This window comes from Crinia signifera, chromosome 2 (genome assembly GCF_055691185.1).
Source record: "Crinia signifera chromosome 2, ASM5569118v1, whole genome shotgun sequence".
NCBI lineage: Eukaryota > Metazoa > Chordata > Amphibia > Anura > Myobatrachidae > Crinia > Crinia signifera.
The window spans coordinates 77,252,527-77,396,705 of NC_139218.1; the positions used below are offsets into that span (position 1 = coordinate 77,252,527).

At 45.9% G+C, this 144,179-nt stretch overlaps 1 protein-coding gene across 2 annotated transcripts; it reads left to right on the forward strand.

The window, feature by feature from the left end:
- Nucleotides 1-4,343: 4,343 nt before the first annotated feature.
- LOC146059854 (ankyrin repeat and SOCS box protein 9-like) lies at nt 4,344-96,254 on the forward strand. 2 transcript variants are annotated; one of them, XM_083172451.1, is made up of 7 exons: nt 4,344-4,688; nt 28,702-28,781; nt 42,361-42,468; nt 46,292-46,442; nt 82,078-82,212; nt 88,371-88,562; nt 95,995-96,254. In XM_083172451.1, the coding sequence occupies exons 1-7, from the start codon at nt 4,610-4,612 to the stop codon at nt 96,117-96,119; spliced, it is 870 nt and encodes a 289-aa protein (XP_083028577.1). In that variant the 5' UTR covers nt 4,344-4,609; the 3' UTR covers nt 96,120-96,254. The 2 variants fall into 2 exon arrangements, with proteins under 2 accessions (XP_083028577.1, XP_083028578.1); XM_083172452.1 differs by having other exon boundaries at nt 88,371-88,516.
- Nucleotides 96,255-144,179: the final 47,925 nt, after the last annotated feature.

The window sequence follows — 144,179 nt, forward strand, 5'->3', positions numbered from 1 at the left end:
TCTATTTGCCATCCACTGGCAAATCCATATTTTCAGAACCAACTCTGCGACTGAGACAGGCAGGTCAAGGCCTGTGCTGACATCACAGACCCTTCCTTAAAGCACCTGAAGACGCCTGTGTTTTTCTAAAGCTGGTGGTCCAGACCCCCCTTACATATGCGTGTAGAATTGCAGGGAATTGGGTGGGCAGCTGACATCTGGTTATGGCCCTAATGGCCCAGCCTGGCACCCCACGCCCCTCTCCACCCCCTGCTCGCAAGGCTGGGTGCGTGCACCCTGCGAACAAACATTTCGCCGAGTTCCCACGCAACCAGTATATACACATGTGCAGAAATGTTGCTGCGCATGCGCAAAACATTGGCCCCTGTGCGAAGGAGCGGCTGCTGCGAATAAATAGGGGCCATAAAGTAATGGTTCCATCAGTAGTTACCTTAAAAACATTACCCTCCACAGTACATCTCTTTCCTCGTCTGTCATCTGTAATGCGTCCCACCCATCTTGGCACCCTGGGCTGCAGCCTAATCAGCCTATTGGTTAATCAGACACTACTCAGCACAGTCTTCTAATTGTCAAAATACATTTAGGGGACATTATAGAATTAAAATGTTAAATAACAAATATGAATATGAAAATATTACTGATGATTATAATTATTATTATTATTATTTTTCTTTTTTACAATAAATTTGTGAAAAATTATCTGTATTGTTTCATTGTTTACTGCCTGTCCATTCCCTAACGTATAATCTATTCCATAGTTGTGTAAGCATTATTATATACAATGAAAGGCTCGTGTTCTGTACACAGAACCCCTAGTGAGTTAAACACTCATTTGCATTTATTACGAGTTATTGTTCCGGATTGCCTTTAAATGTCAAATTTGCTATTTTATATTTGTCCCAAAAATTTTTAATGGTAAATATTATGCTGCAGAGTGTATTGTGTGACACTGAGCCTGGTAAGGTTTGTCATTTGCTGTGTTTGGCTTGACCAATGCTGTTTGAGATAAATCACAGCAATGAGGATTCTTGCAGAGGTAATGTAGATGTAGGTAGATGTAGATAGCCAGGAAAACAGAATCACTGTTGGAGCTCAGGTTACCTTTTGTCTCTCCCTGTATAACAGCTGGTGCCTGCACCTTGCCTGGGGGCCTAAGGTGTACACAGGACTCACAAGGGATTATGGGGGAGGAGAGTACATTACTAAAGTATACAAGATGGTTGTGGTAATAACAGAAATTCTTTTCAGGCATAAAGATCCTCATATGTCATTTACTATTGCCTTCAAAAACTAAAAAAATATCAAAAAGCACATCCTGAGTAGTATTATGGTTTAATAGTACGCCATCTTCCGCACCTCATGTAGGGCCAGATGCACTAAGCTTCAAAAGTGATAAAATGGAGAGTGATAAACAGCCAGCCAATCAGCTCCTGCCTGCCATGTCACAGACTGAGTTTGAAAAATAGCTGATTGGTTGGTTGTTTACCACTCTCCATTTTATCACTTAGTGCATCTGGCCCGTAATCTGTCTGTCTTCCCTTCTTACTAGATTGTAAACTCCTCAGAGCAGGGCCCTCTTCCCTCCTGCTCTTCTCTTTCCAGTCTCAGACACTCAGCGAATTGTGGCTCTCTTTTTACCTGTTCTAGACTTTTATTTACTTACTGTAATGTTAAGTTTTGTCTCTGTGTACTGTTCCTTTGTACTGCTCTGCGAAACACCTGTGGTGCCTTATAAATAACAATATAATGATAAATAATAAGAATAATAACACTACAAGGTTTATCCACCTTGTATAAGGACACCTAGAACATTGTTTAATGGAGCAACGGGTGTTCTGGACAGGAATGTCCCCATGTAGGAAAACTAGTCCAATATCTTCTTGTGCATCACGATGATTAGTGGCTATACACTCACCATGTCTACATTCACGTTGTCGGGGAAGATGATGACTTTGGTAATGATGACATTAACAGCAGTTGACAAATGTCATGATGTTGACATTTTCTAAGTGAGTTAAGGTTAGTGTTTGGGTTAGCATTAAGGCTAAGGACAGAAAAAAATGTCGACCTATTTAATGAATTTATAGGGTACTATAGTATAGTTTTATGTTGATTTTATTCATTTTCATCCTTCTCTACTTTTTTGCGATACAGCTGTTTATAACTGTATTACTGTACATGTGTATAATACTGTACATGTGTAATACTTTGAGGTGAGATAGCTCAGCCAATCAGAGGGCTGCCCAATGTTTAAACAATTCTGCCACCACCTTAGCGCTAGCAGGCGGCGGAGGTGGCAGAAGTGTTAAAACACTGGGCAGCCCTCGGATTGGCTGAGCTATCACTGACTGACTCCTGCCGCCCACTAGAGCTACAGCTACAACGCCGCCCTCTGCCCGACATCTCCCACGCTGCCAGAAGTCCCTGCGGCCCCCTCTCCCCATCCCCATGCCGCTGAAAAAGCGTTCCCTCCGCCCCCCACCAGCGGATTGCATTCGAGCATCGCATGTGGTTAAAAACAACATGCGATTGGTCCTGCAATTCGATAAATGTTATGTACAGCCCATAAGATCTTGAGACCCGACATTCATATCATACAATCATTCAATTTATCGGCCAGATGTGGTCAAAATCGAATGATTGCATGCAATAGCTCACAAGTGTATGGGCAGCATAACCAGTGCAACAAATCTGGAGCTTTCTACACATATATACTGAATGCTATACTATATATGTTATGGTTGACAGTGTCTAGTTAGAGCAGTGATGGCTAACCTTGACACTCCAGCTGTTGTTGAACAACACATCCCAGCATGCCCTGCATCAGTTTTAGCATGGCCAAATAGCTAAACTGTAGCAGGGCATGCTGGGATGTGTAGTTCAACAACATCTGGAGTGTCAAGGTTACCCATCACTGAGTTAGACAGTCCATAGGTTAAAAATGCAAAATGTAGACACAAGCAAAAGGTCGACATACTTACGTTTTTCATACGCCACGTGGAGTCCGATTGGGAAAGGTAAAGTGTGCCATGTGCAGCGGTAGCAGAGCGAAGCACCATGCCCAAAGTTTGCGAGGGTATGCGCAAGACGAATTGGGGGCCCATGTTGACAGGTGTTGACATTGACAAACATCAACCCTTTCATTTTGCTTGAGTTGAAATGTTTTCAATGTCTACCTTTTAGCATGTTGATCTGTTGACTGTCTATCTCGATACTGTAGACCTTTTAATCTGGAACCCTTTCTAATGAGACCCAGCAAATCTCTGTATTCCAGTTTAGGGCATGATTCTGGTTCACTCGCAAAGGCAAATTCCTTCTCAAATGGACAAAAACATGTGCACTGCAGGTGGGGCAGATGTAACATGTGCAGCATACTTGCCTACCCTCCCGGAATGGCCGGGAGGGTCCCGGAAATCGGGTCCCCCTCCCGGTCCCCCGGGAAGGGGGGCAAGTCTCCCGCATTTCCCTACAGCCCCGGCTCCCCCTCTCCCCGCGGTCTAAAAACTATGACTTTCGCGGGTCCGCGGGGAGGGGGCGGGGCTAAATGACGCAATTCGCTGCATATCTCGTCATTTTTAGCCCCTCCCCCCACCCACGGACCCGCAAATTGAGGCTTCAGCCCATCATGGGGCGGGGCTTGATGACATCACCCGTGCCCCGCCCCCAAAACGAAGCCTCTACCCGCCCCCTTTCACTCCTCTCCGGGCTTCTCCCGGAAAGGAGTATGCCAAAGTCGGCAAGTATGATGTGCAGAGAGAATTAGATTTGGGTGGGGTTTTACTTCAAAGTGAGATCTATATTGCAGTGTAAAAATAAAGCAGCCAGTATTTTCCCTGCACAGAAACAAAATAACTAACCCAAATCAAATTCTCTCTGCACATGTTACATCTGCCCCGCTGCAGTGCAGCATGGTTTTGTCCATTTGAGAAGGAATTTGCCTTTGCAAGTGAACCAGAATAAGGGCCTTAGTGCATATGTTGCTGAAGTGAGCACCTGTGTTTCTGGCACTACAAAATATGAATAATGCCACAAACACAATAAGCAATATTCTGTTATACACACACGGGAAATAAGAAGTTGTGCAAAGTCGCGCACAATTGTTTTAAACTGCCAATGATTTGTGTAAGGAATGCTATATTATTGGGTGTTGCCATATATAATTGCTATCTTTTGTTAAGCAGCTTTCTGTAACTTCCTGTATGTACCTCAGGCATTATTTCTGCTGAAGTTGCCTGACTGCACTTCTGTGTTGTGTAACCCCTCCTTCTCTTTCTCACACTTTTATTTTGGCAAAGATATATATTTATTTTTCACTGAAACAAAGTACATGCCGGTTATATCCTCCGGCTGATAGGTTGTGGCTGTAGAAGCGTGTGACATCAGCGCAGAGCTTTCTGTGTGAGAGCTGCAGAGTTTTCCTGTGTTTCCATGAAGTTTGGGACTGATGGAAAGGGAGGTGATTTTATTATGGCTGAATGCCTGCTCTCGGGTTACACCGGTACTACACAGCTCTGCACAGCTCTGTGATCTGCATCTTCCCACTAGTGTAATACGTCACTCGTGTAACCAGGCACTGATATTCCCCGTGGAATTTTATTTTTAAGTCGTGATGGAGTCTGCTGGACCAGATATGAGCCGAGGACATTTTCCGAACCTTAGGTCCCAAGCCTCAAATCCATTGATGAGCGGTGAGTATTGATTGGTTGGATCTCAGCTGTGAAACTGATGGGGTTGTCGTATTATTCAATCCACTTTATTTCACAGTGAAGTCAAACTTTTGTATTATCAACCGTCACTAATATGAATCTTCATTTTTAAAGCACTACCTTTTGTGTGCTGCTGCTGCTGCAGAACTTATATGGTCAGTATTTAACATATAAAATATAAAGGCGCTTGCTACAAAAACTGACTTAGGATGTTTGCTGCTGTCAGATTTTCTTTATATATTTATTAAAGATGAACTAAATATCCTTTTTATAGTCAGTGCAGCAAGTGATATTTACAAATGATAAGGCAAAGTGCTAGTCCCTTTATTTTGGTGTTGGTTTGCTAATGCATAAATGAACTCTGGAAATACTAGACTTCATAGTAAACGCTGGACAGAGTTTAAGGGGCTAATGCTGTGTACACACGGGGGCGATTGGGGCTGAAATCACTGGAAATATGGTCGCAGGCAACCATATTGCCAGTGATGGGAATGTGCCCCAGCGATAAATCACTGGGTGCGCGCTCCCGTTTTCAGCCCCGTTCTAATCGCAGGTCGCTGATGAAAAGGAGAAACTGAGCAATATAACTCCCCCGTGTACGGGGCTTTATTGTTTGGTATGGGTAAAAATCGGACCAGGACAAGACTGCCGGACCCTACATCAAAATCTGCAGTTCAGAGCTTGTAGCGGCCAGTCCGGGGGGTGTCCTGTCCGGGGGGGGGACGGGGGGGACTGTCTGTGACACCTGTCACCAGGGAGAGGAGGAGGGGGAGAATAAAGCCTCCCTGTATGGTCCGGGCATGTAGCAAAAACCGGACGGTCCAGACCACACGGGGAGGCTGTGATCTCCCCTTCCCCATGTCCCTTATGATAGCTATCACAGGGACCACCCCAGACAAGACACCCCCCGGATGGGACACCCCCAGGACCAGACACTACAAGCCTCAGACTGCAGATTTTGATGTCCGGTCCGGCGTTCTGGGCTTTAGTCCGGGTCCGGTTTTTACATAGTCCCCTTATTGTTTAAACTAATTTCCCCCAAAAATCATGCAGAATTGGTAGCTGGCCTATATAGCAATTCCGCAGCCCAGCAGCTATCGGATGTTTCAGGCCAGCCTCAGAGGGCATTAGCCATTGTATCCTCTGGGTAGCTGCTGGCATCTAGAAGTGAAATATTTCACTAGGAATCTTCACAATGGGGAAAATGCCTGCGACCATCATGGTCTCTTTTCTTCAGAGCTAAATCAGAGCTAAACAATGCAAGATGCATTGTTGTTTATTAGTGAAAAACCCAGATGAACAATAAATACCCTAACCCTTTGAGTGCCAAGTGAATTTGTCAAAATAGGTGTGAAAATTGCCAATCAAACATTTTTATTCAGCCTAATGACCTGTAATGTTACCTTATATAGGAAATAGTATTTTTTTTTTTACACATTTTTTATTTGAATTTATATAACAAATGTGAGAGACGCTGGAATTTTTTGTGGATAATTTGATGATCTCTCACAGAGCTGTTGGCACTCGAATGGCTAAATCCCTTGTTCAGAGATCTTTTTAGATAAAGCGTTATACACTGCAGTCTGAAATAAATAGGTTGACTGTCAATAGGTCGACCACTATTGGTCCACAGGCCATAAGTCGACACATGGAAAGGTTGACATGAAAAAGATCGACATGGAAAGCTAAACGAGCAATGTAAGGGGACACGGTACACTTATACAGTGTCCATGTTGACTTAATCAACACAGAACACCCAAAAAATTTGAAAACATATGTCAACATTTTTTCATGCCGCACATTTCAATGTCGACCTATTGCTTGTGTCGACCTTTTGACACTGTGGATCTTAGCTATGTTGACCAATAGTGGTCGACTCTATGGCCCATATACCCCTGAAATCTTGTCTTTGAAGCAAAGACCAGGTGTCAGAATCACTGTCCTGTTCATTGCGAGTACATGTAGGTGGCCAAAGTAGATTCAGTATGATGTTACGATACTTGGGATCCAGATGTCAGGATTCCTGGCCCGGCCCAACATAATGCCTGGCAGTTGGGGAGCGCAAGAAGGCCCCTTGCATGCACGGTAGCTCACTGCTTGCCACAGTTTCTATTCACCCTCTAATGGGGTATTAGACCCCCACAAGGCAGAATAGACCCTATGCACCTGGATTCCGACTGGCGGTAATGTCAGCAGTGGGGATCTTGGCGGCGGTATCCTGACCAGCGGGATCCCGACTGTCGACATATTAACTACATCCCGGCTATAGTAAGTGATGTATAACGTTGTGGCACATCAGGTGTCAATGAGGTCAGATAGTCTGTGCACAAGATGACCAGGCACACAGAATGTTCACATTCATGTTGGTGGACACAATTCCAATTGCCGATGGATATTTGTAATACAATGTACAAAGAAATTATTAGTAATCCAAATATCACACTTCAAAATAATAAATCCCAGAAGTGAACTCATACCGATGTAGTCATACTCATTGTTGTCACGGCAATTATCACATGTGACTCCTATAGTGATTGGCGCAGTCCCGTTGGCATGCTCATGTGTCTAATTTGCTCCTGCGGTTGATAGAAACACATTGAGCGGTGATAATATAACAGCATGGTGATTCAGTTGTGTTGGTGCGAATTTGGTGCGACAAACAAGCACGAGCGTCCGGATGGCCGCAAAGGTGTATATATATCATATATGTGAAAGACAGACTCAGTTACTTTTGGTCAAGTAAATTAATACACAAAATTAAGAGTGCTCATCTGCCATTTCAAATAGCCATATGCGGGTAGTCAGCCACCCGCCCCCAGCAGACTTCATCCCGTCCGCATTCCCATGCGAACACCCGTTCTTTTCACGGGGATGTCCATGAAAAACTGGGCGGTCTCATGGCCCATGGCCGCCACCGCCCTTGTCCGCCCCTGTCCGCCCCCTGTCCCTGCAATATGCTCTGGTTGGAAATTAATTAGTCAATCAGCACATTAAGCACACATTTGGTATTAAATAGTTCAATCCTTTGTTTTACTCTGAGTGTAGGTTCTGTTTTTGAATATGTGGTTAATTTAACATGCTGAATTTCCCCTGATTCCCAGACAAATAATCGATGCTAGCTAATTACCGTTAAGGGACCGTGGTGCTAATGTATGGCCTGCATAACCTGGAAATGTGAATATACACTGATGAACAGTTTTGAGTTTAATAGAATTAAAGAGGTGTATTGATTGGGATCTTTATTCTAATAATGGGCCTCATTCAGTAAGCTGCACAAATACTGTCAATGCGTGCACATGTCAGCGCAAGCCCTGAATCTGTGGTCGCATTGTGAAAAATGCAACACAGTGTAAAAGCTGACAGGATGCAGTGACGCTACTTTTGCTGGGGCGTTAACTCGGTGTTGTGGAGGCACGGTGTGGACAATGCGGCCATGCGGGTGTGTTCGGACCATTTAGGAGGGGGGGGGGAACGTCGTGGCTTTGTGACCAAAAATATTTTGGCCCTGTGCAGCCATAGGGCTACTGTTATCATGCAAACACTTCGTTACATATAAAGATAAAGGCGCTCAAATAATAGCAATGCCTTTTCAAAATCTGGCGATTGGGCTTGATCCGGCATGGTGGGTGAACTTGCCCTGTGCTGGAGGCACCCACATGCTACCACCGGCAGTTGTAGTTTTGGGAATCTTCGTAAAACAACTGAATATGAATTTGGACCAAATGTACTAAAATGTCATCTTTTTTTCTCACTAACATATTTTTCACTGACATTTTGGGAAATCTGGTATCCAGATGGAAGACCAGCTGTAAATATGTCGACACCAATTGATTGACAGTCTATGGTTCCACAGAGACATAAATAATTGTACAGAATTCTGGAATATGGGGTTATTCAGAACTGATTGCTGGGTTGATAATTTGTAGAGCCCTGTGATCAGATGGCCACCGCCCCGCTAGAGTGAAATCCTGCACTGTTCAAGCCTGAGAAAAGCATGCTGTGATTAGCTGTAAAGCCATTCGCAACCTCTCACCATCGAAAAACTTTGTGTGTGCACTCTGTGTGTAGCCCAGGATCTAGTCGGCCAGGCTGATTGGGGGCAGAGCTGATGTCACACACCCTCCCTTAAATTGCTTGGGCACGCCTGCATTTTCCTTGACACTTCCAGTAAGCAGCCGGGTGACACCCACAAACTTGGGCTTCCTGTCAATCAACTTATGTATAGCCAGCAATAAAAAAGACACTGGATTTTATCGCAGTATGGCCTTGCACATGCATTACTGCAAGCCGTACGCATGTGCAGATGAGCGATTATCGCCTAGCCTAGGAATTTGCAGCCGTGCGATCAGGTCTGAATAACCCCATATGTTGGCACTAGAAAAATAAAAAATAATGATGACCCCTTATGACCCTGTACCTTTTATGCTTTATTGGGAATTTACATATAAATAAACCTAACTCCTTGCTGGTATATTCCACCTTTAAATCTTGGTATAGAAGGGAGAAAGGTCTCTTTCATGAGAGCCAAATCCTTTTGGAGCTGTTTGTACTGTACATTCAGGCCAAAACACCTCTGGGACAGCAAATATTCTGGAACCTCTGCAGCGGTTCATCCAACAGGAAATCATTTGCAACACTGTATGGGTTACTGTGAGTGACCGTGCAGAATGGCTATTTTAGGCAGATCACCGGACTTTGGACTCTGTTCTGGAACTGTCTGCATTTTTCATTAACTTGAATATTGGAGCTTACTGTACAACCAGATATTTCAGGTCGGAGAACAGATGCAAAAAGTACATATGTGCTCAATGTGTCAATTTCTTACTTCATTTTAACAAGTATTTAAGCAGTGCACATAAATTATATGAAATGCTTTAAAGGAGTAAAAAAGAATAAGATAGAATTGCAGCCAGAGATTTGCATCCACTCAAAATATTTATCATTTTACAGAATGTACTAGATAACTGTTATTTATTTAGTCCTCTTTAAAAAAAAAGAAATTCTCCCCCTTTGTGCACATCCTATATTATAAAGGGCTAACACTGCTCCTCACCTCTATGGGGGAATTCAAGCGGTTGCCGGAGACCACTAGATGGCACTCAACATAGCAATTCAAGTGTTCCTCCTTTCAGGCAGCCGGTGCAGATATTATTGTTATGTTGCTCCATCATTTTGATGGGCTAGTAAGTCTAGATAGAACCTCGAGTATGCATCCGGAATGCAGCAAGTCTCGACGCGCCGTTTGCCAAGGTGAGCTGAGAATGGGACAACTGTGCGTGTGAGATGCAGAAGTAGAATTTAAAAGATCCCTGTACACAGCACCGCTTCCTACCTAATCTTAGTAGGTGGCTACCACTACCCCCCCAGAGAGGAAACAGATACTAGCCTTGGGTTCTGGCACCTGCACAATTGATGTGGTGGGCGCTGGGAGGGGCTCGCATACTGCATCTGGCTTCACTGAAACGGTGCTAAGGTGATCAATTGGTACTTATGTAATATCTGGGCTCCCGTTTTTCTTATGAGACCGCGTCCCCTCGCGGGGCTCGCCACCAGTGTTCCCTCTAAGCTGTGCGCACGTGCGCGCGCACACAACTCGACAAGCATGCGCACAGACATTACAACAGAGCGCACAAAGCAGCAGTGGTCCCTTTTTGCATTTGTGGACTCAATTAATGTGTGTTTCACCCATTAACTACATTGTGTGCTGTGTTTTGAATGTTTAAATGTTTAATATAATTTTGAAGTAAAGTTAACACAAATGCTGGATGTCATTTTCCAGTTATATATAATTGACGCACAAAAATTAAAATTTCCTTCCAAAGTTGCACAGCCAAAATCTTTTGCCGCACACAGCCTTCGTAAAATTAGAGGGAACATTGCTCGCCACGCTTCGGGCACGGTGGTTCGCTGCGCTCGCCACACTATATAAAATCAACTCCATGCGTAGTTGGATAGTAGGGGTATGAAAAAATGGGGTGCATTTAACATGGGAGCCCAGATAATACATAAGTACCGATCAATTTTACTAGAGGTGTTGCAGTCCTGCAGCCCATAGGTAAAATCAGTGGCGGTTTTTATGTATGGGTTGCAGGGCTGCAGCCCCCCAGGTAAAATCCGCCACTGTAGTGAAGCCAGATGCAATCTGGGAGACTGCACTGGCTTCACTGTGACTGGCAGTGACTTGCTATTGGAAGTCCGACCTGCCAGTCACCAAGGCAGTCCCATTGGGAGATGTTCCCTCCCTCCGGGACGCCTTTCTGTGGGCTGCCATACAAAATCGGCAATTTTGCATGCGTAGTACCTATATCGGTTCTGCGCACGTGCTGGTCCCGGTACCTGTCATTTCTATTGTACAGGCGCCAGGACCAATATTCCATCAAAGGGCTGTTGCCAAAGCAGCCCATAGAAGCTGGGCGCATGCACAGTACAGATATTTGTACTGCGCATGCGCTAGTCCTGGCATCTGTCATCATAGCACAGGCGCCAGGGACCGGGAGGAGAGTGGGTATATGCAGTGGCTGCGGAGACCAGGAAGGTGCCTGCATTGCGGTACCACCGTGGCGGCTGCGGCCAGAGGCAGCCCCTTTCCCCCAAGAAGGTACGAGCCGCCACTGGGTAAAATCCATCCAGTGGCGTAACTATAGAACCGCAGCCCCCGCGACCGCGGGGGGGGGGGGGGCGCTATGCATGTGCGGGCGCCAGGGGCTGCAGTGCTATAGTTACGTTACACCCCGCCGCCCGCCGCACCAACCCCCGCAAACCCCACCATCCCCAGTCTTTACCTGTGTTCAGTATGCGCTGGTCCCGGCTCCCTTCTTCTGCTGAGGACCACCACAAAATGGCCGCCCCCATATAGCACACAGTTCTCTGAACCTGTCTGCTGTATGGGGGCGGACATTTTGTGGTGGTCCTCATAGCAGAAGAAGGGAGCCGGGACCATCGCGTACTGAACCTAGGTAAGACTGCGGGGGTTGGTGCGGCGGTCGGCGGGCGGAGGGGCGGGTGAGTGACTGGCGCCCTCCCTTTAACGGCGGGGGGGCGCCCAAAATGTAGTTACGCCGCTGAATCCATCCATGCCTGTACATGCCCCACCCAGTCCTCACAATGCAGGGAACTGCTCTTATTGAATTAGCTGTTGTAAGCATAATTATTCAGAATTATTCATGCGTACAAAGCACAGTAATACATGGGGTGCCGACAGTTGTTTCTCCGACCACTGGAATAGTCTGTGAGCCCTGCAGTAGAAATCCCAACTTACATGGACTATTGTCCCACATGAGGGGTCCATGACACCCATAGAAGGAGAACAGAATAAGGTGGTGAGCTGCCCACAGCATGACGAGTGCAGCGAGTCCACAAGGGGCTTAAATGCGCTCGCCCCCTGTCCGGATCCTGACAGTCGGGATTCCGATGTCAGAGATATACCAATCCATGATACATGATACATGTGCTAACTTGTGCTTCTCCTAGTCTAGTGCATCAATAGAAATTTGTTTCATTTAGCAGTTTGTAATCACACAGGCGATAGGTTAGTTTGCAGGAATTTATGATCTGCAAAAGTTATTTGTTCTATTGGGCAATAAAGCCACCTAGTAACAGATGATGGGTAATTGAGGAAGCCAACTGATTCGCTAGGACAGGAATAAAGAAATACATTTTCTCTGCCTTGTCTTTTATCAGAGAGGCCACCCCTTCATGTCAGAACCTTGGAAGCTTTCTGATGGCTAGCCAACCCAATGTTTACTCTTTTTTTTTTGCAGGGAGGTTTAAGTTTAAATTCCTGGACCCCACAACACACATTTGCAAGAAATCCGTTTACTTTTATAAGCAAGCCCTATGTTTGATATGCTTCCATTACAAGATTATGACTTAATACAGTAGAACAATAATTTGAAGAAATAAACTACAGTAACCTGTTAATGCTTGCAAGCATTTCCTGTGACAGAAATAACTTATAAATGCAGTACATCTAGCAGTAAAGGCTAGAGCCAACAAAAGCATTCTAGTAGTAAGAAATATGAGAGGCTGAGCCCATGTCTAAAGATTAGAAGCTAAAAATTTTTGTATGTTCCAAGTGCCGGATTATCTGGGAAAAATGTGACTAGACCGAATAACAACGGAAAGGGTTTGGGCGTAACGTCATCATGTTTCATGTCAACAGTCATGTCTACACCATTATTCAAAAAAGGAAAAAAGGAGGATCCCGCTAATTACAGACCTGTTAGTTTAACATCAATAGTGGGTAAACTATTTGAAGATTTTTAAGAGATGGTATCCAGGAATATTTAGACCTTCATAGTTTACTCAGTAATAACCAGCATGGGTTCGTGAAAAATCGTTCATGCCAAACTAATCTACATGGTTTCTATGAAGTTAGCAAAAACCTTGATAATGGAAGCTGTAGATGTGATTTTGCTACATATTGCTAAAGCTTCCGACACAGTACCACACAAGAGGTTGATAAATAAAATGGAGGACATGGGATTAGGGGAAAATATCTGTAGATGGGTAGGGAACAAAGAGTGGTTGTGAACAGTGCCGTATCTAATATGATACCAGTACTAAGTGGAGTGCCACAGGGTTCGGTTCTTGGGCCCATTTTATTTAACATTTTTATTAACGATATTGGGATGGGGTTACTCAGAAATGTATCCATCTTTGCGGACGATACAAAACTGAGCAGAGTTATTAAATCATCAGAAGATGTCACCACGCTTCAAAATGATCTTGACAATCTAGATGAGTGGGCAAAAAAGTGGAAGATGAGGTTCAATGTGAACAAATGCATGCACCTTGGGAGACATAACCAGTGTGCTAGTTATAACCTAAGTGGGGATGAATTGGGTAAATCAGTACTCGAAAGGGATCTAGGGGTCCAAATAGACAACAAACTGGGGTGTAGTGCTCAATGTAATATAGCAACAAAATGCTCGCATTTATTAAAAGGGGCATGGAAACTAGGGACTCAAAAGTAATTATGCCTCTGTACAAATCATTGGTTAGACCACACCTCGAATACGCAGTGCAGTTCTGGGCCCCGCACTATAAAAAGGACATCATAGAATTAGAAAAAATCCAAAGAAGAGCAACAAAGCTTATTAGGGGAATAGAGAATTTAAACTATGAGGAAAGATTAAACAATCTGGGACTATTTACACTAGAGAAAAGACGTTTAAGGGGGGATATGCTCAACATGTATAAATATATTAGGGGCCAATATAAAGAACTATCAAACACCCTTTTTTCTACTAGAAAGGAATCTAGGACGCGAGGGCACGAGTTTAGATTAGAAGAAAAAAGATTTTGTTCATCTTTAAGAAAAAAATTCTTTACATTAAGAGCAGTCAAACTTTGGAACTCTCTTCCTGGAGAAGTGGTGTTGGCAAACAGTGTAAATATGTTTAAAATAAGGTTGGATAAACATTTATTGGTTAAAAAAATCCATGGGTACGAATAAGTATCAAAATCTGTCTTTAACCCCTTCCCGACATTTGACGTATATATACGTCATGGCCGGGATGTACTTCCCGACACATGACGTATATATACGTCATGACTTTAAACTGTCCCCGCGTCTATAGACGTGGGGACAGAGGGACGATGTCTGCTGTCCCTGACAGCAGACATGTCCCTGCATGCCCAGGGGGGGCTGCGATGCCGCCCCCCCGTCGGCAATCGCTGTGATTGGCTGTTCAGTGTGAACAGCCATTCACAGCGTTTTCCTGTGTTACCGGCGAATCAGACGCTCGGTAACACAGGTGTCAATCACCGCCGGGCGTCAGGGGGCATGAGGGGGTCATCGGTGACGACGACACCTCACCCCACCTGCCCCCCAAGGCTGTGATTGGTCCGTGGGACCCACGGACCAATCACAGCCAAGGCGCGTGATTTAAACTAACGGTGACTGCACTGCAGACGCCATTCCGGTCTGGAATTGCGTGCAGAGCGGTCACCGTGCCAATCTGTCGTGATACATACCTGATCCTTGCCTGAAACTTACCTGATCACCGCTGATCACCGCTGGTAGCGTGCTGCCAGCAGCTGGATACTTCCTGGATCTTGTGACTTCTGTGTGTGCTGCTGCTGCTGCAGTGTCATAGAGTCACAGATCGTGAGAGATAGGGACAGATAGTGACAGAGAGTGATAGAGAGTGATAGAGAGTGCTATATTTTGTGTCTGCTGCACCCCCTTTTGTGCTGATCACTATATCTGAGGTGATCAGCAACTTTTTGGGGGTGCAGAGGTTTTTTTTTTTATATATATACCTGTCAGTTGCAGCAAAGGTTGTGCTGCCTGTGCAACTGACTGCTGCCCCCCCCTGCTGCCCCCCCTTTTGTGCTGATTGTGCTGATTAATTAACTGATCAGCAACTTTTTGGGGGTCCAGGGTTTTTTTTTTATATATATATACCTGTCAGTTGCACCAAAGGTTGTGCTGCGTGTGCAACTGACTGCTGCCCCCCCCCCTGCTGCCCCCCCTTTTGTGCTGGTCAGTTTAAATTAATTAATCAGCAACTTTTTGGGGGTCCAGGGTTTTTTTTTTTTTATATATATACCCTGTCAGGTTGTGTGTCTGCTGCCCCTCACTGCTAATCAGTGGTGCATCACTGCATCACTGATCTGCAGTTTTTTTTTTTTTTGGAGAGTGCAGTGGGGTTTTGTTTTTACACCCACGTTGCTTGTGTGGGTGTCCTGTGGCCGCTGAGCGCTGATCAGTGACGTACAATCACTGAACAGCATTTTTGGCACAGGGTTGATATCATTTTTTTTTCTGCAGTTTTTTTAAATTGTTTTTTTTTTTGGAGAGTGCTGTGGAAATTTTTTTTAAATTGTTTTTACACCCACGTTGCTTTTGTGGGTGTCCTGTGGCCGCTGATTAGTGACATACAATCACTGAACAGCATTTTTGGCACAGGTTGATTTCATTTTTTTTCTGCAGTTTTTTTTAAATTGTTTTTTTTTTAGTTTTTACACCCACGTTGTTTTTGTGGGTGTCCTGTTGCCTTTGAGCGCTGTTCAGTGACGGACGTTACTGACCAACATCTGTGCTCAATTTTTGGCGCAGGACCTTTTTTTTTTTTTTTTTAACCCCTTCAATTTTTTTTTTTTTTATTGGGATCAAATTCCTGTATAAAGTATTTTTTTTTTCTGCACTACATACACACTACACACTACATACCCCCCGTGTTGAAATAAAGTTTGTACCCCCCCTACACTATACACGTGTTGAAACATTACACTTACAGAAACACAAAAATAAAAATGGCATCCCAAATGTCATCCCAAATGTCATCCCAGTCATCCAGAAGAATGTATTCAGCGGAGGAGGCATATGCCATGCTCTGACTCTGACACAGCCAGTGATGCAAGCGGGGAATTTGAAGGATTCACCTTAAGCTCCTCTTCCTCCTCTGCTGATGAGGGACCCCCTCAAAGACGCCCCCGTAGAGCAGCTGAGACCTCCCCCCAAATGATTGATCCCGTATGGACCCCACCACCAGACAATTTTGAGCCCCAGGTTCCTGAGTTTTTGGCCATCCCAGGAATCCAATTTGATTCAGCAGGTCTCAGAGAAATTGACTTTTTCAAATTATTTTTCTCTGATGATTTTATAAATTTAATGGTGGACCAAAGTAATTTATATGCCCAGCAGTTTATTGCTCAAAACCCCACGTCCTCATTTGCTAGGTGGACCCCTGTAGATGCAGTAGAGATGATGACGTTTTGGGGTCTGGTGTTACATATGGGCATAGTAAAAAAGCCAGAAATTAGGCAATATTGGAGTACAGATGTTCTGTACAGCACCCCATTTTACCGTATGACCATGACTCGGGCTCGTTTTGAGATAATCCTTAAATTTTTACATTACACCGATAATACACTGTGCCCACCCAGAGATGATCCCACCTTTGACCGGCTATTCAAAGTCAAAATCCAAATATCACTCCTTCCCTTCTGAGTCCTGCCACTTTTTGGTCCACATGAGGCATTGCCGTACTCGGGAGAAATTGGGGCACAGATTTTGGGGTGCTTTTTCTCCTTCATACCTTCTGAAAATGAAAAATTTTGAGCCAGAACTGCATTTTTGTGTAAAAAAATGTAATTTTTCATTTTCACTGCCCAGTTGTATCAAAATTGGTGAAACCCCTGGGGGTTTGAAATGTACACTATACCCCTAGATGAATTCCCTGAGGGGTGTAGTTTGCAAAATGGGGTCACTTGTGGGGGGGTTCCACTGTATTGGTGCTTTGGGGGTCTTGCTAATGCGACATAGCACCCACCAACATTCCACCAGAATCTGTGCTGCAAAATCCAAATATCACTCCTTCCCTTCTGAGTCCTGCCACTTTTTGGTCACACATGAGGCATTGCCGTACTCGGGAGAAATTGGGGCACAGATTTTGGGGTGCTTTTTCTCCTTCATACCTTCTGAAAATGAAAAATTTTGAGCCAGAACTGCATTTTTGTGTAAAAAAATGTAATTTTTCATTTTCACTGCCCAGTTGTATCAAAATTGGTGAAACCCCTGGGGGTTTGAAATGTACACTATACCCCTAGATGAATTCCCTGAGGGGTGTAGTTTGCAAAATGGGGTCACTTGTGGGGGGGTTCCACTGTATTGGTGCTTTGGGGGTCTTGCTAATGCGACATAGCACCCACTAACATTGCACCAGAATCTGTGCTGCAAAATCCAAATATCACTCCTTCCCTTCTGAGTCCTGCCACTTTTTGGTCACACATGAGGCATTGCCGTACTCGGGAGAAATTGGGGCACAGATTTTGGGGTGCTTTTTCTCCTTCATACCTTCTGAAAATGAAAAATTTTGAGCCAGAACTGCATTTTTGTGTAAAAAAATGTAATTTTTCATTTTCACTGCCCAGTTGTATCAAAATTGGTGAAACCCCTGGGGGTTTGAAATGTACACTATACCCCTAGATGAATTCCCTGAGGGGTGTAGTTTGCAAAATGGGGTCACTTGTGGGGGGCTTCCACTGTATTGGTGCTTTGGGGGTCTTGCTAATGCGACATAGCACCCACCAACATTCCACCAGAATCTGTGCTGCAAAATCCAAAAATCACTCCTTCCCTTCTGAGTCCTGCCATGCACCCAAATGGTATTTTTTGGTCACATGTGAGGCATTGCCGTACTCGGGAGAAATTGGGGCACAGATTTTGGGGTGCTTTGTCTCCTTCATTCCTTGTGAAAATGAAAAATTTTGAGCCAGAACTGCATTTTTGTGTAAAAAATGTAATTTTTGGTACTTGTGAGTTATCCGGGCGTCCGATTTTTAAATCGGGTCGGATCGGGACATCGCATCGCATCGCATGCGACCATCGGATGCGATGCGATGCGATGCGATGACCCGATTTTTCCATAGGAATCAATGTTAAAATGGACTGAGTCCATTTTAACATGGAATTCAATGGGAAAAAGGGTCCTTTTCATACCCCTACTATCCAAGTGGGCATGGAGTTGGATATAAACCTGTGGCGAGCGTAGCGAGCCACCGAGCCCGAAGCGTGGCGAGCGTAGCGAGCCCCGCGAGGGGACACAGAATACCGTCCCCTCGCGGGGCTCGCTTCGCTCGCCACGCTTCGGGCTCGGTGGCTCGCTACGCTCGCCACAGGTTTATATCCAACTCCATGCCCACTTGGATAGTAGGGGTATGAAAAGGACCCCTTTTTCCATAGGAATCATTTAAACATTGATTCCTATGGAAAAATCGGGTCATCGCATCCGATGGTCGCATGCGATGCGATGCGATGCGATATCGCATCGCATCGCATCTGATTGTATGCCTTAACTTAAGGCATACAATCAAAAAATCGGACGCCCGGATAACTCACAAGTACCTAATTTTTCATTTGCACAGCCCAGTTGTATCAAAATTGGTGAAACCCCTGGGGGTTTGAAATGTACACTATACCCCTAGATGAATTCCCTGAGGGGTGTAGTTTGCAAAATGGGGTCACTTGTGGGGGGGTTTCACTGTATTGGTGCTTGGGGGGTCTTGCTAATGCGACATAGCACCCACCAACATTCCACCAGAATCTGAGCTGCAAAATCCAAAAATCACTCCTTCCCTTCTGAGTCCTGCCATGCACCCAAATGGTATTTTTTGGTCACATGTGAGGCATTGCCGTACTCGGGAGAAATTGGGGCACAGATTTTGGGGTGCTTTTTCTCCTTCATACCTTCTGAAAATGAAAAATTTTGAGCCAGAACTGCATTTTTGTGTAAAAAAATGTAATTTTTCATTTTCACTGCCCAGTTGTATCAAAATTGGTGAAACCCCTGGGGGTTTGAAATGTACACTATACCCCTAGATGAATTCCCTGAGGAGTGTAGTTTGCAAAATGGGGTCACTTGTGGGGGGGTTCCACTGTATTGGTGCTTGGGGGGTCTTGCTAATCCGACATAGCACCCACCAACATTCCACCAGAATCTGAGCTGCAAAATCCCAAAATCACTCCTTCCCTTCTGAGTCCTGCCATGCACCCAAATGGTATTTTTTGGTCACATGTGAGGCATTGCCGTACTCGGGAGAAATTGGGGCACAGATTTTGGGGTGCTTTTTCTCCTTCATACCTTCTGAAAATGAAAAATTTTGAGCCAGAACTGCATTTTTGTGTAAAAAAATGTAATTTTTAATTTTCACTGCCCAGTTGTATCAAAATTGGTGAAACCCCTGGGGGTTTGAAATGTACACTATACCCCTAGATGAATTCCCTGAGGAGTGTAGTTTGCAAAATGGGGTCACTTGTGGGGGGGTTCCTAAATTTTAGCATCTTATGGTGCCTAGAAACCTACATGGTGCCTAAAAAATAATCTCATAAAAAGGAGGCTCCAAAATTAAGTAGGTGCTCCTTCTATTATGAAGCCTGTGGTTTGGTCAACGTGCACACTAGGGCCACATATAGGATATTTATGAAAACAAAAGAATTGGGGGAATCAATTTTTAGTCACATTTCTCTAGTAAAATCTACTGTGTTCCTTAGAAAAATGTATTAAAATTGCAAATCTGCAAAAAAAATGAAATTTTGAAATTTCACCTACACTTTGTTTTAATTCCTGTGAAACACCTAAAGGGTTAACAAACTTCCAAAATGCTGTTTTGAATACTGTGAGGGGTGCAGTTTTTGAAATGGCATCATTTATGAGGGTGTCTCACATACAAGTCCCTCAAAGTCACATCAGAACTGAACTGGTCCCTAAAAAAATCAGTGTTTGAAATTTTCTTGAAAATTTGAGAATTTGCTATTCATATTGTAAGCCTCCTAGTGTCCAAAAAAATTAAAAGGAAGTTGAAATAATGATGGAAACATAAAGTAGACATATGGTCTATGTTAGTTATTAACTATTTTGAGTGGTATGATTATTTGTCTCACAAGCAGAAAATTTAACATTTTGCAAATTGCTAAATTTTCCATTTTTTTACGACATTTTGGTATTTTTCACAAAAAAACACAGACTGTATCGACCCAAATTTACCACTAATTTGAAGTACAATGTGTCACGAGAAAACAATCTCAAAATCACTGGGATAAGTAAAAGCAAAAAAAAGTTATCCCCACTTAAGTGATACATGTCAGATTTGAAAAAAAGGGCTCTGTCAGGAAGGCAAAAACTGGCTGTGTCAGGAAGGGGTTAAAATATCATAACATACTATACAACAAGGGATAAGCAACTATAAACATAGGTTGAACTAGATGGACGCAAGTCTTTATTCAGCCTCACCTACTATGTAACTATATACTGTACTTGCCTACTTTTGAAAACTAGTTTCAGGGAGATTACAGTTGGTAGTAGAATTTTGCACAGCGCCCTATTAAGGGGGTGTGTCATGCTCCACCCAAAGGGCATCTCTAATTCCATATACAGTATGGAGATATTGTGAATGGGCTGCCGCTGGCTGCGATGCCAGCTCCCCCCTGCCACCGCTGCTCCTCCTGGTCCCCGATGCATTGTTCCCAGTGCTTGTACAATGATGACAGGCACCGGGACTGGCGCATGCCCAGTACCAACCTCTGTACTGCGCATGTAGCCAGTCCTGGAGCCTGTACAATATAGGGACCAGCACATGGACAGTACTGCCATAGGTTCTGCGCATGTGCAGACCCTGGATTTTATGGGCTGCCATGCAGTAGCCCATAGAGGCATCCCAGAGGGAGGGAACACCTCCCAATGGGACTGCCTTGGGTGACTGGCAGGTCGGACTTCCAATAGGAAGTTAGTGCCAGTCACAGTGAAGCAAGTGCAGACTGCATTTGGCTTCACTACAGTGGTGGATTTTTCCTGGGGGGGGCTGCAGCCCTGCAACCGATACATAAAAACCGCCACTGGAGATTGTGAAGGTGGCACCTACTGTACAAGCGTGGGTGTGTACTGCTATATCTGAGAGTAATCTTTTCAAATATAATATCCAAATGTAGTTGAGCCCCAGAGCAGTTAGTAAAGCTGGGTACACATATGTACAATTTCATTTTTCTTGCAACCGTTCGATCGACCGAATACACGTTCGGCCGTCCAAAACATACGACCGATCCGCGCGTACACATATGTACAATTTTACTTGCGACGTCCGATGTACTCCCGTCCAAACAATCGCAAGAAAAAGATGGGCGTGCTGCTTTTGGGAGGAATGATCGCAGGAACGGGCTGCATATCGATCGAACGTGCGTACACATGTCACTTTTCTTTCGATATGGAGCCGTCCTGTCGGAAGAATATTAAGCAGCAAAGAACCTTCGACCGACCGACCGTGGACGGCCAAGAGCGTTTTTGGCCGTTTATCGATCGCAACGAAGGGATCGGGACTGCGTACATATATATACAATCGAACGGCCGTTCGTCCGCAGAACGAAAGAACGGCCCGACGATTGTACATATGTGTACCCAGCTTAAGAGCTACTATACTTGCTAAAGATCTGGGAAAGGATGCTGATGACTCAATGTAAATGTATCTAGCTCTCATTCCTTTTTTCCCCCAAAAATGTAAGAGTGTAATGTGGGCTAAGTGAAATGAGGGAGATTACTAGACTAATGAGGGAGAGAGGGAGATTGCTGTTATTTCAGGGCATCTCCTGCAGATTACAGGAGGGTAGGCAGCTATGGGCTACACATACGATATTTTGACAAGATAGAATGTCGAACTAACTTAACTTGTGTCCCATCAATCAAGGAAAACGGAACCATGGGGGGGGGGGGGGGGTTGTCATCCAGGGTAAAGTAGAATTATTGTGAAAATATATTGCACATATCTTCCAAATAATTTCTATCCAAACTCTGTACACAAGAGAATGCTTCTTATGGTCCATATACACAATGTTGCCTTACACACTCTATGGTTTATGTAGAAAGCCACTGTTTTGTTGACTAGGTACAGCCAAATCAATATAGGAGGTTGGGAATCAAAGAAAATAATGGTACATTTATGGGAAGGGTGGAGTCACTGTTACACCAGCGGCTACGTACTGACATATTATGAGTAAAAGATCTTCTGGTGATGCATCTGATGTCAATTGTCAGTGTCGGGGAAGGTGTTGCAGGATACTGAGGCAATTTTGTCTTACCGTGAATAATAAAGTAATGACCGCTAGAGTCCCTCAGCTTGTCTGCACAGTAGGAGAGCGTGAATAAAGCATGGGTACAAAGCTATAATCTTTCCAATGACCCTTGCCAAGTCTTGCAAGATAATTTTAACACACATTTCTGTACATCCAGCCATTTGCCTGGTGGAATAACTAGTGCAAGAGAAAGGTGTCCAGGAGGAAGTTTACCTGGATTGAGCTAACAATGTCTTGTGCAGATATAATGCAATTAACTCCTTTTTGGTGAAGATGAGCAACTACAGTACTGTTTTCATAAAACTAGTAAAGATGTATAGGGAAAACATCATTACTGTCCATTGAAAAAGATTATCTTTCCAATAAAAATGTGATAGAATGGTGGGAATGTGCTGCACTTTGTCCCTATTGGAACGCTGTGATTTCTCTGACCAAATAAATTATGAGTCAGGATGTTTTTGCAGAACCAATCATGTTCTGGCTTCTTTATAAGATTGACTGCCCAATATCTTCCAATAACAAAAAAACACTTCTGAAGCACTTGAATGGTGCAGCTAAGGCTACAGCCCCCCTTCCATAGTAGAATGGTTCACAAGACTACAGTTTTATATGGCCATGGATGACCTGACACTATCTGGATTTTCTAACTACTGTATAAAGAATTTAGGGGGTTATTCTAGTTCACTCTTTCTGACAAAATCCTTCTTAGATGGACAAAACCATGTGCACTGCAGGGGGGCAGATGTTACTTGTGCAGAGAGAATTAGATTTGGGTGGTGTTTTACTTCAAAGTGAGATCTATATTGCATTGCAAAAATAAAGCAGCCAGTATTTACCCTGCACAGAAACAAAATAACTCACCCAAATCTAATTCTCTCTGCGCATTTTACATCTGCCCCCCTGCAGTGCACATGGTTTTGTCCATCTAAGAAGGATTTTGTCAGAAAGAGTGAACTAGAATAAGGCCCTTAGTGTTATCTGGGCACCTTGGCTCTTGTTCAAAGGTTCTCCTTCATACTTAAGTCACACTAGTTGAATGAATTCACTCATGACAAGACTAAATGTAGCCTCTGTGTGTCTTCCCGGGTGGTTACTCTATCCTTTCCTTTCCCACCCCCTTTCCTCTCTAAGGGCGTTATTCTAGTTCACTCTTTCTGACAAAATCCTTCTTAGATGGACAAAACCATGTGCACTGCAGGGGGGCAGATGTAAAATGTGCAGAGAGAATTAGATCTGGGTGAGTTATTTTGTTTCTGTGCAGGGTAAATACGGACTGCTTTATTTTTACACTGCAATATAGATCTCACTTTGAAGTAAAATCCCACCCAAATCTAATTCTCTCTGCACAAGTTACATCTGCCCCACCTGCAGTGCACATGGTTTTGTCCATCTAAGAGGGATTTTGTCAGAAAGATTGAACTAGAATAAGGCCCTAAGGCCAGGATGTATCAAACCAAACAATGCGGTTAAAAACCCTGTTTTATGGGTTTTTAGCACATTTTCATATGTATCAATGCAGGACCGCCGCGTTTCCGAAACAGAGAGTTATTCCAGAAAAAGGAATTACCCTATAGAAGCCTATGGACTTCTTTTCGCATCTCCCTGCTGCCTAACACCAGACCCCACTGCCCACGCTGTCCCCCTTCACCTGCTGTCTGGGCAGCCTCCTGCTGTGCTGCCTGGACCCAGTGAATAAGTATGGACCTATTCACTGGGTCCATGTAACTTAATTATTGGGTAGGTAACTAACATTCTAAAGACCCAGGGAGTGGGACTCCCCCCAGGCCAGGTCCAACTAAACCAAATAAACAATCTTCTCACATGAGACATCAAAGCAGTATTAGACACTGCAAGCAAAGCCAATGGAACACATATGCAGCAGGTATTATCTGAGGATCGACCTCTCGACCCGCGGGACCCCGCATTGTACCGATATACTTCACGTTGTGTACATAATTGATCGCACAACCTTGAATTGCACAAAATTGTGCGTTTGGGCCTGATACTGTTCTAATGTATGGCCATCTATCATTATAGTGTATGGTGCCTTTTCCATGAGAAATTGGGACATTAAGATGTCTTTGTTAGATGACGGGAAGGAGAAAAATGTTTCCTTTAAAACTATCCCTGCAATCCTGGGGGTTACTCGCCACCCATCATCTAGGTGGCAGGCCTCCCTACTAGGGTTACCACCACCTGTCCGGGATTACTCTGGACAGTCCATTAATGAAGACCATAGTATAGTTGTATTCCCAGACGTATAGTCTCGGAATGCCACCCCTCCGGACTCCGTAAGGGAATCCCGGATGAGTGGTGGTGGTAACCCTACTCCCTACAAACAAATATTGATGCAAGTTATTTCTGGATATCAATTGCTAAAATGCTTTACACTGGCACAGAACCATTTCAAAATACTATAGCTGTATGACAGCTAACGTGGGCTGATTCTGCAAGTCATAAATACAACAGTATTTAGTCAGGACAAACAGCACGACAAAGGGAGAGAGAAAATTGTGTGACAAATGATGTGGAAAAATGCATTTTTCTCCACAAAAAGCTTGTGTTTTATCTGTCGTGTTGAACATTATGAAGCTGAAATCTATGTACTGTATACAAGAGAACTGATCTGTTAGCTCCTGGGCAGGCCTGAACATGCTACGCAACAATAAGCTTAAAATAGTGGGCATTCTAGGACACCAGAAGCATATCTTATTTCCTTCTAAAATCATAGCAATTAAGGCCGATTTTACTGGTTTTATGTTTCCCTGCCAATGTCTTTGTTTGCAACAATCTGCAAAATATTAATGAAAATAATCCAGTTTTATTAATGCGAAAACAAGGTTGTTTCCATTGAGAGTATTCAGTCTCTGAGGTAATTTCACTATGAAGCTGGCATGGAGTGTGGCATTCTGGCTGTAGAAGCACATGATTAGACATGCCCTATGACTAAAAATCATGGGTTGCCATCTTGGTCAGCATTCAGAATGTGTAGGCTCAATTAATTACAAAGGGACTGACTTTACCTTTTCAGACATCCAATCTGTCCCACTGTATTGGAGACTTGCAAACAAGGACTCCTTCAGTGCACTTCTAAAGTGCCTGCTATCTACCAATGTATCTGGAATAAACTCACCATCGGGTATCCCCCGGTTTACACCTTGTCTGTTGACATACCTAAATACAACCTTAACTTTAATCTTAAATAACTTAACCTAAAATAAAGACACGGACACAAAGTGCTGGCGTTTCAAAAGAATGTCAAATTTATTTTGACAACTAAAACTATGACTATAAATGGTGGCGGCACTAAAGAACGGTCACTATAGGAAAGGTGGGGTTAAAGATCACTATGCATACATACATCGCTGGTGATCACTCTCCCTGGTCAGCCACCCGGCCCGGTGGTGACGGCCAACCCCCGGATAAAAGCATGGCCCATGACAATCGATGTCGAGGGAGAGTGCACCCCACTACCTACACACAGAGTTCTTAAAGAATGACCGTTCTTTACCGCCGCCGAAGAAGAAGAGAAAAAGGAAAGGGTGGGTGGGGCTTCTTCGGACAGAGGGTAGTCACTATAACTCGTGATCATTCCTACCCTGTCTAAAACCCTCCCCCTGCTCTGATAGGCCTAATGCCCATCCACATTAACATTACACGTGACCAACAGCAAAATATAACCTGTGAAGAACCCTCAGTGGTTTATGTTCCCTCAGGCTTAATCAGCCCTCTGTGTTTCTAGCACTAAGGTGTATGTACAGAAAAAATAGTTTGTTTGAATTGTAGAAGTCTGATATAATTGAATTGTCAGACTCTAAAGCATGATTCTCAGCATGCTGTCTGTTTACATTTAAATACTGAGAATGCATAAGCATTTGTGGATTATGTATTATGGTACAGAAATGAGGAGCTCTGTCTGCACCAAATAAATGGTTCTATTAAACCTCGAATCTCAAATTTAAAGGTATTATATTATTTTTATTATAACACTTGCATCTATAAAAGTATCAAACAAAAAACATATAATAAATGTAATATAAATAAAAGCAGCACTGTAACAGCATAAAACGCATCTGTAAGGCACTAAATCCCTTTGAATAATGAAATAAATGCATAAGGATTTAGTATGTTAATAAAACATTCCTCTTTCCTTATAAATATGTCATACTTGCCGACTTTTCAAATAGCCTGTCTGGGAGAAGCCCGGAGAGGACAGCCCTATCTCCAGTTCGGTGGGCAGGGACGGGGCTGATGAGTGAATGCCCCACTCCCAATCCAGGCAAACGCACCCGTGATTTTAGCCCTGCCCCTTGCCGCGGACCCGCGAAAACCCGGTAATTAGTGCGGCAAGGAAGGGGGGTGCGGGAGCTGCCTGGCAATTGCGGGAGGATTGCCGACCTTCTCGGGGGGCCGGGAGGGGGACCCGATTTCTGGGAGCCTCCCGGCGATTCCGGGAGTGTAGGCAAGCCTAAAATATGCATAGTTTCATAGTATAGTTAAAATGAGGTCAGTCCCCATGTGTTATCGGATGAAAACTATAGTGAAAATGGGATCATTCGCCATGTGTTATCAGATGAAAACGGATCTCCTGGGGTCGCTTATCGGGAATTCAGCTTCAGAAGGTCAAGTAGGACCTCTAGTCTGTCTCTTCCTGGTGAGTTATTTTCAGCAGTTTACTTGCAGATGGGCAGAACGCATGCAATATGCATAGCAAAGACCATGTATCCACGCAACACCGACACCCCTAAACCTCCACTTGGGCTGTGGTGTCATTCCTACGTCATTGACTACAATTTAACCTATGCTAAGCATACAAAAGTTACACAGCTACAGATTTGTTTAGCACACATGGGACATTTATTTTAAACTAATTTTCATGATATCGCCAGGAAGCTAGCCCAGGTACAGAAATAGATTAGTGAATGACTAGTCACAAATAAATTGCACTACTGTTTGCTAATGGTGCTGGTAAGCAGTGGTGCTGATAGAGGTGATACTAATTACCTGGTCTCAGGACTGAGGGAGGGGCCCAGTGAGTCACCCATTACCTTGCAGCAGCAGCAGCAGCTCTTCTCAACCCAGCTTGTGTTTTAGTCTAATTGCACCTGGCCACACCTCCACAATTAGACCACGCCCTATGAAATGTACCTGGACCTGGCCAGGCTCTCTACTGCCCTGATGGTAAGGGCAGTTATTGAAAAACTGGAGTTGGGTTCTATCTTTTCAACTTTCAAGATTTTCTTGTATTGTTCTGGTAATAATTACCCTATCTGGAATTTTTTCCCCCAAAATTTGGAATTGCCAGTAATTTGGGGTTTGTGCAAGAACTTTATATTTCAATACAAAACCTTAGTTGCAGGACACAAACCTGAGAGCCCTGTTTCTTATTATTTATGTATGCCTAAGTTGTACAGTTTATTATGTAGCTGATATATATCAATATTTTTGGTACTAATAAAAGTTGAGTTTTAGCTATTAAATTATGATACTTAAGTGCCTTTTAATTAATATTATTACAGTATGAATTTTTTTTTTACACACTGCTGAATCAATTCTGCATCAAATGTCGTGTTTTTGACTTTTGTGACAAGTCATCACTATCAACTTCACACTACGCCATGGCCGGAGCACACACGGCGGTTATTTTATTTTACTCCATGAATACATGCTCAAACCGTGTCCTTACTAAATTTTCTGTGAGATTTCTAATGGGAGTTTGCCGAAGGCGTGGCATTCCGGCAAAACTCAGACATTTGTTTATCCCTTTGAGTGCCAAGTGAATTTGTCAAAATAGGTGTGAAGAAGACACACAAAAGAAAACATTTTTATTCATCATAATGACCTTTTTATAGGAAATATAATCTTTTTTTACACAACATTATTTTTTGAATTTATATAACAAATGTGAGCGACGCTGGCATTTTTAGGAGATATTTTGCACATCTCTCACAGAGATATTGGCACTCAAATAGTTGAAGCGGCATCAGTTACAAGGGAAAACCATGCCTTGTAAACAATTGGCTCTTTTAAAAAAAAAGTCTGTTCGTCTGCACATCCCGCACCTCCAGCCATCTTGGATGGTATTACATTCCGTCGAGCATGCACACTGTGTACACTTCTCAGAATTCCATGTCCATTTAAGCACTGGTCTCAGACCCTAAGTTTCTCACAGTTTCAAGTCATGTTTGAGAGTGAAAAAAAATATTAGAAATGGACAATGCAAAAAAGCATTTCAAACAAACTCCGACTAAAGCTCAAAATAACTAATTCAGCATTTAGTAGAAGGTATTTTCACATTATTTTCTTTGCCGCTTACCTCCCCACCACCTCCAATTTGTCTAATAATCTAACAGTAAGATAGGTACAGTAGACCAAACGCCATTTTGTTTGCTTTTTTTTTTAACATGCATTTTTTCCATTTTACAGACTTTAGTTCAGACTGGACTCTGATACATGAAGCATCGATACACGGACGCCGGGTCACCTTATATAAATTGATCAACCAGGTAAACAATTATGAGATAATGAAAGAAATTAATTCTGAAGTAATTGGGTTACTAGTGGTTAAACATCATTTCAGATTTACATTGATTAAAGGCCTCCATACACTAGCCTTGCATGCGATACCTCTGCACCTCCCTGCCGTATGCGGTCACTTAGAATACTGTGTATTGTATGCGATCCCATTCACCGTTGTGGGATACAATGTATCCTTATAACAGCAGTGTAGCAGTAGTAATAAAGCCAAAAATATAATAGACAAAAAACGGAAAAGTCCCAAGGCGCTATCAGTCCATGCGGCCTCAGTTCCTAAAGGAGGATCACTTTGGAGTCCCCACTATGGATATTCTGGAGCAAAACAAGGAATTGTTGGCGCTTGACTTTGTTTGTTCAGATGGTATGATCAGAATCTCCGAATAGATGGATAAGGAGAAAAAGAAACACACAGTGGGCGAAATGTAATAGGGTGCGATTTTTTAGACTAAAAAAAAATCGCACCAAATCGCACCTTTAAAAATCGCATTTTTTGCCGCGAATTCGCATATGTAATGAGATGCGAATTAGCGGCAAAAAAATGCGATTTGCCGCGATTTGCCGCGATTTTTAGTCATGAAAATGTGCGCATTTTCAGTCATGAAAATGTGCGCATTTTTATAAATGCGCTTTTGTGCCAAAAAAAAAAAGTTTAAAAAAAAACGGCGTGGGGTCCCCCCTCCTAAGCATAACCAGCCCCGGGCTCATTGAGCCGGTCCTGGTTCCAAAAATACGGGGGACAAAAAATCTGGGGGTCCCCCGTATTTTGAAACCAGCACCGGGCTCCAACAGCCCGCGGTGTCATGCCACAGCCGGGGGACACTTTTTATACAAGGTCCCCCGGCCAAAACATGAGCACCGTGGCTGGTCAGCCTTGGACGGGGTACCTGGAGGAGTGGGGACCCCCCCAATAAAGGGGTCCCCCCCCAGGCTTCACCCGTCCAGGGCTGAAGCCCGGGGCTGTCACCGGCGTCCGTGGCCAGTGGACGCCGGCCTGATAGGGTTAAATCCATCATACATATCATTACATTGCTTTTTACCGGCGAACTACAAGTGCCAGCAGACCTCCCCCGCATGCTGGGACTTGGAGAACCACAAGTCCCAGCATGCAGGGCATTAATGGGCCCGCTGGGACTTGTAGTCCACCTGTAAAAAGAATGTTTATAAAAAACACACACACAGAGAAGTACAAGTTTATTACACACACACACCTCAATTTTACACCAGCATACTTACCATTCCTGGATCCAGCGCTGGTCTGGCTGCTTTACAGCCGGCTCCCCCCGCACTGACAGGCAGCGGGGAGAACCGCTTTCTCCGTTGCCTGTCACCGGCTTTCTCCGTAGCTTCTGTAGCTCTGTCCCAGTGCTACAGAGGCTGAGAGCGTGATTGGCTGAGCTACAGTATGCGTCTCCATGGAGACGCATAGCTCAGTCCTGATTGGCTGAGCTATGCGTCTCCATGGAGACGCATACTGTAGCTCAGCCAATCACGCTCTCAGCCTCTGTAGCACTGGGACAGAGCTACAGAAGCTACGGAGAAAGCCGGTGACAGGCAACGGAGAAAGCGGTTCTCCCCGCTGCCTGTCAGTGCGGGGGGAGCCGGCTGTAAAGCAGCCAGACCAGCGCTGGATCCAGGAATGGTAAGTATGCTGGTGTAAAATTGAGGTGTGTGTGTGTGTAATAAACTTGTACTTCTCTGTGTGTGTGTTTTTTATAAACATTCTTTTTACAGGTGGACTACAAGTCCCAGCGGGCCCATTAATGCCCTGCATGCTGGGACTTGTGGTTCTCCAAGTCCCAGCATGCGGGGGAGGTCTGCTGGCACTTGTAGTTCGCCGGTAAAAAGCAATGTAATGATATGTATGATGGATTTAACCCTATCAGGCCGGCGTCCACTGGCCACGGACGCCGGTGACAGCCCCGGGCTTCAGCCCTGGACGGGTGAAGCCTGGGGGGGGGGGACCCCTTTATTGGGGGGGTCCCCACTCCTCCAGGTACCCCGTCCAAGGCTGACCAGCCACGGTGCTCATGTTTTGGCCGGGGGACCTTGTATAAAAAGTGTCCCCCGGCTGTGGCATGACACCGCGGGCTGTTGGAGCCCGGTGCTGGTTTCAAAATACGGGGGACCCCCAGATTTTTTGTCCCCCGTATTTTTGGAACCAGGACCGGTCCAAGAGTCCGGGGCTGGTTTCAGAAATACGGGGGACCCCTATGCTTTTTGTTCCCCCGTATTTTTGGAACCAGGTCCGGCTCAATGAGCCCGGGGCTGGTTATGCTTAGGAGGGGGGACCCCACGCCGTTTTTTTTTTTATAAAAACACTTTTACACATTTTTATTAACAGAACCATGCACAGATCTCAATGATCTGTGCATGGTTCTGTCAAATTCGCCTGTCAGAACCTGGTCTATTTTTTTTGCGATTTTTGGTAACATTGACCAAAAATCGCACCCTATTACATTTGCGAGTTGTATACTTTATAATGGGAAAACATCTGGATGCGAATTGAAATGTGACTAAAAATCGCACTTCTAAAAGTGCGATTTCGCGGTAAAAAGTGCGATTTTTTACCGCGATTTTCAACCTATTAAATGTGCGATTTTCGGAAAATGTGCGATTTCGGCCGTTTTTGACCAAAAATCGCACATGTCTAAAAAATCGCACTCTATTACATTTCGCCCAGTATGTGTATTAATAACACACTAAACCTCAAATCGAAGTGTAGGGGGAAAAAAATGGGATCCCAAATATAGAAAGCGTACCAGAACTCACAATGTACTGTGGTACTGGACGTATATAATAGTATCTTTTAAGTGGATCACCGCAGGTGCAGTCAACAAGATGGGTGCTGAAGGCAAACAGATGTATATTCCAATGTGCGTACCATTACTCACTGGGGAATAAGGATGTGTAAGCTTATAAAGGTTTCTTTCAAAGTTATCCCTTCGCCAGTGAACATATGAACATGCAACAAGAAAAGGAGGGTCTCGATGGTAATCGTACCAGTACTCACTGCAAACGCAGGCCAGTCACATTCATAAAGGTATCTTTAGGTGAAGCAAAATCCCTCTTCACTATCCTGTTTTCAATTCCACTCACAGTTGAAAAATGGCATGTGGAATGGAATGCCAAAGACAAATGGAGGAACAGGTCTCAGTAAAAAGGATTTATTAATAAAAGCTTGTAATGTGGCCAATAGGCCATAAAGCCACAATAACAAGATGAATGCAATAAAAAATGCAATAAAAAATGAACTCACTTATCTCCCGACATGTTTCGGCGGTCACAGCCGCCTTTTTCAAGGATAAAGTGAGTAGGCACATAGCAGGATATATATACCCCATGAAGGAACCACTTCCGGTTCGTCGTCATTATGATAGGAAAATAGTTCCATAACCTGAACATCCTCCCATAAGAACCAAATAGCCAATGCAGATGGTAATCTGCCAAAAGCACTAAACATAAGGCAAGAAACGGGCTTACCGGGTGTCCGGGGATAACGTGTGGGACCCTGTTCAAAGCAGGGCTTCCGCTCAGTGACACGCACCGCAGGAAGTGCGTGTGCGCTCAGTGGAACGCATAGTGTCCAGTAGGAGCCCGCTGACAACAGGGCTTCCGAGCGGTGGAACGCACACCAGGAAGTGCGCGAGCGTGTGATGAAGCACACAGTAGGATGAGTGATGTACCACTCATCCCGTGGCTTCCGCCTGATGGAACGCACAACCGGATGTGCGTATCCATCGTATGGAACACAGGGCGAGACGGAGTATATTACTCCGACATCCGCCCTGTGGAACGCACCCGGAAGTGCGCCAGAGCGCTAATGGAGCGCATACATGATTTAAAAAGGAGGCAAATTAATAACAGCGTCCTTAAAATGCAAAATATGCCTTCAGCACCCATCTTGTTGACTGCACCTGCGGTGATCCACTTAAAAGATACTATTATATACGTCCAGTACCACAGTACATTGTGAGTTCTGGTACGCTTTCTATATTTGGGATCCCATTTTTTTCCCCCTACACTTCGATTTGAGGTTTAGTGTGTTATTAATACACATACTGTGTGTTTCTTTTTCTCCTTATCCATCTATTCGGAGATTCTGATCATACCATCTGAACAAACAAAGTCAAGCGCCAACAATTCCTTGTTTTGCTCCAGAAAAGCCAAAAATATATTTATAATTATAGAATACATACTGTATAACTTTTTATGCAATTACCTACACTGTAGATTAGTCAATCTAATACTGTCCATTCCTTCCCCGTCTCTTTCGCTCCCTTTCGCTCTCCTCTTCTCCATTCTCTCAATACAGTATACACAATTTGTCCCTCCAAAATGACAAATAGTGTAGATATCATAAAGCGGTGTACCCAGCCGAAGTCTCTGCTACCGGGGTATAGCTCAAAGACAATGTCTAAGTCAACAGCAATTAAATCAAAAGCAGAAGGTCCATATTAGCACAAGGGTGACATGAGCTTTTCACTTTTTGTTTTGCTAAAGGCCGGCCATTACTATTGTCAGTTGGATTCCATGTAGATGGTAAAGTATGACAATTTAAAAAATAGAATAAAAAAAATTATACAAAAAAAACTAATGACCTGTGTTGACTAATGACCTGTGCATGTGTTGACCATTGCTATGTCAATATATTTCTTGTGTTGACCTTTTGCCAGTCGATATTGTGCACGTCAACATTTTGGTGACGATCTATTGACTGTCAACCTATACACTGTCTGGCAGCCATTCATATACCTAGTAGTTTGGGGTGAGCAGGGCAGTTTTACTTGTTGCCTGTGGCTATACAATGCCCAGGGTCGGATTAAGGGCCTAATGGGCCTGAAGCTAAAAATGTGCAAAGGCCTATTATGAAAAGTGGAGGAGGTGAAATCAATACCATGTAGGCATGCTGAACCCATACACAATAAGATGGGAGTTCTATTAAAGATGGGATGTTACATACTGTATAGCAACCAACCAGATTCTACTTATTGTTTTTAGCACCTTCTAGAAGATAATAGGGTACTTGTTTCCTAGCACGGCGCCCATCGTGGGTCATCGCATACCTTAAGTTAAGGTATGCGATGGACGCGACCAACACGATTTTTGGGTTATTTTTAGCCTTTTCCCGACAATTAAAAAATCGCGCCCATCGCATGCCATTATAATGGCATGCGATGCGACCGACGCGATTTAACATTGAATGCATTGTATTCAATGTTAAATTCCTATGTAAAATCGGGTCCATTGTATGCCATTATAATGGCATACAATGCGACCGATGCGATGGACCCGATTTTACATAGGTAACAATGTTAAATGGCCCAATGGACCCGATTTTTGATTGTATACCCACCCTGATGGGTAATTTGTATGTCAAATGCCCACCCATTGTTAACGCCACCCCACGATGAACGCCAACCCGAAGCGTGGCAAGGGGCGGCGGTACGCGTCCTCCGACCTTTTCATACCCCCACTATCCACGCTGGCGTGGAGTTGATTTTATATAGTGTTGCGAGCGCAGCGAGCCACCGAGCCCTAAGCGTGGCGAGCGCATGCGTAATACCTGTGAAGTAATGCGCGTCCGCTTGCCACGCTTCGAGGTCGGTGGCTCGGTGCGCTCGCCACACTATATAAAATCAATTCCACACCGACGTGGATAGTGGGGGTATGAAAAGGCGTACCGCCGCCCCTCGCGGGTTTGCTGTGCTCGCCACGCTTCGGGTTGGCGTTCATCGTGGGGTGGCGTTAACAATGGGGGGCATTTGACCCATCAGGGTTGGGATACAATGAAAATTGGGGTCTAGGGGGCATTTAACATTGGGCCCAATGTATAATCGGGTCTCAGGGAACATTTTACATTGGTTCCAATGTAAAAATCGCATAGATCGTGTCGATCCCATCGCATGCGATTTGGTTGCATGCGATCGACGGGATTTTTTAGGACCCGATGGATACAATTTTAATCGCTGGCGCCGTGCTAGGAAACAAGTACCGATAATAGATATAATCTCATTGGTTGCTATGGGAACCATCACATCTTAGTAAATTCACCATCCAGTGTCTACCTAAATATGTAAAAGTACAAAAAAAATGCATCAATGTGTAAGATAGAAATACAATACCCAATGATTAATGGTGCTGAGCTTTGGGAGCCAAGGCACACTGACTGCACAAGTGTGCAGTGCATTACTGGGAGTTGACTAAGTCCCATGAGACTTTGCACAAGAGGTCAGAGGCTGAGAGGCTTGATCTGAGCTCTGCCTGGTGGAGATCATTATATGCTTCTCAGGCCCATGGAGGACAGCTGCAGTAGTGGCCTCGTCATAGCAGGATTTTTAATCAAAGGCAGCACTGAGCCTGTCAGGGCTCCTACAGAGTAAGGTACAGAGGGACAAACACAGGGTTTTCATGTGATATTTTATATACTGTATATGTTTATATTAATCCCCCCCCCCCCTGCAGTTACCCATTGACCAAATTTATACTGCCTTTACTCTGTGTTTTGACAGTGTAATATTCTCCTGTAAGGTTGGGGCCAGTAATGACAAGTGGGAGGGGGCCCCCTGTCTAAAGTGACCTGGGCCCCACGAAGGTTTAATCCGGCCCTGTCTGGGGATCATCATGCTGTTATGATCATGGGCCTATTTTGATGTGGAGGCCTGCAGCTTCAGCTTCATCTGCCTCATTGTTAATTTGGCCCTGACAATACTTATTTGTGCCTGGCAGGTGAGAAGCAGACAGAGAGTTTTTGTCCTGCAACTCAGATTGTGGGAGAGATTTATCAAAGCTTAGGGAGAGATAAAGTAGAGAGAAATAAAGTACTAACCAAATGTGTTGGGGAAAAAACAGGAGCTAATTGGTTGGTACTATCTCTCTCCAATATATATCTCTCAAAGCTTTGATAAATTTCCCTGTGTTTAAAATGTTTAAACACAGGGAGATAACCACTACCAAACTGATTGGTGGATGGTGCTGTCCATTCACCAATCGGAGCACTTAGAAGAATGCACAGTCTGACTGATAAATATCTGGACCAACTCACTATTTAGAGTGTAATAAGCTTGCACATTGTCCCACAGATCTAATTTCAGTGGCCTGAAATAATAAAAAAAAGGATTGCACACTCAGAAGAGAAGTTAGGGGAGGTGGGCTGCAGTGGATACTCTCTCTGCCCACTACCATGGGCCATGTTAGTATAGCAGTGTATCCCAGCGGCATATTGGATAGTGAGAGGCAGGGCCGGAGCTACCATTAGGCAGCCTTAGGCATTTGCCTAGGGCGCTGCCTACTGGAGGGCGGCACCGCACGCTGCCAATCAATAGTGCAGCTCAGCTCTCTCCACTATTACACATCCCCTCCTGTAATTACCCCTCCCCCCCTCCGCACCGGAATAGTCCTGCAATTAACTGCTGCCGCGCCGGTCATAACATTAGATGACCGGCTCTCCCCTGTCTTCTGCTGCTGCTGCCGCCGCCGTGTAGTCCTGAGCCCGTCCGGCACTAGGCAGCAGGTCTGAGACTAGTCAGCAGCAGGTGAGTTCGTGAGCCCCCCTCCCCGCGCCTGACTCCCGTCCGTGATCCCCCCCCCATGCGCTGTTCATAACGCCTGTGGGTTGCGTCCGCTCCCCCCCCCCAGCGACAATCCCCGTGTATTGCCCGCACACCCCTCCTCCCCATTCCCTGAAGCGCATTGATAGTGCCCGCTGAAATCCCCCCACCCCCCCAGAGAGGAGGGGTGGGCGGGGGTAGGTTGCCTCGGGCGCTCACAGGGCTTGCACCGGCCCTGGTGAGAGGAGACAGCTACAGCAGCAGCCTCCTCTCTCTCACTGCCTAATATGGTGCATGATACCACTGCTGTACTGGCATGGCTAGCGGTAGTTGGCAAATCAGTGTGTGGGAAGAGAGATGGGCCTCCACCAGGCACCTCCATCATTATTATTATTATCCTTTATTTATATGGCGCCACAAGGGTTCTGCAGCGCCGTTACAGAGTACACATAATCAATCAGGGAAAAAAAAAACCAGTAACTTACAGTTGAAGACAATACAGGACAAATACAGGGTAAATGATTATACTGTAGGTATATCAGCCGATTGCTGCAACATAAGTATCCAGGTGGCAGCAAGCAGCATGCTTTGGTGCAGTCGAAGACTGCTGAAGTAAGAAAGGATAAGCACATGAGGTCAGAGGTCATGAGAGCTTACATTCTAAAGGTCCATCTGGTCTAGGCCAGCGTAAATAGTATCCACTCATCCCTCCCCTATCGATGCCACCAATCATTATATAATTAAATAAAATGATGCTCTTATCTGAGAATGTGCTACAATATTCCTTTGGTATATTTGACATACAGTATAATGCTGTTGGACATACAGTATTATGTATACACCTGATGAATATAAATATTGGTCAGGGTCACTGGTTCCTCCAAATTTGTATTCTTATTACTGGATCAGTCCACAGAAGATATGCCTTCTGTGTAGGCAACAGGTCACTTTAGGGAACCAATGAATAAATGATAAAGCTTTTGTTTACAAAGGATTTGTTCATCAAAAAATACATTAATACCCCTTTCACACCGGAATCGGTACATCTGTCAGAATGAACTTAGGTCTACAGTCATTAGGTCGACCCCACTAGGTCGACTGGTAGGAAGGTCGACCTGACTTAAGGTCGACATGGGCCAAGGTCGACATGACTTAAGGTCGAATTTGCATAAAGGTCGACATGAGGAAGGTCGACTGGTCATAAGGTCGACATGGGTTTTTCACTGTTTTTTTATCCGAATGTCGACACAGTCGACATGGACACAGTTGGCAATGAGAATCGGGCCCTCGCATGGCTCGCTTCGCTCGCGATGCTTCGGGCACGGTGCCTCGCTGCGCTCGGCACACTATTTTATTCTCCCACCACGCCCTAGTGGATGGTAGGGCATGAAATACCGCCTGTCGGCACATGTCGGCTCAAAAAAACAGTGAAAAACCCATGTCGACCTTATGACCAGTCGACCTTCCTCATGTCGACCTTTATGCAAATTCGACCTTAAGTCATGTCGACCTTGGCCCATGTCGACCTTAAGTCAGGTCGACCTTCCTGCCAGTCGACCTAGTGGGGTCGACCTAATGACTGTAGACCTAAGTTAATTCTAATAGATGACCGCTTCCCTTCACACCGCACTTGTAAAACGGTATATTGCCGTTTTCTTCACATTTCAATACGTTTAAGGCTGCAGTCGGAAAGTGCCAGAGTTGATTTACCGGTTAAAGATAACTGGTATTTCAACACGTTTAAAAAGCAGAGTCCTACACGTTTCAGAGCCGGTTTTTATGCAGTGACAATGGCTCTGAAATGGTATTTAGCAAAAAACAACAGATTACAGACCTGTGATAGGCTGTCCCCTGCATTTTGCCTTGAAACGTGTTGAGCGGATTAAAACGGGTTGCCTGATGTGAATCGTATTTAAATGGTATTTAAAACGGTAATCTACTGCAATGTCAAGGCTCAGACCCGTTTTAAATACCGTTTTTTAAAACGTTTAGGCAGTGTGAAAGTGGTATTATTTAGCTCTGTGATCATTCTTTTAACAACAAAGCTACATTTCCCATGTCCTTCATACCCATTCATCCCTTAAAGGGTTAAAGCATTGGGTTGAATCAAAACTACACATAATGTGAAATAGAAGAACTAAATAAAAACATAAATATTCTATAAATGTGTTTTTTTTTATCGTGGAGCATAGTGATGGTAACATTTCTAATGATCACAAAGAAACTCTTTAAGACCGTGGTACCCAAACTTTTTGAATGATGGTGCTGCTGAGTATCATTTTTTTCATGGCACCTGTAGGATAAACCATGCTTGCCGATACTCCCGCATTTTGCGGGAGCCTCCCGCTTTGGCCCCCAGTCCCCCGGAGCCCCGCAAAGCCCTCCCAATCCCCCGGAATGTCAAAGCCCAGTCTGAACATCCAGACTGCACATGCGCTTGTCTGGCGCGATGGGGGCGGAGCTTCGCACTAGCATAGCATGGCATTATACTAGCATAGTGATTGTGTCAGAGGCTGCCGCGCCACCCAGCAAAGCCTTCAGGGACACTGTACCCGGCTACCATCAGCGGTGGAAGCAGCAACAGCGGAGTCTGCACCTCAGCCCCGCACGGTGGAAGGAAGCTGCTGCAGGCTGAAGACACAGAGGAGGGGGAGTGACAGTGCTAATACAGGAAGCAAGCATCTCGGAGGAGAGGCTGGGGAAGGAGCAGGTTAGTGTTATGTATTTCCATACCTCCCAACTTTTGATCTCTTGAAATAGGGACACTCGCGCGGCGAAGCCGCGCGAGCGCCCGAAAAAGGGGCGGGGCGTATGCAAATGAGGGCGCGGCTTATGCTAATTAGCCGCGACCTCATTTTCATACGAGAATAGACGCTGTGCGCATGCGCACAGCGTCTATTCTACTAGTTTGGGGGGTCTCCCAACTGTCACCCCCCCGCAGCGGGACAATGCCTGCCGCGGGTGGGACAGCGGGACAGTACCCGAAAATCGGGACTGTCCCTCTAAAATCGTGACAGTTGGGAGGTATGTATTTCTGCCTCAGCATTGCAGCTACATCCATAGTGGCTGCAGCTGGTACTAGGTGCAAGCAGGTCTGTAATGTGGTGTGTTTGTGTGTGTGTTTATGTAGCTTAGCACTGACTCCAATGTGTGTTTGTAGGTGACCCCTGGGTGTATGTATTAGAGCTGGCACTGTCCCCTTTGTGTGTGTGCGTGTGTGTGTGTCAATGTGTGTCAATACACTGGCATTGTATGTTTGTGTATAGGAGAACACTGTCCTGTGTGTTTGTTTGTGTGTTAGACTGGTAGTGACCCCTGTGTGTGTGTGTGTGTCTGTGTGTGTGGGCTGGTTGTGACCCCTATGTGTGTGTAGGCTGGTAGTGACCCCTGTATGTGTGTGTGTAGGTTGGTAGTGACCCCTGTGTGTGTGTGGGCTGGTTGTGACCCTTATGTGTGTGTAGGCTGGTAGTGACCCCTGTATGTGTGTGTGCTGGTTGTGACCCCTATGTGTGTGTGTGTGTGTGTTTTGGAAGTAGGCTTGCTGACACTCCTGCATTTTGCAGAAGACTCCCATTTTAGCTGCCAGTCCCCCCCCCCCCCTATGCCCCCTATAGCCCTCCCAATACACCAAGAATACTCAATCCCCATCTAAAAATCTGGACAGTACAGCAGAGCATGCCTAAGAGGCCTGCCAAGCACCGCTGGCCGTGGTCAGCACAAGAGCCACCCAGGCCAGCAAAGCCTGCTAGTGGCCAGACACCAGGGAAATGTGATGAAAATGGGTGTCGTTGCACTGAGCCATGCCCACATTACTGGAGACCACACCCACCTTCTTTGTAGCCCCACCCCCATCCCGGGTTGGCCGCGTAAGATGATCCTTATTTTTACCATGCTCAAGTTGTGAGCTATGGAATCTCCCTGAAACCAGTTTCCAAAAGTAGGCAAGTATGGGATAAACGCAGAAAAAAATAAAATTAAATGAAGTAAATTGTATTTATATCTCATCTTTATGGTTAGTTATGTGGTAATGGGCAGAATTTACTTCTGTTTGTCCACAATTTGCCAAGTACATTGGTCATAATTTGAATTTGTCATGGACCACAAATCCAGGGTACACCTGCAACTCCCCCAAGGCACTCCAGGATGCCATGGCACAGAGTTTGGGGATGTTTGTTTACATCAGTGGTTCACAAAATGGATGCCTCATGGCATTTGCAGGGAAGCCTCAGGATGGTGGGTAAGAAGAACCAAGATACATTTATTTATAATGAATGTGAAAGGCAAAACAGTGCGTGTGGCTTCCAGTCATACAATATGCGGACAAACAGAAGCAAATCCTGCTCGTCACCACATAACTGAGTATAAGGATGACATATAAACACATTTACTTTAATTTAGGGTTTGTTTTTTTCTGAATTTCTTAAAAATAAACTTCTGACTGAAAAAATTCAGATACTCTATGGCAGGGGAAAACATGCACTGAGTGGGGGTCCCGAGACCAAGTTTGTGAACCTGTGCACGAGGGCACTATAATTCAAAAAAGTTTGGGACCACTGGTTTACATGAATGTTGACAAGTTGTTAATATGATGATTGCGCATATACAGTAATTATTATTCGTTACCTAACCTGCAGCAGTAAATGTAATTAGTATTAAATGCAAAAGTGTAAAAATGGTCTGTACTTGTCATTGAATGTTGAATTCTATAAAACAGAATGATAAACAACATTACTATATATTTACCAAAAACATGGTGCTTATATAAAATTGGGGAAGAGAGGTGCCCCCTCGGGAGCAGGATCCCGGCGTCAGATAACTCCATTGCCTCCCAGAGTTATGTCTCTGTATACCGTAAAACACAAGTACAAACTCTAGTAAGACCTACTGTATAAACCACAACAATTCCTATAATACAAAGACTATATTTTATTATTAGGGATCAGAACGTTTGGGAACCACTGACTCAGCTACTCAAAAGTCAATATAGGTAAATATATTCACATCAGCTAATACAGACATGAACTCAGTGTTCCTGGTTAATGGTAGAAATATTTGTTTTTCATGTTTGAATGCTTTCCCCAGGTTAACTATTATCTAATGGTTTACCACTAGAGGCCTGAAACCTTAATGCAAATGCCCGGAAGAATGGCACAGTGACCATTTTTCCAGCGATCTCCGTACCAGCTGCAGCATACCTCCCAACTGTCCCGTTTATCGCGGGAACGTCCCGATATTTTGGGACATTCCCGCGTCCCTCCCGCTGCCAGCAGTGTCCCGCGGCGGGGGGGTGGCCAGTTGGGAGTCCCCCCTGTAGTCCGTAATTAGACGCTGTGCTCATGCGCACAGCGTCTATTCTTGCAGGCAGAGGGGCCGGGGGCTGGCCAGCAGCTCACAGAGCTGCTGGGCATGCCCCCACCACGGCGAGAAACGCGGTGTGGCCTCGCGATAGCGCCACATGTATAGGCCACGCCCCCTTTCTGGCAGGCCACGTCCCCCAAAATTCACCGTCCCGCCACAGCCAGCCCAGATGTTGGGAGGTATGCAGCAGCGTGGCACTGTGGAGTCTGAGCACTCGAGCACGCAGACTGTACTGCAAATGAACCAATCTCTGGATAGATGGACCAGCGGCCATTTTTCCAGGGATTTCAGCAGTCCCGTGGCCGGCATCACAGGATTTCAAAAGGGAAGTATTTAAATAAATGGGTGCAGTATGTTGGGCGTGGGGCCCTGTGCATCTTGCACACTGCACCCATTATAAATACACCACTGGTTCCATATTCATCTCTCTACATTCTCCAGACCAATATTTTTATTGCATTAGTTTAATGATAGGCAAAACCGATTTGTAAAACACATCACACACACATCAATCCGACCACTATTTCTGTTTTGCTTTATTATAAATTTAAAGTAATGTTTAGATAATCTTAGTGTGTATTTTGTAACTGCCATTGTTTTCACTACTGGTACTGTATTTGCTTTATGTGTTTTTATTTCAAAGGGATATAGTGTAAATCTGACTACAGCTGATCAGGTGACGCCTCTGCATGAAGCTTGCCTCGGAGGTCACCCTGGCTGTGTCACAATGCTACTGAAACATGGAGCTCAGGTACAAATTATTCCCACACACTCTTTTCTGAAATAAATTGTTATTGTCACAGGAGGGATACACTGTTATGTCTAAACCCTCTGAACAGGAGTTTGGAAAGCTGTAGCTGCCTAATGATATATTTTGTTTTTTTAAATGATTGCAAACTGATGTAACCTAAAGTCATGTTTCTACGCTCGCTTATCAAATTTTTTCCCCTCCTGCCATATTTTCAGATTTTATTGTGCCGGTTTTACTTAGAGGGGGGGTCGGCATGCGATGCGATGCGATCCGACCCGATTTTTAATTGTAAAGGCACCCTGATGGGTGACTACTATGTTAAATCATATTTGCCTACCCTCCCGGAATGGCCGGGAAGGTCCCGCAAATCGGGTCCCCCTCCCGGTCCCCCGGGAAGGGGGGCAAGTCTCCCGCATTTCCCTACAGCCCCGGCTCCCCCTCTCCCCGCAGTCTAAAAATTATGACTTTCGCGGGTCCGTGGGGAGGGGGCGGGGCTAAATGACGCCATTCGTGGCATTTCGCGTCATTTTTAGCCCCTCCCCCCACCCACGGACCCGCAAATTGAGGCTTCAGTCCGTCATGGGGGCAGGGCTTGATGACATCACCCGTTCCCTGCCCCCAAAACGAAGCCTCTACCCGCGCCCTTTCACTCCTCTCCGGGCTTCTCCCGGAAAGGAGTATGCCAAAGTCGGCAAGTATGTGTTAAATGCACCCTCATTGTTAACGCCACCCCCACTATCAACGCCAACCCGAAGTGTGGCGAGCACAGCGGTACGCGTTCTCCGACCTTTTCATACCCCGACTATCCAGGTCGGCATGGAGTTGATTTTAGATAGTGTGGCGAGCGCAGTGAGTGGACGCGGAATACATGTGAAGTAATCCGCGGGGCGCGCTGCGCTCGCCACGCTTCGGGCTCGCCCCACACTATCTGAAATCATCGCCACGCTGACATGGATAGTGGGGGTATGAAAAGGTCGGAGGACGCGTACCACCACCCGGTTGGCATTGATAGTGGGGGTGGTGTTAACAATGGGGGTGCATTTAACATAGTAATCACCCATCAGGGTGCCTGTACAATCAAAAATCGGGTCGGATCGCATCGCATGCCATCCGACCGATACGATGCCCTACGATGGAACTCTTGGGCGCCATGATATTACACAAGTACCAAAATATATATATACTGCTAATCTGAGATCTCCTATGCAGCCCAGAGACATCCCTGGCAGTGGTGTATTGGCAATGGCACTGGAAGCTGTCCAAATTGATAGCTGCAGGTGTCAGAATGGTCAGTGTTATTGAATGTTAATGCATTGCTCAGCATATTAGCATGTTATCTTGTAGTTAGCAGCGTTGATATAGACAGAGGCGCTCCTGTTGTTTACCACACATATCGCAGTCATACATGGGGAAGAAGTGATATCACTGCACATAACATGCGCCTATACCACTTCTCCCCCATAACACCACACAATACATCTACCCCATTTCCCGGCATATCGGTGTGCTGTCTTATACAGTAGATACACTTCTCTGCACATTCGGGAGAAGCGGTATCAGCACATATAACATGCACTGATACCACTCCCTCCCCATAAGGCAAGATAAAGGGGGACATTTATTAGGATGAGAGAATCAGAAAGTGAGAGATTTGGTAAGAAATCTCCAGTTTTTTTAAAGCGGCAATCATTTACACTGCAAAACCAGTTGGATTTTGTAAATGATTGCCGTTTTAAAAAAACTGGAGATTTCTTACCAAATCTCTCACTTTCTGAGTCTCTCATCCTATTAAATTCCACCCAATACATCTACCCCTTAGTAAATGATATATCTCAATTACTGCCATGCAGCACAGTTGTGGATTAGCTCACAGACAATGTCTATGTAAACAGTCAATAGGTCGACAAAAAATGTTGCCATGCACTAGGTTGACATTGAGGAAAGGTCTACATACACTAGGTTGGCAGTGACAAAAGCATGGGACTTTGTTTCCCATGCTTCGGGCCAAACACACGTTACCGTTCCCAATTGTCCACGTGTATGGTAAAGCATGAAAAAGTCCTATTAAATTAGAAAAAAAATTGCGAAAACCGTATGTCGGCTTTTTCATGTGTCGGCCATTGGCACGTCGACCTTTTGCTTGTGTTGACTGTTTGTCATTGTCAACATTATGTCATTGTTGACCTAGTGCATGTAGACATTTTGGTGTTGACTTATTGACTGCCTACCTAAACATTGTCTGTGAGCCATCCGGATACCATGCAGCACATCTTGCATGTAATAACCTATTGTCAAAGGGATACGGTCATTGGGTCTACAGCATTTTGGTCGACAAGCATTAGGTCGACACCATTAGGGCGACATGGGTATAGGTCGGCATGGTTCTAGTTCGACATGGGTCAAGGTCGACATAGGTTTAAGTCGACAGGTCATTAGGTCGACACAAGCATTAGGTCGACAGTCAAAAGGTCGACATGGTGTTTTCTTTTGAGCCAACATGTGCCGACAGGCGGTATTTCATGCCCTACCACACTAGGGTGTGGTAGGAGAATAAAATAGTGTGCCAAGCGCAGCGAGGCACCATGCCCGACGCATTGCGAGCGATGCAAGGGGATGCGGTGCACTGGAAACTGTGTCCACATTCAGGTAAAAAACAATGAAAACCCCCATGTCGACCTTTTGACTGTCGACCTATACACTGTTGACCTAATGCTTGTGTCAACCTATTGACCTGTCGACCTAAACCCATGTCGACATTGTCCCATATCGACCTAGAACCATGTCGACCAACATGCTGTAGACCAGGGGTGTCAAACTCAAATTCATGGGGGGCCGCATCAGCAGTTTGGTGACCCTCAAAGGGCCGGTTGTATCTGTAGCACTATGTGTCCACTCTTTATTATCATAATAGTGTCCTTCATACAAGTATGTCCCAAATAATACCACTGTAACTCAGCAGTAGCATTTCCCTCCTGCTATTGCTGTGAACTGCAGTGCATTAGGGCACACGCTGCCTGCACAGGGGGGCAGCACTCAGTCTTAGGGCATATGTCCTGCTTATTATCATGGGACACAGCAATTAATGATGGGCTGCAATGTGCCAGTGCACACACACACACATAGGCAGAGAGTCTGACACTTACCCGCTCTGATGCGTCCACTCCAGTCTGAGCTGCTCCACCACCAAGGACACAGCTGCGCTCTCACACAGGCGCATTTCCCCCTCCCTCCTGTGAGTAGCGCTCCTCGCACTATCTATCCAGGAGTGGGGGGCAGCGTGCTCCCGGTCACTGTGCAGTGCACACTCAGCAGTAAGTGACCTGGAGCGCACAGCAGCAGCAGCACCATTCACCACGACGGACCCGCTCTTTCCTCTCTCTGGCTCCTATACAGCAGGTGAGAGCGGAGGAGGGGTTGATGACCGGCGGCAGTGCGCTAGAGGGCAGACGTTCTCTGGCTTGTAGGCTGCCGCGCATGCTCTGAAGAGGCGGCTTTCTTGTTTAAAAAAAAAATCGAGAATAAAAGGTGAAGGCTGGCGGCGGCTGCGCGGGCCACATGAAGAGGTCTGGCGGGCCGGATTTGGCCCGCGGGCCTTGTGTTTGACACCCCTGCTGTAGACCAAACGATCCCAACCTTTGTCAACATCTAATTGACGTGAGATGCAAACTCATTGCACTGTCATAGCTTAGTCACTTATTTGTTTATCTCTTAAATCTGGGAAAACTGTTTTGCCAGTTCCAAATAAGTCACAGCCGCTAATTAAGCTTCTCAGTGAAATCCTATTAGTTTCGTTCATCACAGAATCTGTTTACTTCTCTTGTAGGTCAATATTCCTAACATTGACTGGAAAACGCCAATATTTAATGCTTGTGTCAGTGGCAGTGTCTCCTGTGTGAATCTGCTGTTACATCATGGAGCCAGCCCGCATGCTATATGTGATGTAGCCTCCCCACTACATGAGGCATGTAAGAGAGGTAAATATTCCAATAGCTCCAACTGCCAAATGTTATATTCTTTATATCTGAGACACTGTGCTACAGGATAGAATTATATGCAATAAGCAGAATAATTGGAGAGTACACCCTAAAAATATAGGAGCTCGCCTGAAGCGTGGCAAACGGACGCGGATTACTTCACATGTATTTCTAGTCCGTTCGCCATGCTTCGGACTCACTGCGCTCGCCACGCTTCGGGCTCGGTGGCTCGCTGCTCTCGCCACACTACAGTATATAAAATCAACTCCACGCCAACGTGGATAGTGGGGGTATGAAAAGGTCGGAGGACGCGTACTGCCGCCCCTCACGGGCTCGCTGCGCTCGCCACGCTTCAGGTTGGCATTTATAGCGGGGGGTGGCGTTAACAATGGGGGTGCATTTAACATAGTAATCACCCACCAGTGAGCCTGTACAAATCGCATCGCATCCCATGCCAGTGTAATGGCATGCGATGCAACGCGATATTAAAATTGTACAGTGCGGAAATCAGGTCACATCGCATACCTTAATTAGTGGTATGCGATGGCATAAGATGGGCGCCGTGCTAGGAAACAAGTACCGTGTTATTTTAGTGTTTCCTTTATTTTGGCTTGCCCCGGTGCCCTCCGGAATAAATTGGTATCTTCTAAGAATCAAACAAGTTGTGGCAATCTGAGGTCTTTCAATAGCGTGTATTAGGGCAGTAACAGGTAATGCAGGTTTCCGATGTTTCGGGGCTCGCACGCCCCGTTTTCAAGGTGAAGGTATATATATATATATATATATATATATATATATGTATGTAGAAATATAAAGCGGCACTCAGGGACTTGTTGCTTGGTGAAATATCAGGATTTCTTCTAGCATAGTGCTTCTAGCATAATGTGGTCTGTATATCCGCACTGATATGTTATCCAGGCCTGTGCTAGAAACACCAAAGCAGACAGCGACACCGCAGGCAACTGCATGAGTTTTCAAAGATGGTGGGTGCTACAATGAACGTACACACACACACACACACACACACATATATATTCATATATATACAAGGGAGACCTTACCCCCTCCACATTGAGGGCCCTGGAGCAAGTAACTCTTTGGCATTTACCCAAGTCCTGAGTGCCGGACCCTACCTGTGCTATATAGATATATATCTGTTCCAATTGATTCATTCATAACATTTACAAAAAAGAATATGATGCATAATAATAATAATAATAATTATTATTATTATTATTATTATTATTATTATTATTGCAACCCATTAAATATACAGTAATTCCAAGTTAGATCTATAGAGAACCGTTGTGATGTATTAAAATACAACCCTGATATATAAAGATGACACATACGGTGTAATTCCAAGTGTTGGATTTTCATATATTACTTTAATCCATACAGCTATATAATACCGTGTAGCGTGTGATGTAACCTAGGACAGTCATCCTAAATCACCACTACTGTCTAACAGAACTTTTCTATATTCTTAATCTTTATTTGTAATATATTTTTAAGAATAGGCCAAATGTAATAAGGTGTGAGAATCATAAAAAGTTTTTAGGAGAGTCTTCTAATTAATTTTTTTTTTTTAATATTAACATTTTACATTTACACTGAAAAATCATGTTGATTTTGCCATATAATTTATTGTCGCTTTAAAAAAAATGGAAAAGTCTCCCACAATCTCTCACATTCTGATACTAACACCCTATTATATTTGGCCCTATTTGCTAATTAAATGAATATTAGAAGTTACATTAGTTATTGCTCCTCGTGAACCACATTATACCATTGAATATACTGTACAATTCTTTTAGTTGTTCTATCAGTGCATTAGTCCCTTTCCTAAGCATAGGTACTGCAGCCACCTCTAACTGCCAGCTGTGTCTGTGATGTCATAATACACCATGTCTGTGATGTCACAATGCCACAGAACACCTATATAAAGTGATGCCTGGCTGCTGCCAGTCATTTGTTGTTGACAGCTTGTGCCACAACAACAAGTATGGCTAACATTGGGGAACAAATACCGAATACTACCCCACTATTCATCTCCAGCTTTTACCAGAGTACAAGACTGAGTATGCTACCGCCGTCCTCCCGGGAGATCTTGGATGAACTGAAACGCCTCTACTCTCATGTGATAAAGCGATGCCTGCCTGAGATCATTACTGCTATGCCACTGCAGAGCATCATGCAGAAAATTCACACAATGGCGTATGTCATCAAGAACGAGCTGCACTGGATGGACCTTACAGAGAGACACATGCTGTTTGATTTTCTGAGCCAGGTCTTACAGCTAAGGATGAACGTTAGCAGCTTCTTCAGAGACCTGATACCAGCTGTTGTAAAGGCAATGCTGGAGGCAGAGAGTGCAAACCACGAGGGAACTTGGTTTTCAGCCAGCAAAGTAATTTTCTACTTAGCCAAGGACTACATGGAGGCCACTACTGAAGAGCTTGTGACTGCCACTAAAGACATCAGGTTCTCCTCTTCTCTGTCTATATTTACCACCCTGGCTGCTATAATGGCTTATCCCACCGTGCCCTTTTACCGTAAGGTGTATTTGATAGCCGAAATATGTGAAGGCATGGTAAATGCATCCGATCCTGCCACCCAAAAGGCCTTTTCCATGTGCATCAATAATGCTGCTGTGGCCCACGGAAGCGGGGATATGAAAGATCCCAGTGTTAATCTATTCTTCACAAAACTCTGCAAAGTTCTAACCAAGTGGAGAATGCAAAATGTAGATTGTGCCGAGGCCCAAGAGGTAATAAATGCCACTATACACCAAGTGGCTACCTTACTGGCTGGCCACCAGCAGTGCCCAACACCACCCAGCACTGATGCCAGTCATGCAGACCAGCACCCCAAGGCAATGCTCATTATTTATGGCCCTGAAGCGATATATCAGAAAGATCTATCTGGCTGTCTGTATAATGAGAATGAAAACATGGATGACTTTGTTGAGAAAATTATCGAGACCGAGAAGTGGAGAGAAATTTTGGATCTTCTTAGACCACTATGTGACTCATACGATGCACACAACCAACAAACAAGTGTCAGCATTTGTGCAGCTCTCCTGTCCTTCCCATTGAGTCTACCAGCAGACCTACATAAAGGCTTCCTATATGATCTGTTACGCATAATGGATAATGTTGATGTCAATACTCGCCTGGAGGTTTTAGTGTTCATTGAATACTTCATGAAGACCTATCCAAAAATGGCTATACAATTCCGAAAAGCCCTTACAGAGACGTTTATGCGAGAGATAAAGAAAGAAGAAAATCAGACTTTGGTCCCCATGATCCTGAAAATGTTCCTGACCATTGCTGGACTGGATAAGAAGAAAGCTTGGCACAAATATAATAAGGACATCCTTGGCCACATCGCAAGCTATCTGAATAATAGACACCCAGCCAGCCGCCTATATGCAACTTGGCTGTTTGGCAAGCTAGTCCACCAATGCAGAAGGCTTCCACGTAGTTCCATCACGAGTCTGATTAAGGAACATTTAAACACCTTATTAATCAATCTCAACAGCTCGAACTCAGAAATGGTATTGGCTACAGTGGTCTGCCTCAACCACTGCCTTCCCCACCTAGGCTGCAGTGCCATTGTCCTGGAAGAGGGCATAGAGTTGTGGGACCCCAGGTACATATATGCAATTTATCGCATACTGGCCGAGAAACGCCTTCTTCCATGTTACAGAAGGCGTCAGAACCTATTCCCAGTGCTGCAGAGACTGAGGCCCTTGCGAGGAAAAGCCTGTAAACGTGCGACTGTGGATGAGTTACAGCCTTCCACCATCTAGCAACTTCCATCATCTGCCTGCCATCCTGTACCATCTAATATGTTAAGAAAAAAGCTATGGGATATATAAATTAATACTGAGATTTATGCAGTAAATATATATAAGAGTGGTACCTGTACTATAATATATTAGTTAGGGTAATGTCTACACCCTTTTGGGGATTTTTTGGAGGATTATTATGGAAACAATTGTTTTTATAAGGATCCTCCTAAAAATCCCCAAAAGGGTGTTGACATTATCCTAACTAATCTTTTCTTTTACCTGTGCCACTCAGATATACATTCACTGCATATATTTCAGTATTCATTTACGGCTAGACGTTTCTCTAATAAATGTCGCCGATTTATATAATTTGTTGTCTGTGATAATTGCTATGATTTTGTTATATTTAGTAGTGTTCATTCTAGCACCTGCCATCTTTGAAAACCAATGCAGTTCCTGTTCCCTGCATGGGGTGTCGCTGTCTGCTGTGGTGGGAAAGGGGGGGGGGGGAACCGGGAATACATGGGAGCAAATTACAATCAACATTTTGCTTAAAAATGCATAAAAACAAGAACGATTGCTTGGATAAATTTGGTAAATCAATTACTTTAACAGATTTGCCTGACCAACCACTGTCTGTTTTCTAGTGTTTGGGAGCAAATGTTTGTTCCTGTGATGCACACGTGTCATGGGAGCTCATTGCCGCAAGAGACTGTGATTCATTTGCAGCCTCTGCTTTTCCATAGAAGTGAGAGGATTGTGCGGGTGCATGTATATGCTTGCACTGTCAATCTCAAGAGCCGGCTAAGCAGCAATGCTGTAACAGGACACTTATACATACACACATATATATTAACATTTTGAGTGTGGTGGTAAAGGAATAGAATAGGTTAAAACCTAAGAATCCCGGGTTTATTGATTATATGCCGCCAGGATTTGTAGGTAATCCTGGTCTGATAATAATAATAAAAAAAGACATTGATGAATTCAAGAAGTATATGATATACAAGAAATTGTCAAAATGACAGTGAAATAAATGGTGACTATAGTGTCTTAAATATAAATTAAATTAGTAAGTGATTAAAAAATATTATTAGAATACAAAGGAAAACTAAACCTCCCCTACTGTGTCATGGAGTAACACAAAAGTCACGCAAATGAAAGAAGAAGGAACCATGGGGTACCTCCCAACATCATAAGTATGTGAAATGGCGTATGCTTATCCATAGAATCTCCCCATTTTTTGTGTTAGCATGCAACTCCAGTCTCAATATGCAGCAATGCATACCCTCCAACATGACTCATTCCATTAGGTACAAAATGCTCTGCTTCTGGACTTCTTTCTTAATTTAGGATTGCCTTCACCTGTGCTGGAACACCGTTATCATCACTGAACTAGTTCAACACAGGTGAATGCAATTATCAATTAAGTTGGAAGTCCAGAAGCAGTGCATTTTGTACCTAATGGAATGGGTCATGTCAGAGGGTATGGTAATGTAGCCTTCCTATCTACATAGAAAAGATGCACTAAAGCAGACTTTACTGCAGACTTAGGGTGGTTTCACACACTCCGGCTCCTGCTGGACGGCGAAATCTAGCATGGCCGTCCGGTTGCAGCTGGAACCTGCCACTGGAAGGGACGGCTGCCGGGCTGTGGCTATCCCCACCATTCTAAACTGATGTGTGCAGCATGGCTTCCTGGCCGTGTGGGTTTTCGCCGCCCGGCAGGAGCCGGAGTGTGTGAAATAGCCCTAAAGAGGAGGAGTCGGGACTGTACAGCAGCGGAAGATAACCTTCTGATAACCTTCTGGTCCCCACAGTTGTCAGAAAAGGTATGAGCTCTACCCTTCTACCTATTTATGACAAACTGCGTGTGCGAGCCCTTAAACTGTGGTCTCGATTAAGTAACAGCAGGGAGCGTGGGCGTCGAAGAGGCTTTTTTGGGGGGGGCGGTACGGACAATGGCCCTCATTCAGATTCAGTCATTCGCATGCACATACGCAAGCATCCATACAAGATATCTAGACACGCATGCATCCGCCTTAATCACGCCTATAGTCCTTGCTAATTAATTCGCAAGCAAACATACCAAAAGGGGAGTTGCCTTACAGTGCTAGCACATAAAACCGTTCACACGCACGACCCTATTTACATACACACATACAACACAGTCTGCTCTGGTGTCGCTTGTGTACTCACGGCATAACCAAACGCACACAACACGCAAGTTGTTGGCTTATTTTTAAAATGCTTTTTAGACATTAAACTTAGCAAGAACAGTTGTTTTGCTCTGCTAACATCTCATTGCTGTTGGTATGCATTGAGTTGTTGTGCTGAGTTAATTGAGTAACAAATTGACGCATTGATTGGTGTAAATGGTATGCAGGTGCCATTGATTTAGCCATTTAGTGCGTGTGGATTGACCTTGCGAATGTAAAGGCAGCAAAAGTATGGTCTGCGAAACTTAAAACCTGCTTTGTCCTTTCGAATGTTTTGTCGTTTGAGGCCAACAAGCGCGCAAGCACACATGCGAAGCCAAACCCCACCACTTGTAGTTAACGCCCATGTGTACGCCCAGGTATACGCCCAGTTTTGCTAATTATTCTGGTCGCGCCCATACAAACGCCCACATCACGCCTACTTCCAATTCATTCGTTCGCAAGAGTAAAACTGCTCGGTAGGTTTCTTGCGAATAGGTTGATGTCTCCTTGCACATGCGCATTGTGTATGTTGCACATGCGCAATGGATGCATTCTGCAGATAATAGCGAATTCGCATGCGAACGGGCCAATGTGAATAATGTGAATAAGGGCCAATGCACGAGTGTCAGTATTGTTCGGGGAGAGGGCCTGCCCCTGTGCGAGGGGATGTATGAGCACTTTGCTGTACAGGGCCTTACCCTGTGATGTGTGGCCCTCTGCAGCATGCTGTAGTTTTGCAAGGGCCCGAGCTGAATGAGGCCCTTTGTCCCCAAACTTGTAGAATGTAACATTAGTAGAGTTTTCTCCATATGTGTAAGCAAAGCATTGGCGCATGTCATTTGCGGAATACAACCTCTCATGTAGGTGATATGGGGGCTCAAACCTTTTCTGGATTTGCTGATAATAAATCTGGATAAACAAACCTGTTTTTTTTTTTTTTTAAGAAACAGAGGCACCCGGAAACAAAATGTGACTGCGAGGGATCCGCTACGTCCGGTTGCAGCAGGGGTAATGGAAGAGATTCTGCATAGTGTCATAAGGGCTATATACACACAGGGTGAGTTCAGCCCCATTTCTGAGTGATCTGACTAGATTGCTTAGAAACTGAGCATGGATCACACCATGTCCATGGCTCCCGGGCGTCACTATCGCATGACTAGATTTTGACTGCATGCATTTAAAATCTAGTCATCGCCAGTGTTCTCTCTATTGAGAACATGGGCAGTGACAGATCACTCAGTACAAAGTAGAGATGTGCGGGCTCGGATTCCTCAGATCCGAGCCAGCACGGACGTCATCAATCCGGGCCCGGATACGAGCAGCGCTCGGCGCATCCCGCCTTACTCGAATCCGGGCGCACAGGCAAAACGTCATCGCCCGGCGTCGGATTCTCGCGAGATCACGGAACCCTTAAATTCCGCAACCTCGCGCCGCCATCTTCACTCCAATCTCGGAGAAGGGTAGGGAAGGGTGTGCTGCTGCTGTGTGTGGTCTCTGCTGGGGCCCGTGCTGCTGTGTACTGTGTCTCTGCTCAGTGATCAAGACATCACCATTGCAAGGATGACTGGTGCTGTGTTCTGTCTCTCCTTTGTGCTGGGGCCTGCCTCTGCTGAGTCTGCTCCTGTATAGTCAGTCACAGTGTGATAGTCCACTGGTGCTGCTAGTGCCACTGCCTGCCCTGCACTGCCTAGTGTCTGCTGCAGTCTGCTCTCTGCTGTTGCCACTGGCTAGTGCCTACCAGTACCTATTGCAGTATATAATTCCAGTGTGCTGTTGCCCCTGGCTATCCGTACCTATCACAGTATATGATTCCAGTTTGCTGTTGCCACTGGCAGTGGCTACCAGTATTTTATTTATTGCAGTATATAATTCTAGTCTGCTGTTGCCACTGGCTACCAGTATTTATCGCAGTATATAATTCCAGTCTGCTGTTGTCGCTGGCTACCAGTATTATTTATCACAGTATATAAATCCAGTCTGCTGTTTCCACTGGCTACCAGTATTTATCGCAGTATATAATTCCAGTCTGCTGTTGCCACTGGCTACCAGTATTATTTATCACAGTATATAAAAATCCAGTCTGCTGTTTCCACTGGCTACCAGTATTTATCGCAGTATATAATTCCAGTCTGCTGTTGCCGCTGGCTACCAGTATTATTTATCACAGTATATAAAAATCCAGTCTGCTGTTTCCACTGGCTACCAGTATTTATCGCAGTATATAATTCCAGTCTGTTGCCACTGGCTACCAGTATTTATTGCAGTATATAATTCCAATCTGCTGTTTCCACTGGCTACCAGTACTATCAGTCCAGGGGTGCCCACATGTGTGCTGTATCCATCCAGGGGTGCCCACATGTGTGCTGTATTTGTCCAGGGGTGCCCCCATGTGTCCTGTATCAGTCCTGGGGTGCCCGCATGTGTGCCGTATAATTCCAGGGATGCCCCATGTGTCCCATATCAGACCAGGGGAGCTGCCCTTTTTTTTAATGAAAATAAAATTAAGGTGTTTTTTTTTTTTTTTACTGCAAGGGCTGTTAAATGTGCTGTAGTCCAGGGGTGAGCCAAGAGTTCTGTATAATTCATGGGGTGTTGCTAAGTAAGGTGTGCTGCTCTTTTTTATAATTAAAAGAATACACATTTTTATTTTTACTGCAGGAATTTGTCTTCCGTATAATTCCATGCCTGCCGCCATGTGTGCCGTAACAGTCCAGGGGTGCCGCCATCTGTGCCGTATAATTCCATGTGTGCTGTATCAGGTCAGGGGTGCCACCATCTGTGCCGTATAATTCCTGGGGTAAGCCAAGTCTGCCGTATAATTCATGGGGTGCTGCCAAGTGTGCTGTATTAGTCCAGGGGTGATGCTAAGCGTGCCATATCAGTCCAGGGGTGATGCTAGGTGTGCCGTATCAGACTAGGGGGGATGCTAAGTGTGCCATATAAGTCCAGGGGTGATGCTAAATGTGCCGTATCAGTCCAGGAGTGATGCTACCTGTGCCATATCAGTCCAGGGGTGATGCTAGGTGTGCCGTATCAGACTAGGGGGGATGCTAAGTGTGCCATATCAGTCCAGGGGTGATGCTAAATGTGCCGTATCAGTCCAGGGGTGATGCTACCTGTGCCATATCAGTCCAGGGGTAATTCTAGGTGTGCAGTATCAGCCTAGAGGGTATGCTAAGTGTGCCATATCAGTCTAGTGTTTGTGCTGCACACTTGTGTGGCTTATCATAGTTATCCAGCTACCTCGGTGCAACCTTTTGCCCTAAAAACAATATTGTAAGGTGTGAGCTGTTCAGAATAGACTGTAAATGAGTGGAAATGAATGTTATTGAGGTTAATATAGCGTAGGAGCAAAAAAAAAAAAAAATTCTGCGATTTTAGCAGTTTTTATGCTTTTTTAACAAAAAAATCAGAACCCAAAACCCAAGAAATCCAAACACAAAACACTTAGGAGGTGTTTTGGCAAAACCCATTTGAACCCAAAACCTCAAGGTAATCAGAACCCAAAACCCAAAACCTGAAAAGTGGCCGGTGCACATCTCTAGTACAAAGCTCCCATCGCAACGTGCAGGGTTCGTAAATACATTCTATAGCACGTATTTTACCCGCAAATAGTGACCTGGGACTCACTTTTTTAGCACTGTGCAGATTGGTCGGGCAGCGAGTGGCAGGATGGACATGGGCTCCTGGGCGGGTGTAAGTGTAGCAGCATTGGGGGCGTGGCCTGGAGGAGCATGGAGTAACAGCAGCACGCTGTAGCTCCCACACACCAACCGTGATGTAGCCCCCGTGAATCTGCCGGATCCCTGACGCCATGCTGGCGGGGACTTGGTGAGGGGAAAACGCTGCTGGATATTGGTGCACAGGGGTCGAGGAAGGAGTCGGGACCCGCGCCCCCGGTGACGCGGCGGCTGCGCTTCCGGCCGGGCGTGCAGGCACCGGGTGGGAGAATTAAATAAAGGAGGCTGCAGCCTGTTGGTGCCTCTGACTCCTGGGGCCTGCTGGTTCGTGCGGGCTGGTGACACTGCTGGAGACGGAGCCTGTTTCTGTCTGACGGGGCTGCTGAATGCCGGGCTGGACTGTTGAACGCAGGAGGCAGGGATATAGAGGTGACTGCATGTGGATGGTGCCCTCCTGTGCCTAGCAGTACCTCTGAGTGCCCCAAGCTACATCATCCTACATGTGCATTGGTGACCCTCATTTCTGGAACCCAGACAAGTTTATTACTACATGCGGCTGGTGTTCCCCTGTGCGCTGCAGTGCTTATGAGTAACATATTGCATGCACTATTGGTGGCCCTCACCCTTGAAACATATTGCTCCATGGTGCTGTTGCCCCCTTGTGCCCTAGTGTCTCTGAGGATCTCCAGCCGTTGTATGCTGTGGGCACTCTGAATCTCACCCCTGGAACCCAGACAGGCTTATTGCTGCATGTGGTTGGTGCTCCAGGCTGCTCCCAGCTGCAGTCTATTGTGTGCGCTGGTGATGACCCTATCTTTGGAACCTAGACAGGATTGCTGCCGTATCTTCAGCCGTGACCCCCTATGTACCCCTCCTGCACATGAAGGGATAAGGTGGGGAATCTCGGATTGGGGCCCCCTATAATTGAAAACTAAATAGCCAGTGTGGTAAATGAAGTAAAATACTACATTCTGCCCCCTAGAGGTCAAAGATAGAGGTGGAATTGGGAAACATGGGAAAAACCTCTGCAGCACCAGCTGCGGCTAAACTAGAGAGATATGCACGCAACATGCAAGTCTCTAAATCTGCCTCGCAAAGTGTTCCCAGCTCCCCCTTCTCCCGTGCAGAAATGGAAACTTCAAAAAATTTTACAGGCAATAAACGCCTCTGAGCAGAGGGTGACAGAAAGGATTGGTCAAGTACAATCGGATGTCTGTTGATTAAGACAAGACTTGCTAAATATTAGAGAGAGGGTGCAAGAAACAGAGCTCCGTATCTCACAACTAGAGGATACTACTGCCCCTTTAGCAAAAAAGGTGGAGAGCCTTTCCTCTCAAATAGTGAACATCCAATCTAAGGTATCAGATATGGAGGGGAGACTCCGGCGAAATACCATCCGTATAGTTGGGCTCCCAGAGCGAGCAGAGGGATCAGATCCAGAGAAATTTATAGAACAATGGCTCAAACAGACCTTCTCAAATGAAGCTTTTACCCAACAATTTGCTGTAGAGAGAGCACATACAGATGTAGCGCCTCTCATTCAGCCTACCCATGGCGGTTCTACCACCAGCCCCCCATGGCGGGCCACAGCACACGGCATCGGAACACATTTTAACAGCTTGGCGATTGCCGGATGAGTGCAATACCAGTGATCATCCACCAGGTGTCACTTTTTGAAATCTTCACTGCGCATGCGTGAAATGTGTGCTGCAGCGTGTGCATGAAGTGACTACAGTATTAAAAAGCTCTGTAGCGCGGGAACTACTTTGCTACTACTGTACTGTCCAGTAAGCTACAGTACTGTAGATAGACAGCTCTTATCAGGTGTGTAGGCTAGTGGATAAGCGCGCCGCTCTGCATGTTTTACAGTATGCCTGAGTTTGATTCATAAAGGGGATCATTTTTTTAAACACAGCTATAGTACAGTAGGTCAGTTAGAGTATACAGTATATACATTTAATGGGGATAAAAGCTCCTCCCTAAGTTCTTGGATGCAAAAACACTGTCTTTAGCCTCTCTATACAGGATCTCCTAATCGCGGTGCTCAGTAGTAATGAGCTGCATTAGATGGACAATTGGAGGGGACCCTAATTATGGATGCTTGCCGCTTCCCTTCCTGATATCATATAAACTACTACTTAGTCTACTCTGTAAGCCAAGAGTCTCCTCTTTCATATGATACCAGTCTCAAGGATACATAGAACCGGAGATATCAGGGTGCAAAGTAGACACATTTTTCCCTATTGACTAGAATTGACCCGTTAATTCAGACACTCCAATTGTGGTTTAGAGTTGTAGGTATTGTATTCAGCCCTCCCCAACCCCAGCCGTCTAGTTTTATTAAATATAAGGTTTGTAAAGGTTTCAATTAAAAAACTAATTAAAATAACAGTATAAAACATTGTTCCTAGCACCTCCATAGAGTTTTTCCTATTTGGGTAATAAGTAGCACTTGCGTCTCAATAGCACTTTGAGTACTCAGTAGCACGAACAGCTTTTTTTGTACTCTGCTGTAACAGTTACAGCTATAAGTGATAGCCATATTAATTGGGAGATATTAAAGCTCCTCCTTAGCTCCTGGATGTCAAAACACTGTGATTAGAATCTCCATAGAGTTTTTCCTATTTAGGTAATTAGTAGCACGTTTCATTTAATGTTTACTAATAATGCAAGGGGTGTTACAATTCTGATAAAAAAATCTATAAAATCAAAGAAGAAGCGAGTGTTATTGGTCCATATGGTAGATTTGTTTTTTAAAACCGGTTGTAAACTATAAACCCATGTACATATTGGCGGTATACATCCCTCCCCCGTACAATAATGATATTATGCAACAGGCAATTGTGTTTACCTCGGGGTCTCCAGAAATCCCGGTGATATGTATGCGGGACTATAATATTATAATGTGTAATAAATCTGATAGATGGAAAGGTAGTAAAGGTCAAATGGTGGTACCTGATAAAGCCCAGCCAACCACATTCTCTAAACTAATATCAGAAATAGGATAGCTGGATATATGGAGGATTAGGAACCCTGGCGCCATACAGTTTTCCTGTTATTCACCCACACATAGGCCCTTATTCTGATTGATGCGGACTTTACCGCGTACTTACGGATCGCGTCTTTATGACGTCTGCGCATGCGTGGAGAACGCTACGCGCATGTGCCACGCCTTGACTCGGTACCAGTTCGGCCAAATCCCGTCCAAAACTGTTCGCCGCTATCAGTCGGGAAATAGGGGCGTATTATGGGCGTCATGCGGAATGACACATGGGCGTAGTTTCAAAGTGGGCAAAACGGGGCGGAAACATGGGCGGACACGGGGGAGTACACTTATGTTGGGGGGCGTACATTCGGAAACCACTCCGAATGCACGCGATGAAAAAAGGGCAGAAATGTGCGGTGTCCACAAGTGTACTATTGCTTTGCGGACACCACTCGTTCATGCGGTAGGCGAACGTACGCCTAATGACTACAACCATTAACACCTGAACCCAATAGAATCTACTCCTTTACTCATTACTCACTAATAGGACGCTTGTCAGTGCTTTAATTGAAACCATTGCACTTACATTGCTGTAAGGGTTAATGTGTGCTATGCATGTGTTAGGCATGCTTGTAAGGATATATTGGAATCTAATTGATTCCAATTACAAATAAGCTGTTTTTTATGAGGGTAGGTAATTGAATAAGTGGGTCATGTGATGTATTGCAGAAGATACTTCATAGTGGGTTGTTTGGCGGAAATCCTCCGCTTACGTGCGGTAGCACCGCTTGGCTCCCGTTCGGATGCGGTATTTCCGAGCATACCGTGACGAATCGGAGTGTTTCTCCCGCACACGCATGATTTGTATGTCGTCCGTAAACACGCCCTGTTCTTAAAGAGTGAGTCCGTCCGAATGCGGAGGACACGTGGGCGTTTCTACGGACGATGGCCGCATGCGGAAAAACACCGTGGCGTGCGGACCGCACCGTAAGAATGCGGGAATATCCGCACCGATCAGAATAAGGGCCATAATACCTTCTCTAGAATAGATTTTTTTTTAAATATCCCCTATATTAGCCCCGGCAATAATCAAAGCTGAATATCTGTCTAAGGGTATTTCAGATCACTTCCCGATATATTTGAAAATTGATCTCAACCAGGATCGAGGAGAAATGGGATGGAAACTAAATTCATTCTGGCTAGAGGTAATAGATACGAATACAGAAATGAAAACAGAATGGGAAAATGATGTAACCGATAACAGCACGTATCAAGATCTGGGAATACGACACAATGCTATGAAAGCTGTGATAAGAAGATCCTTTATTAAGAAGATATCAGAAATAAAAAAAGAGAGTAGAAGAAGGGAAACTGAGTTAGAAAATAAGTTCCACCACCACCAGCTAGAGGAGGAATATATTAGCTCCAGTCTATTAAGCGATAAGACAAATATGTTAGACTCAAAAGAAGAATGGGTGGAATATCTGTATAATAAATCTAAGCGAAAGACACAGTTCAGCAGACACTGTCAATATTTTCAATCTGAGATAGGGGGCAGTCAACTCGCATTTATAGCTAAGGATGAAAATAGTTGTAAACTTATATCAAGCATTACAAATTCCCTAGGTAAGGTATGCTATACAGGCAAGGATATACAGTAGTTGGGGTTTTTCGATTATATTACTCAGAGCTGTATGGGTCCGGAGAGAGATGCTCTGACGTGGAACTGCAGGAATATCTGAAGCAAATTTCTATGCCATCCCTATCGGCAGGGGCGTAGCTAAGGGTTCATGGGCCCTGGTGCGAAAGGTCACCTTGGGGCCCCCCTACATACAACAAAATTAAAATCTCGGTCTGTTTATATTTTAATACATCATTGCCAAGGGGGGTTAATGTCCGTTGCCATGGGTTCTTGCTCGTTGCCAAGGGGTTAATATGTGTTGCCAGGGGTTATTGGATGTTGCCAAGTGGTTAAATTTTTTTTTATCAGGGGTTAATGCTCGTTGCCAAGGGGGGTTTATTCCCGTTGCCAGGGGTTCTAGCTCATTGCCAAGGGGTTAATACGTATGTGCCCACCCCAGCCACCCGCCCGTACGCTGCTGTTGCTGCCCCTGCCTTACCCTGCGCAGAGAAAGACAGACGCTAGAGTCATTTTTCACTTCCAGCGTCTCTGACAGGGAGCACAGCTCTGCAGCCGCGTTACCAGGAAGTGCAGAGCTGCGCTTCCTGTCAGACGCTAGAGGTGAATTATGACTTCTAGCGTCTGTCTCTGTGTGCAGGGGAAGGCAGGGGCAGCCGTAGCTGACGGGCTGGTGGCCGGAAACATAGGCGCACCGGCAGCTATTGCAGTGCTGCCGGCAGCCTAGTGAGAGCTGAGATGAGGACTCGGAGCGGAGGTATGACCTCTGAGTAACCAGGCCGGACAGTGGCGGGGGCTGGGCCCCCCTGGCTCAGGGGCCCGGTCGCAGGTGCGACCGCTGCGACCCCTGTAGCTACGCCACTGCCTATCGGTAGAAGATATAAATATGCTAGAAGCACCAAACACTAAAGATGAGGTAGCAGCAGCTATCACCTCTCTGCCTGCTGCTAAGGCACCGGGGAGGGACAGAATCCCTACTGAGGTCTATAAGAAATATGGAGACTTCTTTATTCCCTATTTGACAGAATTATTCAACTCAATTCTGGAATGGGGTTCTCTCTCTCCTCCCCCCACAATGATGGAAGCAGTGATTATCCTGATATTAAAGAAGGGAAAGGATCCTCTCTCTCCGGACTCATACAGACCTATTTCACTTTTGAACACAGATGCAAAAATATTGGCTAAGGTTGTTGCCACAAGACTAAATAGGGTTATGACATCTGTAATTCACCCAGATCAATCTGGATTTATGCCAGGAAGAACTACAACATTTGCAAAGGGGCCAGAATCTGGAGACGGAGGCCTTGGTGGTGTCTCTGGATGCCGCCAAGGCCTTCGACACTGTCGACTGGAACTATCTATGGGCAGTGTTACCAGGGGCTGGCTGGCAACTTTTAGCCTGGGGGGCAAGTCCAGAGCACTGGCCCATAAGTAACAGCTCATCGTTTAATTTAGGTTTTGCGGTTTAAAAATATGTATTAATAAAATAAAAAAACAATAATAGGACACCACAGGCTGCTCCCCTGTATAATATCAGGACACCACAGGCTACTCCCCGTCTTATAATAATAACAGGACAACAGAGGCTGCTCCCCCTGTATAATATCAGGACACCACAGGCTACTACCCGTCTTATAATAATAACAGGACAACACAGGCTGCTCCCCCTGTATAATATCAGGACACCACAGGCTATAATAACAGGACAACACAGGCTGCTCCCCTGTATAATAATAGTACCCCCACAGGCTGCTCCTCCTGTATAATAATGGGACCCCCACAGGCTGCTACTCCTGTATAATAAAAGTAAACCACAGGCTGCTCCCCCTGTATAATAGGACACAAAAGGCTGCTCCCCCTGTCTTATCATAACAGGACCCCACAGGCTTCTCCCCCTGTATAATAACAGGACCCCACAGGCTGCTCCCGCTGTATAATAATAACAGGACCCCACAGGCGGCTCCCCCTGTATAATAGCGGGACCCCCACAGGCGGCTCCCCCTGTATAATAATAATGGGGCCCCCACAGGCTGCTCCCCCTGTATAATAGCGGGACCCCCACAGGCTGCTCCCCCTGTATAATAGCGGGACCCCCACAGGCTGCTCCCCCTGTATAATAATAACGGGAATCCCACAGGCTGCTCCCCCTGTATAATAATAACGGGACCCCCACAGGCTGCTCCCCCTGTATAATAAAATGACATCACAGGCTGCTCCCCCTTTATAATAACAGGACACAACAGGCTGATCCCCCTGTATATAAAAGGGACCCCCACAGGCAGCTCCCCCTGTATATAAAAGGGACCCCCACAGGCTGCTCCCCCTGTATAAAAATAACGGGACCCCCACAGGCTGCTCCCCCTGTATAATAACATGACCCCCACAGGCTGCTCCCCCTGTATAATAATAACAGGACCCCCACAGGCTGCTCCCCCTGGGTAATAATAACAGGACCCCCACAGGCTGCTCCCCCTGTATATTAAAAATACATCACAGGTTGCTCCCCCTTTATAATAATAGGACACAAAAGGCTGCTCCCTCTGTATAACATGACCCCACAGGCTGCTCCCCCTGTATAATATTAATAATAATAATAATAACAGGACCCCCACAGGCTGCTCCCATTGTATAATAATAATAATGGGACCCCCCACAGGCTGCTCCCCCTATATAATAATAACAGGACCCCCACAGGCTGCTCCCCTTGTATAATAATAACAGGACCCCCACAGGCTGCTCCCCTTGTATAATAATAATGGGACCCCGACAGGCTGCTCCCCCTTAAAATAATAACTGGATCCCCACAGGCTGCTCCCCCTTAAAATAATAACTGGATCCCCACAGGCTGCTCCCCCTGTATAATTACTGAACCTTACAGGCTGCTCATCCTGTACAGTCCCACTCCCTCTTACCTTGATGCCAGACAGTGAGGCAGGGCAGGCTGCAGCATAGGGAAGAAAGTGTAACGCACAGGCAGGAAGTAGGTGGAACATACAGAGTCTCTGTAGTGGCCTCCTGCACTAGACATGTCCTTAGTGCAGGAGGCCGGCGGCCATGTTTATGGAGACCACTCGGAAACTGGTCAGTCTGACTGCAGCAGCAGCCTCAGAACAATGGCGGCCCGCACGCAAAACGATTCAGCGGCCCGGGGGGCACATGGCACCCTGCCCCCCAGCCCAGCCCGCCCCTGAGTGTTACAGATGCTTGGGTTTGGACCACGTTTCATTAAATGGATCCAGATGCTATATCCCTCACCACTGGTGAGGCATATGGTGACCCAATGACCGTATGACTGGCATGTTGGTGACCCAATGACCGTATCCCGTTTTTACATATCATTGAAGGCGTTGTCTTTTTGTGCTGTGTGAATGCTTTTCACAAAGTAAGGGGTATCTGTCAGTAAGTGGCATAATGTCAGTAAAGGGTTTCAGTAACCTATATTTGTATCAGTAAAATGGTGTCTAAGCACATTTATAAATATATACAAATATATTTGTCTGTGTCAGTAAGCGGGTGGTGTTTGTGTGTGATTTCATGCAATTGAGGGAGGGGGGTTCCAAACAGATATCTTGCTTAGAGCCCCAATGAGGTCTACATCACATGTCACAATAGTGTTATCTGCACAGATGCTACAAAACAATAGATCTTGGTCACACAGGAATGCGCAATATCTATCATACAGAGAACCGAGATTTTTCTGTTCTATTCTATGCAATTAAATGCAAACTATAAAGTGATTATAGGGAGACAGATCCCATTTGCAGCAGTAACATTGGAGTCTGGATGCACGTAAGTGATTGTTGGCCTATTTAAACCACACTGTTTGATTCACTCTGGTTGTTCACTCATTGAAAAAGAGGCTTAGCGCCTCGAAAACGTCGGTCTTCATGTGACAATACGGTACTTGTTTCCTATCTGGGCGCCCACGATTTTAATCGCGGGCATCGGGGGTAAAATCGGGGCCATCGCGGGCATCGCGGCCGATAAAAAATCGGGTGCGATGTGCCAGACGCGATGCCCGCGATTTTCCCATAGAGAACAATGTTAAATGCCTCAATTTACCCGCGATGACCGCGATTTACCATAGGAAACAATGTTAAATGGATCAATTTCCCCAAATTATCATAGGGAACAATGGGAAATGGGGCAAAAACACCCCTGAACATAAAAATGTCCCCCCAAAAGTAGTTGACGCCACCCCGCCATCAACGTGAACCCGAAGCGTGGCGAGCGCAGCGAGCCCGCGAGGGGCGGCGGTACGCGTCCTCCGACCTTTTCATGCCCTACTATCCACTAGGGCGTGGAGTGAGAATAGAATAGTGTGGCGAGCGCAGCGAGCCCCGCGAGGGGACGCGGATACCTTCACAGGTAAACGCGTCCCTTCGCGGGCTTCCCAGGTGTCCGCGTCGCCATGGACACCTGGGAAGCCCGCGAGGGGACGCGTATAACTGTGAAGGTATCCGCGTCCCCTCGCGGGGCTCGCTGCGCTCGCCACGCTTCGGGCTCGGTGGCTCGCTGCGCTCGCCGCACTATTCTATTCTCACTCCACGCCCTAGTGGATAGTAGGGCATGAAAAGGTCGGAGGACGCGTACCGCCGCCCCTCGCGGGCTCGCTGCGCTCGCCACGCTTCGGGTTCACGTTGATGGCGGGGTGGCGTCAACTACTTTTGGGGGGACATTTTTATGTTCAGGGGTGTTTTTGCCCCATTTCCCATTGTTCCCTATGATAATTTTTGCAAATTGATCCATTTAACATTGTTTCCTATGGTAAATCGCGGTCATCGCGGGTAAATTGAGCCATTTAACATTGTTCTCTATGGGAAAATTGCGGGCATCGCGTCGGTCGCATCGCATGTCATTATAATGACATGCGATGTACCCGCGATGGGCGCCCAGATAGGAAACAAGTACCGACAATACAATTAATTTGTTTCACCAAATCCGAGAGTGCCGCCTTTCCGCACTTTAATTCATCACAGGGGAGCTCCCATAAGGTGTAATATACCTGCTCAAAAAAATAAAGGGAACACTTAAACAACACAATGTAACTCCAAGTCAATTACACTTCTGCGAAATCAAACTGTCCACTTAGGAATCAACACTGATTGACAATCAATTTCACATGCTGTTGTGCAAATGGAAAAGACAACAGGTGGAAATTATAGGCAATTAGCAAGACACCGCCAATAAAGGAGTTGTTCTGCAGGTGGTGACCACAGACCACTTCTCAGCTCCTATGCTTTCTGGCTGATGTTTTGGTCACTTTTGAAAGCTGGCGGTGCTTTCACTCTAGTGGTAGCATAAGACGGAGTCCACAATCCACACAAGTGGCTCAGGTAGTGCAGCTTATCCAGGATGGCACATCAATGCAAGCTGTGGCAAGAATGTTTGTTGTGTCTGTCAGTGTAGTGTCCAGCGCATGGAGGCGCTACCAGGAGACAGGCCAGTACATAAGGATACCGCAGGAGGGAAACAACCCAGCAGCAGCAACGCTACTTTCGCCTTTGTGCAAGGAGGAATAGGAGGAGCACTGCCAGAGCCCTGCAAAATTACCTCCAACAGGCCACAAATGTGCATGTGTCTACTCAAGCGGTCAGAAACAGAATCCATAAGGGTGGTATGAGGGCCCATCGTCCACAGGTGGGGTTTTTGCTTACAGCCCAACACTGTGGAGGATGTTCGGCATTTGCCAGAGAACACCAAGATTGGCAAATTCACCACTGGCGCCCTGTGCTCTTCACAGATGAATGCAGGTTCACACTGAGCACATGTGACAGACGTGACAGAGTCTGGAGACGCCAACGAGAACATTCTGCTGCCTGCAACATCCTCCAGCATGACCGGTTTGGCAGTGGTTAATGGGGGGCCGCACAGCCCTCCTTGTGCTCGCCAGAGGTAGCCTGACTGACATTAGGTACCAAGATAAGTTCCTCAGACCCCTTGTGAGACCATATGCTGGTGCGCTTGGCCCTGGTTTCCTCCTAAAGCAGGCCTGGCCAACCTGTGGCTCTCCAGATGTTGTGAAACTACAAATCCCAGCATGCCTTGCCACAGTTTTAACACTACCTTATAGCAAAACTGTGGCAAGGCATGATGGAATTTGCAGTTTCACAACATCTGGAGAGCCACAGGTTTAATTCATTCAGAACTAGGATGTGTTATGGGTACTTGTTTCCTAGCACTGCGCCCACGATTTTAATCTTATGCCATCATTTTGATCGCATCGATCGCATCGCATCGCATGCGACCAGAGCGGTACGCGTCCCGCGACCTTTTCATACCCCCAGTATCCATGTCGGCGTGGAGTTGACTTTATATAGTGTGGTGAGCGCAGCGAGCCACCGAGCTCGAAGCGTGGCAAGCGGACTCGGATTACTTCACTGCGCTTCGCCACGCTTTATGTTGCCGTTTATAGTGGGGGTGGCGTTAACAATGGGGGTGTATTTAACATAGAAATCACCCATCAGGGTGCCTGTACAATTACAAATCGCATCGCATGCCATTGTAATGGCATGCGATGCGACGCGATATTAAAATTGTACAGTGCGGCTATTAGGACCTGGAAATCGGGTACCATCGCATACCATCGCATACCTTAATTAGTGGTATGCGGTGGCATAAGATGGGCGCTGTGCTAGGAAACAAGTAGTTTTTATTTTTAATAAATTAGCAAAAATCTCTAAAAAATGTTTTCACATGGTCATTATGGGGTGTTGTGTGTAGATTTTTGAGGGAAAAAATTTATTTATTCCATTTTGGAATAAGGCTGTAACATAACAAAATGTGGAATACTTTCCAGATGCACTGTATATTTACCATGTTTGGTCGATTTAGCAGATTTCAGCGATAAAGTTGCTATTTGCAAATTGTGAGTGTCCCATTCGTATATACATTGCATGTCAAACATGACTTTATTATTATTGCTGCAAATCACTGTTTAAACCAGGGAAGGTGAGCAAGTCTCCCGCTTGCTGGCCAGAGCCGCCTCACCCCCCATCCCCACTGGTTCAATTACCGCAAATCGGGGGTCCGCGGAGAGGTTGCAGGGCTAAAATGACACTGTAGCGGCATTTTTCGTAATTTAAGCCATTTAAGTGATGTCAGCTTTGTCCCCACCCCCCTGACATGTTGCCTCTCTGGGCTTCTCCCGGAGAGGTGAAAATTAAAGTAGGCAAGTATGCTTTAAACCAAATATTGGTTCTGATTCAGGTTCATTCATAAAGCAGATTTGGGGGGTGATACTGGTTGGTTTGCAAAAGTAAACTCCTTCTTTAATGGACAAGCAGCCAGTATTTACTCTGTACAGAAACAAAATAACAACCAAATGTAACTCTGCACATGTTACATCGGCCCCACCTGCAATGCACATGGTTTTGTCCATTAAAGAAGGAGTTTGCTTTTGCATGTGCAGAGAGATTTAGCTTTGGGTGAGTTATTTTGTTTCTGTGCAGGGAAAATACTGACTGCTTTATTTTTACACTGCAATATAGATCTTTGAAGCAAATCCCCACCCAGATCTAAATATCTCTGCACAAGTTACCTCTGCCCCACCCGCGGTGCACATGGTTTTGATAAGGAATTTGCCTTCGCAAGTGAACCAGCATAAGGGCCAAAATACAGTAAATGCATTTTTAAAACAATAGTATTGAAATGTGAAAAACCATTTTAATGAGCTTAAACCCAATCAGAATACCTATGAAAGGCAAGGCATACCTCTCAACATGACCCTCTCCAGTAGGGACACAATGCTCTGTTTCTGGACTTCGCTCTTAATTCCTATCGCACTGTGTATGGGCACCTTAAATCGCTCCGCAAATCACTCACCAGCAAATTATTTCTCTAGTCTGCGCAAGTAACTCTGACCATTCCACAAATCTTCCACAGAAACAGGCTGATCGAGGCTGGATCAGCCTGGCCTCGTTAAAAATGGATAGGTGTGTGGCCTCTGGGGCATAACCACGCCCCCGTGGAGGAAAAATTTGTGCAGGTTGCAGGATCTTCATCCACACACAGAGGGAGAGAGGCTGCTGCTGCCTCAGCACAGCCTCTCTCCCAGCTCAGCACACGACACTGAGCAGCATGTGCTGAGCTGGGGAGAGAGGCTTTGCTGCGACAGGTGGCAGCAGCCTGTCATCTCTCTCCCTGCAACGAGGGAGGGGGAAGCAGCTCCCGGGGCCCTCCATAACCCCCCAAGTCAGCTGCAGCACTCTCTGCTGTTAAGCAGAGCCGAATTTCCCATTAGGCACGTGAGGCACCGGCCTAGGGGCGGCACATGTTTGGGGGCGGCACTTGGATGCCTGTGATAGTACTGTCAGCCCAAAATGTACCAATAACTGCAAAATATCCACTGTACTGTACTATATTCCATCTTAAATAGAGTGTAAATGGATAGGACATGCAGATACTGCCCCTATAAACTGTCCTACATAGTAAACATTATTGTTGTGCCTAGGGGCGCCCTCATCCCTAAATCCGCCCCTGCTGTTAAGCATTGCTGAGGTAGGGTATTCCGTGTGTGCTCGCAGGTGCTTAATTCAGATGCAAGGTTATTAGTGTTTGTAATGCCAGTTCTGTTGTATGCGATTTATCATGCAAGTGCCGTCGCTTCACAGCTTGCAAAAATGGGGGCGTGGCCTGCAGCCATGCCATCCCTGAGAGGCCACGCCCCATGTGACACAGGCGGACGTCCAATATACTAAAGTGAAAATGTTGGGCGTTATATATGAGTGCCCCCACAGGAGTCCTCTTTTCTTTACTGTTTGATAAACTCTATTATTTAGACTGTTGGAAGCATCACCAACATTTACATGCATGCAGGGTTAGTTGGTCACTTGTATTATGGCAGAGCTATGTCCCGCTAGGCCACGTATGCTCGAGTCTGCGGTTTTACAAATACGATTGAAGGCATGAGCATAATAAGCACGTCCTTGGAATAGCCGAGAGTCTCCTGCATTGTTGTATAGATCTGAATCTAGGCCCTCATTCTGTATGGATCGTATTATCCCTGTTTTTCTGAATTGGCTGTGCCCATCCCTCCTACCAAACGCCTCTGTAATACTGCAATTCCATTGAAGGATCCTTTTTGAACATGCACAGAACTGGTAATGTGCATGCGCAGTTTCCCAATATTCGGGACGCTGTGGGTTAATTTGCACCGGAATAAGGCCCAAACTGCAGACTTTGACTTTGTTTTTTTGTTTTTAAATTCCTGTGATTCATTCCAAAGGAGATGATACTAAGGGGCCGATTCAGGCCCATTTGTAGGTGTCCGAATTCGGCCCCTTTTCCGATGATGGATGGTCTGTGCATGCGCGAATATGTGCATGTGTGGTGCACCGAGATGTAGGAGAAGGAATCGCTTCCTTCCTTGTGTCCTCTGCGCGATCTAGGTCCGTCGGGTGTCTCGTTCCCCGGGTGGACAGGAGATGACTCTTCAATGAAAGGGACACTTGTAGGCGGATGAATTCAAGTTTATTGCAGGGATGGAGGTAAACGTTACCCACCGACCCTCTCAAGCTTCAATAGTGCAAACGGGAAAATACAGCAGTACACAACAATACTTATTCAAATAGTGGTTAATGAAGCTAAACAACCATGAATACTATCACACATTACCTCTCTTGACTAATTAACACAAAGGAGCGACTAACCCCAACCTGGCCGGCAGTATTGGAAACAGTATTGATTTAAAGTATATTCACCTTAAGGAGTCCGAGCGGGCCCCGGACACTTCTTGCGTTACAAATACCGGGCAGTGTGCTATGGGGCAAGACACCCCCGCTTTATTATGACCAATGGATCACCACACCGCGCACGTACTGTTAACTCAGAAGTAGACCCTACACTTCACGCTAAACTTCACAGCATATATACATAGCAGTAAACAATTATCAGGTCATATAACACATTGACAGAATTTGCATAACAAAACGGTTCCCCGGCAATGTCCCAGAGGGTTGTGGGGGACTAAGTCCACCGTGAGTTCTGAGCTGGTGTCCTTTTTACTATCTAGCGTGCAATTTCCAAGGGCGGCCACAAGATGGCACTGTCCCCTTATTAATGGCAGAGTGAACCAGGTAAAACATTGGGGAGGTTATGGTCCCGAATAAGAACAGTGATCCCACTAGAAGGGGGGGGGGTCCGGTTTGAGAATAGGGGTGCTGAGCACCGAGTCCCCTGTTGTGTGCACAGGTGGTGCAGGTTGTGGAAGAGTTCCCCCAGGATGAGGCTGGCAATATTGGTGGATGTCCCTGCAGGCAAGGAGAGGGTCACTGGGGGAAGTGGCTGAGGTAATGATGGGTGACTGCACTTAGGTCACACGGCAGTGGTGCAGGGTAGGGAGGTGGCAGCCTGGTGCCCCTGGGCTGATCAGTGAGGGAGGGCAGCCTAGGGACCTGACCTACTCGAGGTCACTAGCAGGGAGCAATCTGGGCTGGCTGGCAGGGGGCTGGCTCGTGAGAGGGTACCTGAGCTCAGGACTCCGCTGCAGGCTCCTGCCTGTCACGATCGACGGCTCTGTTTGTTCTCCCCGCCGGCGTGTCTGCTGAGCTGGGACCTCTTCGCCGGGGCACACTAGTGGGGGCACTGCAGGCGCAGCGTTGCCCCACTCCGTGTCTCCGCCGGCTCTCCTGACGCTGTGCGGCTGCTGGGCGTCTTCCTCCGGGTGCCTCCCCACTCTGCGCGCCGGGTCTGTCACGCTGTCTGCGCTGGGGTCTCTGCAGCTGGCGGTGCCTTCACTTCTGTTCTTCTCCTCTCTGCTACACGCTCCGGTCCACCACGGTCACGCTGCTCGGCTCTCCCTCTTCTCACACGTGGGGCTTCTCAGTCTCTTCCTAGCCGTTCTCAGACTCCTCCTCTCCACCAATCCCCTGTTCTCCCTGCCTGTCAATCACCCCCTGAGGCGCGAAGTCCCGGGGAATAGTTAACCCCTTGCGTCCTGCAGGGGTTTTGGAAACAGTTAACCCCTTGCGTCCTGCAGGGGTTTTGGGGCACCACATTCACCCCCGCTTTTCCGGATGCGTGTCCCCGCGCATCATAACACAACGGATAATTGTCCTCCTTCACTTTACACTTACAATGATAACGACAACAGTACTTTCAGTCTACAACACTTACAAACAATGGGTTACAGGAAAAGATCTAATCCTGGTATCGCCGGGGAAGTGTACCCCGAGTACTCCTTTCGGAGCGTCTTAGCTCGGGGGCCACTTCCACAGCTGCACAAGGCATGGGTACTTCAACTGGCGGCCTAGGCTGGGTTTGCCGTGGCATAACGGACCAGCCCACCGTCATTAATAGCTCGAGAGGATCAGTGGGCAGCGGAGGCGAGAGGACCGCTTCACTCTTCGGCTCTTCATCCCCACCATCCTTTGGTGCTTCTTTTAGCTTCTGGTCCTGTCTTAGGCGGAGCCTACGCTGACTTCTATGGGCCGATGCTGGAGGGGCGCCGTCGAACTCCGAGGTCTGGCCACCCGCCACTATTAACATGGATTCAACTGCGTTCGAGTTCAGCCCCCGTTTTGAGTTCACCTCGGTATGTGACCGCTTCCTCCTCATTGGTTCGCTCTGTACTCGAACCTGCGAACTCCGTTGGGGCGGATCTTTTGGGGGGTAGTACCGTGGATGACTTCTGTGGCTTGGGTAATTCCAACGGCGCTCTCTTCTTGCGGCATATCGGGTGCCTCTGACTGGAATGCCACCAGGGCCAGTGACGTCGACTGCCCGGAGGCCCTTTCTTCCCCTGACGATGTCGAACTCCACAGGCTCCCCGGCTTCGAGGCTTCTGTAAAGATCTCTCGCATTCTTCTTTGGGATAGCTGTGAAGTGGACGAAGACATCCCTTTCTGTATCAGCACAATTGATAAAACCGTACCCCCGTCGTACATGGAACCAGACCACCCTTCCCTGGTTCTTTACGCGGGCTGAAGAGTAACGATCCGATGTGGCAGGTGATTCGCTCGCACTGATATAGCATTGTCTGCCACAGCAAGCCTGCCCATCTTCTGGGGCTGGACCTACGCTTCCCGTGCTCCCCGAGGTTCGGCCCTCGACCTCGGGGTGTCGGTGTTTAAATCTTCGTCCCGATTGCCGTCTCTCTCTGTACTTCCGGCCTCCTGGCTTCGGTAGTACGTCGGACGTCCCTGCCCCTCCAACCGGTCGGGAGGCTGCCGTCCATACTCTCGGGGCGGTTCCCACCTGCTTTGGGCCGGACTTCGTCTTTCGGTTCTCCATCTTGGTTCTGCATAGCTCGGTGCCGGTGCACTTGCCATCCGACGCATTTCTCTCTGCATCTCCGCCATCCCAACGGCCAGTTCCTCCATTTGCTTCTGGAGCGTCTGCATCGCATCTCTGTCGGGCTGCTGGCCACCTTGCACCGCCAAGCCTTGGGTCCGTTTTGCCCTGTCAGTGGAACTGGCTGTGGCTCCGGTTGAGTTCGCTCCTTCTTTGAAGCCGATCAGTTCTGGATACCCCTCTTCCCTATTTTTAGGGTTACCAACGATAGCGAGGGCCGCCGTCTTGAAGTCCCGGAAGGTCTTGCCAGGTATCTGTGACCTCAGCAGCCGTAACTGGACCTTGACATTTTCTTGGGCCACCCCTTCGACAAATTGAACTGTTAAGGCCTCGTCGGCGTTTCGCACCTCCTCCGGGTCCACTGCTTGGATAGCCTTTAACGTCTCCTGTAGGCTCAGGGCGTAGTCCCGTAGGGACTCATTTGGCTGTTGCTTGCGAGCATACAATTCCATCTTCAGCTCAGGGATGGTCTTCGTTTCAAATGTCGTGAAGATTTTCTTTAGCATGTCTGTCGCACTTTTTCTATCTTCCGTTGACCATGAGGCCACTTCTCTGCGCGCCGATCCAGTCAGCTGCCCCATCAGCATTTCCACCTTCTGCCGTTCGCTAGGCTTATACATCCGGAACGTAGATTCTATGTTGTTCCTGAAGTCCGCAAATGGGGTTTTCTGTAGCTGGTCATCGTCTCCGCTATAGGTCAGGAGCCACGGGGCTCCGAAATAGTACGGTAGGGTGATGGCCGCGGCCGGTGTCGCATCTTCTACGTCTTGAACGGCCTGTTCTTGATTCTGTGGGTTTGGCGGCTGTGCCGCCCCTCCGCCTTGTTGCTGCTCCATCTTTCACCGAGCTGTCACTCTCCTGATGCACCCGGATCCTGTTCTGTGACGCCAAAAGAGATGTGGTGCACCGAGATGTAGGAGAAGGAATCGCTTCCTACCTTGTGTCCTCTGCGCGATCTAGGTCCGTCGGGTGTCTCGTTCCCCGGGTGGACAGGAGATGACTCTTCAATGAAAGGGACACTTGTAGGCGGATGAATTCAAGTTTATTGCAGGGATGGAGGTAAACGTTACCCACCGACCCTCTCAAGCTTCAATAGTGCAAACGGGAAAATACAGCAGTACACAACAATACTTATTCAAATAGTGGTTAATGAAGCTAAACAACCATGAATACTATCACACATTACCTCTCTTGACTAATTAACACAAAGGAGCGACTAACCCCAACCTGGCCGGCAGTATTGGAAACAGTATTGATTTAAAGTATATTCACCTTAAGGAGTCCGAGCGGGCCCCGGACACTTCTTGCGTTACAAATACCGGGCAGTGTGCTATGGGGCAAGACACCCCCGCTTTATTATGACCAATGGATCACCACACCGCGCACGTACTGTTAACTCAGAAGTAGACCCTACACTTCACGCTAAACTTCACAGCATATATACATAGCAGTAAACAATTATCAGGTCATATAACACATTGACAGAATTTGCATAACAAAACGGTTCCCCGGCAATGTCCCAGAGGGTTGTGGGGGACTAAGTCCACCGTGAGTTCTGAGCTGGTGTCCTTTTTACTATCTAGCGTGCAATTTCCAAGGGCGGCCACAAGATGGCACTGTCCCCTTATTAATGGCAGAGTGAACCAGGTAAAACATTGGGGAGGTTATGGTCCCGAATAAGAACAGTGATCCCACTAGAAGGGGGGGGGGTCCGGTTTGAGAATAGGGGTGCTGAGCACCGAGTCCCCTGTTGTGTGCACAGGTGGTGCAGGTTGTGGAAGAGTTCCCCCAGGATGAGGCTGGCAATATTGGTGGATGTCCCTGCAGGCAAGGAGAGGGTCACTGGGGGAAGTGGCTGAGGTAATGATGGGTGACTGCACTGAGGTCACACGGCAGTGGTGCAGGGTAGGGAGGTGGCAGCCTGGTGCCCCTGGGCTGATCAGTGAGGGAGGGCAGCCTAGGGACCTGACCTACTCGAGGTCACTAGCAGGGAGCAATCTGGGCTGGCTGGCAGGGGGCTGGCTCGTGAGAGGGTACCTGAGCTCAGGACTCCGCTGCAGGCTCCTGCCTGTCACGATCGACGGCTCTGTTTGTTCTCCCCGCCGGCGTGTCTGCTGAGCTGGGACCTCTTCGCCGGGGCACACTAGTGGGGGCACTGCAGGCGCAGCGTTGCCCCACTCCGTGTCTCCGCCGGCTCTCCTGACGCTGTGCGGCTGCTGGGCGTCTTCCTCCGGGTGCCTCCCCACTCTGCGCGCCGGGTCTGTCACGCTGTCTGCGCTGGGGTCTCTGCAGCTGGCGGTGCCTTCACTTCTGTTCTTCTCCTCTCTGCTACACGCTCCGGTCCACCACGGTCACGCTGCTCGGCTCTCCCTCTTCTCACACGTGGGGCTTCTCAGTCTCTTCCTAGCCGTTCTCAGACTCCTCCTCTCCACCAATCCCCTGTTCTCCCTGCCTGTCAATCACCCCCTGAGGCGCGAAGTCCCGGGGAATAGTTAACCCCTTGCGTCCTGCAGGGGTTTTGGAAACAGTTAACCCCTTGCGTCCTGCAGGGGTTTTGGGGCACCACACATGTGCAGACCCCCTGTGCAAATGCTTTCAGTGAGTATCACACTCACACAGGCAGGGGTGGGAGGGAGCAAGCAGGGGGTAGCATCGGGGGAATGCCAAGTGTGTTATAGGCATCCACATGGCGTCAGCGCCCGCCGTGTTTTCGCGATCTCCGGTGGTAAGAAAAGTCCCTAAGGGGAGAGGAATCATTTGACGGTCGGCATCCATCAAATGAATTCTCTCTCCTTGGGCTGCATGCGAGGGGTTGTGTTCTCGTACACATCTCCTGGCATGCTAGCGAGGGGATGCGGACAGTGTGGGGAGCAGGCCTTCATCGGGGCGGTGCTGAGCTGTTCTCTAGGCTGCATATAAGTACTGATTGTCAGCTGCTGAAACTTATCCATACACCATTAAATAGATGCTACATAGAGGAATCTGTCAACTGGTGTGTAATGAAGCGGTATTCCATTATTATTGGGGAACCTGCTCTCTATACATAGTTGACTGCTTCTGTATCTCTAAATTATACAGTCCCATGGTGTATGGTTTAACAGATCTTTCTATGGGGTATATTCAATTGATGTCGAAACTGCCGTCTTGTAGAAAAGTTTTCGACATGCATAGGTTAGAAGGGCTTCTGACCTGCCGAAAACCAGGTGGATTGACGGAATAATCGCTAATCCACCTGCTTTTGATGGCCATGTTTCCGGCAATTTCAATACGACGTGAAAAGATGCCGGATTGAGGCAGGGAGGACCACTCCGGGTGAGCAGAAGCAGTTTACACTGCGGCGTCCACCACCGCCTGCAACCTCCCGCTGCCTCCCATACCCACCTGCCGCACTCACCTTTTCCGCCACCGACCCGGGTGGGAGCAGCTCTCCAGGCCCCATTCCGGCTCCCGCTTTTTCCACGCTCACCCGGTCCCAGCGCTGGCCAGGTGAGCATCAATGGGTGGCAAAATCCAACATCCGGATTTGGCTGCTGCATTGAATAATGGATGCCGGATCCATTCTGGCAAAAGAATTTCGGAATGGATCCGGCATCAATTGAATATACCCTTATGACTGCAGAGACTGCAATTGAATATACCCTTATGACTGCAGAGATATGGTAAGAAATCTCCAGTTTTTTTTAAAGTGGCAATCATTTACACTGCAAAACCATTTTGATTTTGAAGTGTAAATGATTGCCGCTTTAAAAAACCTGGAGATTTCTCACCAAATCGCTCACTTTCTGAATCTCTCATCCTATTAAATCTCACCCACTATGTTTAATTAAAAAAATAAATTTTGTGGACTTTATAACTTCAAATTAAAACTAATTTAATTATATAAAATTTAGTAAACATAATATGGTGAACCCTTTAGTAATGAAGGTTCATGAGCTCAATATAGAACATTATGTACTTAGATTATCCTACTCAGCAGCAAATTATTATAAAATGTTGCCAACCTTCGCTATGTCTGACACTGATGTGAATAATGCCTGGTTTAAGAAGATTAATGATGTATTTCATTTACAGCAGAAATATTGTTTTAGCCAATGTGACCTTAACCTTACCGGCTGTAATGTATAAATATCACAGCATGGGTTTCCTTAATTGGTTAACGTTCATTGTTGGTGTAAGTGCTGTGTATGGAGTGACTATATAATAAGTGGAAGTGGGGGTTACCGCTGAATTATATTTATGTTCTATCTCACATGAATGCCATAATGTATGCTGGCCAAGAGACTGGTAACATGAGGTTAATATATTCGCAGCTGGGCAGCTTGGATTGTGCCGGGAGCGTATACTTTGTTATTGTGACCTTGGCGATGCTGAGACTCTTTTATTTGGAATCATAACCCTCACATTGTGCAAATTCCACACGTTGTTACATTACATGGAGACCCAGTAGTTGGTGATCCATTGTAGGAGACAAAAAATAAAAGAAGCGATAGAAAGAAAGGGTGATATAGTCTATATATACATTTGTATGTACAAATATTTAGTAAATATAACAAAGGGCTTTGATCATTTATGTATAGGCCTAGACACGTAGTGATTTCAGGCCATTTTCTGTGCGATGTTACTTAATTTAACTATATCGCTCAGAAAATGGATCTACGTCACTGTGTGTAGGGGCCATAGCAATAGCGATGCCCAGCCCCGCGCGTCTCTAACGTACGGCGATTATTATCCACCATGCTGGATAAAATCGGTCAGGGGCAGTGTTCTCACCAGAGACAGACTAGCCCTGACAGATCACTCAACACACAGCACTGACACATCGCTGTGTGCTGAGCGATGCTGAGCGATCTAGCATTGCTCAGAACGCTCATAATCACTTCTCCCCGTGTGTAGACCCCATAACTTTGCTCGGTTCATAAATGTCTCCTCTTGTTTTCTTTTGGTAGAAAGCAAAATGTAATAAGTTCATGTTTCTAGTGTTTATGCTCATTTATTCTGGCTGCAAAGCGATATGGCTTTTTCAAGCTACAGAACTGTTACGGCAACTGACTACTATGGGAACTGGGAATAATGCAGTCCTAGCTACACTTAGTCTAAAGTCTTGCGCACACGGACCGATTTCTGCTACTCTGTATGCTGAGTGATGCAGGCTAGGGAAATTGCCCTTCTGTTTTGCCTGGTGGCTAGATCGCCCATACACACGTAGCAATATGAGTATGGGCGATCAGGGGCAAACGCAGGATTTCCAGAGAGGCGGAGCAAAGCACGGAGATGGACACTTAGGTGACCCAGTATATGCCGGGTCAGTTAAAGTATTATAGATAGACCAAATGTATATAAATGATATATATATATATATATAAACTAACCCTTTTGAAAATTTGCTGCAGTGCCGGTCTATGTCCTGGGGTCTTTGGAGCTTTGGGGACACCACGCTGGATATTTGCTTTTTGACCAGGCACGCAGTTCCTGGTGACTTTATGATTACGGACTTGCCGGACTGAATTCCTGTATATATATATATATATATATATATATATATATATATATATATATATATATATATATATATACACACACACATATATATAAATATATATATACACACACACGTAGTCGACACAAATATATATATACACACACACGTATATATATATATATATATATATATACATACATACACACATATATACATATATACATACAGGGGCGTCAACAGCAGTGTAGACCTCTGGGCATAGCAATGTATTGGGGCCCCTACCGATCCTCCAGCGGTAGGGGTGGGGGGAAGCTTTGATGTCCCGCAGGTGGTAGGGGGTATTATATCAACCGCTCAACATGTAGGGCCTGGATCAGTAATTTCCACTAATTACCCCTTTACTGCACAGATGGTGGGAGGTGGGTTGGGAGAAGGGGGCATTGGGCTGAATGAAGGGGCCCTGATACATAACTTCCAGGGTGGTAGAGGATGTTTAATATGCAGAGGAGGGGTGTATAGTGGAGTGGGCTTATTATTCATAATTTTCTGGTGAGAGGACAGCTTGCTTGACTGCAGATATCTCCAGTTCCCAGAAATAGATTTCTTAGCTTTTTAAAAACTAGAGAATCCCACCTACCAAATGGTATTAGGGACTAGGGGATCAGAGTTCAGGAGGCAGAGCAATCCGCCAATGAGTATATCAATGAGTATATCAAACTACATACCAGGTGTGTGGAGCTGGAGCAGTAACCAGCTGCTGGAAGGCTGATATCTCTGGTTCTGGGAACGGTAGAGACAAGCTGCTAATGTCTCTCAAAGGGGGAGAGTCACAGTTTTTGGAATCTACCCTCAGAAAAACTCTAAGTCAAACAGAACTTGAAATATCTGACTGGGAAAGGCAATTAACAGGCTTGGATGGGGACCACTGCTTTGACGTCAGATATCTCCGGTTCCCGAGGGCCGATTTTTAAAATTCTTATACCCATGGAAAGAGGGGACCCTCAGCTTCCAGTCTAGCCTTTTTAGACTCATGGGGGAGGGTCTTGGTACTCAGAAACCCCCCCTGCGTGCGCCACTGGCGATCTGTGCTAACTAGTGTTCTCTGGTTAGAACACAAATGACCTGACTAGATCTTGACTACATGTAGACAAGATCTAGTCAGGCAATAGCACTTACCCATTGTCCAAGTTTATACTGCCTTTACTCTGTGTTTTGACAGTGTAATATTCTGCCATGCAGTTTGCGGCCAGTAATGACAAGTGCAAGGGGCCCCCCCTGTCTAAAGTGCCCCAAGCCCCCCGAAGGCCCACGGGGCAATCTATGCTCAATTTCAAAGCTATCTAGATAGATCGCTTAGAAATAGGGCTAAAATCGCCCCGTTAGTAAGAGTGTATCTTATGTGTAATTTTATCCTTTTTTCAGTCTGTGATTATTCTCACTGAGCATGTGCCCCTGCAATCAATCTGCCTCACTATTTTTTTTCCCTCTGACTTGGGACTTGCTGAGACGTGGGCTGAATAGGCGGGGGATTGCAGGAAGTGGGTGAGACTGCATGTCCAATAAATGTGTAATCACAAATTCTGACAAATATGTTTGCCAAAAAGTCTCAAATGCAGCTTCCTGAAGTGTCTGGCTTGTGTCAGCTCCGATCATGGTCTAAATGGAAAAGTTGAAAGCAGGGCTTATATTGGTCCTAGATAGGTAGTGAAACTCCTTTCCCTCTGCTACCTAATTCTACAGTAAGTACCATACCTTCCAACCGTCCTGATAACGCACAGCGTCTATCCCTGCAGCCAGAGCGGCTGGGGGCTTGGCTAGAGGCTCACAGAGCCTCTGGGCCATGCCACCACAGTGTTAAATGGGGGTGTGGCCTCGCAGGATGACACAATTATAGGCCACACCCCCTCACATGGGAAGCCACGACCCCTAATTTCGCCTGTGTCCCTCCTCGGCTTAACTAAAAGTTGGGAGGTATGAAGTTCCAATTAGGCTATATTTCAGCCCTCACAACCCTCTGTGCATCATGTCTCATGTGGCTTGCAATCACCCAGGGCCAGCTTGAGGCCAAATTTTTGCCCAGCAGCAAGGGCTTCTGGGAGCTGTAGTATTAGTTTGGAGTTTTTGCACTGTACTGTAGGTGCTGGACACTAGCATAATAACACTCCCAGCTGTACAAGTGTCCAGACAGACACTAACCATGGGAAGATACCAGTTAATATGTTGCTGGCCAGTCAGGCTTCTGGGCTTCTCTCTGCATCACAGATCCCTCCCAGCATGCCCAGCGGCCAGGGTCGTCATTCTGCGCATGCGCAGAGGGACTCCCGGTTCTTAGACCTGGAAGTCCAGGGATGGCACAGTATAGCAAAGGACAGCAAGAGCCGTCCTTTGCGTTACTAATAGCATATGTTAGAGAATATGCGATTAGTAAGAACGCGGTAGGCGGTGGATGATAGCGCATCTTGCCCTTCTAAAAAAATTGTGTATCAAGGTCATCAAAATAGATTTCTTCTTGGTTCAAGTGAACGTCTGCAGGATCTCTTCTGACTTATGCTGTTGTGGTGGGTCCCAGCAGTCAGTATGCTTGCAGCAGTTACCTTGAATCGAAGCACCCTCTAGTGGTGGGCTGGCTAGTGACATCAGTTTGGCAGCGGGATTTCCTCGCACAGCCTAATTACTCACTTGTTCTCAATTGTCATTTCACCTCCAGCATTACTTATATTTCTGTCTGATTCCATTTCACTGTGTAATATCCATTTCACTGACCAAGCTTGTATCATCATTCTGCACTTGTGCCTGTGACCCTGACCACAGTCCTGATCCTTAAGCTGGGTAAAAGCTAGGGGCGATATGTCATCCAGTATGGCAGATCATAATGACATATTTATTTATTAACAGTTTCTTACATTGGGCAGCCATATTCTGCAGCGCTTTACAGAGAATATTTGAACATTCACCCCAGTATCGTTCACATCGGCACACATCGGGCAGTATGGATGCCTAATAGACATTGCTCAGCCTTCTGTTGCACTGCCAGCATGGCATCTGGCATTATTATAGTGTGTTTGCACTCGCTGATGCAGGGTCCCATCGCCCGCCTGAGCGGCACATCATGGGCCTGATTCAGACCTGATTGCGGCTGTGTGAATTCACATCAGCGGCCGATTATCGATAGACTGCGCATACGTCTGATCCACCATCCAGCAAATAAATCGTGCAGCTTCTGTAAGGTGGGTGACAGGAAGCCAGCGTGTGAGGTAAAAGGCCATTTCATAGGTGTGTTAATAAAACGCAGACAAGCCCAAGCATTTTAGGGGAGGGTGTGTGACGTCAGCTCCAACTTTCATTGCAGCCGACGCCCAGGTCCAGACCTAATCAGGGTCTGTGAACAGTGGTATCCTGTGGGGAAATCATTCAATGGTGGCTTACAAATGGTTTTGGTAATATTCGCATGGTGTATAGATTGATGTGGCAGTGTTCACCTGATCACTTGCTGCTGCATATTATCGTGTGACCATGTTATTGTGTTATTACTTTTGGACAGGTACTGTGCTCTGTATTTTCAGGCCATACAGAGTGTGTGGAGGCTCTTTCAAATGCTGGAGGCAGTATACAGCAACATATAAAGCACCTGGGTTCCCCGCTGTATGTTGCCTGTGAGAATGATAAGGTGGACACAGCTAAACGACTGCTTGAACTAGGTGAGAGATTCATTTTAACATCTGATATTACTCTAAATGGTTTCTTTCCTAATACATGTGCTTCTAATGCATGTGCTTCTGATGTAACCCATATTTAACTACTTTGTAAGCCTGCTCTCTAGGGGAAGTCCAGAGTGGAGACACTGCAGGACACTTTGATATTCGCATGATATAGGCCCTTATTCTGGTTGGTGCGGATATTCCCGCATTCTTACGGAGCGGTCCGCACGCCACGGTGTTCTGCCGCGTGCGGCCATCGTCCGTAGAAACGCCCACGGGTCCTCCGCATTCGGACGGACTCACTCTTTAAGAACAGGGCGTGTTTACGGACGACATACAAACCATGCGTGTGCGGGAGAAACACTCCGATTCTGCACGGTATTACAGAGTATTACAGTGTATGCTCGGGAATACCGCATCCGAACGGGAGCCAAGCGGTGCTACCGCACGTAAGCGGAGTATTTACGCCAAACAACCCACTATTATGTATCTTCTGCAATACATCACATGACCCACTTATTCAATTACCTATCCTCATAAAAAACTGCTTATTTGGAATTGGAATCAATTAGATGCCAATATATCCTTACAAGCATGCCTAACACATGCATTGCACACATTAACCCTTACAGCAATTGAAGTGCAATGGTTTCAATTAAAGCACTGACAAGCGTCCTATTAGTGAGTAATGAGTAAAGGAGTCGATTCTATTGGGTTCAGGTGTTAATGCTTGTAGTCATTAGGCGTACGTTCGCCTACCGCATGAACGAGTGGTGTCCGCAAAGCAATAGTACACTTGTGGACACCGCACATTTCTTCCCTTTTTGATCGCGTGCATTCGGAGTGGTATCCGAATGTACGCCCCCCAACATAAGTGTACTCCCCCGTGTCCGCCCATGTTTCCGCCCCGTTTTGCCCACTTTGAAACTACGCCCATGTGTCATTCCGCATGACGCCCATAATACGCCCATATTTCCCGACTGATTGCGGGGAACAGTTTTGGACGGGATTTGGCCGAACAGGTACGGAGTCAAGGCGTGGCACATGCGCGTTGCGTTCTCCACGCATGCGCAGACGCCGTAAAGACGCGATCCGAAAGTATGCGGTAAAGTACGCGTCAATCAGAATAAGGGCCATAGTGAGGGAGCAGAGCTACGTAAAGGTGCCCATACACGGTGCAATGAACTTCGTGCTTTTAGCATAGCATCTAGTACAAAAAGGGTACTTGTTTCCTAGCACGGTGCCCATCGCATCGTATACCATAAGGCAGGCATGTCCAAACTATGGCCCTCCAGATGTTGTGAAACTACAAGTCCCATTATGCTTTGCCACAGTTTTTCTATAAGGGAATGCTAAAATTATGGCAAGGCATGCTGGGATGTGTAGTTTCATAACAGCTGGAGGGCCACAGTTTGGACATGCCTGCCATAAGGCATACAATGTGATGCGATGTTGCGCGATGTCAGCCGATGTTATACAATTTTAAATTGTATACCATCGCATTGTATGCCATATACAATGGTATATGATTTAAAATTGTATAAGCACCCTAATGGGTGCTTTCAATGTTAAATGGTCCCCCTATAAGATTATTAATTGTATAAGCACCGTAATGGGTGCTTACAATGTTAAAAGCACCCCCACGCCACCCGTTCTATCAACGCCAACCCAGCGAGCGCAGCGGTACGCGTCCTCCAACCTTTTCATACCCCCACCATCCATGTCGGCGTGGAGTTGTTTTTAGATAGTGTGGCAAGCGCGGTGAGCCCCGCGAGGGGACGCAGAATACATGTGAAGTAATACACGTCCGCTCGCCACGCTTTGGGCTCGGTGGCTCGCTGCGCTCACCACACTATATAAAATCAACTCCACGCCGACGTGGATAGTGGAGGTATGAAAAGGTCGGAGGACGCGTACCGCCACCCCTCGCGGGCTCGCTGCGCTCGCCACGCTTCGGGTTGGCGTTGATAGTGGGGGTGGCATGGGGTGCATTTAACATTGTAAGCACACATTAGGGTGCTTATACAATAAAAAATCGTATGGGGGGGGGGGCATTTAACATTGAAAAAACCTATTAGGGTGCTTATACAATTTAAAATCGCATAGCATCGCATCGCATGCGGCTATATGCCATGCGATGCGATACAATGCATAAGATGCCATACGACTGAATATCGTTGGCGCTGTGCTAGAAAACAAGTACCACAAAAAGCATACAATGTGCTACAGCACCATGCTTTTTGTACTAGATACAATCTAGTACTAAAAGCACGGGCTGCACAGACTTTATGTGCTGTGCGATGGGATGCCCACGGGAGCGCGCATCGCACAGCACCATTGTACCGTGTATGGGCACCTTTACACAATCCAGTCATTTAGCCCTGGCCCTTCCCCATGGCTACAGTGATTGCTGGTGAGTAACATGCAACACTAGGAAGAGGCAGGGCCGGATTAAGCCTTCGGGGGGGGGGGGGGGGTCACTTTAGACTGGGGGGCCTCTCCCTCTTGTCATTACTGGTCGCAAACTGCACGGGAGAATATTACACTGTCAAAGCAGAGTGAAGGCAGTATAAACTTAAAGACCATAGAGTCGCTAAAATAGCAGATAAAAGCAACTGGCAATATTAGCAGCAAAGCCTTGCATGTAGATCAGGCATGTCCAACGTTGGCCCTCCAGATGTTGTGAAACTACAAATCCCAGTTTTGCTATTAGAGAATGCTAAAACTATTGCAAAGCATGCTGGGATGTGTAGTTTCACAACATCTTGAGGGCCAACGTTGGACATGCCTGATGTAGATCATACATATGTATAATGTTACTGACTAGTTAAAATAAACTAGGAGGCAAGTTCAAATGTAAGGACATGTTATAAAGCAAAGGTAGGAACATTGCTATAATAGAGAACATATAAACCCCAAAGTTGTTGGTAGAGTACATGTAAACTCTATGGATAAGCTTGCTAGTCAGGGCATCTGGATCTGGATCTGTACCCATAATATACAGTATGTCGTCTACAACTGGAGGTGGTCAGAAAGAATAGGGGGAAATGACATGGGAGAGTACATACAAACTTGCTGGTATTAGATGTCTTGTGAGATCTAGAATGTACAACAGGGTGATAATCTGAAAGCTCTAATAGGGAAGTGCCCATAAGGGGCTCAGGTTAAAGGGTCAATGGGTAACTGCAGGGGGGAGAAAAATAAATATATACCCTCATGAAAAGTCCATCTGTACCTTGCTCTGTATGAGACCTAAGCACTGCCTCTGAATAAAAAAAAAACCCATGGCGAGGCTGCTGCTGCTGTTACTCTCCTTCACAGGCCTAAGAAGCATGTGATGAGCTCTGACCTCTTGTGCAAAGTCTCATGGGACTTAGTCAACTCCCAGTAATACACTGTACACTACCCCACTCACATGCACAAAAACTTTAGCTAAAAAAATACGGGTGCTCTTTACCTAGCACGGCGCCCGCGATTACAATCGCGGGCGTCGGGGGTAAAAAATCGCGGGCATCGCGGGTAAATCAAAAACGGGTGCGACGCGATGCCCGCGATTTTCCCATAGGGATCAATGTTAAAAGTCAGATTGGTCGCGATTTTAGCGTTAATTGGCTCAATGCCCGCGATTTTTACATAGGAAACAATGTTAAATGGGCCACAGAGCCCTAATAGTCCCCCTGAAGTGTGAAATGGCCCCCACAATTTTTAACGCCACCCCACGATCAACGTGAACCCGAAGCGTGGCGAGCGTAGCGAGCCCGCGAGGGGCGGCGGTACGCGTCCTCCGACCTTTTCATACCCCCACTATCCACGTCGGCGTGGAGTTGAGAATAGAATAGTGTGGCGAGCGCAGCGAGCCACCGAGCCCGAAGCGTGGCGAGCGCAGCGAGCCCCGCGAGGGGACGCGGATACCTTCACAGTTATACGCATCCCCTCACGGGCTTCACAGGTGTCCGTGGCGACGCGGACACCTGTGAAGCCCGCGAGGGGACGCGTTTACCTGTGAAGGTATCCGCGTCCCCTCGCGGGGCTCGCTGCGCTCGCCACGCTTCGGGCTCGGTGGCTCGCTGCGCTCGCCACACTATTCTATTCTCAACTCCACGCCGACGTGGATAGTGGGGGTATGAAAAGGTCGGAGGAAGCGTACCGCCGCCCCTCGCGGGCTCGCTGCGCTCGCCACGCTTCGGGTTCACGTTGATCGTGGGGTGGCGTTAAAAATTGTGGGGGCCATTTCACACTTCAGGGGGACTATTAGGGCTCTGTGGCCCATTTAACATTGATTCCTATGTAAAAATCGCGACCAATCTGACTTTTAACACTAAAATCGCGACCAATCTGATTTTTAACATTGGTCCCTATGGGAAATCGCAGCCATCGCGGGCATCGCATCGCACCCGTTTTTTAGTGCATGCGATGGTCGCGATGGTCGCGATGGGCGCCGTGCTAGGTAAAGAGTACCAAAATACGTTAATAATAATTAAAAAAAACATGTCAGTGGCCTTGGTTAGCTGTTCGTCTGCCCACTACCACTGCCTTTGTATAGCAGTGACACCACAGCATCAGCTCAGTGACACAAGGGCATATTTATAATGGGTCCAGCGGGGCCACACTGCATACGCTGCACCGATTTTTTTTTTTTTTAATACTTAACCTCCGCAGTCCAGAGGCTGTAGCACTGTTGGAATCACCATGCACAGTGGCGTCTGAGCACAAGTGCTCAGACTCCACAATACTGCACAGCTTCCAGCAGCAGCAGCCATGTGAAAATTGCCGGAAAAATGGCTGCTGCAACATGTTTCCAGAGATCTGCGCTGCTCCTGGTATGGAGGGGGAGCCTGGCCAGGAAAGGCTGCATCGCCTCCTCTTCTTTTAAAACACTCCTGCAGTGACAGCAGCACCCTTCTCCAGCCCAACACATGCTGGACTGTGGAGGGTGCATGGATGCTGCTGTCACTTAGCAGTAGCAGTCTCTTCTGCTTAATGTGCGGCTGTATTGCTGTACAGCTGCAGTGTAGCCATGCCCCCAGTCCCTGGCTGTCTAAGCTCTTGAAGGCCCTGGCTACTAGCCATCATTATCTGCTCGCCTAGCACCTGCCCTCTACTAGGTACAAAAGAAGCACCTCCAAACAGACATACAGATGGAGCGCCCCTAATATTTGCAGGGGCTGGCGGTCCACCGCCAGCCCCTGCCAGCCACCAGAAAGGGATGCGCGTGCATGAGATGCACGTGCATCCCCTTCAACCGGAGCTCCCCCCCCGGGTCCCCATCGCCTCGTCGTCGGTTCCCAACGCCGCCCCCCACCACCCCGCTCCCCCCCTCTAACCCTGCCCCGTCTTCCTGAAGCGGAGACAGGCAGGGTTCGTGTCCCGACCTGCAAGGTAACTGGGATGCGTCCTAGTCAGATGGAGCACCGGTTCGCCAGCGGGGGGGGGGGGGGGGCATTCTGGCGAGTGCCATCGCTGAACAAGAGGCGCTCCGTCTATATTTTCTTTTTCTCATTAATATGCCCTCACTAAACACTGCCCTCTTAAAAATGTCCGTCACGCCACAGTTCTGCCTCTTGGGTTATGATTAAAGATTTGAATGAAATGCATGCGATCCAACTCAGTGTGCAAATATTTTTAGACCATGCATATGTGTCACCCTCCGGATGTGGCAAACCCCTCTGATGATACCATTGGTACACTTCATAAACAAGTGTATATTCATATCTGCATCAGCTTCTATAGGCTTTATAGCACGTACACACGGTTTGATTTTGTCTATTTTTCTATTTGACTTTGTTTATATAAGTAAAATCGAAGTGAAATCAAATGTAAATTGAACACATTCAATTTGGTCCCGTTGCGCGGCCCCGCAGCATCGAAATTGAAAAGAAATATGCGCGGCCCGCAGCATTAAAATTTAATAGAAAAATAAAATGTACAGGCAAGATAATATAGTACAGATATGTACTATATAGTCAAAATCAAATGTGTATATGGCGCCTTGCGATTCAATCCCGATTCGATCAGGATTGAATAGAAAGTTCATTGCACTGTGTGTATACCGCTTTACATATGAATACTGAATAATGTTGGGACTTTGGTGGAATGGATCTTTTGGTTATATTCTGTTACTAAACAGGTTACTATGAAATATATATTTATGCCACTAGGTGCAAGTGCAAATATTGGCAAAGATCTGGACTCCCCATTACATGCTGCTGCAAGAAATGGCAACACTGAGCTGGTGAACTTGCTTATTGACTATGGAGGAAGCATGCAGTCTAAGGATGCAGATGGGAAGCGGCCTGCAGAAATGGTACCATCTCATGGCGTATTGCACCAGCTCTTTCTAAAAGGAGAAGGTAGAACCGAATAGCCACATTCACAAGATCTGCCCTTTGCCTTTGTTTGCGATACAAGTGACGTACCTTATATTAGATAATATATTTTCAAAAACATTATGACAAGTAGCTTACAAAATTGCTTCTTTTTGAAACCTTCTAAATAAATTTTAAAACTTCATTAAATGACTTCTTTCTGTCCTAAAACACTTTAGATTTTTAGATTTATGTTAATGACCCATGCCTCTAAATATTTTTCACTGCCCTAGATTTAGGTGCCTATGTATTAATACTCATGGATCTAAAGCAATTTTTTCTAAGAGTCCATTGGAATGTAGGAGCCGGACTGGAGGCAAAGCCTGGGGGTAGGCTCCCCTGACAGGGTTTGTAGGGAGCTGACTAGCAGTTAGTCATAGGAGGAGTGCTTAAGGAGAGGGTCATAGGGGGAGGGGCTTAACGGGGTGTTGGAGGGGTTTATAAGCAGGGTTCAGACAGGAAATAGGGGTCACTGGGAGATTTTCTCAACAGCTAAGCAGCGTGACATCTCCCATGGCTTCCCCAGGCAACGCTGATGCAGAGGTATCCGCTGCGCTTGCTGCCCTCAGGGAGGCAGCTGGCACCAGAGGGACTGAGTGGCTGCAGCAGCAGATGTCAGGTCTGCTGGGGGGACTGGGAGCAGCAACGCAAGAGGCTGCTCCAGCGGGTGCACGGCCTCGGAGGTCCAGGCCTCCGGAGCGCTTTAGCCCATCTGTGTCCCCCAGGGTTCAGCGCCGTTCACGGAGCCCCGTTAGGGACCCTCCAGGCCAGGCTGCGGGCCGGGCACCTTCCGCCCGCAGGACCAGGTCTGGGAGGAATCCAACCAGCAGGCGGAACCCTCCGCGCGGGGGGGATCCCCCCCATGTGCAAGAAGATCCGGCGTCGCGTGGTACTGGACCTGGTGCGGTGGGGCATGCGGGGCATGCTGCTGCCCAGCGCGGGGTGAGTCGTGCCAGGGAGGCAGACGTACAGGCTGAGGACCGCAGGCCTGGTATACGGAGCGAGAGGCGCACAGCTGGCTCCGCCTCCAACGAGGTCACGCCGGCTGGTGCTGTACCTGAGGGTCGGGATGACAGGAGAAGAGAGATGGCAGCGTCAGCAGATGATGGAGAAATACCTGGTCCTTCCCCATTGGCTGGAGTTCGTCAGGACACTGGACCTGCGGCTGCTGGGTTCACAGCCCCCAGGCAGCCTGGTGAGTCTGTCTCTATGTCTGTTAATGCTTTAGCGCAGAGTCAGGGGGGGGGAGGGTTAGCCCTCCAAGGGGAAATGAGTAGAGGTTTTACTGAATTATTGAGTGGGTTTGCAGATTGGTTGGTGGGTTTGCGGCAGGGGGCGGGGCCGTCCCCGGCGGCAGCGTGGGTGCCGCAGAATGCAGGCACACCAGCTAGCATTAATGTGCCAGTCAGTAATAGTGTGTCGGTTAGCAGTGGGGTGCCGGTTAGCAGTGGGGTGCCGGTGAGCAGCGGGGTGCCGGTATCCGGCGGCGAGCAAGGTAGCAGTAGTGCAGGGGCAGAAGGGGGCAGTGTTGGGACGCAGGAGGAGAGTGGGAGGCTCAGTGACACTGCGAAAGGGGAGGTGTATGTATGCTTTGAGGGTCCTTTAGGGGCCCACCTGAAGCAGGAGGTGAGGGAGAAGATTTGGAAAGGGGAGTACGTCGATATATTTTCATTGCTCCCTTTAGAGCGTTTTAATCTGGATAGGCCCCGTAAGGAGGAGAAGAAGGAGGAGGAGGAACCGCGGTCATTCACGAACTGGTTGCAAGCATTTGCTATTTTGGCTAGTGTGATTGGGGAAAAGGCATCTGACAATTGTTCAGGCTTGTTTTGTTACATGGATGCGATAGGAGAGGCATACCGTGTGTATGGGGGCTTGGCTTGGCTCAGGTACGATGAGCAGTTTAGGCAGAGGAAGGCGGTTCGCCCTAACATACGTTGGGACCATAAGGATATTGCTTTATGGTTAAAGGTGACGGCTCCCACAAAAAGTGGGCAGCCCTTTCGTGGGGACGGGGGGGGGGCTGAGGGAGGCCACAAATGGGGGGGGGGGGGGCTGAGGGAGGCCACAAATGGGACGGCCATGCAGAAGGGACTCTGCTTTGCCTTTAATGACGGGTCATGTCGGTTTGGGGCAAAATGCAAATTTAAACATGAATGTTCCTCGTGTGGAGGGACCCATGGTGCAAATAAATGCTTCAGAGGGAAGTCACGGGACGGTAATTCAAAAGGGGGAGACACCAGTTCGACTGGAAAGGATGCTGGGCTATCTGCATAGGTATCCTGACCAGCAGACAGCCGTGTTGTTGGAGGAGGGGTTTAGGGAAGGTTTTAGGATACCCTCTGACGTGCAGTTTTCAGGGAGCTTTAGGAGGAATTTGAAGTCTGCGAGGGAGCATCCAGAGGTGGTGCAGGAAAAACTGCTTAAGGAGGTGCAGCTGGGTCGTATGGCCGGACCTTTTGGGTCAGCACCATGGCCAGATTTGATAGTCTCTCCATTGGGGGTGGTACCTAAAAAGGAGGCGAACAAATTTCGCCTTATCCACCATTTATCGTTTCCAAAAGGGGCGTCGGTCAATGATGGCATTGATCCCGACATCTGCTCGGTGGTTTATACATCATTTGACGCGGCTGTTCAGTGGGTGAAGCGGTTTGGGAAAGGGGCCAGGTTGGCAAAGACTGATATTGAATCGGCATTCCGTTTGCTGCCGGTTCACCCAACCAGTTTGCGTTTGTTGGGATGTTGTTGGGACGGGAAGTTTTTTGTTGATCGTTGTTTACCGATGGGCTGTTCTTTGTCATGTGCTTATTTTGAGGCCTTTAGTTCTTTTTTGGAGTGGGTGGTTAAGGATGTCTCTGGGTGTAGTTCAGTTATTCATTACCTAGATGACTTCTTATGTATTGGTCCTGGGGGGACAGTAGTATGTGACTTATTGTTGAGGACTGTTGAAAGGGTGTCGGCAGACTTTGGGGTCCCGCTTGCTCCAGGTAAGACGGAGGGCCCTGCAACGGTGATCAGTTTTTTGGGTATTGTCATTGATACCGGGAATATGGAGTGCCGCTTGCCCGAGGAGAAATTGCTGGGTTTGAAGGCCGAGGTAGGGAGGGCATTGCTGTTGAAGAAGATTAGATTGAGGGAATTGCAATCCTTGCTGGGCAAATTGAATTTTGCGTGTCGCATTATGCCTATGGGCCGCATTTTCAGCAGGAGGCTGGCAGCAGCGACGGCAGGGGTGGTTCTTCCTCATCATTTCGTCAGATTAGGTAGGGAATTGAAAGGGGACTTGCGGGTGTGGGCAACTTTCTTGGAAGCTTTTAACGGCAGAGCCTTGTGGATGTCAGACACGTGCATCGCTACTGAGCTAGACCTTTTCACAGACGCGGCCGGGAGTGTTGGGTTCGGGGCATATTGCCAGGGACATTGGTGTGTGGGCCGGTGGCCGGAGTCTTGGGTGCAGAGAGGCATGGTAAAAAACTTGGCATTGTTGGAGTTGTTTCCTATCTTGGTTGCGGTAGTTGTTTGGGGGGAGCTATTCCGGAATAAGAAGATTTGTTTTCACTGCGACAATTTGGGGGTTGTCATGGCTATTAACCAGTTGTCGGCATCTTCACCGCCAGTGGTCACCATTTTGCAGCAGTTAGTGTTGGAATGTCTGGCTTTGAATTTGTGGGTTGTGGCTAGGCACGTTCCTGGTGTCTCTAACGGCATTGCGGATGCTTTATCTCGTTCACAGTGGGAGCGTTTTCGGGAGTTGGCACCAGAGGCGGACAGGGAGGGGACCGGGTTCCCGAGTCGGCTCTGGGCTCTGCTGGACGGGTAGTCGACCAGCTCATCAGAGAATCCTTGGCCCCGAATACGTGGTCGGCATACAATCAGGAATGGCGGAGCTGGTCAGAATGGCGTGAGGTAGTAGGTCTGAAGGAGGATGATGACGAGTTGGCTGTCTTGCTATATATAGGCCATTGTAAGGAGATTGGTTGGTCAGTGGCAAAAATCACGCGCTGCATGGCGGGATTGGCTTTTGGGTTTCGTGCAGGCGGCAGGCCTGATGTCACTAAGAATTTTCTGATTGCGCAGGCTTTGAAAGGTTGGAGGAGAGGCCATGTCGTACAGGATCAGAGAAGGCCGGTGTCTTTCCAGTTGTTACAAAATATGGGCATGAAGTTAGGGGAGGTCTGTAGTTCCAATTTCGAGGAAAGGTTGTTTGGGGTAGCTTTTTCGCTTGCCTTCTTCGGGGCACTGCGGATTGGGGAGCTCGTGAGTCCAAGCGTGTCCAGGCCGGGAGGTTTGTTAGGAGAGGATGTGGATTTATACTCGGATAGGGTGGAGCTAGTGGTGAGGAGGTCTAAGACGGATCAGTTAGGGAGGGGGAAGAAGGTAGTTCTCTTCTCTGTACCAGGGTCGGATATGTGCCCGGTGGCACGGCTGAGGATATTTAAGGAGGTCAGAGTGGGCAGGGAAAGGGATCCTTTGCTGATGCATGCGAATGGATCCTTTTTATCACGGTTTCAGTTCACAAGTGTGTTTAGAGCAGTCCTGCGGACGTTGGGCCTCAAGGGGGAGGAATACGCGGGTCACTCTTTCCGCATTGGGGCCCCAACTGAGGCTGCTAGAATGGGATTTGGGGATGAGTTGATTAAGCGTATTGGGCGGTGGGAATCGTCTCGCTTTCGGTCTTATGTTCGTTTAGGGGATTGTTGAGGTTGACCGTGTTTTTTCTGTTTTAGGGCAGCCTCCGTGCCTGATTTGGATTTTAGGACATTCCTATGTCTTTTGGGGAGCTTTACGGGCGGATGTCAGACCGAACGGCCGCCAGCTGGGTTTGGATAGAGAGGAGGCAGTGGTTCGCTGGCTGGGGAAACGCGGTATGGTATGGAGTGGAGTGCTGCAGGAATTTCACCATTTTGTTCGGCTCGATAGGGTTCCCGACATATTAGTTCTGCATGTAGGCGGGAATGACCTTGGGAGCAGACCATTTAGGGAGTTGATACGGGATATCAAGTTTGATCTCCTACGTTTATGGGCAATGTTTCCGGAATTGATCACGGTTTGGTCGGATATCGTGCCACGCCATTATTGGAGGGATGCGAGGTCGGCTGACAAGCTCAATAAGGCACGGATTAAAGTTAACAGGGCGATTGGGCGTTTTATGGCCAGGAACGGGGCTGTTGTGGTGAGGCACAGGGAACTTGAGTCTGGTGCCGGGGCATTTTGGAGAGGTGACGGTGTGCACCTGAATGCTGTGGGGATAGATGTTTGGTCTTTGGGACTACAAGAGGGAATAGAAACAGCGTTCCGGATGTGGGGGGGCGCACGGGGTTAAGGGTTTAACCTCGTGCTTTGTGGCGGAGGGGGGTCCTCGAGGTTGGTGGCATTGAGGCTTAATTATGCGGCGGGGAGGGCCCCATGAGGGGGCTGGACTCCCCTGGGTGAGGTTAATTAATGAGCACTGGGTGTGTACAATTGGTGCCCTCGAGCCAATCGCTATCGGCTGGGGGTAAGAGCTCCTGGAAGTGCTTAGAGGTGTGGATATATATTTATTGAGGGCCTCGGGGACCACCTTCCGTGGGAATGTTTTTGGATTATTGTTTAAAATTGTATTGTTCAATAAAGATGGCTGCTGTGGCCAATTTTATCCAACAAGAGAGTTATGTCATTTGTGGGGGGATAGTTGGGCACAGCGATTAGACAATACCCTGTCATGGGAATAATTAATTTTTACATAATATCCCTACTATGTGCTAACAGTTTCTACAAGAACAACACTTAAGGTCACCATACAGTTGTCCGATATGGGCCCGATTTCACCCGATTCCGACAAACCGGGATGAGATTGGGCCCAAATCGCATGTGTCTGACATCCGATGCGAAGTACCGTGCACAATGGATCGGATTCAGAGATCGTACATGCTGCATGTATGATCTCAATGTCGGACCCCCTCCTAGCGGCATGGAGCTGGGATCGCATGCAATACAGCGCATGCAGAAGGGACGACGAATGCGATGTATCCTGGGTGGCTGGAGGGCTCCCCTCGAAGAAGTCGCATAATGTATAGGCACCTCTATAATAAAGCACTGTACAATACCTAGGGCCAGATTCTCTAAGCTTCAAAAGTGATAAAATAGAGAGTGAAAAACAGCCAGCCAATCAGCTCCTGTCTGACATTTTTCAAACACAGTCGGTAACATGGCAGGTAGGAGCTGATTGGACGTCTGTTTATCACTCTTCATTTTATAACTTTTTAAGCTTAGAGAATCTGGCCCTTAGTCTTCACCCTCATATGGTAGAAAGCATGGCACTGAGTCAAGGGGGCACAGTGGGTATTATCTTGGGTCACCCCCATGCTAGTCTGACTCCAGCAATGAGAGAGCCATAGAGGGAACAGTGACTCTGACTGCACTGTCTGTCCGCTGTGGGTTATCTGAGACTCTGCTTCTCCCGGGATGCTGGCTGAGGAGGCGGTAAGTTGGGTGAGGGCAGGAGCGAGGCATATAGCGGGCATGAATTGCAGGTGGCCGCCAGATGGCTATCCTGGCAGCGCAGCAGCACAGCGTAGAGGCAGGGGCATGCCCTTCCTTGTCTCTGCATGACTCCTGTCCCTGTACTGTAACTGTTCTCACCCACCTGGTGGCTCTACTGTGCCTGCTTCTGCCTTCCACCAGTGACAGCTTAACCCATTGCAGTTGCATAGCCCAGGAGTGAAACTGCACATCTGATTGGAGTTGCTAGGCAGAAGGCTGTTGGCCTATTTCCTTGACTGCTCGCTGTTGTCCAGGGCACCCTAACGACCAGTGGGGAAGGAGAGTGAGGCAAGATAATTAGCAAATACCCATTTGTTTAGTGATGGAGCTCCGCCCCTCACTGGTAGATTGCTGTGCTCCCAGAGGAGGGGCGGAACTACGAAGGGGAGAGGGCAGGGCAGGGGAGGAGTCTTAACTGAAAAGGGGAGGGGTTTGGACTAGAGAGGGGAGGGTCAAGATTAAACTGTAAACTAGAAGAAAAGTATAGATCTGCCCCTGGGACAGTCTGAATGCTATAGAACTGGTATTGAGAAAGATATGGAAGAGGCAACTTTGTCCCAGGTGAACGAATGTTTAGATTCTCCCCTGGGTGGGACCTAGCTGAAAGCTTATCTATCTGAAATCATGGGTAGATGTAGGACCAAAGTGAAGGATATCACAGCCTTAAAAATTATAAATAATAATATTGTAAAGGGATAAATATGATAAAAGCATTTGAGTCACATAAATATAAAACACTTATAGCACTCACTATACAGCTACTGTTCAATATAAAGTGATGTGAACTGTAATAATTGTACATTGCTGTGGTTCAGTAGTTCCTGCCAGAAGCTTTTATGTGACTTCACACTTCTCGCTAAGTTTACACTGTTAATATTTCCGAAAATTATTTTCCCAGGGCCACAGACTTTGAAGCAGATATGTCGCCTCTGTATAAGGAATTGCTTTCATCAAAAACAACATCACAAAATTTGTCAACTACCACTTCCAGAGACTTTAAAGCAATTTTTGTTATATAGATAAAATAGTATCTAAATGTATTGTGTGTTTGTGTTTTTACTGCATATAGATTGTATAACATGAAATGAAACATTTCCTGGAAATAACTTGACAGATTCTTAATTCACTTACTATATTTTAAATATATTTTGAAGCTGATATTTGCTTAATGTGTGCCTTTATTGTCTGAAAAAATGTTGTACAATTACGTTTTATATTAAGAGTTTTATTTTCAAACGTATTATTTTTTTTCCAATATATATTTTGTTGAAATTTTTTAAAATGGTGAGATAACATACAATGAAAGTATCGGTACACAGAGTATACAAAGTCTAGCAAGCTGTAAGTTTTTCACGTATGTTTTATAATACTCTAAGTGGGGGGTTATCGTCATAGGCGTGCGCAGCCCATTGTTTTAGGGGGTGCACCATTGGAGGGGTGTGTCCATCACTGCCTTCTGGGTGTGTCCATCACCACCTTCTGGGCGTGTCTATAAACACTTATTGAGCATCAATGCCAACAAAATACAAGGTGACTTATTTATGTATATGCACAACAGAATGAATCATTCCCCTTAAATACACTAGAAATCTGGACAGTACGCGCTGCAGAAATTGACACTGTAATGCCCATTCCACATAATGCCACACACTGTAATGCCCATTCCACATAATGCCAAACACCATAATGCCCATCACACATAAAAAGCCCATCTCACATAGGCCCTTATTCAGATTCGCGCGGTACGGCCCGCGTGCGGCCGTACCGCCGATGTTTTCCGTCTGCACATGCGCAGAGGTCAATCTGCGCATGTGCAGGCGAATTCGCCGCACAGAAATTTACTACGCCGCAAAGGGGGCGTATAGGGGAGTGAGGGGCTTCATGCCCTCATTTCCCTATGTATACGCCCCGCGTTTCATGGGCGTTCCCATGCAAACGCGGGGCGTACGCATGCTAATGAGGGCATGACGCAACTCATGGGGGCGGAAAGCTGACGTCGCCGGATGTCAGCTTTCAGCCCCCATACAAGCTACCACACGGACGATTGTCCGTGTGGTCTCAGCTTGCGGGAGCTGCCGCGGCGTGCGGACCTGCCTTCGATGGTCGACGACCATCGAATGCAGGGGGCAGCTCCCACCATGGTGGAGGCGTAGCCTCCACCATTTTTAAGCGGATCGCCAGCCGTCCGTGTACGGACGGCCGTGGCGATCCGTAGGGTGGGCGGGGATTCGTCTGGTGCGGTCGGAGCCCAACCAGAATAAGGGCCATAATGCCACACACCATAATGCTCATTCCACATAATACCACACATCGTAATGCCCATTCCACATACTGACACACACCTTAATGCCCATTAAGCATAATGTGACCTACCATAATGCCCATGAAACATTATGCCACCCACTGTAATGCCCATCACACATCATTCCACCCACTGTAATATCGTTGCAGAGGGGACTTACATGCTCATTGCCCAGGGGACTTGCATGCTTGCTGCCAAGGTGTTCATTGCCCAGGGGGTTAATTTTTAAAAAGCAATCTTCCTCCACCTAGGATGAACACTGCCTGCAGCTGGCTCCTGCTCGGTGTGGCACAATTGCAGGCAGAACTTGCAGGTCACGGGGAGGTGAGGTGACCTGACTCCAAGCAGGTAGGAGACAAGGCGGGCGGGAGATGGGATGGAGAAGGTGGGAGACCAGGCGGGGAGAGGTGGGATGGAGAAGGTGGGAGACCAGGCGGGCGGGAGGTGTGACGGAGTGGGTGTGCGCGCTGTGCGCTGTGACGTCTGTAGGTCAGAGCGGGGCCAGGGGGGCTGACATTATGGAGCCAGCGCCGCAGGTCCATCCGCGCAGCAGCAACACCCGTTCTGTCCCCAGCCGCCGTGATCTGTTTGGCGGGCTGGAGACCGGCAGCGGCAGGCAAGTAATGCAGTCCTGACTGCCGCGGGTGCTGCTGCTGAAAATCCATTTTGCTTGCAATCCTGTGGGGGGTGCCGGGTCAGCGGTCATTAGGAGGTGCCTGTGCACCCCTGGCACCCCCCGTGCGCACGCCTATGGTTATCTTGCACAAAGAAAGTTTTTTGTGTTTCACAACAGGTTAAACCAGGGGTTCCCAAAGTTTTTGACTCGCGGCACCCCAAAGCATCAGAAATGTTTTTGCGGCACTCTTAGGCTAAAGGTTTCTCATTGAGAAAGTCAGAAACAAATATTAAGTTAAATCTAAAAAAAAAAATTGTGCTTTTATCTCATCCTTAGGGTCTGTTATGTGGTAGTGGACAGGATTCCCTTCCACAATTTGATTATTACAATTTGATTATTATAATGGACATAAAAAACTCGAATTGGTCCTGGACCACCAACCCAGGGCACCCCCACAAGTCCCCCAAAACACCCCAAGAAGCCATGGCACACAGTTTGGGAACCATTGGGTTTAACAATACAGACATGGTATGAAAATCTTGACAGCAACAGGTTGTTATAATCTATTTTCCACCTTTAGAGATGTGTGTAAAACAATATTTTGGTTTTGTCCAAAATGTAGAACAAAACAACATAAACATCGTTAATCTAACAAACCATTAGTTACTACCCGGTCTCCAAGGCCGCCGATCCATCCATAGGACAATCCATCAACAGAAGAGGTTCAGGTGAGAAGAGGATGGAAGAGAGGAGAGGAACTTTGAGAAAGTAAGGTGAAGGAGTTAAATAAAGGTGGGACTCTTATATGGGAATAGGGTTTCAATTGCCAAGGAGTTGACAAGCGTACCATGTTGTAAATTGAAAGCTTTGCTTGAGAGTAAAGGCCCACATACATTAGGCCAATCCGGACCTAATTTCCCCGGCAGCTTCCCGGGACAGGTCAGATAAAATCAGGCACTTGATGTGCCATTTTTTACATGTGACAAATCGTATGCTATTTATCACATGTAAATTCCTGGGGAGCTGCAGGCAGGGGGACCGGGGGTTGGCGTGGCCAAAGCGGGGCTATAAAAGAGGCGGGGAGCCAGGAGCTGAGACTTTAAAAAAAAACCTACAAATGAATAGGCAGCCACTGATTGGCTGAGAGCTCGCTCAGTCAATCAGCAATTGGCTGAGAGAGCTCTCAGCCAATCAGTGGCTTCCCATTCTTTGTATGGGTTTTTCAAAACAATAAAATCTAAGAAGGCTGCGGGACTGTATGGTGTGTCGCCATCCAGCCTTAGGACCTGTGCAGCTCAGCTCGCCCCCATCTTCACAACGATATTCAACTCCTCCCTGGACTTGTGCAAGGTTTCTGCCTGCTTCAAATGCTCTATCATTGTCCCCCTCAAGAAAACACCCGCGAAGAACCTAAATGACTTCAGGACAAATGCACTAACTTCAGTGGCCAGGAAAGCATTTGAAAGACTAGTACTGAAGCACCTGAGAGAAGTGACCAACTCTCACCTTAACCCATGCAGTTCGCCTACTGGGCGAACAGAAGTGTAGAGGATGCAGTCAACCTTGGGATGCACCATATTTTACAACACCTCGACCACCCAGGCACCTATGCAAGAGTCCTATTCGTGGACTTCAGCTCAGCATTTAACACTATCCCGACATCCTGCAGCCAAAACTCCTCTCCTTAGGAGTCCCAGGATCAACATGCTCATGGATAGTGGACTTTCTAATGGCAAGGGAACAGGTGGTCAAAGCCGGCGCCTTCTCGTCCAGCACACGAGCAATCAGTACTGGAGCCCCCCAAGGATGCGTCCTCTCCCCTCTGCTCTTCTCTCTCAACACGAATGACTGCACCTCAGCTGAGCAGTCAGTGAAAATCATCAAATTCGCAGACGACACCACTATCATTGGATGGTGACGAGACCGCGTACAGGTGTGTAGTGGAGAAGCTGACACAGTGGTGCAGCAGCAACAACCTCGATCTAAACCCCACTGAAGATGGTAGTTGACTACAGGAAAAAAACAAATACTGTACACTGGTCCCGCTAACAATAGCCAACACAGTGGTGTCGCGGATTGAATCCTTCAAATTCCTAGGAACAACCATGTCCAGCGACCTAAGATGGGGATTAAACATAACCACAGATATCAAAAAGGCCCAACAGCACCTGTTCTTCCTGAGGCAACTCAGGAAATGCAACATCCCACAGGAGCTGCTGTGTGTATTCTACACCGCCATTGTGGAGTCTGTCTTATGTTCCTCGATCACAATCTGGTACGGTGGCGCCAGCGAGAATGACGAACAAAAACTGCAGTGGGTAGTGAAGACTGCAGAAAGGATCATAGGGACCAACCTTCCCCCGATAAGGAATCTGTTCTCATCCAGGGTAAGGAAACGCACTGAGAAGATTGCGAAGGACAAGCTGCATCCCAGTCACAACCTGTTAACCATCCTACCATCCAGAGGACGGTTCAGGTCTGTCCCCACCAAAACGTCCAGATCAATTGCCAAACAACGTGACCCTACTTGGCAATCTATCCACCATAGTCGTAGCTAGAAATGGAATGCATGTAATGTGTTAATGTAATGTATGTAATGTATCCCCCCCCTTACCCCTGTTTGATGCTGCACTGTAATCCACAAAAAAATCCTAGTGTGTGCAGGCATACGTGGCCAATAAAGTTGATTCTATTCTATTCTATGCAGCTCTACACAGCAGTGCACCTGACTTGTTGCAAGTGAATTATGTGATATTGGTGCAGCTGGAAGAGTGAGAGTGAGTGCTGGAAAGTCTCTCCTGCTTGTATTGAGTGTGTGTGTATGAGGGTAAGAGCCAAACCAACCACATGGGTAGCACTCAAGCCATACAGACTGGTGGCTGGTTTGGTCACACTTGGCTATGACCATGTTTTGCGGACCTGGATCTGTGGCTGATAACATATTTTTAAGGTTTAGCAGCAAGTCATCAGCTAATGATCAAATGTTATATATTTTACAGTGATCATTTGGTGCTTTGACTGCTACAGTGTGATCTCTGAGCACCATGAGTGGCATACTGTAGTTATTTAACTTGCTGGGGGAAATTTAGTAAAGGTGCCCATACACGCTGCAATTATCGCATGTGTTTTGAACTGTTAAAGTTCAAAACGCATTGCATTGGATAGAATCGCACCATGTACCTGCGGGGATGCGATGCGATGCAGGCAGTACTTTATGGTTGTGGTGCTTCGAGGAGCATGCTTGGGAACCTCTGGATTTGCAATAGTAAGCTTCAATTGGGTTCATTCTATTCTGGGATAATAGAGTGAGGGCGGGATGTTCTAACAACCGTAGCCCCACTCCACGGCTATCGCATCCATACTAATTGCATACAGGGCCGGTGCAAAGCATCTAGGTGCCCTAGGCAAACCGACAGGATACCACCCCCCCACCCCCACCCCTGCCTGCAGCCTGGAAACAAAATACAAAAATACAAGAATTTTTACCGCATTTTAGCTTTAGAGGCTGTGTACACACCTGTTCAGCTCATTGGCTGTTCTTTTATTGCGCCGACTGAGCATCTGATCCAGATGCACACTTTCCCGATGGATGCTCGACATATCGGTCAGGTTACACAGATGGGTGGCTGGTGGATTGCCTGTACACACAGACAGATATATTTGACGATCTGTTGAACATTGACTGCAGTGCGGTTTTTCACTATGTCTGGTCGGTGGCTATATGATCGCAGTTCTCTGCAAATTTGCAGCTATCAAGTCTAATTCAGGCCCTGAAAGCGGTGTTTGCGCATTATTATTGAACTTTTCTGAATCATAATAGAATAACCATATAGAAAATGTCATACACTAGTTACGAATGTGTCCTTCTTTAGGAGTATTAAATGTGCTTTTAACAATCCAAGCAGTTCCTGTCATATCTTTGGTAAACAGCAGGTGGCAGTATAACATCACCGTGTTTATCAGAATACATGATCTGACAATTACTCTTGTCACTTGCTCTTCCATAGTCAATATGAATCTGTTGTTTTCTTCCCAGAATGTAATGCAAATGACTTGTGCAGGTCAATATTAACATGGGTTTGCTAATTGTCAACATTATATCTTACATAATGGCAGTAATGATTCATGCAGGCTTTGTAAGGATGTAGGCTTAATATCATTTTTTTATTGGCATACAAAGTGCAGATCTTGCCAAGTCTAATCCTTGTTCTAAAACAGAAGCAGCATAATAATTGTGTATTGACAGCATCACTCCTATGTCTTCCTTTTTGTGGCGATCAGATGTAGATAATTATTAGGATACTGGGATATACAACTAGCTGAGCTTAATCGATGTTTACATTTAAAGCAGCGTTTAATTTGTTACACGAATGAGACTTTAAGCCCAAAGGAAGAATTCACACTAAGACTTATTGACAGGTAGCAGGAAAGTCACTTCATCTGAGGACCTTATAGTGGAGAAGCAATGTACCAAGGGAGATAGGATAATTGTCTCACCTAGGGTGGTAACTGATGGGGTGAGGGATGGGGGATGGGGAGGGGGGGGGGGGGGGGGAGAGACATGTTAGTATAGTATATGGAACCTGAAGCACCAGACATTTTAACGCTCCTTTAAACAAATGTTTTAAGGAGGAAGGATTTGTCAGAAAGAACAGAAGTGTTTGAAATAAAATTTTTATATACATTTTTATATCGCCCAGTCAGGACTATAACTAAAGAAGTGCAAACTGTGCTTTCGCACATGGCCCTGTGGTCGGGACCCCCTTGTTGGTGCACGGCACCTGCATCTGTTTTGCAGGGTAGCTGTAAGGGCCAGAGGCGCTGATAGCTGTATAGAACTCAGGTAATGGGGAGGGGGTGTGGTCAATGCAGGAAGGCGTGGCCGACCCTCCTACATGGAAATGTAAAAAACATTATTGTTTTTGTGCACTGCACAGGAGGGTGCCAGCACGAGGACTGATTGGTGGTGGCACGTGGTGACCGGGTGCGAACGCTCACACTCTCCCCCTTCCACACATAACACAGGGGCCCGGATGTACTAACCTTGAAAAGTGATAAAATGGAGAGTGATAACGCACAAGCCAATCAGCTACTATCTGCCATGTCACAGTCTGTGTTTGAAAAATGACAATTAGGAGCTAATTGGTTGGTGCTTTATGACTCTCAATTTTATCACTTTTTAAAGCATAGTATATCTCGCCCAGGGAGAGGAGTGACTTCTCCTGCAGCTGCCTTTCTCCCCAGTGCAGCACACAGAAGCGTATAGTTGCTGGGCTGGGGAGATAGCCAGCTGCAGAAGCTGTCATTCTTCTCCCTCCCTGCCTCAAGAGCTGGCACCAGTGGCGGATCCACCAAGGGGCGGTCGCTCCGGGGCCCCCACACATCAGGGCCCCCCACACTCCAGGTGGGTGGCAGGCAGCGGGGTCCGGGCAGCGCGCCGCTGGGGTCCGGGCAGCATGGAGTGGGCAGGGGGTATTATTGTGTGACCACGCCCCTTTCCCATGAAGCCACTCCCCTATAGTTTTGGCTTGAGCACCCACCAGCAAAATGATAAATCAGCACCTATGAATTCCTGTACAAATGACACCATCTGAAACGGGAGGGAGGAACATTACAGTAAGACTGATCTATACATGGATTAGGGTCCCGGAAACTGTAGTGTAAAGTAATGCACTATTAAAATGTAAACCATGTATAAATTCAACAGATTTCTATTGTTTAGCCGTAGATAGAAAAAGTGAAGAAACTTTCAAGCGGCAAATTCCACCAACCACACCCCCCCCCCCCCCCCCAAATCGATCACAGACAACAAAGGTCCAGGTACAGTACATCTGCTGCCAGATTCTATGTTTCTGTGTCACCTGCTTCATGTGTATGAGCAGATCCATAGCACAGTCTCAATCTCCAGTCATCATGCACAGCAGGCTTGGTATAAGAAGCTCTATCACCTAAGGCAATGGTAGAAAACCTGTCTTTCTCCAGCTGCTCTTGAGCTGCTATTTCCAGCATTATCTGCGGATAGAATTGTTCCTGCTCAAATATAACTTTGTTCATTTGGATTCCATGAATGACTGAGCAGCTGATTAACGTATCTGTAATTGCTGCTTACATTTCACAATCTTTACATTATATTCAGATTTCTACACAAATACAGATATCCATGGGGGAGGAGGGGTTGTTGTAATAGCCTCATATTTTGATTAACTTTGCGATTTTCCATCAAGAGCAAATGGCTATATATAATAGAAGCTTAATAGCTGAAATATTTTTTTTTTAAATGTCCACAAAGCCTCAGCTTTCATACACTGAACAATGTAACTACTGAGAGAAACATTACTTTATATACATTGTGCTAAAGCACCAGCTGGGCAGCCTAAAGCCAAAGTCTCCTTCACACGCCACAAGCAGTAGATCCTACATGCCAGTTGTATAACCTTCATTACATGCACATGGGCAGTATGACTGGCGAGTCTCTGAGCGCCCATACACAAGGGTTTAGCAGCATTACAGGGGGAGCTACATGTGTATTAACCTGGAACCATTAATCAGTTCCTGGACAGCTTACATCTTGCAGTCTGTGCGTGTCCTACTAGCAGCGGCGTAACTAGATAGTCGTAGGCCCCATAGCAAAAGTTTGTAAGGGCCCCCTATTTACCAACTGATGATGATAAATGTATGTAAACCGTATTGCTTACATGGTAAAGATGGGCCCCCTTCAACTCTGGGCCCCATAGCAGCTGCGCTCCTTGCACCTATGGTAGTTACGCCCTTGCCTACTTGTCAACACTCCCCATAAGATGGTCTATGGTAAAGCACAGTGGAAATATTTTGTGATTACTGGTAAATTTTAGACTAAATGTAATACAGCAAGCATCCAAGTACTGCCACCCCCTAGCAAGTGGCACAATAGGGCACATGCCAAATGGGAAATTTGCCACTTGACACATCAACGGAACAACATTTAAGAATTCTTATAAGATTAGAAAATGCATTACCCTACATTCATATACATCAGCATAGGCATAAAGTCAATGTAATACACAAAATATACAGTACATACAACCTGGCAAGAAGGCATGACCACTGGGCATATGCTATGTTCACAATGCTGGATACCCATGATCTCAAATCCTTGGGGTGATGGAGGGCTTCGGGTGAAGTTGGTAATTGCTAACTAATTGACCTATTTCAGGGCTAGGGAAGCTATTTGTGGGTAATCTGTGATAAAAATGAATCTGCATTTTAGTTTCTTCTTCACCGGAGTAGCCAGGAGTAGGCACATTAGAATGGAAATGTTATTTGCTTCAGGAAAATGAAGTCTTCACATCTGATAAACCTGTACTTTCACAGCACAGAACTCCTCTGGCATTTTGCCTGTCTATATCAATATACTATCAGTGAATAAAGAACACCAGATGAAGTCTCCCGCTGAGTGTAGCAATTCATCTTCTTAGCAGCTTCACTTAAAACGAATATGATCTTCTGTATAATTATACTAAGAATCTGTAGACGTGTCTAGCTCACCCATGTCTTCTCCGAGAATCTATTTTAAATCAGGTTTAAGAGGAATGCCAAGTCATTTCAGGACTGATGTCAACACTAGTTAATGTCTTACCTATCCGTCGTGCCCAGGAGATTTCTGCTCACCAGTAAGGACTAATGAATGGGAGCGATGGTTTGCCCTGTTTACTGCAAAGAAGAACAAACTATTTTTCTATCATGCAAAACCAGAAATTGAAAGTACTTACATCAAAGTACTTACATCCGCTCTTAATGTGAGTGACGGGGAAGTAGCTGTTGTAATTATATACCACAAATCGGTGTTATAACCAAGGGGAGGGTGTAGTGTGCAAAGTGTCCATTTTTGCAGATGACACCAAACTATGCGCCTTATTCTACTTCACTCTTTGAGGCAAATTCCTTCTTAGCTGGACAAAACCATGTGCACTGCATGGGGGCAGATGTAACCTGTGCAGAGAGAATTAGATTTGGGTGAGTTATTTTTTTTCTGTGCAGGGAAAATACTGACTGCTTTATTTTTACAATGCAATACAGATCTCACTTTGAAGAAAAACCTCACCCAAATCTAATTCTCTCTGTACATGTTACATCTGCCCCATCTGCAGTGCACATGGTTTTGTCCAGCTTAGAAGGAATTTGCCTCTAAGAGTGAACTAGAATAAGGCCATATGTAAGGTGATAAAATCCAATCGATCTGGATGTCGCCAGTCTACAAAGTGACTTAAATGACCTGGAGGCTTGGGCAGCAAAATGGAAAATGAGGTTCAATATAGATAAATGTAAGGTCATGCATTTCGGGACCAGAAACCAGTGTGCAACACAGTGGCGTAACTAGCTTTTGGGCGCCCCCCCGCCGTTAAAGGGAGGGCGCCCACCCACGCACCCCGCCGCACCAACCCCCGCCCGCCGCACCAACCCCCGCCCGCACCGTCGCACCAACCCCCGCCCGCCCCACCGCACCAACCCCCGCCCGCACCGCCGCACCAACCCTCGCCCGCCCCACTGCACAAACCCCCGCCTCGCCGCCCATGCAATCCCCCCCAAAACCCGCAGTCTTACCTACGCTCAGTACGCGCTGGTCCCGGCTCCCTTCTTCTGCTATGAGGAACACCACAAAATGTCCGCCCCCATGCAGCAGACAGAGAACTGTCTGCTACATTGGGGCGGACATTTTGTTGTGGTCCTCACAGCAGAAGAAGGGAGCCCCGGGACCAGCGCGTACTGAATAAGACACTGACAGGTAAAGACTGCGGGGGATGGCGGCGGGGCAGCGGGGTGTAACTATAGCACTGCAGCCCTCGGCGCCCGCACATGCACAGCGCCCCCCGCGGTCACGGGGGCTGCAGTGCTATAGTTACGCCCCTGGTGCAACATATAAATTAAATGGGGTTAAGGTAGGTGGATTGCTCATGGAGAAGGATTTGGGGGTGCGCATTGACAATAGACTTATAATGACAAGGCAAATAAGGTATTAGCATGCATAAAAAGGGCATAGACACTAGGGACAAGAGTGGAATTTTACCACTGTAGAAATCCTTGGTCGGTCCTCCTCTAGAATACTGTTTTCAGTTTTGGGGTCCTCTCTATAAAAAAGCTATCTTGGAACTGGAAACGAGGGGATATGATTAATATATACATCTACAATAAGGGTTGATACAGAGAACTGTCAGGTGACCTGTTTACTGTGAGGACTGTGCACAGGACACACGGTCACCACGTAAGGCTAGAGGAATGAAGTTTCATACCCTGAGAAGGAAGGGATTCTTTACAATAAAAATTGCATACTTGCATCAGCTGAGATATACCCCCTGACAGGAAGCACCACAGCTATGTGACTCTTTCTAAACTTCTTTTTCTGATTGGACAATTCATCTAGAAAGGTATCACACTGTCACTTTCTTAAACATAGAATTTGACATAGAATTGGACGGCAGATAAGAACCATTTGGCCCATCTAATCTGCCCCTTTTTTACCCTTCAGGTAAACTCAACCCTTTTTAATCCTTATTTCTTTGTAAGGATAATAGAAACATAGAATTTGACGGCAGATAAGAACCATTTGGCCCATCTTCTCTATCATATCACAAACAGACTGCTGTATGAGTTACCACTGATGGTCTGCATCTTTGTTGCCGTAGGTGGCTAACATTGAGTGTTAAATTATCAATAGAAGATTTTTTTTCTGTGCAAAATATTAGGCAAAGTGCCAGTCAGGGAAGGGGAGGTGCTTAGTATGGGGGTGGGGCAAAGCTTTATTCTTCCTGCTGCAAGAAAAAGAACATTGCTTACAATAATCCATGGTGGAGAATTATCAAATTTTTGATGCATGATCAATATTGACTTAGGGCCTGATACACAAATGTGATTATCGCTTCAGAATTGTTGTGGGAAAGTGTGTGTTCCTAGGCATTAACAAGAAATGCCTGAAAAAAGGTCCATACACTAGGCATGTTATAGGAGTATCATAGGCCATAAATCATGAGAAAGTGCAGCGTTATGGCAGCCCACCTGTAAAGACTGCCTCTTGCAGTGACAGTCTAGTTGAGGAAGTGATTATCCTATGGAAATAATAACTGCTACTTACATGCTGGACATGCAGTACTAGGGTATTTTCTCTCTCTGATGCTGACAATCTAAGCAAAGATAGTAGAGCACACTTCCCATGGTTAGCCACTCCTCTGCTATCATGGCACTCCTACCTGACTACTAGGGGCTGCAGCCAATACAGTCCTAAGAAGACATCCATCTTATTAATTTGTGTGTATGCATGGGATCAGGTCATATAAGATGTAGAAATACCTAAGCAAATATAGACTCTATCTTAGTTTAGGAGACAAACCGACACATTTAAATGTTTTTGTTTTACTAAAAGTTTGTCATAATGAAATAATAATGAATTAAACAGAATTAAATTATCTTTAGGGGATAGATTTTCTTTGCTATATTCTTAGGTAAAAATATTTAAATGTAAATGATCTAGGGTGAATAAACAATCTTTAAGAGCTTGCAAATGAATAAATATGCAAATGTATGAAATAAAGTTTCGGTCCAAAGTTTCTATATATAATATAAATTCTTTTCAAATATCTTTATGAAATTAGAAAATGTAAATGATCAGCAAAAGTTTTAGTAGATAAAAAAATAATCAACTGTATATTTCCAGCTTTCTATTCTAGTTTACAATGATTACCAAGATGCGTAGGGGAATTGTACAGTTTATTGTTCAGTATTCAGCATGTTTGATGGAAATTAATTGTGAATGTAAACCAATATTATCAATTAGCGCTGATCTGAAACTTGTAATAGCCAATGCAGATGGTGCAGTTAATAAAATATGGTTATTTTACTAAGATGCTCTTGAACTGTTTTTGTACAGATGGCTATTGATTAGTTTAGTTTGACAAATTAGCTTTGAAAGAAAGAAAAAGCACAAATCCAAAAGGATCCAAAGGGGACCTTAACTCATTTCAGTTCTGCTAATGTTTGTATTTTTGTCCAGAGATGTGCACAGAACCTAGTGTTGTGGATTTGGTTCTAATTTCATCATCTTGTTTTAATTTACAATTATTTTTTTTTTAAATCTGACTTTTAGATGGATAAAAACAGTTAAAATAATTTGAATTCCAAACCATGGAAAGTTCCGGACCGCGACTTGGTTCCAAAAAGATATCCTCGACAGATGCGGACCGGGTTTTGGTTTGGATCCAGAAAATTTGTGTGGGATTAGATCTCTAGAGAACCGAACTGTACATCTTAATATAAATATTGGAGAACTCTCTCTGGCACTTCCCTTACAGTAACGATTTATAATATCAAGTGAAGACAACAATCCTGTTGTCAATTAACTGGAGATGAGATTAATGCAATCGTCTCTGACGATGTCTGCCTGGCTCCCCCAGTCACCAGACTTACCTAGTAAAGAATCCCTATGTTCACATAGGGGGTATCTTTAGCAGGTAAGCAGTACTTCTACCTCTACTGACTTCCAAAAATCAGCTTTCCCTTCTAAATGTATACTGACCTCCAATCAGGGCTGTATATACACATAGGGGTTTCTTTTCTTCTAGGTGTTAAGTGATCTTCCCTCTGTCATATACCACATGCGTCAATCACCACCACCCAAAAGGGTTATAACTCACCTCTTAGCAAGGCCCTGTGTGCCACAAAAGGTTTCTTTTTGCAGATATCCCAGATCGGACAGAGGGAAGATCACTTAACACCTTGAAGAAAATAAACCCCTATGTGTATATAGGGCCCTGATTTGAGGTCAGTATCCATTTTGAAGGGAAAGCTGATTTTTGGATTATGCTCCTTTCTATTGATGATTACCATGTTTAAACCTTCTTCCATATATCTCATTAATTCAAGCATTCTGTTGGATCTTTCGGTAGTAATTTGTACACATTTTGTCATCTGACAGCGGTCTCCTTGCTTCATTCTCATAAACATCATGATCTTGGATTACCACACCACATCCCCTGCTAGCTGGTTTGATGATGATCTTCTTTTATTTTTATGTTTTTTTAAGCTTTTTTTTGCTTCCATGGTGACTTTTTAAAGTACAACCTCACTGTGGAAGAAAAAAAGAAGCTTAAAAACTTTTTTAAAAAAGTTAGAATCATCTGAACCAGATCATTTTGCCTTTTTTCCAAAAGGATTTCCTGTTTTTTCCAACTTCCTGTTCCTGTAGATACAATAATTTTAGGCATAAATAAAGAGCCAAAAACCCACACCAGTATCATGGAAAAAGAATCCCAGCGCTACTGTCACGCTGCTGGTTGCACTTCTGCTCGGGAATTGGCTTGACCTATCACAGGGGAGCGGAGTCTAACCATACCGGGGGTTTTCTGCCAGTGACCCCTCCAATTGGGATTTAGGCTTCTGCAGCTCCCTTGTGAGCGTAAGTGTAGGGTGAATATGGACGTGGTCGTCTAATCAGGTCGGAACCAGATGGGCAATGTGGTACCAAGGAATGCCGCAGAGAGTGGTCAAAACAAGCCGGGTTGGGTACAATCGAAGCAACATTATCAAAGGTCAGGTAAATGGATGGTCTGGATCAGGCCGGGTCAATACACTGGGATCACGGTTACGGTACACAAGGATATAGCGGAGAGTGGTCGGGAATAGCACGGGTCAATACACAGGAATCAAACAGTAAGAGAACGCTGGAGCAAGCTAATGTGAGCCTATACTCTGGCAAGGTTTACCTGTCAGGGACCTCCTTATATCCCTGCAGGCAACCCTTGCATTTCCTGCCTGTGCCTTTAAATCTACAGGAGCGCGGCGCGCGCGCCCCTAGTGAGCGCGCGCCCGCATGGCCGGAAGACGCCGGGCTGTGACTCCCATCGGTGCTGCAGCATGTGTGCTGCTGCCGGCGGGGAGAGAATGATCTGGGCAGGACGCCCTCCCAGCATCGCCCCAGATCACCCACCGACTGCTGATCCCCAGCCGCCGCTGCCCGTACCACACACGCCCCCGGACCCGGTGAGGGGTGCCCGCGGTCTGGGAGGCTGTGACAGCTACGAAAAAGCATAACATGGGCACTAGCAGCAGGAAATACTACCACACAATGGCAACATGGAGAAAGACGGCCTTCACAGCAACATTACAAGACCCACACCGCAAACCCTCCCACCATCACGGTAAAGCACTTTGAGTCCTATTGGGAGAAAAGTGCTATACAAATATCATTATTATTATTATATTATTATATCACAGATGGCGAAAACTATGAAAGCGAGAAAGAGTAGGGTAAGAATGGGGACAGTAGATACCACAAACCTGCTAGAGCTGCAAAATACACCAGCCTAAAATTTTTTTTTCAAAAGGCTATAAACAATTGTTTTTAACTGTATTACATGATTTTTTTCTTTGTTTTCTCACCCTAATTTCATTGCACACTTTGATTTACCCATCTTTCCTAGCACTCGATTTTCAAATTAGTCCATATTCGAAATTATTCTAACTGAGCTGATTCAACCATATACAAGCACAGAATGCTGTTTTAATTTAACAATATTATGCCTACCATATTATAACTACACTGTTTATGTATTTCACTCAAATTGGTAAAAAAAAATAATACATACTTATTTTCAGGTGCATATTTTATTATGTAAAGTTTTAACAACACAGAAAAACAAAAACATTTGCTTTTATCAGAACAATGTGTTTACGGACGATACCCTGGCCACATGCCAACATATTGTGCTATGCATACACACTGCACAATGCAGTGGCACGACGAGATGATGTAACATGCCATAATGCATTCAGCAGCATGGCATTATTAACAAGATCTTCTGATTAGCTATGCAGGTTGGCCAACCAGAAGATAAACACTGCATGATATGCACAATTTTGTCATTTTGATACAAATCATGCTGATATCGTAGTACAGGTTGGGTATCCCTTATCCGGACATCCCATATCCAAAATATTCTGATTGCCACCAAGGATGCCAGGGGACACTGTGGACATCGGGGCACCACCAGGGGAGTATAAAAAAAAACATTCCAAAATCCCTTATTCCTCGTGGTCCCGAGCGTTTCAGATAAGGGATACTCAACCTGCAGTGTGTATCCAGCCTTATTTAACATTTTTGCAATTGTCAATAAAAAACAGGATGTGTCAGGATGAATAAACAAACTAATGATGTTTTCTGAAAATTCAAAATTTTAAAAGATATCAGTTTTGCAGGTACAGCATTATATGGGCAGTGTGGATGGTGTAATGGTTAGCATTACTGCCTCACAGCACTGAGGTCAAGGGTTCGATTCCCGCTAATTGGCTCCCAACAAATTAACCCTAGAATGTCTGTGTGTGCGTGTACATGTGGTAGGGAATATAGATTGAAAGCTCAACTGGGGCAGGGACTGCTGTGAATGTTCAAATATTCTCTGTAAAGCACTGCGGAATATGTGCCCGCTTTATAAGGAACTGTTAATAAATAAAATAAATAATAAAAATTATATATATTGAGACTGCATTGTGACCAGAAAAGATTAAAGTGTCCTAATAGACTCACACTTGGCAAAAGCGTTAAGATAAGATATAGATGTATTTGGGCAAAGCTTCATATTTATCTTCCCCTTAGCAGAATTAACAACCCTAGAGTTATACTTCATTGTTCATCACCATTCTTATCCTCTGTCTTAGTACATATATCATGTCAGGACAAACAGTGCTGTAATATGGCACTGCAGCACCCTGGGCATTCCTGGGTGCCAGGTGGCACATTCTATATATAATTCAGGCATCAATGTTACTGTATTATTATCTATGCCGTTTCTGGAATCACTCGGTTAAACACATAATAAAACAATTGGTACATGATGTACTGTTCAGAGAAAACTTTTATACAGATGGAGCCGGCCTTGTCTATCCCCGGCGCTCACCAGATCCCTTGCGCTGGCGGTGCCGGTGATAGAGACTGGGACGCGCGTGGTGGCGGGGCAGCGTCTCCCAGCCCGTCTCCGCTTCGGGGAGACGCTGCCCAGTTTGGGGGGGTCGGGGCGGCGAGGGGGATCGGTGGAGATGGCGGGGGAGGCATCGGGGACCCCCGCCGAACTCCGTTGCCACGGGGTGCACGGGAGTCTCGTGCACTCGTGCCCCCTGGCGGGAGCCAGACACCGGCGTGGATGGTGGTAGAAACGCCATCCACAGCAAGGACAAGGCCGGCTCCATCTGCAGTTAGCATTTTGTTTTCTACATAATAGCTCCACATACAGATTCTTCCCTATCTTCTTTACATTCATTAAACTCACCATCGGGTATCTCCAGGCCCACACTTTAAAACTTACCAAAATTAACCATAACTTAACCTTAATTTATCTAATAACTTAACCTAAAATAAAGACACAGACACAAGTGATGGTGTTTCAAAATGAATGTCAAAATTTATTTTGACAATTAACTATATAACTATAAAATGGTGGCGGCACCAAAGAACGGTCAATATAGGAAAGTGGGGGGTTAAACATCACCATGCATACACATCGCTGGTGATCACTCTCCCTACACAAACCACCTGGGCTTATGGTGGGGCCATCCCCCGTGCAGAAGCATGGCCCATGACAACTGATGTCAAGGGAGAGTGCACCCACTATCTACATACACACAGATCTATTAGAGATGACCGTTCTTTTCTTCCACCGAAGAAGAAAAATAGGGAAGGGTGGGTGGGGCTTCTCAGGACAGAGGCAGATCACTCTAGCACGTGATCACTCCTAACCATTCTAAACCCTCCCCCCTCCCCACCTTCATTACCATAACATATGACTAGCTACTAAAGTGAAGCTGTCAAGAACCCTTCAGTGGTTTATGTCTACCTCACTGCTTAATCAGCATTCAATGTTTCTAAACCTCATGCATAAATGAAAGTAGTTAGTGCATAGTGAGGTTCAATATTATTGTTTTTCTGCTTAACACATTATAGGAAAACAAAAAATAATTTTCAGTTGCTGCTGATAAAAACAACTGGTTTCCATGTTTTTATGGAGAATCTGTGATTTCTTTAAGGGCCTATTTATCATGTTATTTATTGGGACTCGGGTAGCCCCAGAAAATTAAGTATTCAACTCACTACGGTGATCTTTGGTTTATGCATTTGGTATCAGTGATCCAAAAAAGCTATACTGCTGTATACTGACCACGGGGTAGTGTTAGATATATAGATATAGCAGGGCAAGATGTATAACTGGCCAAAATATATGGTCAGAAAACAACAAATATGGCACTGTGTCCTATACTGCATACAAAAGGACACTAGGACCCTGAGGCAGCCTAAGGTGCGGCCTCTGACATGATGATTCCACTGCTGGGCTAATGTGCATAAGCATAGGGCACTATCTTTAAGGTCTAGAATGTAATGGGGCATACACGGGGCAATTTAAGCCCCATTTCTAGGAGATCAATCAGCACACATCTCGGGATCATCTCTTGTGTGCCGTGATGTGTGCTGAGCGATCTGTGCTTAAGTACCTCCCTCAGCTCCCCGTGTGTACGTGGCTTTATTGTACTATGCAGATACAGAGTTAAGTTAGTACATACGATTCATACCTGTTTTCAGAGGCAGAACTCTGGGAGGCAATGGAGTCATCTGCCGCCGGGCTCCTGCTCCCAAGGGGGCACCTCTCCTCCCCTGCGAGTTTGAATCAGTTAATTGAAAGCCAATGATATCGCTTCTGTGGCTGACTCCTCCTCTTAGCAGGACCATAGATGTCATACTCTCTTTATTCTAAACATAATATCCAAAACATACATACATACATACATGCATACATATATTTATATAAGATGGTGTGTGTGTGTGTTGGGGGGGCACCAGTATTTATCTTGCCTCCGGGCAACTGGGACGAACTTACGCCACTGCCTGTTTTCAATAGTGGTTGCCTGAAGATAAAGCAATGTTTGCTGTAATATACTGTATAAACACTGCTTGCTTTCAAATAACAGCATGCACGCCTATTTTTCCTCCTCTTTCTCTTTGGGAGATCCCGGGAACAGGATCTATCTACTGCAGCATTGGTTAGGCACTAGTAGCACATATTGATGTGAATAAAGTCATTAAGATTCCAATAAATTTACTGGGGAAGGCAGCAGGATCCAGGAGGTAGGTTTATGCTCCTAGTAGTTTGGGAGAACTCCCTAAAAATCACAAGTCTCCAGGACATTCCTAGAAAGTAAGCAAATATTATAACAGCTTCAGTGCGTTTGATACTGTATACAGATGTACAGAAGTAACAATTTGTTGCACTCAAAATCAATAAGAATGCAGCATACTAGGAACTTTGGACCTTATTCTGGTCTATTTACAGCCAGCGTTAATTGACACGGGTACCGATGTTTGGCGTACGTGCAGCCGCATTTCTGCACATGTGCATGCGCCGGGTGTGCGTGGCCACGGCAAACAGACTGTTCGGCGGGTGCATGCACCCAAGGCTGCTGCCGGGGGGGGGGGCGTGGGTTGGCGGCGGATAGTCGCGCCCATAGGAACTCTCAGTGTTTCAGCATTCCCATGTAAACATTGGGCGTTCCCATGGTAGCCAAGCCGTGACGTCGGTGCCTGGGGAGCCCACTTCCTCCCGAGAGTCACTTAGATATGCAAGCAAGTTCCACATCATTCGATGGTCAGCGACCAGGTTCAGTCCTAGGCCCCCTTCTCTTCTCCCTGTATACCTCTTCCCTGGATGCTCTCATAAGCTCCTTTGGCCTTCAGTACCACCGCTATGCCAATGACATGCAACTATACCTATCCTTTCCTGACCTCTCCCCATCTCCTCCTGGATGAGGGCTCTCTGAAGCTCAAGATGGACAAAACCGAACTCATAATACAGCTAGACTTACCTTCCCACTGCTCCACTGGGCATGATCAGTGTAAGGGAGACAGGGCTAAGAGAAAATATTACCGCCCAAGATTGCATTGTAAAATGCGATCCTACCACCAGACTTTATTATCCCACACATGCATGGACAGGGCTCTGAAAGTTGCCTGTCCCTGCGATGTGCTGAGTCAAGGGTGTCTGCGCATGCGCGGTTAGTGCTGACCCCATTGACCGCACTGCCCTGGCAGCAGTGCGGTATGTATCCCATAGCCTACAATGGGCTACCGTCACCTCAGAATGGCCGTGGCCTGCATCCGCCATAGAAACCTTTGGGGGATGTGGCCGATAGCGGTTCAGGAGGAATTGCAGAAGGGAATGGAGATTCCTGCTGCGGTCCCTCCTACATACATTCAGGTGATACTTAATATATGCGGCAAACCCCCGAAAACTGGTGTTTTCAGGTATTTAGCTGCAAATATTGAATGATAAATGGGCCTCAAAAAGTCTATTCTTCATTTTAAACAATTATGTGATTTTCTCCTTTAGCCTATCTACCTTTTCACTACTACAGTATATATTGCCTCCGGGCCAACTGGAGCGAACTTACACCACTGTTCACCCTGTATATACAAGGTATAAATGCAATGATTTACACTTTCTTTACATCAAGGGCCAGTTTAAGGCTTGGGGGGGTCCTGGTGCACTTCAGAGAGGGGAGCCCTTGTGAAGTGGGAGGGGGTTACATAAGATGTGCATACTGTACATCCCAACATGACCCATTTCAGGAGGGACAAAATGCGCTCTACATGGATTTCCCTCTTAATATATGATTGACATTAGCAGCCTCTGTATTACTTACACATTGGGACAGGAATCAGAAGAGATAGTGATGTAACTGTGGTCAGACAGGGGGGGCCCTGACAGATGGGGGCCCAGGGTATAGTATCCCCTTCCATTCTCTCCCCATAATTTGGCTATGCCTACACCTAAGCATTCAGCTGACCTCTTGTTGGATAAAGCTTAGTTCAGTTTATAGAACATGCAGAAGAAGGAGAGACACTTACAAATGCATACAAGAAAATCAAGAGAAATCACTGTGCAGCCTATCTATATGCAGGGACAAATGTTAGCAGGGACAAATTGGAAGCAACGAGACTGTCTGGAAAATTAGGGACGGCTGCCAACAGTGTGACTATAATTAGCCTCCCCCATTCTGCGATGGTCGCCGACCATCGAATGATGAACTGAGCGGTCAGACAGATCCGAGTGCTCCAGACCACTCGGACATTTCTCAGTGCAAAAGCAGGGATATGGGCTGGCAGCTGGCATCCGGCTATGTCAGCTGTCTGCCCTCCATACGTCCATCATGGCCGGATTACCATACGTACGCCCCTCTCCACCCCCTGCTCGGATTGTTTACGACCGATCATTTTCTGTACGGAATTAACGCCGTATTTGGACGTGCGCGTCGTTCACACATGCGCAGAAACGCCTCTGCACATGCACAAATACTATACATCGGCCGTCCGACCGAACACGCAGTCATCCAACCAGTGGCGCAACTACAGTGGGTGCAGGGGATGCAGCTGCTATGGGGCCCGGCGGCTTGTGGGGCCCGAGGGCCCAGCAGGCATTCCCCTGAACCCTCCTGAAGTTGTTCTTTTTTTATTAAGTTGTGCGAAGTGGTTGCTGCGCTTTCTTGCTCCATCAGTTGTGCAGCTGTGTAGCGTGTGTGCATGAGACCCGGCGCCGGCAGCTCAGGGCTGCATCTCTCTGGCGCCTCTCTCAACATAGCTGCACGAACACTGACAGAGAGCCAGCCCAAGACAGAGCCCGAGATTGCAGGGAGGAGAAGCCCGCGTGGTGTTAACCCACAGGCTGCAAATGGATGTTTATGTTAAACATCCATTAGCACGCCCTGCATGCAAACACATGCTGCAAGGGGGGGCGGGTACAGGCGTGCCACCATTCGCAGGGCAGGTTCTGGTTGACTTCCAAAGGTGTAATGCATATTTTTGGTATTATTTAACCCCTTCCCGACATTTGACGTACATTTACGTCATGGTCGGGATGTACTTCCCGACACATGGCATAAATGTACGTCATGCCATTTAACTGTCACCGCGTCTATAGACGCGGTGACAGAGGGACGATGTCTGCTGTCCCTGACAGCAGACATCTTCCCTCATTGCCCAGGGGGGGCAGCGATGCCTCCGCCCATCGGCGATCGCTGTGATTGGCTGTTCAATGTGAACAGCCAATTACAGCGTTTTCTGTGTACCGGCGAATAACGTTCGCCGGTGACACAGGGATCGGTGGTGATTGGTGCTGTTAAGTACAGCACCAATCACCACCGGGTGTAAGGGTGACACTGGTGTCACCCCACCTCACCCCACCTGCCCCCAAAAGGCTGTGATTGGTCCGTCGGAACGATGGACCAATCACAGCCATTACACCACATAGAAAATACCGGAGACAGCTCTGCAGCCACCATTCCGGTCAGGAACAGCGTGCAGAGCGGTCTCCGTGCCCATCTGTGCCCTATACTGACCTGATCAGCGTTGGTGGCATCCGTGCTGCCAGCTCCTGTGACTTCCTGGTGCGAGTGTTGCTGCTGCTGCTGCTGCTGCAGCAGCGTCATTGTGTCAGAAATTGTGTGATATAATTTTGTATCTGTTGCCCCCTGCTGCCCCCCTTTTGTGCTGATTAGTATAAACTAACTGATCAGCACCTTTTTTGGGGTGCAGGTTTTTTTTTTATATATATATATATATATATATATATATATATATATATATATACCCTGTCAGGTTGCACCCACAGTTGTGTGCCTGCTGCCCCTCACTGCTAATCAGTGTTGCATCACTGATCAGCAGTTTTTTTTTTTTTTGAGGGTGTTGTGGGGTTAAATTGTTTTTACACCCACGGTGCTTTTGTGGGTGTCCTGTGCCCGCTGAGTGCTGATCAGTGACGTACATCACTGATCAGCATTTTTGGCACAGGGTTGATCTAAAAAATTTTGTTTTGATCAATTATCTGTTGCCTTTGCCTCATCAGCAGTTTTTTTTATTTTTATTTTTATGGAGAGTGCTGTGGGGTTAAATTTTTTTTACACCCACGGTGCTTTTGTGGGTGTCCTGTGCCCGCTGAGTGCTGATCAGTGACGTACATCACTGATCAGCATTTTTGGCACAGGGTTGATCTAATATATATTTTTTTTTATCAAATTTCTGTTGCCTTTGCCTCATCAGCAGTTTTTTTAAATTTTTTTTTTTGGAGAGTGCTGTGGGATTTTTTTTTTAAATTGTTTTTACACCCACGGTGCTTTTGTGGGTGTCCTGTGCCCGCTGAGCGCTGATCAGTGATGTACATCACTGATCAGCATTTTTGGCACAGGGTTGATCTAATATTTTTTTTTTGATCAAATTTCTGTTGCCTTTGCCTCATCAGCAGTTTTTTTTTATTTATTTTTTTGGGAGAGTGCTGTGGGATTTTTTTTTTAAATTGTTTTTACACCCACGGTGCTTTTGTGCGTGTCCTGTGCCCGCTGAGCGCTGATCAGTGACGTACATCACTGATCAGCATTTTTGGCACAGGGTTGATCTAATATTTTTTTTTTGATCAAATTTCTGTTGCCTTTGCCTCATCAGCAGTTTTTTTAAATTTTTTTTTTTGGAGAGTGCTGTGGGATTTTTTTTTTTTATTGTTTTTACACCCACGGTGCTTTTGTGGGTGTCCTGTGCCCGCTGAGCGCTGATCAGTGACGGACGTTACTGACCAACATCTGTGCTCAATTTTTGGCGCAGGAGCTTTTTTTTTTTTTCTTTTTCTTACACGTGTTAAAGCACTACATACACACTACATACCCCCCGTGTTGAAATAAAGTTTGTACCCCCCCCCTACACTATACACTACACTTAAAAATAATAAAAATGTCCCAATCATCGCAAAGACTGTTTTCAGCGGATGCCCTTCTTGCCTCTGACACTGACACAACCAGTGAAGTAAGCGATGAATTGGCATTTGTCTTAAGCTCCTCTTCCTTCTCTAGTGATGAGGGACCCCCTCAAAGACGCCCCCGTAGAGCAGCTGAGACCCCCCCCCAATGATTGATCTCGTATGGACCCCACCACCAGACAATTTTGAGCCCCAGGTTCCTGAGTTTTTGGCCAACCCAGGAATCCAATTTGATAGTACAGGCCTCAAAGAAATTGACTTTTTCAAAGTCTTTTTCTCTGATGATTTTATAAATTTAATGGTGGACCAAAGTAATTTATATGCCCAGCAGTTTATTGCCCAAAACCCAACGTCATCATTTGCTAGGTGGACCCCTGTAGATGCAGTAGAGATGATGACGTTTTGGGGTCTGGTGTTACATATGGGCATAGTTAAAAAGCCAGAAATTAGGCAATATTGGAGTACAGATGTTCTGTACAGCACCCCACTTCATCTTATGGCCATGACCCGGACTCGTTTTGAGACGATCCTTAAATTTTTGCATTACAACGATAATGCACAGTGCCCACCCAGAGATGATCCCACCTTTGACCGGCTATTCAAAGTCAGGCCGGTCATTGATCATTTCAGCGCCAAATTTGCTGAGATGTACATCCCCCAAAAATTAATTTGTGTAGACGAGTCACTTATACATTTTAAAGGAAGGGTTAAATTCCGCCAGTACCTTCCCAATAAGAGGGTAAGGTATGGCATAAAAATGTATAAGCTGTGCGAAAGTACCTCAGGGTACACCCACAGGTTTAGGGTATATGAAGGGAAGGATTCAAGAATTGAACCGCCAGAATGCCCCCCCTCCCTCGTAGGTGTTAGTGGAAAGATTGTCTGGAATTTAGTGCACCCCTTCCTGGATAAGGGTTATCACCTCTATGTGGATAACTTTTACACCAGCATCCCCCTGTTTTAGGCCCTTGGTTCAAGAGGTACAGCAGCTTGCGGTTCTGTGAGAACCGCAAGAACCAAAGAGGCCTCCCAAAAACGCACGTTGCCCAATTACTGAGAAAGGGTGAAAGCAGGGGAATATGCACCGAAAATATGTTGTTGGTCAAATATAAGGACAAGAGGGATGTTCTTATACTGACAACAATTCACGGAGACAGTACCACCTCCGTCCCTGTACGAGGTACCAGTACCCACACCTCAAAACCTATTTGTATCCTTGATTACAATAAGTACATGGGCGGAGTGGATCTTTCAGATCAGGTACTGAAGCCGTACAGTGCCCTGTGGAAAACAAAAATATGGTATAAGAAGCTGGCCGTGTATATCATCCAGATGGCACTGTATAACGCTTACGTACTATTCCGTTCTACCAGCCAGACGGGGACATTTATGCACTTTCAAGAGGAAGTCATAAAGGGCCTAATATTTGGGAACCAGCAGGCAGAGGGCCCCAGTACTTCCAGTACTGGCCCCAGTACTTCTTGTACTGGCCCCCGTATTGTATCAGGGCAGCATTTTCCTAACGAAATCCCCTCCACTGGAAAAAAGGGCAGGACACAAAAAAGGTGCAAAGTTTGCTATAAAAAGGGAATACGAAAGCAAACTATTTTCCACTGTGAAACTTGCCCCGACAAACCCGGCCTATGTATGAAGGAGTGCTTTAAAATATACCACACATCTATGGATTATTAGGTTCATCATTTCACCGTGCTTCGGGGGTCTTGCTAATGCGACATAGCACCCACCATTCATTCCCCCAGAATGTGTGATGCAAAATCCAAATATCACTTCTTCCCTTCTGAGTCCTGCCATGCACCCAAATGGTATTTTTTGGTCACATATGAGGCTTTGCCGTACTCGGGAGAAATTGGGGAACAGATTTTGGGGTACTTTGTCTCCTTCATTCCTTGTGAAAATGAAAAATTTTGAGCCAGAACTGCATTTTTGTGTAAAAAATGTAATTTTCCATTTTCACAGCCCAGTTGTACCACAATTGGTGAAACCCCTGGGGGTTTGAAATGTACACTATACCCCTAGATGAATTCCCTGAGGGGTGTCGTTTGCAAAATGGGGTCACTTGTGGGGGGGTTCCACTGTATTGGTGCTTCGGGGGTCTTGCTAATGCGACATAGCACCCACCATTCATTCCACCAGAATCTGTGCTGCAAAATCCAAATATCACTCCTTCCCTTCTGAGTCCTGCCATTTTTTGGTCACATATGAGGCATTGCCGTACTCAGGAGAAATTGGGGCACAGATTTTGGGGTGCTTTGTCTCCTTCATTCCTTGTGAAAATGAAAAATTTTGAGCCAGAACTGCATTTTTGTGTAAAAAAATGTAATTTTTCATTTTCACAGCCCAGTTGTACCACAATTGGTGAAACCCCTGGGGGTTTGAAATGTACACTATACCCCTAGATGAATTCCCTGAGGGGTGTAGTTTGCAAAATGGGGTCACTTGTGGGGGGGTTCCACTGTATTGGTGCTTCGGGGGTCTTGCTAATGCGACATAGCACCCACCATTCATTCCACCAGAATGTGTGCTGCAAAATCCAAATATCACTCCTTCCCTTCTGAGTCCTGCCATGCACCCAAATGGTATTTTTTGGTCACATATGAGGCATTGCCGTACTCGGGAGAAATTGGGGCACAGATTTTGGGGTGCTTTGTCTCCTTCATTCCTTGTGAAAATGAAAAATTTTGAGCCAGAACTGCATTTTTGTGTAAAAAAATGTAATTTTTCATTTTCACAGCCCAGTTGTACCACAATTGGTGAAACCCCTGGGGGTTTGAAATGTACACTATACCCCTAGATGAATTCCCTGAGGGGTGTAGTTTGCAAAATGGGGTCACTTGTGGGGGAGTTCCACTGTATTGGTGCTTCAGGGGTCTTGCTAATGCGACATAGCACCCACCATTCATTCCACCAGAATCTGTGCTGCAAAATCCAAATATCACTCCTTCCCTTCTGAGTCCTGCCATGCACCCAAATGGTATTTTTCATCACATATGAGGCATTACCGTACTCGGGAGAAATTGGGGCACAGATTTTGGGGTGCTTTGTCTCCTTCATTCCTTGTGAAAATTAAAAATTTTGAGCCAGAACTGCATTTTTGTGTAAAAAATGTAATTTTTCATTTTCACAGCCCAGTTGTACCAAAATTGGTGAAACCCCTGGGGGTTTGAAATGTACACTATACCCCTAGATGAATTCCCTGAGGGGTGTAGTTTGCAAAATGGGGTCACTTGTGGGGGAGTTCCACTGTATTGGTGCTTCAGGGGTCTTGCTAATGCGACATAGCACCCACCATTCATTCCACCAGAATCTGTGCTGCAAAATCCAAATATCACTCCTTCCCTTCTGAGTCCTGCCATGCACCCAAATGGTATTTTTTCATCACATATGAGGCATTACCGTACTCGGGAGAAATTGGGGAACAGATTTTGGGGTGCTTTGTCTCCTTCATTCCTTGTGAAAATGAAAAATTTTGAGCCAGAACTGCATTTTTGTGTAAAAAATGTAATTTTTCATTTTCACAGCCCAGTTGTATCACAATTGGTGAAACCCCTGGGGGTTTGAAATGTACACTATACCCCTAGATGAATTCCCTGAGGGGTGTAGTTTGCAAAATGGGGTCACTTGTGGGGGAGTTCCACTGTATTGGTGCTTCAGGGGTCTTGCTAATGCGACATAGCACCCACCATTCATTCCACCAGAATCTGTGCTGCAAAATCCAAATATCACTCCTTCCCTTCTGAGTCCTGCCATGCACCCAAATGGTATTTTTTCATCACATATGAGGCATTGCCGTACTCGGGAGAAATTGGGGCACAGATTTTGGGGTGCTTTGTCTCCTTCATTCCTTGTGAAAATGAAAAATTTTGAGCCAGAACTGCATTTTTGTGTAAAAAAATGTAATTTTTCATTTTCACAGCCCAGTTGTATCACAATTGGTGAAACCCCTGGGGGTTTGAAATGTACACTATACCCCTAGATGAATTCCCTGAGGGGTGTAGTTTGCAAAATGGGGTCACTTGTGGGGGAGTTCCACTGTATTGGTGCTTCAGGGGTCTTGCTAATGCGACATAGCACCCACCATTCATTCCACCAGAATCTGTGCTGCAAAATCCAAATATCACTCCTTCCCTTCTGAGTCCTGCCATGCACCCAAATGGTATTTTTTCATCACATATGAGGCATTGCCGTACTCGGGAGAAATTGGGGCACAGATTTTGGGGTGCTTTGTCTCCTTCATTTCTTGTGAAAATGAAAAATTTTGAGCCAGAACTGCATTTTTGTGTAAAAAAATGTAATTTTTCATTTTCACAGCCCAGTTGTACCAAAATTGGTGAAACCCCTGGGGGTTTGAAATGTACACTATACCCCTAGATGAATTCCCTGAGGGGTGTAGTTTGCAAAATGGGGTCACTTGTGGGGGGGTTCCACTGTATTTGTGCTTCGGGGGTCTTGCTAATGCGACATAGCACCCACCATTCATTCCACCAGAATGTGTGCTGCAAAATCCAAATATCACTCCTTCCCTTCTGAGTCCTGCCATGCACCCAAATGGTATTTTTTGGTCACATATGAGGCATTGCCGTACTCGGGAGAAATTGGGGCACAGATTTTGGGGTGCTTTGTCTCCTTCATTCCTTGTGAAAATGAAAAATTTTGAGCCAGAACTGCATTTTTGTGTAAAAAATGTAATTTTTCATTTTCACAGCCCAGTTGTATCACAATTGGTGAAACCCCTGGGGGTTTGAAATGTACACTATACCCCTAGATGAATTCCCTGAGGGGTGTAGTTTGCAAAATGGGGTCACTTGTGGGGGAGTTCCACTGTATTGGTGCTTCAGGGGTCTTGCTAATGCGACATAGCACCCACCATTCATTCCACCAGAATCTGTGCTGCAAAATCCAAATATCACTCCTTCCCTTCTGAGTCCTGCCATGCACCCAAATGGTATTTTTTCATCACATATGAGGCATTGCCGTACTCGGGAGAAATTGGGGCACAGATTTTGGGGTGCTTTGTCTCCTTCATTCCTTGTGAAAATGAAAAATTTTGAGCCAGAACTGCATTTTTGTGTAAAAAATGTAATTTTTCATTTTCACAGCCCAGTTGTACCAAAATTGGTGAAACCCCTGGGGGTTTGAAATGTACACTATACCCCTAGATGAATTCCCTGAGGGGTGTAGTTTGCAAAATGGGGTCACTTGTGGGGGGGTTCCACTGTATTCGTGCTTCGGGGGTCTTGCTAATGCGACATAGCACCCACCATTCATTCCACCAGAATGTGTGCTGCAAAATCCAAATATCACTCCTTCCCTTCTGAGTCCTGCCATGCACCCAAATGGTATTTTTTGGTCACATATGAGGCATTGCCGTACTCGGGAGAAATTGGGGCACAGATTTTGGAGTGCTTTGTCTCCTTCATTCCTTGTGAAAATGAAATATTTTGAGCCAGAACTGCATTTTTGTGTAAAAAATGTAATTTTTCATTTTCACAGCCCAGTTGTACCACAATTGGTGAAACCCCTGGGGGTTTGAAATGTACACTATACCCCTAGATGAATTCCCTGAGGGGTGTAGTTTGCAAAATGGGGTCACTTGTGGGGGGGTTCCTAACTTTTAGCATCTTATGGTGCCTAGAAACCTACATGGTGCCTAAAAACTAATCTCATAAAAAGGAGGCTCCAAAATCAAGTAGGCGCTCCTTCTATTATGAAGCCTGTGGTTTGGTCAACGTGCACACTAGGGCCACATATAGGATATTTATGAAAACAAAAGAATTGGGGGAATCAATATTTAGTCACATTTCTCTAGTAAAATCTACTGTGTTCCTTAGAAAAATGTATTAAAATTGCAAATCTGCAAAAAAAATGAAATTTTGAAATTTCACCTACACTTTGTTTTAATTCCTGTGAAATACCTAAAGGGTTAACAAACTTCCAAAATGCTGTTTTGAATACTGTGAGGGGTGCAGTTTTTGAAATGGCATTATTTATGGGGGTGTCTCACATACAAGTCCCTCAAAGTCACATCAGAACTGAACTGGTCCCTAAAAAAATCAGTGTTTGAAATTTTCTTGAAAATTTGAGAATTAGCTATTCATATTTTAAGCCTCCTAGTGTCCCAAAAAATTAAAAGGAGGTTGAAATAATGATGGAAACATAAAGTATACATATGGTCTATGTTAGTTATTAACTATTTTGAGTGGTATGATTATTTGTCTCACAAGCAGAAAATTTAACATTTTGCAAATTGCAAAATTTTCAATTTTTTTACGACATTTTGGTATTTTTCACAAAAAAACACAGACTGTATCGACCAAAATTTACCACTAACTTGAAGTACAATGTGTCACGAGAAAACAATCTCAAAATCACTGGGATAAGTAAAAGCAAAAAAAAGTTATCCCCACTTAAGTGATACATGTCAGATTTGAAAAAAAGGGCTCTGTCAGGAAGGCAAAAACAGGCTGCGTCGGTAAGGGGTTAATATTTGCAGCTGCTGTAACTACTGAAAACATTTTCTTTTCTGGGCAATAGCCACAAATATGCTATTATAAAAGGGCCCCTCTGTAGGGAGTGTGGATCAAGTCTCAGTTTCCGGGTGGCGGGGCGACGGGAACCCTGTCCGTCTCTGCTTCAGGAGACGGACAGGGTTAACAGGGTTAGGTGGGAGAGCGGGGAGGCGGTGGGGACCCCGGGTGACCGCCGGCTTGCCGGCGGGGACCTGGGGGAAGCGCAGTCGGAAGGGAACGCGCATATCCCCTTTCGCAGATCAGATGGCGGCTGGCGGGGGATGGCGGATGGCGAATCTTCCGCCATCCCCTGCAAGAGCGAGGCCTGCTCCATCTGTATGTCTGTTGTCTTTCTCCATCAGTTGCAGCTCAGTTGGGCGCACAGTCTAAAATTCAAATACGGGAGAAACTCCAACTGCCAGTGAGTCAGTTTGGAATGGCAGTTGGTGGCAGTGGATGTGCATTCCTTTTTCTATTTTTGTGCCGCCACTGATCCCTATACTTACCTGGGTGTCGCACACTTTTCGAAGGAAAGATATGTAAATTGAAAAAAATAATGAACATGAGAAATTATTTATTTATTTTATTATTTATTAACAGTTTCTTATATAGCGCACACAGATTCCGCAGCGCTTTACAGAGCATAGTTATAATCAAAAACACATAACAAATTACAGTACAAGACAGTTTAGGACAAGTACATGGTTAATATGGATAGTTGCACCAGGGGACAGGACACTGAAGCAATTATCAGGGTGGCAAAGGTTTATATATTCTAAGAAAGGCACATAAGGAGAGAGGGCCCTGCTCGTGAGAGCTTACATTCTAAAGGGGAGGGTTAGACAGACTGGGGTGACACAGACAGGGCCGGTGCAAGGCACCGGAGCGCCCCAGGCGAGTCGGGCTGGGGGCGCCCCGGTGCCGGGGGGGGGGGGTACCTTTCGTTCGGCGCTCTCTCTAATCAAACCTGGCGGCGGAGGCAGCGGGGGTCCCTGCAGTCTATTAAAAAGCACGAGCGCTATCCGCCGGGCTATGCGGAAGCGCTTCTAGTGTGAAAACACTGGCAGCACGCTGATTGGCTGCCAGAGTTTTCACAATAGAAGCGCTTCCGCATAGCCCGGCGGATAGCGCTCGTGCTTTTTAATAGACTGCAGGGACCCCCGCTGCCTCCGCCGCCAGGTTTAAATAGACAGGTACAGGTACCCGGGCGGCATTTTCCGCCCTCCAGTGGCCGGCGCCCTAGGCAAATGCCTAGGTTTGCCTAGTGGTGGCGCCGGCCCTGGACACAGAAGGCGAAGAAGTGAGCTTAGACAGGTTAGGTTTAGAGATTGTCAGGTTTTATGCAGGAGGGTGGGAAGAGGTCAGCTTAGTCTTTAATATTTTAAGTCTAAAAAAGTGCTGGGTCATCCAAGAGTAGACAGCAGAGAGACAGTTGGAGATATGAGTGAGGATAGAGGGAGAGAGATCAGGAAAGGATCGGTAGATTTTAGTATTATCAGCATAGAGGTGGTAGTGGAAGTTAAGTGAGCAAATAAGCTCACCCAGAGAGGACATGTAGAGATAGAGAAGAAGAGGGCCAAGAATAAAATGTTGGGGGACACCTATTATCAATGGAAGAGCAGGAGAGGTGAAGTCATTAGAGGTACAGCTGTGCATTTTTAAAACAGACAGTGATATGCAAGCAGAAAGAGTAATATTCAAAGTTTTAGCAGTTAAGAGTTGCACTTATGTTGATTGTAGTTTCCTTCAGTTTCTGTCCAGTTTAAGTCCAGGCTAAGTCTAGGCTGACAGTATGCAGTTGTATATACCTACTTAGAATCTTCCTACTTTGAATTCTGACTAATTTCTAAAGCCAGATTTCTATAGCCAGCCAAGGCTTAGTCAGCCTCCAATACTCTAATAAGAAATTCAATGTGAACCTCCTAATGAGAAAAATCTGTTTGTTTTCATAGCAGATAGAGTATTCACAAACACAATCTTGTGTGAGCTATGATATTATCTGTAATGCTTCCGCCATATTTATCTGCTGCTCTCTCTGGTAACAGCCAATACAGCTGTAAAACACAGCGCTTACTGACGCAGCAGTTTTAGATGAAGGGAGATTACAGCTTTGCTGATACACTTATCTTTTCAGCACTGCTTTACTCTGGAGATCACTTCACATTTGCAAACAAGCAGTTCTCTGTCCATTGCATATTAGCAATTCTGTCTTCATGAATATCGGTGATACCAGCAAACTGCAATGTTGTGTGTTTATGGAAAACATCATTTTAAAACATTAATATTTACTGACCATTTAAAATTGCCTTGAAAGCAAAGGATCCTTATTTATAGAATGTGCAGTAAAATTAGATTATTGTGTCAGAGGTCGATAGGGACAGCAGGGCAGGGGCGGAACTACTGGCGGTGCAGACGGTGCAGTGCACCAGGGCCCAAGCCAGTTCAGGGGCCCGCTGCTGTCTGCACCGCATACCGCCGTTTCCCCGTCCGTCCCTTTTGTTTTAGCTATGCATTGCCCGCGGACGGATGTTGTGCAGCAGGGAGTGGTGACGGGTCGGATCTCTGTTGTGCATCTGAGTCCGACCCGTCACCGCTCCCTGCTCCGGAAATGCTCCCCCTAGTGACAGCCGCTGCCTGCGCCTGTGTCACATGCATAACAGGTAGCGGCACCGGCAGCATGGGCTGTGATAGCGCGATTCTCCTCCCCGCTGCTCCTCCTGTCATACGGGCAGAAACAATGCCCTTTCCCTCTTCCCTCCCTGTGATAGTCCGCCCATCATTCTCCCCTCATAGCAAAAGCAGCAGCCCCGCAACCACACCGGATGAATTGGAGGAGCCAGCCCACCCAGCAGGCATGGGCAAAGCCTAGAGCAGCTATAGCTAGCCATCACAGTTTCAGGTACATACCTATGTTTGTGCTGGGGAGGGGGGTGCTATATGTTAATGTGTTCTGGGGAGGGGGGTGCCATGTAAATATGTGCTGGGGAGGGGGGTGCCATGTAAATATGTGCTGGGGAGGGGGGTGCCATGTAAATATGTGCTGGGGAGGGGGGCGGGGTGTCATGAAAATATGTGTTGGAGAGGGTGGGGGCTTTACATGTAAATATGTGCTGGGTAGGGGGGTAACATGTAAATATGTGCTGGATAGGGGGGTGCCATGTACATATTTGCTGGGGAGGGGGGTGCCATGTGAATATTTGCTGGGGAGGGGGGGGTGTCATTTAAATGTGTGCTGAGGAGGGGAGTTAGTATAATATTAGAATGCCTGGCGCAGTCTAATGCCAGGCAGCGTCTGAGCACTCGCTCAGACACTGCCCGGCTGCTCCCGATGCCTGGATTGCAGCACAGCGCAGTGTGATGGTCAGAGATCATGCTGCGCAAGGTCGAACAGCCACACTGCCCACCCACAGCCGCACTGCATGCCCCGTCCTGGCTCCCAGGTGCGCCTCTGGCTCCCTGGTCTAGCTGCCAGGCTCCAGCTACCCGGCCGCACCCCTAGCAGCACAGCATCGCTTTCCTGTCCTGGCTCGCAGCCACCTGTCCGCACAGCTGCCAGCTGCTCCTGCCCGCACCCTGCCATAAAGGTAATGCCAGGCATTTTTTTTTAAATTAGAGAAGCCAATCTCTGAATCCAAGGATTGGGCATTTTTTCCATCCCGAATTCCGGGATTGAAAAAATGCATGGGATTGGCATCCCTAGATGCAGTGTAGCGGCGATAGTGTAGTGTGAAGGGAGCAGTGTAGTGGCAATATTGTAGTGTGTGTAGGGTAGGGTAGGGGCAGTAGTTGGTGCAGGGATGGGGTACATGTTCACAACAGTAGAGTAGTGTGTGCGGGGAGTGGGGTTCAGGGTCGCAGCAGTAGAGAAGTGGGTGTGGGGAATGGGGTGCATGGTAGTGGCAGTATTATGTGCTGGGATGGGGTGCAGGGTCACAGCAGAAGAGTAGTTTGTAGGGGGAATGGGTTACAGGGTAGCGGCAGTGGCCTAGTGTGTGTGTGTGGTGGGTATAGGGGTATGGAGATAGCTGTTGGGGGATGTATGTGGGCCTTACAGCGGTAACAAGCGGGCAGAGAAGTGCATGGGTTAACGGGGCATAGAGGTACAGGGGGACGGAGAGGTTCAACAAAGAGGAGATGGGAAAGGAGAGATGGAGGGAGTGAGAGATGCGATTGTAATGGGGATGGAGAGGTGGAGGGAGTGAGAGATGCAGGGGTGATGGGTACGGAGAGGTAGAGGGAGTGAGAGATGCACTAAACCTGTGTCACACCATTCTTATAACCCAGATTGAAATGACAGATTGGTCGACCCTGGCTATTCAGTATGGTGCCCTAACTGAGGGGCTCTAACTGACGAAATATGCCACTACTATGTGGTTTAATAAGAATAACAGACACTACTATAACACTGTTATGTGTCCACGCCACTTTCCCCCAATGCTATACCCTACATTTTTGGCACCTGCCTTCAGCACACAATGTTCCTATTTTGAGTGCGGGGGGCCCAAAGCATATTTTTGCACCTGGGCCCACAACTCAATAGTTCCGCCTCTGCAGCAGGGAGCCCCTACTGTCATATTCTGCTTCTTGTAGCTGCAAATATAAATGTAAATGTTATGGTACATATTGGGCTAGAAATTAAAAAAGGAGATTATACCATACTGGGAATTAATGATCTTGCACAGCAGGGAGGAAAGATCCAGGATGGCGTAATCCACCGCAAATAATGTTCATGCAGAATACATATGGAAAATCGGGCGTGGGTATGCCAGTGTTCACATTACCAATGCCAGCATCCCGATGGAAGGATTCCTGACAGAGGTCATGTAAGTATACTTACCTTCCCCCTGCCATATCCTAACCCACCCTTACAATAGCCGAACCCCAACCCCACTGCAGCTTCACCTAACCCTCCCCACTAGCTCCTAACCCCAGTACTATTTTTCTGGAAAAATAGGTCCAGAAACCTATTATTATTATTATACTGTATATTATAGGCTCAGATTCCATTATTATATAAGGAATGGTACGTCACATACTTGTATACTGTTATGGTTCCCTCTCTGGCAGAATGCCATGATTTGCAGTCCTGCAGGGAGGGAGTATGGTTAAATGACTTAAATGTCCATAATTTAGTCCTGCCCCCTGCAGGGCTGCCATCAGAAATAGTGGGACCCGGGACTGACAAAATCCCAGGCCCCACCTCCCTCTCCTCCGGTGTATTAAAATGATAATACCTTTAGACAGAGTACCAGTCAGGATGGCGGCAGCAGCGACAGCACCGGCTTTCTCGGGCTTGCCCTCCTTCTCCATCTGGCGTGCATGGTGTGATGTCATCTTGTGGTGCGGGCTCCCTGCATACCGGCTGGGGACTGTTTACGTGCGGCAGGCTGCGGAGGACCCTCAGCTCGTCGCTGTGCAGTGGGGGATGATGGCCAGATAACCCGCAGGAACAGGTGGCTGCAGTGAATGGGGCTGCTGGCAGGCTGCTGCCCGGGCCTGGGAGAATTGTCCCCATAGCACCCCCCTGTTGGCGGCCCTGGCCCCCTGTATACACAACATGCAGCAGAAATGGGAAGAATTGTACATCATTCTGTGAAAAATCCTCTTCAGTCCTGATATTTATTACACAGAAATGTTGAAGCTTTTGTGTACAATAAGAGGCAGTGGTTTGTATCACCAGTCTCTGAAGGAAATGGTGGCGTTTACTGAATACCAAACATGATCAGTTTATTCCAACTGCATAGTAGGAGAGATTGACTGTGAAAGATGCTATTTTTCTGTGCAGTATTGTTTCATGGTGCATAATGTTTTTTGATTAAGTGAAATTGAAAGAAAGTCAAAGAATGGGTACAAAAATGAATATATCGAGACAGAGAAACCAACGCTGAAGCTTCAAGTAAAGGCTGCTATGGCAACATTAAATCAACCATATTGTTTGTTGGACTCACAACACTTATTCTTTTCCTAGGGGCCTTGAAAAAGCATTATATATGATTAATGTTAAAGTCATACTGCATTTGCAACAGAGTAACCTCTATGGCCACAACTATCTCTATTAATATATTATTTTTAACATTGTAAGTGGTAGATTTTTTCCCCAATAATTAGGTCAGTGAATAAAACTTTGGGTGGGTTATAGAAGATCACAAACAGATATATATATATATATATATATATATATATATATAGTAATTTAAGAGTTTTATTATTTTAATTTTTTTAAGTCAGTATCACAGTATACTGATCACTTGTTGTTTTAAATATATCAAATCCGACCACTTTGGTAAAACAATACAACTAAAACAAGCACATAATGGGCATCATTTTGAGCAACATGTGCACAGCGTCTATTTATCGCTGACCAGAGCAGGGACTCACACCTGCCCCCTCCCAACTGCGGGACACTTCTGTCCGTGGGTGGAATGCTCACAAAATGGTTACAGTATTTTAGATGTACAATGTCTAGGTCTACAGTCATATGGTCGACAGTGAAAAGGTCGACAGGGTCCAAAAGTCAGAAGGTCGATAGGGTCAAAATGTTGACAGTCACACAAAGCAATTTCCCCCCTGCCCGCTCTGAACGGTCTTCCAAAGTGTCCTGCTACGGAAAGCCGTTCAGTCTGCTGATAAACCCAGCAGATACAGATGGGGCAGGTCCCATCTTGGCAGGGGATGGCGCTGGCGATGCCAGCCGCCATCCCCCGCCAGCGCCATATCGATGGCGAGAAGTGGACGCACGCGCACGAGAGGCGCGTGCGTCCCCTTCCGGCGGCGCTTCCATCCGCTCCCCTGGGTCCCCGCCGGCTTGTCGGCGGTAACCCGGGGTCCCCACCGCCTGCCCGCACCCCCCCCAACCCTGTCCATCTCCCTGAGGCGGAGATGGACAGGGTTTCCTTCGCCCCGCCGACGGAGACTGAGACGCGCGTGCGCGTGAGACGCACCCGCGTCTCAGTCTGATGGATGGCGAGGCTGCTGGCGGATCACCAGCGGGGACGTTCTGGCGATCAGCCAGCCAGGATGAAGCCTGCCCCATCTGTAAACGGTGGCCACCAGCGATGATGCCAGGAGTGCACATCAGTGCTCATCGCCTGCCCATACACACTGTGCGGCTTTGGAGCTGAACGACGCTCAAACAATAAGACTGAGCTGCTTTCAGCTCAAAGTTGCCCAGAGTGTATGGGCCTTAAGTCGGGGCTTGGTTTACACCCTTCTCCCAAATGAGTACTTCTTAGTTGCTTTGCACATGTGTACAAATTGCTACCTCAGTGAGATACAGAACGGATCTAGACGCAGATTTTTTTATTTTTATTTTTGTCAGTAAACACTCCTGGGATGGCGACAACAATCACATTTGAAGACACACAAATACTTACACAGGATACCCAGAAAGGAAAACTGCACCTAACATTGAGATGGCGCAACTTTTGATTTCTGGTGGGCCCCATCCTCTCTGGCATGATGCCAGAGTCTACAGAACCACAGAGTCTTCTATGAATGCGCAGTTCTCTGGAAACTTGGTGCTCACCATGTTCCGGAGATTAATTTCACTACTTTGCATGAGCAACCACCATTTTGGCAACAGTTTTTGCCACAGTGTTCGGGGCACGAGACTTAGGAAAGGTGAGTATTAAAACATGGTGCAATGTGTGTGGTGTGGGCCCCCCTGGGCTCGGGGGCCTGTGTGCACTTCACTAATTGCATTATATAAACTCCGGTGCTGATGATGCGTTTGAATGTGCACTGTTGGTGTGTCCGATTGTGCATTGATGATGCATCTGATGGTGCACTGATGATGCATCTCATGGCGCACTCATGGTGTGACCGATGGTGCACTGATGATGCATCTGATGGTGCACTGATGGTATGTCCAATGGTGTACTGTAGGATTTGCATAATTAATTAAAAATAAAATTAGGCTAGGCTGCAGGGGGAGGTTAGGGTCAGGCTGCAGGAAGGAAAGGTAAGGGTTAGGCTGCAGGGGTGGGGGTTAGGCTGCAGGAGCGCAAGATTATGGTTAGGCTGCAGGAGGAGAAGGTTAGGGTTATGCTGCAAGGTGAGGGTTAGGCTGCATGGGGGGGAAGGTTAGGGTTATGCTGCAAGGTGAGGGTTAGGCTGCATGGGGGGAAGGTTAGGGTTATGCTGCAAGGTGAGGGTTAGTCTGCATGGGGGGGAAGGTTAGGGTTATGCTGCAAGGTGAGGGTTAGGCTGCATGGGGGGAAGGTTAGGGTTATGCTGCAAGTGGAGGTTAGGGTTAGACTGAGGGGGGAGGATAGGGTTAGACTGAGGGGGGAGGATAGGGTTAGACTGCAGGAGGAGATAGTTAGGGTTAGGCTGCAGAAGGGTTGGGTTAAGTTTAACGTTAGAGCAAAGGTTAGGGTTAGAATACTGATGCATCTGTCTGCATTCTGACCATTAGGAGGTACAGTATATAAGGGCATTACAGTCTCACAGTGCAAAGGTTTAGGGAGTGTCACCGTCATATTACTCTAAGTTCCTTCTTGGTGCTTCTATTTTTTTTTCATAAGGTCCAAAAAAACATACTGGTAGGATCAATTGTTTCTTACTAAATTGGTCCTAGTGTTTGTAGGTCTTTGGCAGGAAATACTTACTGTAAGATCCATTTCAGTGGGATATAAATATTCTCTAGTTGTACTGCTCTGTGTAATGTAATAACATGGAAGACTAAGGTTTGGGGCATCCTAGGGCCCAAGATGGAAACCAGTGGATGGTTTGGCATTCCTCTATGATTACTTCATTTTGCCCCCTACAATAATAGCAAAGGTTCTAGCAAAAATATGCAAACATAATAAATGATTAACCACAATAGCTGCCAACACTAAAGTTTGAATCCTCTTTAGTACACACACAAGTGTGCTAAAATAAAATAAAGAATATACACAACCAATAACTTCACAGCAACATTAACAAAATCAAATATGTTGGATTTGAAAATTTGAACAGAGCAAATTAAACAATAATAATAACAATAATAATAATAATAATAATAAAAAGAACAATTATATATATATATATTTATATTGTAAATCTCTGTCTTTGTTTTGCAAGATAATGTTATTATATGACAATTAAAGTTGTTTCTAAACATAACATGTGATAGCCATGATAAACCACTGGGCATAGTGAAAAGTAAACAAACTGAATCCGTTGGGCACAAATGAGCAATGTGAGCTCATCCTGGGAAAGAACATCTGTCTCCTGGTGTTAAAGTGTGATAGATTTTAAGCTGCACACTGGGAGAACTTGTTCACAGGAAGAAATCCTCTAACCATCAAGACTAATCACACATACCGCACCGAGAGAGAACATTGAGGTATGTGTATAAGATAAAACAATGGAACTGAAGGCTTTTCTTTGCTTTAATGATGTTGTTGCACAAGATAAAATATCTGTAAATAGTAAGCCCACTCAAAGCAAAAGCTTCGAGAGCTAGTCTGCCACCTTCTATGTTTGTGCATGTGTGAGAAAGAGATGTAGCTTCACTCTCTGCCAGCAGATGGCAATGTTTCGGAGACTCACGGACACTAGACATATATTGATGATGTTTAGCTTAAATGAGAATGTTATTTGAAGACATCATTCAAATGTGAAAATTGCATAAAAAGAATGAGGTGTTGGGTACAAAATGTCTTAGAATCTCGATGCTGACCATGTCAACATTTATTATGTGATATAATGTCTGGTGGCCCAGCAGTGACTTAACTATTACTGATGGCTGCTGTAACATTGTATGGGTCCTAACAAAACTATTTTTGGTGTTCCCTCCAATGGCGCCTGAATGAGGGAGTGATACGTCCCTGTATAGAAGGGGAATGAAACACAACAACAAAATTACCATACATTCCTCTCAATAGACAAACGTCTCCTCTTCTCCAAACAGATGGACAATCAAAACCAAGGTATAGTGGGGTTCCCCTGAACCAGCTACCATATGACTAGAATCACCCTAAGAGGAAATTTCTCGGGCTGAGCTGCACTGCATTAGCGGGCTTTCCCAGAAAATATCCAGGCATGCCACTGATAAGCAGGTGTGCACCAGAACACCTGGCAATGAGCATGTAATCCTCCTTTGGTGCACCACCATTGAGCGCCACCCCATTTCATCACTCACTCCACCCACCCGCTGCTCACCTCGATGATCACATGCTGGGGCCCCCCACTGCTGATCCCCCCCCCATCCCGCTGCTCAGGGAAATTTGACACCACTCAGGAGTGCTCGGGCATTCATGTGTTCCGAACACATGAATGCTGGAATGGTTGAGGACCTGAGCGCTCCCAAGTCGTCGCCCCCCCCCCCCCCCCCCCCTGAGCGGCCCCAAATTTTCCCGAGCAGCTGCAGCCAGAAGCAGCAGCCCCAGGGGAGCATGGTCTGCTGCAGGAGGCAGTGGCTGCAGCTTGAGTGGTGAGTATTTCTGGGGAAGGACAAACCTGCCCTGGTAGGTTTGTCCTGCCTCAGGAAAACCCACCACTCAAGAGGTTAATGAACTCCAATAATTTCTCTATTAAACAAAGTTTCTGCATAAGCATGAAAACTATTTAGGTTTAAGATTTAAATATTTATATTGATAATGGTCAGATGAAAACAAAAACATTCAGGAAGCAAAAGAATTTGAATAGCGTTATTGAGATATCAAGCCAACATCATTCAGATTGTCTTGATGCTATCCTTTTTGGCCAATTTTCGCAGATTAAACGCAACTATTCAGACATGGAAATTTGTGATAAACAAATTACAGAGGTCTCTGAACGTTTATCATCAAAAGGCTACTCTAAAAGCAATTTAGAAAAAGCAAGGAACAAAATTGACCTACAGTAGTAGAAAAAATGGATTTATTGAAAGATAAAGATACACCAAAAGAATGTAATGATAAATACCAATGGGCTTTTATTTGTCAATTTAATAGACACCACAAAGAAACAGGAGAGATTAATTAAAAACAGAATTTATTACAAAAAGACCCCATTATCGGAGAACATATACCACAAAAAACAGTATTTATTTACAGAAAAGTTCCTTTAGTAAAAGATTATTTGGTAAAATGTAGTATTGACCTGGAAATTAGACAAAGTGTGAGGACTAAAGGTTTTCCCCAGTGTGACAGTTGCTTGATGTGTAGAGTGGTTAAATGCAAGGAATGTAAAATTGAAGAGTTTAATATTAATGGTAAGTTATCTACTATCAGGGACTTTATCACTTGCCATTCTAGAATATAATTTATCTTTTGGAGTATGCATGTGGAAAGTTTTATGTGGGATAAACCTCTATAGCTCTCAATATAAGACCCATAAGCTGAATACATCTCACTCATTGCACTGTAGTTCTGAACATCGATTGCAGCCGCATCATTATGAGACTATTAGCATAAATTATAGGGTTCTAGACCATTCAGCCAAATGATAGGGTTCTAGACCATCATCATCATCATCAGGCTGTAACTTGCATCATAAACAAGAACCAGTAGGCGCCTCCTGTATATCAGTATAAATTTATTACACAATTAACAATCACTAAATAACACACATAGAATAAAATAAAGGATAAAAGGTATTGGATAAATTGCATACATGCACTATTCAATTAAAAGAAGGGCAAATCAATGCGTTAGCATAAATGTGTAACAAATAGTTACCAAGTCCTGGATTGGACCAAATGGGACAGTAGTAGCAGTCACTCCATGGGGGGGGGTAATCCCAAATACAGACTGTGTTGGTCGAATATTTTTTGTAATCCTAATTTTATGGGTAACAACTGCACATGAGCAGCCCATTTACATTATGTTTTGTTTCTCTGCTTATTCCTGCAGGAAGATAAGGTACATAAAATCTAAAAATGTATATAAAAGTAAAATATAGTTAGTAAAATATAGTTTCCTGTATTATCATGTAATAATGAACACAATACAAAATATATCAGTGTTATGCGCACTACTGCATACTGTATGTTTATGTAGGCAAGTATTACCTATTATACAGAAATTATTAAGCAATCCGTCCTCTGCTCAAATTTTTACAAGGGGGATATTCTGATTCACTCGGAAAGGCACAATCACTCTCTAATGGACAAAACCATATGCACTGCAGGTGGGGCTGATGTAACATGTGCAGACAGTAAGATTTGGGTGGGGGTGTACTTCAAACTGATATCTATATTGCAGTGTAAAAAAAAATCAGATAGTATTTACCATGCACAGAAACAATAAAACACCCAAATCTAATGGTGTGTACACACGGTGAGATCCCCTTGCTATTCAACGTAAGATTCAAGTGCTATGCAATCTTTGCTAACTCTTTACAATCTACATACAATTCATGCTATCTACATTCGATTTGTAGTATATAGTCATTGCTGTTGTGTCTATCTGGGTTTCGATTTGTGCTGTCACGGGAGCGCGCATCGGGATCGCAAGGTAAAAAACCTGTGCGATCTGCATATGATCTGCATGCGATCCCGAAGCGATTTTGACTATATAGTCAAAATCTCGTGCTGATTGTACCCGTGTGTTAAAGGGATAACTCTCTCTGCACATGTTACATCAGCCCCACCTGCAGTGCACATGGTTTTGTCCATTAGAGAGTGATTGTGCTTTTCCGCTTGAATCAGAATAACCCTCTAAAGTCAGTAACCAGGGACGAGTTGGCCCTACAAATGTTCCATGTATCACCTCAGGGTTCCATGCCACCTAGTTTGGGAACCACTGGTGTAAACCATTATTGTAGTTACATTATTTTTTAAATAGCCAGGTATAGACTGTAATAGACGCATTTATATGACTTCTATCAAATTATTTCTCCGTACTGTATTTTTGTTTGTCCGGTATGTTCAATTGTTTGGACAATGATCTCTGTTGCTATCAATAGATCATGTGACATGGGGAAAGTGTGTATGCAATATGAATCAGATTAACCCCCAGAATCAGTGGGCGCCTTTGTATCCTTTTCCAAGATCCGCATATGCTGAAAATTCACTTTTTTGTGTGGGCTTTAATTTGTAAACTACCTTTGAAAAAAAAAAAAAAAAAAAGCTAATTGCACCCTTTTTGCTATCTCAGGTGCAAGTGCTCCTGTACGTTTAGTCTTTCTAGTAAATGTGAACCTGTGATTGGGCAAGCTGCACTCTGTATACTGAGTGATAATAGTTACACTATATTATATTATTGTCATTTCTTTCATGAAAAATAATGAACCACAATATATGAATCCATCTTTATGTGTGTTTTGCGCAACATGTCTTATAAAACCATTCAGCGGAATCTTCTCTTGTTGACCTGCTCATTCCTGACACCCACATCTGCGCTGTCACCAATCATTACCGTCACTGAATAACCTAAGTATTAACCAGTGGCTGACCAGGAGCACCGAGGACATGTATGGAGACAATAGACACCGCTGGTTACTAAAGATGCTTAATGCAAGGCATAGTTCCACATCCAGCTTAAAAAGAAACATAAGGGTTAAGTTCAGCTTCTTTGTAAATGCTTCTTTAAACAAGGCAATATTGACAAGTGCTTCAACATCTATTTAGACAGTGGTTAAGGATTGTGGACATTAAAAGGTAATAGAGGTTGATGTGGATGCAAGGAAAGCAGGAGCGTACAACAATGTAGTGGTTACTATGCAGAATAAGATAAATATAGCTTGTACAGTATCTCCAGGGCTACATATTGTGCAAGTCTCAGAGGACGGAACTGCAGCATCCATTTAGAGTTCTGGCTTCGGAATGGTGAGGGACCTCACTAAAGCAGTGACTGGAACATAGTTTAGTTCATGCATTGGTGTGCAGATTAATTACTTATCTTACCGCTCATAGGGAAAATTGGTTAACTATTTCATTATTTACGTTTGCACATCATTGCATAAAGCTGCATTCCCAGCTAAGGTGAAAATCACAAAGGGCACCATTCACCGGCGGGTGGTTCCAGGGTCCAATTGCTTGTCTTACATCCCCAGTTGAAATCTGGGACCGTGTAAAGGGGTGTACACACGGAGCGATTTTTGCTAGTGAGCGACTCTAACAAAGCGTTTTTGACTAAGCGATTTGACTACATGCACCAGCGATTTTGACTAAGCAATTTTGTCTATGGGCAATTTTGACTATGCTAGAATAAACATACTTGGTTGGTATTCATTGCAGATCGCCTAGTGAATATCTCCCTCAGCAGTGAATACCAGTGATTATGACTAGACAGCCAGCGATCTAGTCAAAATATTCTTGCCTGGCAACTCTTTTTTACTAAGTGATATTATAGGGAGATTTGTCTAACCTTGACAGCGATCTTTGCTAACCTTCTAAGCAATTTTGACTATGTAGTCAAAATCGCTTAGAAGGATCGCTCCGTGTGTACACCCCTTTAGAATGCACAGGAAGGAGCGAATTAGAAGAGAGCAATGTGGAGGGTCTATTTCTACTGGAGGTACAAACAGACCCTCTGCTTTACTTTAGCTGTTAAACGATTTAGTATACACGTCCACTAATCTGTTTTTTACTAATTCCTAGTCTCCAGCTAATGAAATGAGTTGCACATACTTGATTCTGAATGAGAAGCAAAGTGACGGTGCATTTCAACAATGTCAGTCTCCCTGTTCTTCTCCAACAACATCCCCCCTGCATGTATTCTGCACCATACTCCTACATTTATCTAGCTTACCTCCCAGCATCTTCCCAGCTCAGCCACTCAGTATCAATCTTATTCAAACCCCCCCCCCCCCTCCCCCGCCCTGCTCATTTCCAATGCCATCTTCATGTATTTCTTCAGCAATATCCCTCTGCTCTTCTTTCTGGATTTCCATCTCCAGGACCCTTCTGTCTTTCCAACTTCCTGTCTCTCTCAGTCCCCTTTCTGTTTCTCCAGCTGATCCCCCGCTGTCTCACCAGCCCTTTTTTCCTGTATGTCCAGCTCAGCTCCCTGTGTTTCTTTAAACCTCTTCTGTCTTTTCAGCTTAACTTGCTTGTGCCTCTCCAGACCTCTTTCTGTCTCTCCAACTCAGCCCCCTGTGTCTCTCATGCTCAGTCCCCTTTTGTCTCTCTAACTTACTCCATGCCTCTGCAGACTTCCTTCTGTTTCTCCAACTCAGCCCCCTGTGTCTCTCATGCTCAATCCACTTCTGTCTCTCTAACTTACTCTGTGCCTCTGCAGTCTTCCTTCTGTTTCTCCAACTCAGCCCTCTGTGTCTCTCTTGCTCAGTCCCCTTTTGTCTCTCTAGCTCACCCTGTGTCTCTCCAGGCTCTCTTCTGTCTCTCCAACTCAGCCCCCTGTGTCTCTCATGCTCAGTCCCCTTCTGTCTCTCTAACTTACTCTGTGCCTCTGCAGTCTTCCTTCTGTTTCTCCAACTCAGCCCTCTGTGTCTCTCTTGCTCAGTCCCCTTTTGTCTCTCTAGCTCACCCTGTGTCTCTCCAGGCTCCCTTCTGTCTCTCCAACTCAGCCCCCTGTGTCTCTCATGCTCAGTCCCCTTCTGTCTCTCTAACTTACTCTGTGCCTCTGCAGTCTTCCTTCTGTTTCTCCAACTCAGCCCTCTGTGTCTCTCTGCTCAGTCCCCTTTTGTCTCTCTAGCTCACCCTGTGTCTCTCCAGGCTCCCTTCTGTTTCTCCAACTCAGCCCCCTGTGTCTCTCATGCTAAGTACCCTTCTGTCTCTCTAGCTCACCCTGGACCAGATGTACTAAGCTTGAAAAGTGATAAAATGGAAAGTTATAAACCACCAGCCAATCAGCTCGTAACTGCCGTGTCACTGGCTGTGTTTGAAAAATGACAAGTAAGAGCTGATTGATTGGTGGTTTATCACTCTCCATTTTATCACTTTTCAAGGCTTAGTACATCTTGCCCTCAGTGTCTCCCCAGGCCCCATTCTATCTCTTCAATCCAGTATACTGTATATGTATGCTGGCATTCACAATACTAACATCGGTATCGCTGACTACTGCTGGAAGACGTAGGCCAGAATCATGACTGCTGGGATGCCGAACCTAAGTATAAAATACTTGTATTGGTGTTATTGGTACTAAAGGTTGATTTTGTGTAACAGTAGTTTAGTCAGTGGGATGTAAAACTGTTGCGAACAGAGCAATAACTGCTGCTTTGGCATTGTGCTGTGGTTGGTCTCAGGTCTGTAACTTAAGATTGAGAGCACTTTACCCCGGAAAATAAACCTGCAGCTGCCTGAGTTTTCCACTAAATATATATTGCCCTTTGATGTCGAAGTTACTTACATATTGAAAATATCAAAAACTGTAAGTTGCTATATATCAAATGAACAAATGTAAACCAAAGCAATAATACTGTGCTGGACTATAATAGTCTAGATATGTATCACAATGGCAGCATTAGAAGTTAGTGATACACTAATGCGGTTGGTGATGTGAACTCTACAGTATGTTTCATTCACATATTTTGTACATTTGCTGAACTCATTAAAATGTTTATTTCTTCCCAATAAATTATTTTTCCTTGTGATTAGGAATATCCCATGCCAATGCCCATGATCTATAATATTATAGTATATATTAGTTATATCAGAACAGTATTATGCTTAATTAACGTGCCATAAAAAAATTCTAGATTAAACCCAAATATAAAGATTGTTTGTTTGTCTTTAGGATCCAAAAATATTAATAATTCTTTTAAAACAAATATTCTAGGAATACAGCTGAATTCTTTATATTGTAAGATATCTAAGGGTCATCTTATTATGGGCTATCTACTGTACATAGAATCTCAGAATTGTAATCTTAAAGGATTCTTCTTATAAGAGTGATCACTAATAACTAAGAGGGATCTGTACTTGGACCGGGGCTTTTTAATATCTTTATTGGTGATATTGCAAATGGAATTGAGGGTAAAATGTGCCTTTTTGCAGATGACACAAAGGTATGCAACAGGGTAGACACACCAGGAGGGGTAAAACAAATGATTGAGGATCTAGGCAGATTAGAGAAATGGTCAAGAGAATGGCAACTACAGTTTAATGCCAAAAAATGCAAAATCATGCACTTGGGTCTCAGAAATCCAAAGACTCAATATAGTATAAATGGCACTATAATGGAAACTACTGAGGAAGAGAGGGATCTAGGTGTCACTATTTCAGGGGACTTAAAGGCAGGTAGGCAATGTAACAAAGCAATGAAGAAGGCAAGTCAGATGCTTGGTTGCACAGGGAGAGGTATCAGCAGTAGAAAGAAAGTAGTAATAATGCCACTGTATAGGTCATTGGTACGACCTCACCTAGAGTATTGTGTTCAGTTCTAGAGGCCATATCTCCAGAAGGATATAAATACATTAGAGACTGTACAAAGAAGAGCAACTAAAATGGTGCATGGCCTACATCACAAAACGTAACAGGAAAGACTAAAAGATCTTAATATGTATACTTTAGAGCAGAGAAGGGAAAGGGGGGACATGATAGAAACTTTCAAATATATCAAGGGCTTTAACAAGGTACAGATGGGAGACATTCTTCACAGGAAGAGGAGCAACAGAACACGAGGACATGCACTGAAACTAGAGGGAGGAAGATTCAGGGGAAATGTGAGGAAGAATTTTTTCACAGAAAGAGTAGTAGATAAGTGGAATAGCCTCCCAACAGAGGTGGTAGACGCAAATACAGTAGTACAATTTAAACATGCTTGGGATAAGCATATTGATATCCTTACATAAAAATAAGGATCAAATATGGTTTGAGGTAACATGTTTAAAAAAAGGGGCAGACTAGATGGGCCAAGTGGTTCTTATCTGCCGTCAAATTCTATGTTTCTATGTTTCTATGTAATTTTGGATCTATTAGTTGACAAATTTCTCTGCTGCACATGTCATATCTAATCTCTGGTA

Excerpts from the sequence above, each read along its gene's own strand:
- LOC146059854 (XM_083172451.1), top strand. The coding sequence starts at position 4,610 with ATGGAGTCTGCTGGACCAGATATGAGCCGAGGACATTTTCCGAACCTT. Across the intron at positions 4,689-28,701 it reads CTCAAATCCATTGATGAGCG|ACTTTAGTTCAGACTGGACT; the intron begins GTGAGTATTGAT and ends TCCATTTTACAG. Across the intron at positions 28,782-42,360 it reads TATATAAATTGATCAACCAG|GGATATAGTGTAAATCTGAC; the intron begins GTAAACAATTAT and ends TTTATTTCAAAG.